Here is a 144,179-nt window from a genome sequence, read left to right as displayed (position 1 = left end):
GCCCCAGAGCCTATTTTACTTCAAATCAGACCCGAGGCACTACACAATTTTTGGGCCCCTAAATATAATTTAATAATAATAATAATAATAATAACTTTGAAGACGACCCTCATGTTCAAAACGACAGATGCCGATATGGATGTCAAGCCCAAGAAACCATCCAACATCTTACAGGGGGCTGCCAGGCATTTGCTGCAACTGAGTACAAAGAACGGCATGACGCAGTGGGAAAAATCCTTCATCAGGAGATAGCTATCAAGCTGGGACTTCTCCAAACCGACCATCTCCCATATTATCAATACGTCCCTGAGAGTATGCTTGAGGATGGCAACTACAAGCTATACTGGGACCGCACTGTGCTCACAGACCAAACAGTGGCGCATAATAGACCAGATCTCGTATTAGTCAATAAATTAACGAGACAAACAACCCTCATTGATGTGGCGATTCCTAACAACAATAATCTACGTACTAAATTTACTGAAAAGATCGCCAAGTACAGAGATCTGGAAATTCAAATACGGAGACAATGGAGAATGCAAAGTACCCAGATGATACCGATTATTATGTCTACTACTGGAGTCATTCCGAAGACCCTCCTCGAAAGCATAAAAAAGCTGGGTCTTAATGAACATCTTTATAAGATCATGCAGAAAGCAGTACTACTCGCAACGGCCAGATGTGTACGAAAATTTCTGGGAGATACACCTGCATACCAAGTCACCTAGGGCTCGAAAACACGGAAAGAGTCCCACCAGAGCTCAATCCTTTTGATACCGTAGGTATCTGGGATGAGTCAATTTTCCCCTTAGAGGGAGTGTGAGCCGTATGGCTAAATCTGGATAACTTTTTATAATAACTTTTTATACTGTATAACCCGGCGTATCTACCAACACTGTGCTCTAAACAATATCATAGAGCCTCAACAGAAAGGATGCGCGAAGGGTTCTATGGGTTGCAAAGAACAACTGATCATCGACTCAGTCATTTATAACCAGGCATTCACCAAAAAAAGGAACCTCTTTACTGCCCTTATTGACTACAAAAAGGCCTTTGATTCAGTGCCGCATGAATGGCTTATAGATATATTGAGAATATACAAAGTCGATGATAACATAGTGACTTTTTTAAGGCATATAATGGCAAGTTGGAAGACTAAAATTCGCCTCCAAATACCTGGTGAAAACAATATCGAAACGGAAAATATCGCAATCAACCGGGGCCTGTTTCAAGGAGACTCGCTGAGTCCATTGTGGTTCTGTTTGGCTATGAACCCTCTATCACAGCTATTAAACACCACTGACTCAGGTTTTAGCATTAAAAACAACAATACTGTAGTAGCGAAGCTTAATCATCTGTTGTATATGGATGATTTGAAATTAATGGCTTCTACTCGAGACAATCTAGAAGAAATGCTAAAAACAGTAGAAACATTCTCTAATGATATTAATATGCAATTTGGACTAGACAAGTGCCGCGTTTTAAATATAGTCAGAGGAAAGATACAGCCCGGTGGATTCGATATGCAAAATGGCCAGAACATCGAGGCCATGGGTGAAAACGATATATACAAATATCTTGGAGTAAAGCAGGCGCGGAAAATTGACCATAAGCTAATGAAAACTGAAATAACTACTGAGTTTATACGAAGGATAAAACAGCTGCTTCGTTCACAGTTTAACAGTAAAAATTTGTTTAAGGCACTAAACACCTACGCTTCTTCCGCGCTTAGCTATTCATTTGGTATTGTTAAGTGGACAAAAACAGATATAGAAAATCTTCAGCGAAAAGTAAGAACGCACCTCACAAAGGCACAAAAACACCATCCAAAACGTGCAGTAGAAAGAACGACATTACTACGGAATTTAGGAGGAAGAGGACTTATGGATATAAGTGAGCAATTAGACAAACAAATTGCTAATTTAAGATCTTATTTTCAGATGCAGGCTGAAACCTCTACTCTACATCGCGCTATCTGCGCAGTAGATGACACAACACCGATAAAACTGAGGGAAGCAGAACTGCGCATAAACCACCTTACTAAGGACGAAAAAGTGCGCGCCTGGATGTGTAAACCTCTGCACGGGCGACATCCCAATGAGGTCAGCCATATTATGTCGACAATATAGCGTCGAACTACTGGTTGACATCAGGAAATATGTTCCCTGAAACGGAGGGTTCATTACTGGCCATTCAGGATCAGGTTATACCAACCAGAAATTACCTGAAATATATCATCAAAGACCCTCATGTTCAAAACGACAGATGCCGATATGGATGTCAAGCCCAAGAAACCATCCAACATCTTACAGGGGGCTGCCAGGCATTTGCTGCAACTGAGTACAAGGAACGGCATGACGCAGTGGGAAAAATCCTTCATCTCCCATATTATCAATATGTCCCTGAGAGTATGCTTGAGGATGGCAACTACAAGCTATACTGGGACCGCACTGTGCTCACAGACCAAACAGTGGCGCATAATAGACCAGATCTCGTATTAGTCAATAAATTAACGAGACAAACAACCCTCATTGATGTGGCGATTCCTAACAACAATAATCTACGTACTAAATTTACTGAAAAGATCGCCAAGTACAGAGATCTGGAAATTCAAATACGGAGACAATGGAGAATGCAAAGTACCCAGATGATACCGATTATTATGTCTACTACTGGAGTCATTCCGAAGACCCTCCTCGAAAGCATAAAAAAGCTGGGTCTTAATGAACATCTTTATAAGACCATGCAGAAAGCAGTACTACTCGCAACGGCCAGATGTGTATACGAAATTTTTTGGGAGATACACCTGCATACCAAGTCACCTAGGGCTCGATAACACGGAAAGAGTCCCACCAGAGCTCAATCCTTTTGATACCGTAGGTATCTGGGACGAGTCAATTTTCCCCTTAGATGGAGTGTGAGCCGTATGGCTAAATCTGGGAATAACTTTTTTAAATGTAGTAATTATTTAATGGAAATACAGTTGCACATTATGTAGTACAGTAGATTATGAATATAACTTTTATTGTTATCATTTATCATTAGCAGAAACCTGAATAGTTTAAAGGAAGAATTTACGAAGTTATGCAAGGAAGCATCCAAAAGGGGTTTAGAAATAAATCAAAACGAAACAAAATACCTAATATGCTCAAGAAAAAATCCAGTTAATGTGACATAAATATTGGTGAATATGAGATTGAAAAGGTAGAACACTTTATATATCTTGGAGTCTCAGTTAATGGAACTAATGATAGAAGCATCGTAATCAGTGAAAGAATCCAGACCACAAACCATACATACTCATAGACGTTTCACGTAAATTGTCAAGGTCAAGACAGCAAATTAGTTATCATTCCAATCCAGAGATGTCGCTGTCAGTCAATTCTCTTGTCATATTTAACAACTGACAGTTGACAATTAAATTAATTTTTGTTATTTACTTTTTATTTTACAGTTTGTTGCTTAATTATTTTATTATAGTGGTGTTACGTTTTTAATTAGATTTAATCACAATTTTAACCAATTGTATTAACCTCCTCTCCGTTTTTATGAGTAGAATTTTTAGTTTACATAGATCATCCCGTGTTGTGTTTCTCCACGTTTAAAAAACAATATAATAGATTCTGAAACAGTTTATTCCAATAGACAAGTGTGTCATCAACATTTCGGGCCTATATATTTTTGGAAGTTTATTAAAGATTATAAGGTAATATTTATCTAAACAATCATCCTACAAGATTCTTTCAAAAATTTTCATTCAACTCAATATGTGCTTTCACGTGACACATGGTAGTAGTGTTTGGCATTTTGAAAACAAATTGGAACATTTGAAGTTTTCAGTAAAATATTGAATAAAACATTGAATTGACTTTCTGTTGTTTTAATTTCCTGCGAAATTTCATCAAAACTCACGCAAAATTTATAATTTGAAATTCCCACGTAACTAAAATTTGTCAATTTAGTTCCCATTCCAATCAAGAGATGGCATTAATTCGATCCGAAAGATTAACATGGTCGTGAAACGTCTATGAGTATGTATGGTTTGTGATCCAGACAGGAAACAGAGTCTACTGGAAATACGATAACTTCCTCAAAGATAAGAATCTTACTCAGAATACTAAACTGAAAATTTACAAAGCAGCAATTAGACGATTGCAGTGATTGCAGTAGACATTAGCAATGAATCAGAACGGAGAAAAGACGTTAGAGATTTGGGAGAGGAAAATCTTGAGAAAAGTTTTTGGTCGTATAAAGGAGGCTAAAGTGGAGTGAAGCAGAAGAACAAACCAGGAACTAGTGTAGATGTATGAGTCCAAAATAACACATAGAATCAAGAATTATGACATGTTTTACGAATGCCGAAAGAAATAAATGTCCTAAATATACTAAGAGTTCTGCAAGCAGAAAACTTCAAACAAAAACCGATATTCTTCGAAAATATTAGATACTCTTGAGAATTCAACACATGCATAACTAAATCCCCAAATTTAACAAAAATACAAATAAACTACGTATACAGAACACGTATTGTAGTTACCTCTACGAACAGTGAATCTCTTTTTGTTCGGCACTGTTTTAAACAAAAGTTTGTAAATAACAAATTCGTGGAGAAATAAATAAACCAACCTTATTTTGCATAATAAGGACTTTTACCAACATGTACCTTGACAAAAAAACGTCAAGATACATTTGCAGAATTTATTAACATCTAATAAGTTTCTGAAACTGTTTTCTTGTGGCATGTTTAAGTTAAATATTGTGTTTTTATGGGATTAGCCACAGTTGATTGTAATGACAATTACGTTTTTACCTAAAAAAATTTTGACTTTTTGATTTCCACTCTGGTTATGACCATATAGTCTAAGAGCTAGTGAACCCTCCGACTAACGGTCGTCCTGTAAGGCTAGAAATTTTTCTAGTGATAATTCATAGCACATCAAGGCTAAAAACCATGACCTGGCAGGCATCAGCGGTGCACGTGTATCTACCAGGTGAATCGAAAAGTGCAAATTTAGGGGGTAAAATAAACTTTTTCCTGTAAGGTTTAAATTTAAGTAGGTGTTTGAGTAAGTCATTTAGAAGAAATATGTACAATGACAGGCGATTCCGAAGAGCATAAGACCTTGCCAGGCGAGCGGAAAGATTAGGGGTTTTTCCTAAAATTATTCTTTTTGTATCGAACAAATTTTTTTTAGGTTTTTTGAATCATTCCAAACAGTAAAGGTCTTTTGTGATTTTTCTCTTAAGTTAATAGTTTTTGTTATATAAGCGATTGAAAATTTTGAAAATTGCGAAATCGGCCATTTTTAACCCTAAATCGGACATTTATCTAAATTTCAAAGTTGCCAAGGTAGGTAGATATTCTTTAAACATTGATTGATGAAATCCTAAAGAGTTTTTTGCAATACAATATCGGAAACGCCTTTGTTTTTTAATTGCTAATCAAGCGGGCGCGACACTGTAGTATAAGTGAGGACGTTTGAGTTGGCATAAATTCATTATCTCGAGAATGAGCAAATTTCAAGAGAAATCCTCAGACAGGTCGATTTTTATTTTTAAATTAGGACTTTTTGGCATAGATACAATACTAGTGACGTCATCCATCTGAGCGTGATGACGTAATCGATGATTTTTTTAAATGAGAATAGGGGTTGTGTGATAGCTCATTTGAAAGGTTATTGAATTCTCTATTCACTAATATAAACATTAACATAATTATTTATACAGGGTGTACAAAAAATTTTTTTTATTAAATTAACTTTGATTAAATTTGACAAATAGAAGAAACATTTTTTTGTACACCCTGTATAAATAATTATGTTAATGTTTATATTACTGAATAGAGAATTAAATAACCTTTCAAATGAGCTATCGGACAACCCCTACTCTTATTTAAAAAAATCATAGATTACGTCATCACGTCCAGATGGGTGACGTCACTAGTATTATATATATGCCAAAAAGTCCTAATTCAAAAATAAAAATCGACCTGTCCGAGGATTTCTCTTGAAATTTGCCCATTCTCTAGATAATGAATTTATGCAAACTCAAACGTCCTCACTTATACTACGGTGTCGCAAACGCTTGATTAGCAATTAAATAAAACAAAGGGGTTTTCGCTATTTTATTGCAAAAAACTCTTCGGGATTTCATCAATCAATATTTAAAGAATATCTATCTACCTTGGCAACATTGAAATTTTTAGTTAAATGTCCAATTTAGGGTTAAAAATGGTCGATTTCGCAATTTTCAAAATTTTCAATCGCTTATATAACAAAAACTATTAAATTAACAGAAAAATCACTAAAAACGTTTTCTGTTTGGAATGATTTAAAAAATCTAAAAAAAAATTGTTCGATGCAAAAAGAATAATTTTAGGAAAACCCCTAATCTTTCCCCTCGCCTGGCAAGGTCTTATGCTCTTCAGAATCGCCTGTCATTGTAAACATTTCTTCTAAATGACTTACTTAAACACATACTTAAATTTAAACCTTACAGGAGAAAGTTTATTTTACCCCCTAAATTTGCTCGATTCACCTGGTAGATACACGTGCACCGCTGAGGCCTGCCAGGTCATGGTTTTTAGCCTTGGTGTGCTAAGAATTATCAGCCTTACAGGACGACCGTTAGTCGGAGGGTTCACTAGCTCTTAGACTAATAATAACCCGGGAGGTAGTGTTAAATTTGATTGGAGCATTTTAGTATGGCTGGTTTCTTTTTATTCAGTTAGGCGTTCCAAAGCTTATTAACAAATGATGTGCCAGCTGGCCCAAAACCGGGGATTTTAGCCAAGAAAAGGTAAAATATGAAACTTGATGGAAAAACGCTACAACTTATATGTCAAATATTTATCTCCGTGACTTACATCTATTAATGGCCTAGAATACATGGCTCCTAGATTCCACTGGAAGAGAGACGAAAGTCCAAAGATCAGGACATGTCATTATACAAAAGAATAGATAAAGAGATCAAAAAAGCAATTAGAATGGCTAAGGATACACGACTAAGAGAACAGTGTGCGGAAATCCAGCAATTGCAACATAAACACGATTCATTCAATATGCACAAAAAAGTTAAAGAAGCTGCAGGCTTATAGAAACCTAGAAGAGTTGGGTGTTTGGCAGATAACCAAGGCAAACTACTGTTAAGTGTGGAAGAAAAACTAGACACGTGGAAGAAATATGTGGAAGTAACTTTTGCAGATAAAAGGCAGAATACCATTGAAGACACTGAATGCCAAACAGGACCCCCGATTACCATTGAAGAAGTCACGTCAGCTATTAAAACAACTAAAGATGGTAAAGCTATAGGGTCTGACCAGTTTTATGTAGAATTCCTAAAACTTATGGATGAACAAGGAATAAAATGGATAGATAACAACTGTATTCAACAAAATATACGTAATTGGAAAAATACCCCAAAGCTGGCTAAAGTCGACCTTCGTAACTTTACCCAAAAAAGTAAATGCCAAAACATGTGAAGACTACAGAACACTTAGCCTAATGAGCCACTTACTCAAAACGTTTCTGAAAGTGATACACGGCAGAATATATAAAAAATGCGAAGAACAGGTATCATGGACGCAGTTTGGATTCCGCGATGCCTTAGGCACCTGAGAGGCTCTATTCGCTGTCCAAGTGCTTATGCAAAGATGCAGGGATGTTGACTGTGACGTGTATATTTGTTTTATCGACTACAAAAAGACGTTTGTTAGAGTAAAACATGATAAACTCATAAACATCTTGAAAGAGGCGGGAGTAGATGATAGAGACTTAAGAATCATATATAATTTGTATTACAACCAAACTGCCAATATTAAAGTGGATGACCAGACCAATTGACAGAGGGAGTCTCCATAGATAGAGGAGTGAGGCAAGGATGCATCCTGTCCCCGGTGCTGTTTCATATATACTCTGAATGTATCTTCGAGCAGGCGCTGGGAGAACTACAGGAAGGCGTATTAGTCAATGGAGTGCGTCTGAACAACATTAGATATGCCGACGACGCTGTAGTTTTTGCAGTCAGTCTAGATGGTTTGCAAAGAATAATGTAGCGCATATCAGATATAAGTAGAGAATACGGACTTGACCTCAATACGAAAAAAACAAAGTACATGGTAGTCAGTAAGCGCGAAATATTCAATACACAGCTTTTGGTTAACCAACAACTAATTGACAGGGTCGACAGCTACACATACCTTGGTACCAACGTAAACAGCCAATGGCACCACTCAAGTGAAATAAAACAACGCATAGGAAAGCGAGATCAGCGTTCATAATGATGAAGTCTCTTTTCAGAAGCCACGATTTTTTACCTCTTGCTACCAAAATCTCTATCATCAGATGCTATGTATTTTCTACGTTATTATACGGAGTAGAGGCCTGGACACTTTCTGAGGCTTCTTTGAGAAAACTCGAGGCATTCGAGATGTGGTGTTACAGGCGCATTTTGAGAATTTCGTGGGTGGATCGTGTGACTAATGTTGAGGTTCTACGTAGAATAGGCAAGGAATGCAAGATTATTAACATAATCAAAGAGCACAAACTAGAATATCTTGGCCATGTTATGAGGAATGAACAGAGATGTGGCTTGTTGCAACTCATTCTTGAAGGCAAGGTATTTGGAAAGAGACGACCAGGGAGAAGAAGAATATCTTGGCTTCAAAACCTGAGAAAAGTAGTTTAATACACATAAAATCCTTTATAAAAGGTATATTTATTAAAATCCCTATACAGGGCTACATCAAAGACAGAACTAGTTTTCAATCGGTTGACCGATCATCATCAGTGCAATCCTAAAATGTGTACAACCAGATAAAATGATGCAAAGTATTTGAAATGTTGACTAAGGTTAATACGTCGACAACCGGACTATTCAGAATAGCAGCAAGCAAAGTTAGGATAGCCATGCTGATCGTCAACATTCGGAACGGATAGGCACCTTAAGAAGAAGAAGAGCTTCCACTCAGGCGATCCGTGTTCAATTCCTGAATTCCTGGGGTTGAAAATTTTCTTTGTTTTTAAAATTGACATTTTATTTTGAAAAATAATTGTTTTTTAATAATACCACGTTTTTATTATTTATACAACACAATATAAAAAGTATGTAGGCATGTCTTTTATAGAATCGTAAACTATGCATTTGATCATAAAATTTATGAAGCCAAGTTGTTGTACATGAACCCCTGAAGCTTCCTGACCTAAGTTACTAACCTGAGTTGGTACGACCAATCTAAGAGACTCCCCACCCCCCTTCCGACATTTTTAAAATTTTTTTTGGACAAACTGTTTTTTCGTGATTTTATATGATGTAGAACCAAAAGATACATACAACACTAATTTTTCACTTTTCTATCACCAACCCCCATTTTTTAATAGCAATCTAAATATTTCCCTGTTCTCTTATAAAAAAATTATGCCACGTACATGATGCAGCTGACGCTTTTTTATTACAATCTAAAATTATTCATAAATTATTGATTTATACTTTTTAATGTTTGCCACATTAGTCCAAGAATATTTTTTTATTACATATTATCTAGCTGACCCGGCAAACTTCGTACCGTCTTGGAACTAAATAATGTTTAAAAGTTAAATACCATAAATTACCAGAAAGCCAAATAATATCCAAAAATATTGCGAATGCTTTTTTCTACCAAATGCATAGTTTACGCTTCTAGCAATTGCTAGAGATCAATAACTCAAAATCAACTGCTCGAAAATGAATTGCTCGATATAAAAATTGATCGAAATAAAAATTGCTCGAATAAAAAAGAAAATTATATGTCCAAATATTTATTCACAATAATGCAAAATTTGTAGGTATATAAGAGAGGTACATTTAATATGACAAATTATTTAATATTCTACGTATATAATCACAGATATTAATTTGTGGTTCATAATATGTAATTGTTTATTAAACGCAATAACCTATCAACACTATCTCTATATCTTCTATGATCATTTTGAGGTTGTTTGCCACTTATGGATACTCGTTCTCAGAGGCATCTTTCAGTGCATCACAGGTTTTCGATTTCTTTCTAACGCATTAAGTTGGAAGTGACAGAAAAAATGGTACGTCCGTGATCACAGTTTGTTATAACATTTATTCTAGTTGTTGATAGATGGCGCTATAATCGAACAAAAAATTATTTAGGAATTATATATACGACTATAATCTGTACAATTTATAAGACTATACAAATCAAAGAAAATAACATTTTATAAATGCAATAAACACAATTGATTTGTTTTTATACCAAATTGCAAATTAAAGGGTTAAACTGCAATACCCTTTTCATATTTGGCTGATTACGATTCTGACAACTGTCACAATTAACTTAAATATCAGATTATAATAAATGTTATAAATGTGTATTACCACGGACTTACCTTTTTTGCGGTTACTTGTGACATACTGAAAAATGCCTCTGAGAAGGACCACACTGTTCAATTTTTAGTTCATTTAAACTTTGTTCTTGTTCTAGAGCGGAAATAAATTTCTGCCGTTATTTTTCTTATATTTCCAAAGCTCAAACATATTTAAGATTTATAATAAAGATGTTTTCAGCATAAATTAATATACGATTATATATGTGGAATATCATATAATTTGTTCTATTATACTATCTTTCTTATGTCTATATTTTGTACTATTGTGAATAAATATTTTAGATATACAATTTTCTTTTTCATTCGAGCAATTAACTTTGAGTAAATGTGACCTTTCGGCAGTTGCTTTTCTCTGTAATAATTGTATAAACTCTAAAAAACGTAGGTGTTCTACAAAATATTTTATAGAAAAATTTTTTGATCAACAATAGAGTTTGATTTTATGCTTCTGTATTTTGGTAAAATTTTAAAAGCATTAAAAATAGTAAACTGAGGACGGACCTATTGAGACAGAGAGCGAAGTGTTCTTGCGCAGGTTTTTTGGGGAAAAATTATTATTGTAGTAGAGATACACGCCTTCGCCAAAATTTTGATTATTATACCAGAGATGCGCCTCTATAAAAGCATCTGCCAAAATTTTGATTATTATACCAGAGACATGGTCCTTCGGCAAAATTTTGAAATATTTTTGGTACATTAAAAATAGTAATCGATAAATTAAAAACTTCATAATTTCACGGATGTTAGTACAATTTTCGCCCGTTCTTCTCGTGTGCTTAATGTCGTCTCTCGTGCTCTCGTGTTGTCCTACGGGCTCGTTTTGTTATCTCGGAAATTAATTGAGCTAGAGAGACGATTTATATACCCTTGGATAGCGAACTCATCAGGGAGTATAACTGCCTAATTTCATAAAAATCGGTCTAGTAGTTTCGGAGGAGTATGGCAACAAATACTAAGAAAGAGAATTTTTTATATATATAGATGTTAAATATTTAAATGGCTATTAAAAAATAACGGTTGAAGATAAAAAAGTGAAAATTTAGGATTGTGTGTATATTTTGGTTCCACATCGTATAAAATTAAGAAAAAAAAATTTGGCCAAAAAAATTTAAAATAATTTTGGGGGGGCAAGCCCCCTTTTCACTTAGGTTCACTTCAGAAACCATCCCGGGTTCATGCACAACAACTTTGGTTAAGGTCATCATACGATCAAATGCATAGTTTGCGAGTCTATACGGAACATACATACATACAAACATTCATTTTTATTTATATAGAAGAGGTAATATTTAGATGGCTATTAAAAATTAACGGTTGGAGGTAAAAAAGTGAAAATTTAGGATTGTATGTATATTTTGGTTCTACTTCTTCTTCTTCTTCAGGTGCCGTCTCCGCTACGGAGGTTGGCAATCATCATAGCTATTTTAATTTTTGAGGCAGTAGCTCTAAATAGTTGTTTCGAGCTGCATCCAAACCACTCTCTCAGGTTCTTCAACCATGAAATTCGTCTTCTTCCGTTTGGTTCTACATCGTTCTAAAATTAAGAAAAAAAATTTGGCCAAAAAAATTTAAAATAATTTTGGGGGGGGGGGGGCAAGCCCCCTTTTCACTTAGGTAGACCGTACCACTTCAGAAACCATCCCGGGTTCATGCACAACAACTTTGGTTAAGGTCATCATACGATCAAATGCATAGTTTGCGAGTCTATACGGAACATACATACATACAAACATTCATTTTTATTTATATAGAAGAGGTAATATTTAGATGGCTATTAAAAATTAACGGTTGGAGGTAAAAAAGTGAAAATTTAGGATTGTATGTATATTTTGGTTCTACATCGTATAAAATTAAGAAAAAAAAAATTGGCCAAAAAAATTTAAAATAATTTTGGGGGGGGGGGGGGGGCAAGCCCCCTTTTCACTTAGGTAGACCGTTCCACTTCAGAAACCATCCCGGGTTCATGCACAACAACTTTGATTAAGGTCATCATACGATCAAATGCATAGTTTGCGAGTCTATACGGAACATACATACATACAAACATTCATTTTTATTTATATAGATAGAGAATCGGGAAATATTTAGATTGCTATTAACAAAGGGGGGTTGGGGATAGAAAAGTGAAAATTTAGGGTTGTATCTTTCGGTTTGTCCAAAAAATTTTCAGTTGAAAATACGTTTATTTTGACGTTTCTATTTTCATTTCGGAGAAAATGTTACGTGATCACCTAGACCTAGAGAATCCAATATATTCAAAAGAAAAACAAAAGCGAGTAAAACCTTTTCTTCGCTTTTCTTAAACAAGATAGGTATACCCGTTTATGAATAAGCAAACAATCAAAAAAACTAACATATTTAATATCTGATCGAATTAGTAATCTATACATTATAAACACATTTCCAAGAAGCAAAATACATTAAGTAGGTACTGCTTACAGAACTTTTTCAAATCTATTATAATCTGCCGACATCCTTATGTAAGTAAGAAAAAAATTACAATGGGTGATTCAGATTTATTAAGCACGAAATAAGTTTTATCCGAGACGAATTGAATTGTCTGAAATGTACAAGGTGAGATAAACCAGCAGGATCTTAACGGTAAGGCTTGAAAACCCAGTCAGTGATCCCAAGCAATGTTAAATAAAAGAAAACAAAAAGGAAAAAACTGGTTCAACGAAGAACCAGTTTTTTGCGAAAGAGCCTCAAAAGAAACAAACTAAAGAATGGATTATTTGTCGAACCCATCAGAAGAAAAACTTATACAATTCAACAAAGAGAGAGCCACATCTAAAACAACACTAAGGCAAAAAAGAGACAATTTCTACAACAAAAAATTGTAAAGATAGAAGCAGAACTTAGATACAATCAAAGCAAAACATTTTACAGAGAAGAATAGAAATACTCCCATCAAGCCTAGAAGAAATTAGAAATGCCATAAAAACACTTAAAAAACGATAAATTCTTTGGTCTGAACAATTTTGATGGAGGTCTGGTAACAAGAAATAATGCCGAAAGAATGGTATTGCAATATTATTGTACCAATACTTAAGAAAGAAGGAATTATGTATTAACTGTAGTGGAATTTCACTAATCAAAACTACGGTGCAAGTACTTGGAGGGGATACGAGAAACGATCGTGCGCGAATAGCGGAGAAATATTGCAACTTTCTTAAAAAAATTCATATTGTCAATTGAAATTGTCATTGAAGAAGAAAAATTATATATTGCTCCATAATATTGATATGATATGCAATTATTATATAAAGGTAAATTTAATTAATTGTATTTTGATTGCAGAACTGCATTTTAATAACCAATTTTATTTATTACATACAAATGTTTTCGTTTTAATAACATAACCTGAATATTATTTTTTCTTCTTATTATATTTTTGGACTATGGCCTTGACAATTATCCAGTAACCAGGACTATTATAATTGACCAATATAATTAAAAGTGCGAAGAAAGTTGCTGAGCGTAGAAACCAGGTGTCGCTTTTCCGAACTTGCACGGTCCCAATTGATTACTACAATGTATAAACGAATGGACACTAAATAGGAAAAGAGAATGGAACAACCACATAACCAGAATGGGGGAGACACGTGTGGTCAAAATAGCAAGAGATAAATCACCAATCGGTAGAAGAAGACAACCTTCCATAGAGGTATCAATCCGCCAATGAACAAGCAGAATTGCTTATAAAGAGGAAGAAGAATACTATAAAATATTGGCTTCGTTATTACTAAAAAATTACTACCATGCGCCGAAGAAACAGTTAGTTGGTGACTACCAGTGTGGTCAGGTCTGTAAGGTCGACTATTGATCAAATATTTACCATTAGACAAATGCTCGAAAAGACAGACATCAGATTCATTCATTCTTCTTTCTTCCGATAGATTTCTCTGCTGCTTAGCGGTAACAGCAGACTTACTTTTTACTTTTTCGTGTCTGGATCCGACTACGGTTTTTCTGCCCAATAACGGGCCACGTCTACACCCTTTGTATTTGCGAGCCATAAATCATCGAGGGTGCACTGTGATGGGCAAAGTCTACATATACTCTGGGCTAATTAGCAAAATTCATGGAAAAGTTATTTACTAGCAATTTTATTGCTGGAATCGAATTATAAGATCCTATATATTAATAATATAGGTATGCAAAGTCCGCAGATAGTGTGCTACTTTTTTTATAAACAAAATGACGCCCGAAAATCGTATTTTTTTCAATTATTGCTCTATAACTCCGAAGATTTTAACTTTACAACCAAAACAGCTTAATAAAAATTCACCGCAATTAAATTCTGCATAGAGATATGTTTTTCACGATTTGCTCCGACGAAAATTTTCCTCGGAAAATTCGGGTTTTCCTAACAAAAACTCTAATTTTCAAATAAAGTTTTAGGTAAGTAATTATTAATCAATAATTAAATAACTTAGTGACATCAAAGCTTTCTTGGTATAGATTGTAATTCCAGAAGCCGGTGAAAGTTAAACGAATATTTTAGCAACAATTCAATTGTTAATTAACAAATTACGATCGCAATAATAAACAAAATAATCATGATACATTGATCAAATTTATAAAGATTATAAAGATGAGATGCTTATTTAATATTTTATCGACAAAATATAAATTTTTCTTTTTTTTGCATAATCTTTAAATTTTGAAAAAAAAATAGTTATAATACGCTGGTCTAATTAGTAAAGTACAAAGAAAGGTTATTTACCAGCAATTTTATTGTTGGAATCGAATTATAAGATCCTATATATTATTAATATAGGTATGCAAAGTCCGCATATAGTGTGCTACTTTTTTTATAAACAAAATGGCGCCGACAAATCTTATTTTTTTCAATTATTGCTCTACAACTTCGAAGATTTTAACTTTACACCAAAAACACTCAAATAAAAATTCACCCCAATTTAATTCTGCATAGAGACATGTTTTTCCCGATTTGCTCCGATGAAAATTTTCCTCGGAAAATGTGGGTTTTCCCAACAAAATCTCGAATTTTCAAATAAATTTTCTGGGCCAGTAATTATTTATCAATAATTATATAGCTTGGTGAAATAAAAGCTTTCTTGTTATAGATTATAAATTCAGAAGCCGGTGAAAATGAAACGAATATTTTAGCAACAATTCAATTGTTAATTAACAATTTACAGTCGCAATAACAACCAAAATAATCATGAGACATTGATCAAACTTAGAAAGATTATAAAGGTGTGATGCCTATTTAATATTTTGTCGACAAAATATAAATTTTTCATTTTTTTGCATAATCTTTAAATGTTTAAAAAAAATTGTTATAAACAAATTAACATTTCTCAGAAATTGTTCATTATATTCTAATTTAAAAAAAATACTTAAAATGTGTATTTCATAGGTCTTGAAAATGAATGTTTTAAAAAAATTTTCCAACCATTTGCAAAAAAGTTATGAAACAGCAAAGTAAATATACGAAATCTCCGTTGTTTATAACTAGTTTTAATTGTTTCAAAGCTTAAAAGTGAGTCTATGGTACAACCTAATTACTCACAAATAATGTCAAAAATTACTGCAACGGCTATATTTTAATCAAAGATTAAAAACACTTTTTTTTGTAATTTTTAGCGCAAACGTAGGCCTGAGACAGAGTCGGAGCTAAAATGTTCACTCGAAGCGACTGACACGCAGCATGCATTATTTATTAAAAGTGTACATCACGCGGCCGGTCGTCGCTCCGAGTGAAAATGTTAGCTACAGTACTGTGTTACTCTACTTGTGTAAATTACTCTACGCGCGTGTAAATTACAAAAAAATATATTTATAATCTTTAATTAAAATATAACTATTAAACTGATAATCGATATTTTTTTGTAAATAATTAGCTTGTACTTTAAACTCACTTCTACGCTTTGAAAGAATTAAAAAAAAGTATAAACACAGTAGTAATCGTATGATTACTTTGCTGTTTCATAACTTTTTTACAAATGGTTGCAAAAAGTTTTAAAGCATTCATTTTCAAGATATTTGAAATGCGCATTTTAGCTATTTTTTAAAATTATAATATAATAAAAACTTTCTGAGAAACGTTAATTTGTTTATAACTATTTTTTTAACATTTAAAGATTATGCAAAAAAATAAAAAATTCATATTTTGTCGACAAAATATTAAATAGGCATCTCATCTTTATAAGATTTCAAAGCTTGATCAGTGTATCATAATTATTTTGGTTATTATTGCGACCGTAAATTATTAATTTACAATTGAATTGCTGCTAAAATATTCGTTTAATTTTCATCAGCTTCTGGAACTATAATCTAAACCAAAAAGGCTTTTAAGTCACCAAATTATTTAATTACTGGTAGATAATTACTTATCTAAAACTTTATTTGAAAATTAAAGATTTTGTTGGGAAAACCCGCATTTTCCGAGGAAAATTTTCGTCGAAGCATATCGGAAAAAACCCGTCTCTATGCAGAATTTAATCACGGTGAATTTTTATTTGGGTGTTTTTGTTGTAAAGTTAAAATCTTCCGAGTTATAGAGCAATAATTGAAAAAACACGATTTTCGTGCGCCATTTTGTTTATAAAAAAAGTAGCACACTATCTGAGGACTTTGCATACCTATATTATTAATATATAGGATCTTATAATTCGATTCCAGCAATAAAATTGCTGGTAAATAACTTTTCCCAAAAATGGCCTATTCTCCGATAATCAGCCCAGACTAATACTCTCAGGTGCTCCACGTTCTGTATTTCCCCACATTCACAAAGTGCGTTGTTATCTGTCTTGATGCCCCATTTAATGAGGTTCTGTTTTACAGGGGCAACACCTGTGCGTATGCGGTTGAGTGCCCGCCAGGTTCTCCAGTCCAGGTTCATTCCATTAGGTCGTTCTGGATGTAGGGGGAACAGTTCGGGTGGTTCGACGCTGACATTTCTCAAACCTTTTCCTTGATTTAAGTCGGCTAGTTCCTGGCGGTTCGTCAAACCCGTATAATTGGTGCCTTTCATCGAAAGTTTGCCTGAACTTCTCCACATATTGTGAGGCGTATCTAAGGTCGTCTGGTGATGCGAATCCAGCTGACCGGTACAGTAGGGGTAGAGGGGTAGGCTTCATGCAACCGGTCATTATTCTACATGTTTCATTTAACGCCGCGGTGACTTGTTGAGCGTGTCTAGATCTACCCCAAACGGGACAAGCATATTCCCCTGTAGAGAAACATAAGGCCTCAGCTGTTGACTTTAAGACCTGAGGGTTTGCACCCCACTTGCTCCCTACAAGTTTCCGGAGAAGGCTGTTTCTCGTAGAGACCTTTTGTCTTGTGCTCCGACAGTGGAATTTATACGTAAGTGACCGGCCTAGTATCACTCCAAGATATTTGGGCCTATCAGTATGTTCCAAGCGTTGTCCCTCCCAAGAAATATTCAGTTTTACATGCGCCAGATGGTTGTTGAGATGGAATGCACATACTTGGGTTTTTGTAGGGTTTGGTTTTAATGAGTTTTGTTTGTAGTAAGTTGACATCATGTTTAAAGCCTCTTCTATTGCCGACTCCACTTGTGTGAGTGTTTTTCCCTTTACGGCGATACCAAGGTCGTCAGCGTAAACAAAACTCTCAGTCTGAGAGTGCATTGGTTGGTCGTTGGTGTAGATGTTAAATAGGGACGGCGCCAGAACGCTTCCTTGAGGTAGGCCATTTTTTTGGGTTCTCCAACTGCTCTTCTTTCCATTTACCACAACGTAGAAGCGTCTATTACACAATAGTGATCTAATGATATTTACCAGATCATAGTCAAGCACAGTGTTATAGATCTTAGTTAGCAAGGTTCTGTGGTTTATAGTATCATAGGCCGCTGTGAGGTCTATCAAGGCTACTCCCACTATCTCTTTCTGTTCAAATCCCTCCTCTATGTACTCTGTTAGGTTCAGCACTTGGCCTGTGCATGATTTACCTGGTCTGAAGCCTGCTTGTTGTGAAATTAATTTTGCATCTAATTTTTCCTGGATGCGGTTCAAAATGAGGCGTTCATACAATTTATACAAATGACATAGCAGAGATATCGGACGGTAGCTACCCGGTAGTTCAGGGTCTTTCCCAGGTTTCAGAAGGGCTACTACTTTTGATTTACACCACAGTTTTGGAATCTGGTAGGTAGAGCGACAGATGTTAAAAATGGTAACAGCAGAGACAGATGATAAATGCCTTCTGAACAATATTAAAAAAAAAATTGATTTTGACGTAGATAACATTTAGACAAGATGTGTGCAGCTATAAAATACCTAAACATTTTTATGAGGTCGTGATTGTCTCATATTTCCTGACAAATTTTCACAATTAAATCGACATTATGCAATTACCCATATTATGTAATATTCCTACACATATCATCAGTTCCAAACGCATTTTTTCTACAATGACCAGGCCAATTTTAAAAACAGTTTTCCTGCGAATGTAATATCCGTTATTATGCAAATATTTGATCCTGATGTTTGCTATCTGTCCTTGAATCTTTTCAAAGTGACAATGCGGATTCAAAAGCAAATCCGTAAAGAGGAAGTATTATAAAAATACCTGCTGTAGGTATTCTGCGTCAATTGTTTTAATAGATAAAATAGAGACAATCTGTGAATGAACTGTTGCTAATTTGTTCTGCAAACGGAAATATGCTCCGAGAATATTGGGTTTTTCTCATGTACAAACTAAATATAGTTTCAAAGATATGAATAACCCAAAATTGGACCGCGTTATGTAATAGCGGATTAAGCGCCAAAATGTAGTTTTGAGATAAATCGGTTTAAAGATTTTAAATTTGTTTTTGGTACTATTTCTAAAATATAGTATTGACGTTTCATATTTAATATATTAATGCAAATGTAAATAGACTTTTACATGTGTTTAAAATTTTTTAAAAATAATTTATATTTTAAAAGTTATTCGATCAAATGTCGCTTAATTCGTTAATGATTTTTTAAGATATGCATGAGTTAAGATTCGAATACCGGATTAAGAGACATATTTGGCGCTTAATCTGATGTTACCTTATAAAGGATGTCTTTTAATTCGATATCTTAAACATTAGTAAATATGTTATGTTTTGTAATAAAGAATTAACCGACTATTCGTGGCGCTTGATTCGTTATTACACTTACAAAGATGCGGATTTTTGTTTATGACAATAATTGATTATGTACCATTATTGGCGTTTAGTTCGTTATTACAAATCCTAGTGTGAGATTTTTTTTAATAAAATAAAAAATGTCGCTTAATACAGGCATTTAAAAACAGCTTTTTTAAATTTTTTTTACAAAAAACATATTTTTATACATAGATTTGCACCCTAGCTGCAAGATGGCACTAATATCTCGATTTTGGACTTTTGGCGGTTAATCCGTTATTACATAACGCGGTCCAATTATGCTCATTTTCATAGTTGATTTTTTCGTGAACAGATTAACGGATTCCGCAAATTTTTTTTATCATTTTAAATTTTTCTTTGGTACAGTGGAACCCCGATAAGTCGGCCCCCGATAACCCGGAAGTCCGGCTAACCCGGACCGATTTTCATCAGATAAACATTTTGATTTTCAATATTTTGTATTTTTCAATTTAATTGTGGCTTATTTCCAATCAAAATAGTTAATTATCAGACAAACCTTTCAACAATAAAAATGTATGTAATATAATATTTGAGAGATAATGTGTACTTATGTGTGTAATTTGAACTATACGATATTAAAAATGACTCATAGCACACAAGCACACGCCGCAGAAACAACAGCCACCTGTCTGTAGCTGTAGTATCGATTCCTTTTTATTTCAAACTGTCAGCATTGTTTAGGAAAGACTATTTAAAAAATTCTTTTATAAACAATGGTCTTTAGTAATTGTGTGTCTTGTATTGTTCGCTTCCATTTGCTTACGTTTGGGTTTGGTGTTTTTTTTAGTAATTTTAATGAGTAGGTAATACTGTGCATATTTATAAATATATTTCATGTTATTTCAATTCTAACGGAGTTTATCTGTAAGTATACCGTATTTTATTAATTTTTACCATATTCTCCGGCTATCTCGGATTTTCGGTAACCCGGATCGGTCGCGGTCCCGATTAATCCGAGTTATCGAGGTTCCACTGTATTTACACAGTTGGGCAAAGGCTTACTCAAACTTCTGTTTTGAACTTATACCGGGTGGAAGAAAAGATACGTTTTTCTGATGTTAAGTTTGAGACATCCTTACGGGTCGACAAGACAAGAATTCTTGTCTTGAAAACAACTTCTTGTCTTGTGTTGAGAAAAAATCAAAAAATTTTAAAAAATCTTGTCTTGGCTTTTCTTGACATTTTATATCTTGTCTTGACTCAAAAAATTTCAAGTTCTTGAAATTTCTTAATTACCCAGTTCGGTGAATCCCCGGCGACCTTTTTTATTGAGTTGCGTGCTAATAAAATAAGCATTTTGTATGTTTCTCACATATTCTAAACTTTTTTGTCCACAATTTCATAAAAGTTGTTGATCCAAATCGAAACAGTAGATATTAGATAAAGAATGCGTTCTGACCAGTAAATTTTGTCAGTGTCTGAGAAGCTTTAAAACACTTTCTTCAATACTCAAAGGGGAAAAATATTGCACACTCCCATCTGTGGTATGTAATTGGAATAAACTTAGATACTTTTAGACAAACTGGAAATATGGGCTCATGAACATGATAGTAAATATAAGAAGAATACGATAATAAATTTGATAGAGACGCTACCGATGAGCAATTAATCTGCTACATTCAAACTGCGAGAGATAAAATACTGAAACACTATAAGAAAATTAATTGGATGTACTGTATAGTTCCTATTTTGGATCCTCGGCATAAAGTAGAGGCATTTTATACTTGCCTATTTAAGAAAACTGATAATGATAACTTACAATCTTGGACGTATGAAATTGAAAAATAGATCTAGGTCAGAAGATTCTGAGAATATACTTGATTGGTGGAAAAGACACGAAAATGTGTACCCGTCATTATCGAAAATAACCAAAGCATAGGCGTAACCAGGATGATCCTAAGGGGGGGGGGTTAAAACTACCTGAAAAGGGGGGGGTTACAACTACTGGAAGTTCTCTGAGGGCTATTTTGTGTTAAGCGTATAGAGCTCAAAGTACATCCCAATGGGGGGGGGGGGTTATAACCCCCAAAACCCCCCCTGGTTACGCCAATGAACCAAAGATTTTCTCGGAACTCCAGCAACATCTGTACCTGCGGAAAGGATATTTTCAAAAGCAGCTCTAACGATAACAAAGTCATGAAATCGGCTATAGTAGACGTTGACTCTATAAGAAGTGTTATCTGCCTTAATTCATGGTTTAACAATATTTCCGATCTAAAAATGTGCTAAATTTGTTATTTAACATAAAATCTTGTTTACAACTTTATATTTAAAAAAATAGGTATAGTCCATTCTTTCACGGTTTTTGCTCTAAATTTTAAAGAACCGCTTGGATTGACATGAAATACATGTCAAAGAAAAAAGTGATATTGTGCCGATGTGTGCTTTTGCCCTGGGGGTGACTTTCACCCCCCCCCCCCTTGGGGGTGAAAAAATATATGTCCAAACTAAGTCCCGAAATGGGTAAACTGACTAATTTTAAGTAACTTTTGTTCTATAGAGCTTTTTATAACCACATTTTTAGACGGTTTTTCGCAAATACCTCAAAAAGTTAAGTATTTTGTCGAAAAAAATGTTCTTAGCAAAAATATAGCCTATAAAAAAGTAAAAAAACTGGTGTACGCGTTAGGTCTCTGGATCTCGTAGAACCAGAGTTATAGCCAATGAAAAATAGATTCATATTCACCAAATTTCAAATAGAATACTTCGACGTGAAATATCCAAAAAATTAAGCACTTTTTGTTTCTAGCATTAAATTTAAGCAAGTTACGCTCAAAATAAAGTTAGTCCCTTTTGTTTTTGCAAAAAAAAAAATCGGGAAGACCCCCCTAATTAGCAACTTAAATTAAATTAATCGTTACCGCTCCACAAATTATTTTACTTATGTTGTGTTTATATGATCTGTAAGTTTCATAGATTCAAAGTGCTTATTTTTGAAAAAATTTGGTTTCAAAGTAAAATTTTTAAAAATTTTGAAAAATATGCTTTTTTTCAAAATAACTTAAAAATTGTTAGAGATACCAAAAATCTCGAAAAACAAAAAAGTAAGATTTGCTTTTCTGAATATCATATATTTTTTTGTTTTTCTGTTAGACAAAAATTGATTAAGATTTGGTGTTTCTAAATTTGCATATATTCGTGATCAGTGACTCGTTCAACCCCTTTTAACTACAGCCCTTTCAATAATAAGGACTTTGAACCGATGAAACTTACAGATCGTATAAACAATATATACACGAGTCAAGAAACTTGTGAAGTCGTAACGATTAAGTTTATTTAAGATACTAATTAGGGGGTGATTTTCTCGATTTTTTTACCAAAACCAAAAGGAACTAACTTTATTTTGAACGTAACTTGTTTAATTTTGATGCTAGAAATTTTTTTTATAAAACAAAAATTAAGCTTTTTTAAACACTTTAAATAAGTTGTAATGAGTTTTCCCCGAAATGTGCTTCATTTTTGGTTATTTCACGTTAAAGTATTCCATTTGGAATTTGACGAATATGAACCTATTTTTTATTAGTTATAACTCTGCTTCTACTAGGTGTAGACACGTGATATATACACCATTTTTTTAAATTTTTTACAGGCTATATTTTTGCTAAGAATATTTTTTCGACAAAATACTTACTATTTGAGTTATTTTCGAGAAACCGTCTAAAAGCGTGGTTATTTTTTTGAAAAAATGAACATATTCACTGCCAAATAACTCAAAAAGTATTGACTTAGTGAAAAAACTGTATAGAACAAAAGTTACTTAAAATTAGTCAGTTTATCCATTTACTGACTTTCTTTGGACGAATATTTTTTCACCCCCAAGAGGGGGTGAAAACCACCCCAAGGGCAAAAGCACATATCGGCACAATATCACTTTTTTCTTTGACTTTTTAGCTATGTGTATGCCAAATTTCATGTCAAACCAAGCGATTCTTTAAAATTTAGAGGTTTTGCAATATTTTACCGTTAAAGAACGGACTAGTAAGTATTTCTGTAAATCGTTTTAGAAAGAAAAGTATTCAATAAATTAAAATATGTTATGTTATGTTAAAATATGTTACCTTTTTCACAAAGAAATACGTTTTCGAGGTTTCTTTATTAGTCAAGATATTTCAAGATTTCTTGTTTTCTTGACAAGAAATCTTGGTATTGACACAGAATTTCTTGATCTTGTCTTGAAATCAAGACAAGATCAACACAAGATCTTGAATTTTTCAAAAACTTGGCGACCCCTAGACATCCTGTAGGGCAGGGGTCACCAATTAGTTTCCATGGGGGTCCGTTTCGAGAACCTATGACACTTCCGGGGTCCGCATTTATGCTGCCTGTGTCTGTCTGTTCTGATTCAGTTTCTTTGCGGATTCTTGTTAAAAAATATCCCCTTTAAACAAATCAGAAGGGTACGTGGCGAAATTTTTGGGCAGAAATTGTTTAACATTGTTTTTAACAAATTCAAAACATCACCTTTCTTGCCGCCGAAAATATGTTTTTAGCATTTTTGGGTCATCATAAACAAAAAATATCTGTCACTTTATTAAAACTTAACAGTTTTCAAGCATCGCAAATGCATATTTTTGCATTTTTCAGATTTTAAATCGCTTATAACTCGAAAACTATCAACTTTTCAAAAACATGACAAAAGACCTTTTTTGTTTACAATTACCCAAGAAACCTAAAAATACATTTTTCGAGGCAAAAAATTAATTTTGAATTTGCTTAAAAAAATGTTTCACCCTTCTACAGTCGGAAAAATGAAAGAATACCCATGGACGAACATATAAAACACGCTGTATTTTCCTGTCACCGTGCCACAAAGAAAATTGTCCAGTGCAAGTACATGTAAAAATAATTATTACATGTACTTGCGCTGGCCAATTTTTTTGTGTGATACGGTGACAGGAAAATACAGCGTGTTTTATATGTTCGTTCATGGGTATTCTTTCATTTTTTCTACTGTAATTATTGTTTAAAGCGGATATTTTTGAACAGGAATCCGCAAAGAAATCGAGTCAGAAACATTTTTCATACGAAAGTGGCCTCACATAATATGGACTAATATGGAAAAGATAACTAATAATATCTGATTGTTTTTTGGTTACTGTAAGTTGGTACTTTCCTGTAAGTTTTCCTGGTACAATAAATAAAATATAAATTCATTGCTTTGATGTTATTATCAGTATATTTTGAAAACAGCAGTATTGTAAATTGTTACTGAGAATATTTTAAAAGTTAGGAATTTATATTTTGAATGCTAGTTTTTAGACATCTTCAATTTTGTTGAAAGGAAACTGAGGAATTTAAAATAAATAATCATAGTACAAAATGCTAATTAACATGTTATCTTTTCTACATTAGTTTCAATGCAAGGTGTTTGTTGCAAACTTATTAAATCTTAAAATTATTTTTAATTAAATGCACATCTGAAAAGTACTCCTACAACATATTATAGTAGAGAGGAAATGAATATAAAAATGCACATGACAATTTTATTTTACAGTTTACTTAATTTCAATATTAATGATTAGTAAGTATAACAATAAGAGAACTCTTTACAAAATTAAATTATCAGAGAGAAAAATGACATTTTTTATGTACAACCTGTCTTTGGAGTGAGTTTAGTGCAACTTGATACAGCGGCTTCGCACACATAAGTTGAGCCAAACATAGTACACAACTTCATGGCCAAACATTTTCAAAATTGCCAAACGCTATATTCTGAATTTAATGACGGTCCGCACAAAACTAGCCCACGGTCCGGATGCGGACCGCGGTCCGCTAATTGGTGACCCCTGCTGTAGGGAAGACAAGGTATAAGTGTGGGTATACATCAAAATCTTATTGTAGTCTTATTTTTTATGAACATTTTGGATTATGAATGTCCTTGATATCTTTAGAAGCAAAGAAAATATACGGGTTTATTTTTTAACATGACGTGTTTTAACTGAAACAAGACTAAATTAACAATAAAAACGCTGGACGGAAGGGTCGCCCGAGAACTTTATCGTACCGATCTATTATCGTTATGGTACTAGATACTGGCATTCTATAAAAATAACAAAGTTACTCGTTATTTTGATATTTTAGAATTTAAAATTAGTTCATTTTTCTGAGAAATTAATAGCTTATATTATTTACATTTCATTCTATTTCGATTATGCCAGTCAAGATATTATCTCCGAATTCTATCCTACTGCATGGATTTTAAGGAAATTTTGGGAGTAGTCCAATCACCTAATTCAAAGTCAATCCTATATACTATGGCGCTTTTATCATGGGGGCGGTTCCCACCAATTCTCAGGGGTGAAATATTTTTATTTTCGAATTACATGTAGAAAAAGGAAGATTTTTAAGAAAATTTAAAAATTCATTCTATAATTTGATCACATTTTCTACAAAAACCATTCATTTTAAACTCGTTCAACTTTTTGAAAGTAGAAGTAACACTATATTAAAAGGTATTGCAAAAGAAAAACAATACATTTAAATTATGTTGGATGGGGAGTTAAATGTATATACTTTTCATTTTTCCTTAAAGTACATTAGTCTTATATTTTTTTACACCATATCTCGCTTAATTTGTATGTAACCGACATTTAACGGTGCTCTTTTTAAAGGCCTTTTCAAACACTACAAAAGGTGTTGGTAGCATTATACACCTAAAACCTACCGTTCCTCTGTTATTTTAAGTTGAATACACCAATTTGAGCATGCACCAAAAAACAAACTATTTTCACCTACCATATCTATTTTTGTATTATAAATACAACATTTACGAATGAACGAATCTCTTTATTATTTATAATCTAAATAATGTTTTATATAGTGTTTTTAGTTCGATGCATAGTTTTTAAGGTATTCACAAAAAATCAGTCCGAAAAGGTGTCATTTTTCAATGAAAATGGCCAATTTTCAACTACGCATAACTCAAAAAGTATTGAGTTCTCAAAAAAAAGTATAGACCAGTTTTTGCTTAGACATAGGTTCTTTAGCCACTTCCGTGCTTATTTTGACCAACAAATTTTCCACCCCCTTGAAGAAGTGGGAACCGCCCCAAGATAAAAGCGCCATAGTATATAGGGTAGATTTTGTTTCTTGAGCTATTCCCTACTTACTGTGAAAATATCAAGTACATCAATGTAGTAGGATAGAATTCGGAGCCAAATACCCTCATTGAGTGCCCTACAATAATGCTCTGATATGATCGCGTGAGAGAGGACACACTTAAGATTATAGCAAAATTTCTATTTACCGTAACTTTTCGAGTTTTTGAGGTACAGCAACGAATTTTATGTCATTGGAAAGGTAATTTTGCATTCTTTCAAAATATGTAAAAATATACAGGGCGCATCTAAAAAGATTAAGATTTTTTATTCATTTCCGGTTCAACCGGAAGCCATATTTTTGGTAAAATTTATTGTGATAATAGATAATAAAGTACCATATATGTCTGCAAAATTTAAAATTTAAGTTTCTATTATGAAGGAAGTTACGGGCACTCAAACATTTTTTTATAAAAAATACATAACTCGCCTCCTATAGGGAGTTAAGAAATCTGACTAATGTCATTCAATTTAGCGATAGGATATCAAAAACATATCAAAAATAAAAAAATTCCTTGGAGCCATTTTTGAGAAAATCTAGTTCAAATTTATGTCAAATTTTGACCCCTTAAATATAGGCAACCCGTAACTTTCTCTGAAAAACGATAACATTCTTCTTATAGCCCCATCTTTAAGCTATATAACGACGTTTTCAAATTAAACTTATCTTAAACAAGTTTTTAGATAGGTAGCGAAATGTGTCGGGTGGGCGGTCGGCCATGTTGGCCGCCATTTTGAATTTGGAAATGTCAAATTCCGTATTTTTATTTACCTACAGATGAGCTTACTTTGAGTTGAATTTCATTCATTTCGGTAAAAATTTGCAAAAATGGGCCCTAAATAACCCCCCTATTTCGGCCCCCCTTTGAGAGGTTTTTTTTAAAAGCTTAGTTTCTCGACAAAATTCTCTTAAACTTACTCATACCGAATTTCATCAAAATCGGTCCGGTAGTTTTTGCTGGGCGGTGGCGACATACGTACGTACGTACATACGTACGTACGTACGTACATACTTCCGACATGTTTTTTTTATTTGCTTTTTAGACTCAGCGGGACTCAAAACGTCGAAAAAAAGTGAAATCTGAAAAAATTTTTTTTGCACGATCCTATAACTTTATCTATTATACTATACTACGTATATAGTACGATAAAGTAAAATTAACAGTTAACAAACCTTTAGAAACACAAAGACACATGTTAACAACTGATCGACACCTTAAGAGTTATTTGTCGACCAAGTGAGCGGTATGCAAAGCGCAACATAAGAGAGACGAGATCGTTTAATGGAGGCTCTGTGATGTTTGGGGGTGGAATTTCCTTGAGGGTAAGTACATATTTGGTGTCTACGTGGAAGATTTTTAAATAGCAAGAGATCCATTCCACAGATTTTTTTGAAGTTATACTTCTTTAGGTGCGATTGAGAGTAAAATTTCATAATTCTGCGCGCATGCGCACACATACAGTATGGCGTTTAGTTGCTAAATCTTTCAAGTTATGTACAGTCCGTCTAATTTACTTACCGTTGCACGTCTTTATCTACGCCAGAGATCTAAGTTGACATAGTTGCCAAAGTATAAAAAAATACTGAATCCATTTTAAATCAAATAAATCACATATAGTCCTGTCGCCAGGGGGGGTACAACGGCCTCCTGTATTCAGATGGACTTATCCAAGTTTTTTTTGTGTATTTTGAACTGTAGAACACGAATTTTTTGGGTAACAGTTGATCCGGATGTCGATAAGATTGTTATAAACCAAGAAGTTGAGGAATCACATAACTGAGGAACTGAGGAATCATATAACATTTTTTTGTATTTTTTGGGACATTCTAACCAAAAAATTTTCCTACAAATGTTTTCGTAGGATGCATAGTTTTCGAGATAAACGCGGTTGAACTTTCAAAAAATCGAAAAATTGCAATTTTTGAACCCGAATAACTTTTGATTAAAAAATAAAATAGCAATTCTGCTTACCGCATTTGAAAGTTCAAGTCAAATTATATCGGTTTTAATTATTTGTATTACTAAAAATTTATTATTTTATTGTTAAAAAAAGCTATAAACACCTAGTGCTTGAGTGATGTTTTTAATGATTTCTCATTTAAAATCGAACGAGTAGGTAGAAGAGGTAAAAGTGCAAGCGAGGCTATTTCTACGTAGCATGCGTTAAAACGCATGTATTAGGCACGGCAAACACTATGTGTTTATAGCTTTTTTTAACAATCAAAAAATAAATTTTTAGCAATGCAAATATTCAAAACAGATATAATTTGACTCAAACTTTTAAAGGCGGTAAGCAGAACTGCTATTTTATTTCTTATTCAAAGGTTATTCGGGTTCAAAAATTGCAATTTTTCGATTTTTTGAAAGTTCAACCGCGTTTATCTCGAAAACTCTGCATCCTACGAAAAAACTTGTAGGAACATTTTTTGGTTAGAATGACCCAAAAAATACAAAAAAATGTTTTGTTTTGCGAGAAATCGCTGTTATGTAATTCCTCAACTTCTTTGTTTATAACAATCTTATCGACAAAATACATAAAAAAAACTTGGGTAAGTCCATCTGAATTAAGAAGGCCGTTGTACCCCCCCTGGCGACAGGACTAATAATTATTGTAAACGTGGATTATACAACAAAACAAATTAATATTCAATGTAAATAAATAAAAACTTAAGAAATAGAGAACAAGAATTAAGTTATAATTATTTAAGATTTGCAGTGCAAGCGTTTTTGCACTGCATTGTTTAATTATTAAAAAACGGCTCTGAACTCTTGGGAGAAGCCGATAGGTTTTTTTGTATATGTCTACAATAACAACTAAAAAAGTTGTCAGATACCTCGATTATTCCAAGTCGTGATAAAAATAGGTGAAATTTATATTTTTATAGTAGAGGATCTTTTTATAGTAAAGTAAATAATAAAAACAGTAAATATAATAGAACAGATACTTATAGTAAAGAATATAAACAAATATGAAGTGTCATCACCGCAACTGTCAAATAAATATTACCCATTTATTCTAAAATGCCACCTTCATTCGATTACAGTTACAGTGTGTTCCGAACAAATGTGCTTCATACAAACGCTTCATTTATACAAATTAAATGAAACATATTATTGTGTATTTCTTTAGGTTAACATTAATAGAAATCTTCAAAGATTATTTCTACGCGTATATAATAAAATATGTCTAGTGGCTATAATTCCAGTGTACTCGACAAAATTATTTTGACAAATGACCGATGACGTGCAACGGTTAGTAAATTAGACGAAGTATATAAATATATCAGTGCAAGGTAAGGCGTGAAAAGAATATATTAGTGTTTTTAGTAAATATATTTATTATAATTTTTGTGTCTTTGGATTTGTCTTCCTCAGAAGTAAGATGAGTATTATTAAAACATTTTATTGTATATTTATTATACTTCACCTTGTCTGTTTGTTACCGTGAATTGTCATTAGGTACGTCCGAACCGATACAGACACAGTCCTCGTAGCTTATTTGGTATAGCATTCGGCCAGAGATCGAGAGGTCTTGAGTTCGAATCCGGAGCAATCCTATACTTTTTTTTTTATTTTTTTGAAAATGGTAAGCACAAAATTTGTTTGGTGTTTAAAAATAAAATTAAAACAAACTGTTTAAAGTATATTTATTTTTAAGAAATCATATAATAGAAGTATAACTTCTTACGTGCGTACAAAGTACACACAAATTCTTTTTTTCTTTGAACACTCTGTTCCCTTCGCACTAGATATAGGAAATAATTTCATCTTAGTCGTATGATAAGACATGACCTCCTCTATCACGTATCGCATGTCGTCAGTTAAAACACATATTAAAGAGTAAAACCATCTAGTTTCTTTGTTATTAAAGATATCAGAGAAACTAAAAAAACAAAATGTTCACAAAATATGAGACTACAACATAATTTCGATATATTGGACCTTTTACTCACTACAGGGTGTCTCAAACTTTTGTTTAAGTTAAAATACATGTTAAAGAATAACAACGTCTATTTTTTTTTGTTTCGAAACATCAGGAACAGTAAAAAAAAAACAAAATGTTCACAAAACATAAGACTACAATACGATGTTGGTGCATACTCACACTTGTACTGTGTTCTCACTACAGGCTTACTACTCACAATAAAATCCTGGTCCGATTCAAATTTACTCTCTTTTAACGTAGATAAAACAGTAGCATTATCCTATAAACTAGCACCCTTACCTCTTCATAACAGCCATATCAGTATAGTTGATTCTGTAAAGTTTCTTGGTATTTTTTTAGATAGCAACCTTAAATGGTCCCTTCATATTGATCTGTTAAGCAAGAAACTATCCTCAGCTTGCTTTGCAATAAGATCTGTTTCGAAGGAAATGAATTTAGCCTCTTCCAAAATAACATATTTTTCTTTGTTCGAGTCCCATCTTCGATATGGTCTCCCTTTTTGGTGTTCTGGTACGGCTGCCCAATGCAATGTTATTTTTAAATTACAAAAAAGAGCAATAAGATATCTGTTTGGCCTCAGAAGAACGACACATTGCAGAAGCTACTTCAAAGATCACAGGATTCTAACACTACCTTCTTTATATATTTTAGAAACTGTTTGCTTAATTCGTAAACATCTACATGTCTTTCCAGCAAGATCTAGACATGACTATTCCACCAGAAATTCTACCTTTGACATCTATTTACCGATCCCGTCCAGTGAGTTAGTAAAGAAATCTATATTATATTCTGCAAAAAAAACTTCACAACCATCTCCATCTACAACTTAAATCTGCAACATTTTTCCCCAAGTTCCGTAAAAAGACTAAAGCCTATTTATCTGAAAGACCATATTATTCAATAGCAGAGTTTCTTAGCCAATAACTAAGAAAGTACAGTATTCTTATAAGTAGAATCTTAATCTCTATTTGAGTGTCATATGCAGCAGCTTAACTTAACTTATTAAATTTCTTAAGGTAGATTATGCAATTTGCAATTTTTTTAAATTTTGCAATATATTGTTACTGTTTTTTGTTTCACTTCATTATATTTTATTTATATTGACGATTTATATAATTTTAGTAAATTGTATTTGTTATTTGTTATTGTTCTTATTTATGATTCTTGTAAGCTTGCCTATAAAATTGTTAAATTTTTCATGACAATAAAGCATATTTCTATTCTATTCTATAGCTAGTGAATAATTACATAAATTGAAAATTTAACAATGACTCACTAAATGTTTTAAATCAATCAATTAACAGACCAGAGATAATGCCTTGTAACGACAATAAACTCAGACTCATTGTATACTTTATAATTTGCGTGGAATTTTTGATAACTTCCAGATTTTTCCGAAGTTCAAGAACACAAGTGTTATCTATTAAATTAATATCATTATGTAATTTTTAAAAAGATGAATGACAAACTTGTGTAATAAGCGATGAGTCATGGAAATATCAGTACAAACAACAAAAAACTTTTAACTCTATGGCTGAAGGAATAGTCACAATATTGATAGATAAATTGCTGTTTCCTCTACTGTTTAACATAATGATGGATGCAATAATGAAACAAGTGAAGAAAAAAAGAGGGTACAAAATGGGCGAGAAAGGGATAAGAATACTCTGTTACGCTGATGACACCGTGTTAGTAGGAGAGTCCGAAGACGACCTACAAAGATTACTGCACGAATTCAACATTAACGCAAAAGAAATGAATATGAAAATATCAGCCCAAAAACTTAGTAATAGCCAAAGAACCAATAAGATGCAAATTGGAGTTCTTCTCTTCTTCAAATGCAAATCCACTAATGGATGTTGGCGATCACATTTTCCATTAACTCTCTGTTTCTTGCAATGTGTATCAGTGATTGTATGTCGGTAATCCCTGTCCATTGCCTTATATGTTTCGGAGCCAGGACATTTTCTTGCGTCCTATTCCTCTCTTGCCTTCAATTTTACCCTGGATTATAAGTTGAAGGAACTAGTATTTTTCGTTTCGCATGGTGTGACCCAAATACGCCGTTTTTCTTTTCTTGATGTTTTCGAAAAGCTGACGTTCTTGGCTGATTCTTTTAAGGACATCCACATTTGTGACTTTCGCCGTCCATAGTATATTTAGGATACGGCGATAAAGCCACATTTCGAAGGCTTCTAATTTATTTATATCCCTCGTTTTGAGTGTCCAACCCTCTATGCCATATAGCAGCACCGACCACACGTAGCATTTAGTAAACCTTAGTCTCAATGTAAGGTCGCTGAGCAGCTCAGTACCTTCCTGAATTTTACGAAAGCTTGTCGAGCTTGCTCAATGCGACATTTTACTTCCCTGTCCGATGCCCAGTCTTCAAAAAGCCACGTTCCTAGGTATTTGAATTTGCTCACTCTCTCAATGGACTTAGTATTCAGTGTTAAAAAAGGAGTTTTCAAATGCATCCAAGTTTCTGGAGATGATCATGAATTTGGTCTTTTTGGTATTTATCTCTAATCCCATTCGCTTACTGTATTCTCCGATTATAGTGACAAGTTGTTGAAGATCAATTGGAGTTAGACAATCAAATTATACAACAAGTAATGACTTTCAAATACCTGGGAATTAATATAAGCCGACAATAATATCGAAGAAGAGGTAAAAGACCAAATAATTAAAGCCAGTAGAATGGCCGGATGCCTAAACGACACAATTTGGAAAAACAAACACCTAAGAGTGGAAACAAAGGTGTTCACTCACAAATTAGTCCATTAGTTTGTAATCTCACATTAATTTAAACTTCCTAAATTTTTATAGTTTCACCGTATATAATTGTGAAATTATTGGAGTCCATTCAACTTCCTGTAAACTAATAAATTGCCAAATAGTGTTATGCGAATTGTACTTCCAAGTGTTGCAATTGCTTCCTCGATTAAATTGATTTGGTATAAGCTTTCAAAGTTCAAACTTTTTGTTGCTATGCAACAGGTAATAAAACTTATTGATGAGTAGTATACTTTTGGTGATATTATAAATTAGCCTTCCGGACTATTTTGAGTTGCAGTCTATTTGGAATAGTTACCTCATTAACAACTCTAGTGCGTAAGTCATTGTTCGAAGTTAAGCCGAGTGTAATTATTATCAGTAGCTGTCAATTAAGGGTAGTCTATTATAAAATTTTACCTAACCAGCAACTGTAGCCTGTAGTGTAATATTTCAGTAACTGTCAATAAAACCATATTTTTTACTTCTTCTTGCAGTATCGTCTCCTATCGGAAGTTGGCTAACATCACAGCAATTTTAACTTTGTTGGCTGCAGCTCTGAACACTTGTATTGCTCTGAACAATTGTATTTTTTACTCAGCGACTTCAAATATTTATATATAATCGTCGATCGAGAAGAAATGGACACAGGGCATTAGAAAACAATTCGAACCTTATATTACATCGAACTGTCCAAAAGGCCCGAATATATAAGTAGTCCAGGGCGCATCTGGTTTGAGATGGACGTTGAGAGGTGACTCATATTTTTTTGCAGAAATTTCTTGGAATTAACTCCTATAATAATAATTGGGTTATCCTTCTACTCAAAAATGTCCGGAACATTGTTTAAATAATCAAAATGTCAAAAAAATGAAGGAGAAAAGTCGTACTAATATAAAAGTTGCATAATTAAATTTCCTATAATATAGGATTGGTTACAAATTTTAAAAATTGTCACCCTTGTTGCAAAATAGCAATGATTGCGAAAAAACCATAAAAAACAAGTATTTGCATTTTACGTTTTTTAACCATTTGTGCTACACTTAGGACCTTTATATTTTACCCAGAAAAACTATATAATATGGTAAAACAATACCGTAAATTTCATTAATATCGGTGCAATAGATTTTGCAAAATAAATTTTGCAATCCAGCTTTCGCAAAAAAGAATTATTTTTTCAAAATGTTGCAGGACTGAAAATAAAGCAGATAGCAAGTTGAAATTTTTTTTACGTATAGAAGAATACCGTACGTTGCATTCGCAATTTTTAAAATTAAAATCCATTAACTACCACGGCGTCAGGAATTTTTTTAAATATACATTAATTTTTGGTGCTACGCGCAGGACAACGGTGTTCGATTCACACAAGTTGATTTCTACCAAAATTTCTGCCAATCTTTATCTAATATATTATTTTCTTACACTATATTTTGCTGTATTTTAATATTTATATTCCACAAAAATCAAACTAATTTGATTATTGTTTGTGAAATATTGTTTAAACAGTTGCATATGTTTAAAAATAATAAACTTTTATTCTCTAACTTAAAATATAATATGAACAAAGAAAGTTTTTGCCAAAAAGTGGTATTTCAAAGGACAGAGCATGTGTTTTTATTTTGCAATAAACAAATTTATTTATTTATATCGAAATGTACTAAAAATTAAAATTTGTCAATCATTATCAAAGGTCATTGGAATGCCCAATCAGAGCAAACTATCCGCTGTCCTGCGCGTAGCACCAAAAAGAATGTGAATTTAAAAAAATTCCTGACGCCGTATTGGTTAACCGATTTTAATTTTGCCAATTGCAAATGAAAGGTACCGTATTGTTCTATATGCAAAAAAAATATACTTGCTGTCTGCTTTATATTCAGTCCTGCAATATTTTCAAAAAAAATAATTATTCTTGCGAAAGCTGGATTGCATAATTTATTTTGCAAAACCTATTTAACCGATTTGAATGAAATTCACAGTATTGTTTTTATGTCATAAAGTTTTTCTAGGTAAAATATGCAGGTCCTAAATGTAGCACAAATGGTTGAAAAACGTAAAATGCGAATACTTGTTTTTTTATGGTTTTTTCGCAATTATTGCTATTTTGCAACAAGGGTGACTATTTTTTAAATTTGTAACCAAGTCTATATTGTAGGAAATTTAATTGTGCAACTTTTAGGTTAATACAACTTTTCTCAGAAATGAATACTTTCCATAGATATATAATACTCTAGATTGCGCCTTACGATCTTAAAATGGGTGACGGTTGCGACAGAGATAAATGAGCCTATTTGGTCGGTAGCCTCTTTCTAATTCAAGGGGAGTATCTTTATTTTATATTCTAAGATTTATTTTATATTCTAAGGGGAGTATCGACGACGTCACTATCCTACTCTGTCATCGAGTATTTTAGATGGTTTGACAGTTCGAGCGGATGGCGACGAGAACTGGTCGTTTGTCTTCGGACGTGGATAGTCCTCGAATCCCATACCAATCGTTACTTTTTTTATTTTTTATTTAATCAATATTGCGTTTATTAGATATTATTACATCTCTAAAGTAAATCTATGCAAAGAAATATATAACAAATAAGAAAAACTGTGTAGGTACCTATAGATTTTTAAAAATATAAAAGCCAATGTTATTTTTTTAATAAGTTAATTGTAGAATAGTATAAAGTAATTGTTAAAAATATTCGTAAAAAATTACCAATAATTAATATCAACATAATGTACCATCGATTTATTAATTGAATCGGTCAATTCAAAAACAACATGAGTCACATATTCCTAATTTTACAGAAGAGCAAAGAAAACTAACTATATAGTCGAAAGATGGATGAAATGGATGACATCAAAATTCAGAGTTATATTGTAGTTTTGTTCCTAATGTTTTTACTGGACTGGTGTCGTTTTTGTACACAACGTTTATCTTAAAGGAGTCTATTCCTCTCAAAAAATTAGTTTCTGAAAATTGTGGACTTTGCTGTTTTTGAAATGAACGATTCAATTATAAGTAATTAGACATTATTTTTATTTATGAAACTATTACAATTTTTTAAAAAAAGTAGAAGCAAAACAAACATTCACATCATTCGAATAAGGACGAATTTATATTAATAACGAATGACTTTTATTTTACTATGCAGTTCACAAATTATGTAAATATTCCAATATTAACTTACTATACATACATTTATTATCTGCTAGATTTACTTAGATCCATTTTTCAGATGTAAAAAGATCTAATAAACGCAATATTGATTAAATAAAAATAAAAAAAGTAAATTGGTATGGGATTCGAACTACGATTATCCACGTCCGAAGACCAAAGACCATTTCCCGTCACCACCCGCTCCAACTGTCAACACATATTACTCGATGAAGTGGGATATTCACGTCGTCGATATTCCCCTTAAATTAAAAAGAGACTACCGACCAAATAGGCTCATTTATCTCTGTCGCAAGTCGCAACCGTCACCCATTTTAAGATCGCAGGGCGCAATCTAGAGTATTATATATCTATGATACTTTCAAAGTTATAATCAAAAAACGAAGAAAAAAATCGAATTTTTCCTTCATTTTTTGACATTTTGATTATTTAAACAATGTTCGTTCCGGACCTTTTTGAGTGGGAGGATAACTCAAATATTATTATATGAGTCATTTTCAAGCAACTTCTGCAAAAAATATGAGTCACCTCTCAACGTCCAAATGTACTAATATTTTTACAGATGCGCCCTGGTCTAAAGTCACTTATTAGGCCAGTTATGACTTACACGGCCGAAACAAGACCAGACACAAGCAAAACACAAAGACATTTGGAGACCAATGAAATGAGGATATTAAGAGGGATTGCTGGAAAAGGACTACAGGAGAGGGTAAGAAGTGAGGAAATCAGACGCATATGTGGGGTAGACAATATAAATACCTGGGTAAAGAACAGAAAAGAAGAGTGGAATCAACACATGAGCAGGATGTCTGAATTAAGGATAGTAAAAATACACAGGGACAAGTCACCGTTAGGCAAAAGAAGTATAGGACGCCCAAAGAAAAGATGAAACGACAATTTAGGGGCAGAATAAAAGCCACCGTTGAAGAAAAATAGGCAGTACAGCCTATATAAAAGAAGAAGAAGAAGAAGAATATTCTTAAACCTGTGTAAAACGGAACCACATATTCCTGAACTAATTATTCTACATGATGAGGATTCTGCGTTACCACAGTTGGTTTTTTTAATTACAATAAGCAGGTTATTACAAAATTGGCATAGTTGTTAGTCAGGTTATATTGAATTCGTGATTTTCTGTTGTCTTTGCAAAGTGAAATGCGTAAATCCCTCCATAAGTATATAATCTAACTATAATAATTATTCCACTTCTGAAGTGTTTTGGTGAAAACTACATCTTCACTATTTATTATCATTCCTTTCGTTAGGCTTTAAATAGATAGCGAATTGAAACGCTGGTGTTAAAAGATGTGATGTAAGTTTCTCAATACCTGGATCTAAATATTTAATAGAATGCCAGAAAGATTTACCTGATCAAACAAACACACAAAGTAACAAATTTCAATCGTTTACAAACCGTTGATAAAACTCCAAAAAATACTAAACGTTTGTCTAAACGTGACGTTCAAGAATGACGTTTTTCTAGACACATAGCATGAGTCACTAAATAAAATATTTTTTTTTTCTCTGATTTTGGCTTTGGTTTAGAACTAGAACCTTTAGCCACGTAATTGTATAACTTATCACTAAGTCAGGGGAGTAATGTGTAGTGTGTGTGTGTGTTGAGTAAGTGTGTTGTTACTTTGCAAAGTCGACGTCATTGTCTTTGCAAAGAGACGCTAATAATTGTTTCCGAACGTCTGCGGTCCCTCCGGTGAGTACCGATCCCACAAGGACAGAAACTATTTTCCATCTATTAAATTATAATAAATGAAAAATTTCTGCCCCGGTAGTATTCAAACTCCAGACCTTTCGTTTCAAAGGTAGGCGCTCTTACCACTGCGCCACAGAGGGGGTTAATAAAATAATTAATATAAATAAAAAACGCAATATTAAGAGGAAACAGTAGCGATCAACAGGTAGCGAAAACGCGTTCCAAGATTGCGGCTGTAATTTTGAATATTTTTTCGAGATATTTGGCACACGTATTCGTAATATAATAAAGAATGGCGGTGCAGAGCCCAATTTGAAAAATATATTAATATGTGAAAATTACTCTGTAATTAAATACAATATTAAAAAAACGAGCCTGTACCGCCATTAAGAAGAACAAAAAATACACTCTCTTCAAATAAACCTTTTTATCCGATGCCTAGATTTTGTGTCATTTTGGAACTACTAATGAAATAAAAATTTTAGTAGTTCCAAAATGACACAAAATCTAGGCACCGGATAAAAAAAGTTTATTTGAAGAAAGTGTATTTTTTTGTTCTTCTTAATGGCGGTACAGGCTCGTTTTTTTAATATTGTATTTAATTACAGAGTAATTTCCACATATTAATATATTTTTCAAATTGGGCTCTGTACCGCCATTCTTTATTATATTACGAATACGTGTGCCAAATATCTCGAAAAAATATTCAAAATTACAGCCACAATCTTGGAACGCGTTTTTGCTACCTGTTGATCGCTACTGTTTCCTCTTAAGTAATCATAATTAAATAAATAAATAAATAAATTAAATAAACAAATTGTACAGGAATAATAAAATTTTCAAGGGAAGAAAATTTATTTTTTCAGGAAGTATTCTTATAGTTAAGTGTAAGTTTTACTTTTAATAAAATTAAAAATAATATCAAAAATAAAACTATTGGGGCCAATCTTCTGGTAACACTTTCGTGGTTTTTAAATTTGCAAACCAACGAATTGCCGGAGCAAAGAAGGCCGAGGCAGATCTTATAGTTGCATCTCACTTCCCGCCTATCCAGCTAGTAAAATTCTAGCGAAGATTAGTCCTCCATACTCAGAATAGGAGTAAAACTAATATAAATAAATAATTATTTCGTCAAAATAACGCGTCTAACCACAAAAGTCCTAACCAACAAAATCAATAAACTAACAATTTTTATCAGATGAACATCAAGGATTCAGATCCGGAAGATCCTGCCTACGTAGACGCCGTATTTGTACTGAGACAAATCACAGAAAAGGCCATTGAGTACAATAAACCAGCATATTTATCTTTCTTTATGTTTATGTTTATGTTTACCAACTTTGTTTTATAGACCTGACAAAGGCTTTTGATCGCATCCAAGCCGAAGACGTCTACATTTACTGTATAGAAGAAACATACCAATCAATATTATACAAACCATTGAAAACATCTACTTTCATAATCGAATACAGGCAAATATAAATGGAAAACTAACGCAGTTTATACCAGTACAAAGCGGAGTTAGACAAGGTGACTCATTAAGCCCACTGCTCTTTAATATAATAATGGACGAAATAATAGAAGCAGTACGTAAAGGTCATGGTTACAGAATGGGAAACAAAGAAATCCAAATATTATGTTAGGCAGACGACGCGACGCCGCATTAATCGCCAAGACGGAAGACGATCTCCAAAGATTAACACACATCTTCAATACAACAGCCAAGAAATACAATATCAGCAGAAAAAACCAAATGTATGACAACATCTAAATACATAAAATAATACAAATCTACATAAAATAATAAAGCAGGAAGCAAGGTTTGGATATCTGGGAATAGATATAACCAGTTACGGAGATGTTGAAGAGGAAGTACGACAACAAAGCTTAAAAGCAAGTAAAGCGACAGGATCTCTTAATGACACAACCTGGAAGAACAAACACCTAAGACAAGACACAAAAGCAAGAATCCATAAAGCAGCAATGAGACCTATATTAACATACACGGCGGAGACAAGACCTGACAAATCTAAAACGAGACGACTACTAGAAACAACAGAGATGAAAATACTCCGACGAATATCAGGGAAAAGTCTGTTGGATAGGGAGAGAAGCAAAAACATAAGAAGATCATGCAATGTAGAAGACATAAATGGATGGGTGACAAAACGGAAACAGGAGTGGAACGAAATAGCACGAGATAGTCACCAAATGGACGAAGAAGTACTAGCAGACCAAGAAAAAGATGGTGCGATAACTTAAACAATTTAGGAGACTAATATTGAAGAAGAAATAGGCTTTAAAGCCTACATACAAGAAAGAAGAAGAAGAATTGTTTCGTTGTAAAGCGAAAACAGTTGTAAAGCGTTGGAAAACGTTGTAAAGGCGTCGTATTTTTGGTTAGTTCAGAGAGCGCCTAAAGCACTCTGATCGGTTTCAATCCTTGTTAGGATTTCCCCAAAGAGCACATATTTGATTCTCTTCTCTCTGTGAGAGAACGCTCAGAACTTTCAGAGAGCACCAAAAGCACTCTTATCGGTTTCAGTCCTTGTTAGGATTTCCTTAAAAAGCACATATTTGATTCTCTTCTCTCTGAATCTCCGAGGAATTAAGAATCAAATATGCGCTCTCTGAGGAAATCCTAACAAGAATTGAAACTGGTCAGAGTGCTTTTGGCGCTCTTTGAACTAACTAAAAATAAGACGGCTCTTCTTTTCGTTTTACACCGAAATAATTATTTATTTATATATTCTAATAGTGCTGTATGAAAGATAGACCTACTGATTTTTTTAAATTGTTAAAAAGTAAGGTCGAAGTCTTTGAAACTAGGGATGGACTCGAGCCGAGCTTTTGAGAAGCTTGAGCTCGGCTCGAAATTTCGAGCCGAGTTCGAGATAGAAGCTCGGCTTGCACTTCGAGCTGCAGGTTGAGCTTGTGGCTCGTGTCGGCTCGGTTGGAATCTATCCCATATTTTACGGACACACTATATTGAAAATACATATTTGTAGTCTGAATTCTCTCTCTCTCTCTCTCTCTTGTCGTTTCCCCATTACTGAGAATCGTGATTTCTTCCAATATTCCTAACAATGTTTCTCCATTGGTCTCTATCTTCAGCTGCTCTAAGAGCTTCGCAGAATGAGTTTCCGGCTGAATTCTTTATTTGGTCGGACCATCTAGTTGGTGATCGTCCTCTTGATCTTCTCCCCGGAACGTTTCCAGAAACAATGAATCTCTCGAAACTGTCGTCACCTCTGCGAACCACGTGACCAAAGAATTGTAGTATTCGTTGCAAACATATTGTGGACAGCCTTTTTTTAATCTTGAGTTGGTTTAGAATGGAAACGTTTGTCCTATGAGCTGTCCAAGGTATGCACAGCATTCTTCTCTAGCACCATATCTCAGAGGTATCAATTTTTTGGCGCTCGCATGCGCGAAGAGTCCAAGTCTCTGCTCCGTATAGAAATATTGAGAATACAAGGGCATTCACTAGTCTCGTCTTAATATTTTGAGAGATATATCGGTCTTTCCAAACTTTAGTTAGGCGACTCATTGCATTTTTTGCCATACCAATACGTCTCGGAAATTCTGCTTCACAGTTACCATCGTTAGTTATACTAGACCCGAGATAGACAAAGGTGTTTACTATCTGGTATTCTTGTAACATGTTAGTCAGTTGAATAGTGTCGAATCTGTCGACCTCCATTATTTTTGTCTTGGCTTTACTGATTTTTAGACCAACTTTATTGCTTTCGTACTCAACTCTTCGCAGGAGATCAAACATTTCTTGCTCATTTGCTGCTATAAGTGTAGTGTCACCAGCAAATGTTAAATTGGAGATTTTCCTACCAGCTACTGTTACTCTACCGGCCCATACTTCTAAAACCATCCTCATGACATGTTCACCATAAGTGTTAAATAAGTCAGATGACAACACGCATCCTTGTCTAACACCTCTCTCGGTCTTGAATTGGTTTGAGAACTTTGATCTAGTCGTACTGTCGCTATATTGGACTGGTACAGATTTTTAATAAGTGTCACCAGGTGCATTGGTGCACCCATTTCTATTAAAATTGACCACAGATTTATCCAGCTTACACAATCAAATGCCTTTTGGTAGTCAGCGAAGCATATAATCATAGGTACTTGAAATTCTCTAGACTTTTCAATGAGATGTCTCAGGTTCAGGATTTGTTCCCTTGTACTTTTACCCTTTACATACCCCGCTTGTTCCTGAGGTATTTGGCAATGTAGATAGGGTTTTAATCTGTTTTTGATGATTTGTAACAAGATTTTACTAGCACGTGTTATTAGTGACAGTGTGCGGTAGTTTTCACATCTTGTAGTAGTTCCTTTTTTGTGTAGCGGGATATAAATTGAGGTACACCAATCAGATGGCCATTTTCCTGAAGTCCAAACAGCGACACAGATAGAATGGATGATATGTAATCCTTTGTCACCTAGTAACTGTAGTATTTCACATGATATTGAATGAATGCCTGAGGATTTATTTCTCTTTAGTGATTTAATTGCATCTTTGACTTCAGCGAGTAAGACAGTAGGTTCTCTAGGGTAGTCAGAGGGCCACTGATTTTCTGCTGATACCTCGTTATTTTTCTATAGCTCGCCACAGTTGTTTCGCCATGTTTTCAATATTTCGTCAGTACCGGTCTTTAGATTACCTTCCTTATCTATTACAGACCACGTTTGAGGTTTAAATTCTCTGGTAAGGAGTTTGATCTTCTGGAATAAATCCCTCTGTCTGAATCCCTAGTCTGAATTACTTATTCTCAAACAAAAGTATCACTATCAGTCGTAGCAGAAATAAATGAATTAGAAAAAGTGTTAGAGTATTAGCGAAAATATTGACAAGCTCGATAAGGAAAGCTCGGCTCGAATATTTAAATAAGAAATTAAATTATAAAGCCAAGTAAGTATTCAAATTGATGCTCATCTTGATCAATGCATTTATTGCAACGTTTCACAACGGAGAGGCAGGTCCGGCGAAGCACGTCAAGCTGACCGCAAAGATTTTCAAATTCTTCTTTAATTGCAGTTCGGTGATAGGGAGGGATGCGCAGTCTTCTTGCAAAAACGCGGTTCTTGAGAAGGTCCCACAGGAAAAAATCACAGACTATCATGTCTCATGACCGTGGGCCGATACCTCGTCTGCCTATCCATTTTCCAAAATGAAAACATGTACTACCGCACGCATCTAAACATTCCGTGCATGTATTTGGCACCTAGGAGTTTTCTATTGGTTCTTTGCAGCACGCTGTCATATTTCAACCAATACGCGGCGAGGTGCCAAACACATATACGGAATGTTATTCGGTGCGAAATTCATATGCGGAATGTTAAATATTCGTAGACGGAAAAAGATAACTTTTTATTAGTCATTTAAAAGGAGATTGATTTTAAAATACTTGTTAATGTATTATTAAAAAAAAAATAAAACAATTTATAGTATTTGGAATGTTATTTGGTGCGAAATTCATATGCGGAATGATAAATATTCGTAGACTAAAAAAGACGACTTTTTATTAAGTTAGTTAAAGAAGACTGATTTTAAAATATTTTGTTAATGTAGGTATTATTAAATAAAAATAAAAAAGTATAGGATATGGAATGTTATTTGGTGCGAAATTCATATACGGAATGTTAAATGTTCGTAGATAATAAAGACGACTATTTTCATCTGGTAGCACACAGCCTTAAACTTCAACAGAAATAACAGAAATGAGTAGCTGAAACATAAATCTAAACATACTATACAACACGTGCAAGTCATTAAAAATTCTGTGAAAGCGAAATGGTCAAATAAAGAAATAACCAAGTCTCTCAAATCTATACCATACCATTCCATTTATAAATTTTGCATCAGGTAATAATTGTTTTATTTTCTTTATTATACATTTATATACAAAATATATATACAAAATATTTTAAAATTAGTTTTCTTTAACTGACTTAATAAAAAGTCGTCTTTTTTAGTCTACGAATCTTTAACATTCCGCATATGAATTTTTAACATTCCGCATATGAATTTCGCACCAAATAACATTCCAAGTACTATAATTGTTTCATTTTTTATTTATTAATGCATTAACAAGTATTTTAAAATCAATTATTTCCTTTTAACTGACTAATAAAAAGTTGTCTTTTTCCGTCTACGAATATTTAACATTCCGTATATGAATTTCGCACCGAATAACATTCCGTATATGCGTTTGGCACCTCACCGCGTATTGGTTGAAATATGACCGCGTGCTGCAAAGAACCAATGGAAAACTCCTAGGTGCCAAATACATATACGGAATGTTTAGATGCCTACCGCACACATGCCACGTAGCTCGACGCCCGTCTGCTATCATGACACCGACACAACTGGCAACTGTCTCAACTGTCTGAGTCTGAAGCACAAGCACAATATGCTTCGCTTTAATCTTTTTCGACAGCTTTGTCAGACTTTTGTATGAGCGTTGCCGGACTTCTTTGTCTGACATATATGCCGACCCCTGTATCTACTACATTTATTATAGACCTCTTTGCTTGTATTTTACTTTTATGGATAATATTAGTTTCTCGAGTAAAAAAGTAACGCTATCAATGGGATTATGTGGCAACTGATTGGCTTAATTCAGTTTTACATCAGGGACGAAGCCTTTAAAAATGGTAAAAATCTTAATACTATTTTTTTGGTTTCAAAAATTATCGGCCTTGACCTGTCTTATAATAGTAAAAATGGTTCTATTAAACAAAACAGTATATTAAGTATGGAGAACGGTAAGGGTTTTATACCGATCGAATACAATTGTTTGGAGGAGGAGCGGGTGAGGACTCCAATTATTGTCTGAGATCGGTTAGCCTTAACGTTCGACATGCTTATAACGTTTTTTGCACGATTGATACCATTATAAATTATAAAATTAAACATTTTCGTCATATTGACTAGTTTCATTTATTTTATCAAAATAGATACTTTGGTTGTTAGGTAGTAACTAGGGTTCATAACAACAATGGAGAATTGAGTTTTTATTTAGTTGTCAATAATTTTAAGTACAATTTTGATTATTATAAATTAAAATATGAGCGAAAGTGAATTTGAAGAAATTGAACGGGCTTGGGAAGAAGGGTGTTCCGCAATTATTCCCGAAAAATCCAAAATCCGTTATCAAAATACCTACCAAAGTTTTAAAAAATGGTGCGAAGGCAAGAATTTAAGAATCGAAGAAAAGACTCTATTGGCATATTTCGTTCAAAGACATATGCAGTTGAAAGCTCCTGGAAGCCTCTGGGCAGAATATTCAATGATTAAATCCACCGTTTTTCTTTATGATGGCATTGATATTTCCAAGTTTTCAACTTTGATCGCGTATTTGAAGAGAAAAAATGTTGGATACTACTAATGTATGCGATTCTGCAGGAGTTTCTGTTAGAAGTGAAACCACAGCCCAAACAAGTGGGATTTCATTAAATAATTTAACAAATTGTACCATGTTTCAATATTAATAAATAATTCGTTAGTTTTCTTTATTCTTTTAAAAAATAAATTAAAATTAAGAGATTTTTTAACTCGACGGTAAGTGAATTACTTACCGTCGAGTTGGAGTACTTACCGTCGAGTTGGATTACTTACCGTCGAGTTGCTAGTAAATGTCACCTACTGACGTAAAATCTGTTACGGTAAACAGTCAAAAATGATCAATCGTGCAAAAAATATATTTTTCCGCAAATCGCCAGGAAATTTTGACATTCCTGTCAAAATTTCTTGAAGAAAAAGTCAGGACTTCCTTACTGTAAGGAAATGATATTTCCGTACAGTTGTTAGTGTTCTACATAAATGATAGAAAACACATTGCTATTAAAACCTTGTAAATTACCTTAATCATTAAATTTTCTTTATCTGGAGCTTCCTGGATAAATTTTTCAATTTCTTCCTTCGTTAAAATCTTAGATTTCTTTGCCCTATAACCTTGAGCTTGCCGTGTCAATAAAGAACGAAGTTTTGAGTATGTAGATATATCTACATTGTGTTTAAGTGCAAGGGTTGACTTCAGCATTGAATAATTGGCCCATAATGTTGAAGATTTCATCTTTAAACAAAGGTCTAGGAAGTATGCCATTACAACATTTTCTGAGAAAGAACTCGTATTTTTACTCATGCGATAATCCATAAAACGTCTGTATGCATTTTCGTACTTTTCTCTTGATTTCTTTGGCAATAATTCTAATGAAGCAGTATTCACTGCCTCAACCAGCTCTGGAGGAGTCCCAGGAATGGAAATTTCATCATCACTTATCATTTTACTTTCGAGAACACCAGCAATTAAATTTATAAGCGTCAAGTTTGACAATTCAACCTCAATACGTTTCCATAGTAACCCAAGTAATTTTATTAGGAATTTCAAAGCACCATTTATTTGGGAATAAAATTATCGCGTTTTTTTTAAATCAATCAATAGCTGTCGAATTTTAAACGATTTGCGGAAAAATAGTATGTTTACCTCGTAGGAAAAGCCACATTCCTGGACTCTGTGTTGCTAAGTCTCGGCTTGCGCCTCGACTTAGCAATCTTCACAGTCGTCCAGGAATGTTAAGCTTTTCCTACCCGGTAAACAATGTACTATTTTCAAAATATGGATCTATACAATATGATCAAAATATAATGATCGACACATTTACAGACTAGGTAATGAAACAAACATCTTTGCGTAATAAAAAATTATGCAAAATTTTAAGATTTCTAAATTAATTTTGCATTTACAATGTCGCTTTATACCATAATAAAACATATAGGTAATATAACATATTTTACATGCTAATACATGAAGAATGTGTAGGTTGATGCTAGATTTTGATGTCAATGACGATTGATACGACGTATTTGCAAAAAGGTTTGTCTTGTCTATACGGGCATAATGACGTCAATAACCAGAGATATTAACATTAATAACAAATTAACACACAGGTATTCATAGTTTATGGTGGTAATTTTTGATAAAAGCTTCGTCTCTCTCTGATAAGTTCATTGAAGATTATGTATATACAGGGTTATTATTATTATTATTTTAGCTAAAAATATTAGTTTTTATATTATAAAATATTGTTAAATAATACGTCTTCTTCTTCTTTTTGTGTAGACATGACTGTCTGTTTTTTAATGTGCCTCCAGTAAGTTGTCATTCCATCGTTTTCGTGGTCTTCCCACTGATGGTCTTCCTATTGGGGAACCATCTCTCACCGTCCTGACTACTCCATTTGTTGTCATTCGACTATGTGTTCATTCCGTTCTATTCTTATGTTTCTTACCCATCTATTAACGTGTTGTTCTCCACGTTGCATCTCCGTCGTATATCTGTACTTCTATAGCTGCTCTGTCCCATAGTGTCTTACCATCGATTTTTCGAAGGGTTTTCATCTTCGTTGTTTGGAGCAATCTTTTTGTCCTCTCTGTAGATAGATAGATAGATAATTTTATTAACCCTTGGTTACATACACGTATGCATAGGGCATGTCAAAAAAATACAATAAACATTACAACACTACAGTTACAAACAAAAATAATATATAGTACAAGACAAATACATAATAAGTCGCCAACAATTATTCTATAAATCAGGGGTCACCCATTAGTGGACCGCGGTCCGCATCCGGACCGTGGGCTAGTTTTGTGCGGACCGTCAATAAATTCAGAATATACATAGTGTTTGGCAATTTTGAAAATGTTTGGCCATGACATTGTGTACTATGTTTGGCTCAACTTATTCGTGCGAAGCCGCTTTATCAAGAATGAACTTAATTAAAAATCAGTAGAGATCTCACTTAACAGATGAATATCTCAACTCCCTAATGAGACTCAGTTGCACTAAACTCACTCCAAAGACAGGTTGTACATAAAAAATGTCATTTTTCTCTCTGATAATTTAATTTTGTAAAGATTTCCCTTATTGTTATACTTATTAATCATTAATTTTGAAATTAAGTAAACTGTAATATAAAATTGTATGTGCATTTTTTATATTCATTTCCTCTCTACTATATATGTTAAGTAGGAGTACTTTTCAGATGTGCATTTAATTAAAATAATTTTCAGATTTAATAAGTTTGCAACAAACACCAAACACCTTGCATTGAAACTAATGTAGAAAAGATAACAACATGTTAATTAGCATTTTGTACTATGATTATTTATTTTAAATTCCTCAATTTCCTTTCTACAAAATTGAAGATGTCTAAAAACTTCAATAGCATTCAAAATATAACTTCCTAATTTTTAAAATATTCTCGTAGTAATTGCACAAGAGCTCTAAAATTATTGAATTTTCCCCAAGTGACAGTTTGACAGTTTAAATTATGTCAAAGTGTCACGAGGGCAAACATTCTATATAAATTTTAGAGATCGAGTGCAATTTGTTGCGATTATTTCATGAATAAAACTGTTCAAAACCAAAATTTTATTGTAATTTATTTATGTAAGTACAAATTAGTACAATTAAACACACAGTCTTTATAAATATTTGACGGTTGAAAGTCATCACTTTTATAATTTTTAAAACATTAATTGTCATTAATGTCACTGAATGTATTTTTTCGTAGTAACGAAGGGCATCTGACGTAATATACTTGACGACGAGAAATTATCAAAAATTATCGGGTACAATATCACAAGAGAGTGAGAGTAGATTGAAAATAATGCGACAGTTTTTCGAAAATTTGTTGTCTGGCAATAAAATGACAGTGGTTATTGCCCAATGACAACAAATTTGAGTAAAAATGAAGCATTATTTTCTTATTTATTCTTACTGTCGTGTGATATTCGTAAGATTATTTTTTAATACGTACATTACGGATATTTTCTTAAATGTGACAGTTGTCAAAACTAGGAAACTGGTTGCCATTAAACAGAAACAATCTACCTAAAAAAATTCTATCGGTAATTTTCTACAGTAGATAATTCTCAGTATAATTTTAATCCGATTGAACCGAATTAAACACGTGATCAAATATCTTACTATACGATTGGAAGTTAAAATCATTAAAAAATAATCAGTTTAATTTAGATTTCTGTAGCTTTCTATTGGTCAGAACTATGAATGAAATAATCAGCAACAATTTACAGTACTGCTGTTTTCAAAATATACTGATAATAACATCAAAACAATGAATTTATATTTTATTTATTGTACCAGGAAAACTTACAGGAAAGTATACAGCAACCAAAAAACAATCAGATATTATTACTTTCCCTTTCCATATTAGTACATGTGTGAGGACACTTTCGTATGAAAAATGTTTCTGACTCGATTTCTTTGCGGACTCCTGTTCAAAAATGTCCCCTTTAAACCAATCAGAAGGGTGAAACATTTTTTAAGCAAATTCAAAATTACTTTTTTGCCTCGAAAAATGTATTTTTAGGTTTCTTGGGTAATTGTAAACAAAAAAGGTTTCTTGTCATATTTCTGAAAAGTTGATAGTTTTCGAATTATAAGCGATTTAAAATCTGAAAAATTTGCGATGCTTGAAAACTTATTAGTTTTAATAAAGTGACAGATATTTTTTGTTTAAGATGATCCAAAAATGCTAAAAACATATTTTAGGGGGCAAGAAAGGTGATGTTTTGAATTTGTTAAAAAAAATTTAAACAATTTCTGCCTAAAAATTTGGCCCGCACCCTTCTGATTTGTTTATAGGGGATATTTTTTAACAAGAATCCGCAAAGAAACCGAATCAGAACAGCCAGACACAGGCAGCATAAATCCGGACCCCGGAAGTGTCGTAGGTTTTCGAAACGGACCCCCATGGAAACTAATTGGTGACCCCTGCTATAAATCATGTCAATACAATTTTAAAATTCGCCCCAGACATTGGACATCTTCTAAATAATTAGAACTAAGCATTCTGTAAATTCACGTACTGAATAAAAGGCATGGCTTATTAAGAATTGCTTTAAGTTTTTTTGGAAAGTTCTTAGTGAAATAAATTTTTTAAAACTAGATGTAGTGTATTAAAAAGTAGGGAGCCTGCATATTCAGGAGATTTTCTAAAATTAGTATGAAGATGACGGGGAAGATATATTATCCCGGCATTTCTTGTGTTATATGCGTGTAAGTCATTTGCTGTTTTAAGATCATTTAACTTAGTGAAAGTGAGTGATAACAACTTATAGATATATTGAAGCAAGCGTAAGAATGTTATTATTTTTTTCTACGACCGTTTAATAACAAGCTCATTATTCGCTATTTTTTCATAGATAATAGCACCTATTACTGTACCCGTGAGTAATAATTCATTACTCACGGGCTGAAGTTACTCACGGGTCATTACTCACGGGCTGAAGTTAGATTCAAGTGGCGCATGCCTCTTTTAATATTAATCGTACATAAACTGCAAATAAAATTACATAAACTTTTTTATTTAATACAATAATTATTTTAATTTATACCAATAAATAACTTCGAAAATTTTTTAAAGGAATTTTAACTGTAACAATGTCAGTATATTTTGTACGTTTATATCTTGTTTACTAAAAATTTTGACGTTTATCATTTAATTTAGTGACAGTGACATTAGCGCATTTTGTTTATGTTAATTGGAATTTATAACTAATATTGTGTTTGTTTTTCAAGTTATATTGTGTTAAATATGTTATAACATATTATGTATAGTTATATATTATTATATTATATATAGTTAAATGTAAATATACATTATAACTATATATTATGAAATACGTCCACCGACAACAGCCATTTCCTATTTATTAGATTCACTGACAGTAAGTACAAATTTAAGCTTACAATTTTTCGGAAACGAATAGAACTTATATTGAATATTTCTAGTTGTATTTTTACAATGAATAGGAATTTAGTAATAGTAGGCAACCAATTATTCAGCCACGTACTAGGGGTAAATAGCATTTAGGTATTTTTGTAAATTATAATAATTTAAATCTCGAGTAGTTGATAATTAAATTTTTTACTAAGTAAAATAAAAAAAGTCGTAGAAAAAGTATAGTATTCTACTCGCATGTAATGGCTATTACTCACTCTGATGAATTACGACACTCGCCTACGGCTCGTGTCGCAAACTTCATCATCGTGAGTAATAGCCATCATTACATGCTCGTTGAATAATATACTATTAAAACACTGTCGACAACTGTCTCTAAAGCGTAAACCAAATATTGTTTGAATTATTCGTTTTTGTAGGACAAATACTCTCAAACTTTCCGATGCCTGTCCCCAAACAATAATGTTTTGCCTGATTATGGAATACACTTGGGAATAGTATAGTGTAACCAACGCATTTACAGTAACTTCGCCCTTTAACGACAATATCGCGAAATATGCTCGATTCAATTTTAAACAGGTATTGTTTACGTTTTCACGAAAATTTAAAGTATTGTCCACAATCGTGCCAAGAAAATTAGTACTATCAACTGATTTAATAATCACGTTGTCTGTAATTTCGAACGCAGAAGTACATAAGAATTTAATACATTTCTTTCACCATAAGAAAACTGAATACATACTGTCTTATTTATATTTATTACCAAATTATTTCGGTAGCACCAGTTTTTAAATGACAAGATTACATTCTTGATCTTAGAATGTGCTAACTCGAAGGATTCCGCTGAGACAAGTACGGTGGTATCATCTGCATACATGAATATGTGTTTTTCTGAGATATATTCAGGCATATCATTTACATAAAGTAAAAAGAGTAGTGGACCTAATATTCCACCCTGGGGTATTCCTAAATTACTATAGTAGATTTCCGATGAAATATTATTAATAGACACAAAAAGAGGTATATTCGTTGTATACGACGAATATATCCATGAGTTGACCGGTTCGCGAATGCCTATGGCTATAAGTTTTTCTTTTAGACATACTGGATCAAGACAGTCGAAGGCCCTCGATAGATCAAAGAATATTCCAAAAATGTACAAATTTTGATCGATTTTTTCATGAATAACTTGAATTAAATCTACTGTAGCTGTTTCACATGATCGTCTTTGTCGAAGTCGAAATCCGTGTTGTTTACTACTAAGGATTTTTGTTTTACATAGAAATGACGTATAATTATATTTATACACTACTTTTTCATAAGTTTTTGCGATATCGCTTAAAATAGATATGCCTCTGTGATTTGATAATACGTTTCTTGAACCTTTCTTATAAACCGGAACTACTTTAGACGTTTTTAAAATATCGGGGAATTTTCCGGTACTCACTGAATAATTAATTAATTCGGTTATAAAAGGAGTTAATTGTGATGAACATTCCTTTAGGAGTGAAACTGGCATGTCATCAAATCCTGTGGACTTTTTGTTGTTAAAAGAATTGATTACCTCCAAACCTGTATCAGTTCGTGTTTCTGCCGCGTACGTCATTATTGGTCTGATGACTGCTTTGTAAATTCTACCTTTCATTACTTCTCCGATATTTCTATTTCTCCATAATGTGTCATTCAGACAACCTGCGGCTCTGTTTGCTCTAATCACTTGATCTTCCACTTCTGTTTCGAGCTTGCGTAGCTAGATAGTGTGATGCCTAGATATTTAAACTCCATCACTTATTCTATTATCTGGCCCTCCAGCTCCAATTTACATCTTATTTAATTTGCTGTTATAACCATGCATTTGGTCTTTTTTGGTGAATTTAACATGCTAAATTTTCTGTCGGTTATGTTAAATTGGTGCAGCATACGTTGTAAATCATCTTCACTTTGAGAGATTAGTATTGCATCGTCTGCATAGCAGACAATTTTAAGTTGTTTTTCTACCATTTGGTATCCTTTTTTGTTCTTAATTTTTTTGTTATGCTAAGGCAGTAAGGCAATTTTGATTAAAAATCGTCAATTTTGAGTAGTATTTCTTTACAATTTTACTAGGTATATTTTATCTTCCCCTGGTATTATCCGCTGACTGATAAATCTCAATGAGTGTAAACCATCTAAAATTCATATATTCTAATTTTTTTTCTTGTGCGTCTATTTCAGTCCATAAACATTATTTACTATATAAATATTCATTGTTATCTGTATTATTTATTATTATTATGATATTTTGCATTTATTTTTTATTTTTCGGGCTTTATAATTCGTTTTTTCCGCTATGTGAATACCCAACTACATACTTCTTGATTAATAAAAAACAGTGACTTATGTCATATTATGTCAATATTTCTTTTTCGTATGTACCTACCTATTTTCCTTAACACATTTGGATATCAACATCTGGTCATATTTATAAAAAACAACATGACAAGTCAATCTTAAAATTTGTAGTTACATTTTATGTAATTTGCTGTCTTTAATGGGAATTAAACATAATTTTAGTTGAAAATATGTTTATTTTGAGAAAATTTCAAAATTTAAATCATTAAATTCTCTGCGCAAAAAATAGAAGGGAACTATTAAACTTAGTTTTTTGTGCTCTTTTCAAATGTGCATACCGATTTTGAAAATTTCAATATACAAGGCGTTGTTTCAAAGTTACAGTTACTTTATATTTTTTTGTTAATACAAAGCTGGATTTTTGTTGTGATTATATGTGGGTCGTTCCAATGTAGTAAATAAGTATTGATTATTTTTAAAATGAGTATTTACCCATTAACTTTAATAATTTATTATTAAAAGTTATTGCTACCTTCTTTTTAATTTCAAAGTTCTTAAAAATTTTAATATACTTAATTTCAAAATTAAAATTAAAGTCATTAAATTTTTTGCGCAAAAAATTAAGGCGAACCTATAAACTCAGTTTTTGGTCTCTTTTCAAATGTGCAAACGGATTTTAAAAATTTCAATATACATATTGTTGTTTCAAGGTCACAATTACTTTATGTTTTTTATTAATCCGGACCTGGATTTTTCTTGTGATTAGTAAATTGGTTGTTCTTATGTAGTAAATAAGTATTGATTATTTTTAAAATGAGTATTGGTTCATTAACGTTAGTAATTTATTTTTAAAAGTTAATACATGCTTTTTAATCTCACTTCTTAAAAATTTCGACATAATGTCAAAATTAGCGTAATTAAATTGTCTGGCCAAAAAATTGAAGCAAACCATTAAACTTAGTTTTTTGTGCTCTTCTCAAATATGCAAACGGATTTTGAAAAATTCGATATACAGGGTGTTGTTTCAATCAAAGTCACAATGAATTTATAATTTTTTTAGTCCGGACCTGGATTTTTCTTGTAATTAGTAGTTAGGTGGTTTGTGTTCTAAATCAGACATATGTGTACCAAATATCAAAAGAATATACATACAGTGTGGTTCTAGAGTTATGGGTCCAGAAAGAAATGGGCAAAATCGATAAAACACCCTGTAACTGTGAGGAAATAAATGTAGTATATCTAGAACCGCTTTATGCCTCGTTGCACTAGCAGATCTTAAGCTTAAGATGTTCTTTATGTTCAGTTTATAAAATATACGAGTTGCACCGTTGAGTATTAGATTAATTTTCAGCTTGAACCGATGTTAATCTTAATCACCGTTATTCTCAGCTTAAGTTGCTGTCTGAGTTTAACATAGTTCTAGACAGTCATAATCTATAAGTTGTGCTGGGCTAAACTGGAGCTTAAGATCTGTTGGTACAAACAGACATTAGTTACCTCTATTCACAATTGAAGTATTTCCGTTTACCAATGAAATACCCTGTATATTTCCGCCTACATTTGAATGCAGGTTCTTACTCACATCAACCCACCACACAAGTACAAAAATCGTTTCCTTACTACTCAACTTGTGAATTGAAAAAATCTTAAATCTTAAAAAGTGTTTCATGCGTTTGATCTGTCTATCGTCCCACGTGAACCATTTTCGTCACTATGCATATATGTACATACGGTCACATAGGAAGTGATTCCAGGATAGTAGGCTTGGTGAATGAAGAAAAATTAAACGTGTAGTTAAAATGACAAAATAGTATAAAAGAAGACAGGTACCTACTAAGGCGTGAAATATGTGAAGATGTCTTCCTACGCATTGGAAATAAAGAAAGCGATATTACCGGCAACAAAATTAGCGAACATATTATTTAGTAGTGTCAGTTTAAGATTAGAACAGCTCTTTTTAAGGAGAAATTAAAAATAAACTAATGATAAAATAAGTGTTTAAGTACATAAATTTATTTGATTTTTAACGCAAATGGTCTGTTTATCTTATATATATAAATCTATTCAAATTAGATCACTGCAATATTATCTCCTACTTATGTATACATATATACTACCTCCTACGTTCTGTACGCTTTTGAAATATTGTACCGATTGTACCAAAAGGATTCCCTTTTTCTCTCTAGGATTGTACTAAAATTTATAACACTGATTCTATATTTCTTCCTGAAATATCACAAAAAAATTCAGCACAGTACAATACCTTTGATTTCAATATTCAATATTTTTGTGCAGGTCAGGCTATTTTTACAATACCTAACAGCCGGCGCACTAGTACGATCTTAATGTTTAAAAAGGGTGATAAAACGGTATTAGAAAACTACAGAGAAATAAACCTGCTTAGTACCGCTTTGAAATTGACCACAAAAGTCATAACCACCAAAATCACCAACGAAATAGATCTAGCACAACGTTTCCCAACCGGTGGGTCGCGACCCACTAGTGGGTCGTGGGCAGATTTCTGGTGGGTCGCGGTGTGGCTCTTACAGTAGCTGAGTGACGTACAGAGTACAGAATTGCGTATCATCATGGGTGAGGAATGGGTCCATGGGTCGCGAATATGAAAAAACATCAGAAGGTGGGTCGCCAGACATAAAAGGTTGGGATCCACTGAATCTAGCAGATGAACAACAATGCTTTAGATCCGGACGATCCTGTAACGATGCAGTTTTTGTCATCAGGCAAGTCGTGGAAAAATCACTAAAACACAACGTTCCGGTTTACTGTTGATTCATAGATCTACAAAAGGCATTCGACCGTGTAGATCTGAATGACATCATTCACTTGTTATATGTATAAACGAAACATACCATCAGATATTATCAAGACTATCGAAAACATATATAGCAGAAATAACATACAGGTCAGAATTAATATCAACCTAACACAGCCGATACCATTGAAAAGAGGCATACGTCAAGGAGACTCATTGAGCCCGCTGCTGTTTAACCTCATCATGGATGAAATTATTCATAAAGTCAAAAACCTGAGTATAGGGTACAAAATGGGCGAAGAAAAAATTATCTCTATAGTAAGCATATGCAGATGATGCCATACTTAGAGATGCATCAAGTCAAACTAGTTTGATTTTATTCAGCAAACTTGACTTGACTTGAAAACCAAACTTTTTTTGTAAAAAAGTTTGACTTGACTTGATTTCGATATCTTTAGGTTTGACTTGAAATCAAACTTCTTCAAACAGTTTGAAGTTTGAATATCATATTGGGCAACGTGTTTATTTCCAATTCTCTATACTACTCCGCCAATGGCGGATCTAGAAATTTGCCTTTGGGAAGGGGGGGGGGGGTAAAAATAAGCCATTGATGGTCGAACCGTTTTCTTCTTCTTCTTTCTTTTTCTCAAACCATCAAAATGACCAAAGGACCAAAAAATGGTCTTACAAGTTTTTTCGTAGGATGCATAGTTTTCGAGAGAAACGCGGTTGAACTTTCAAAAAATCTAAAAATCTAAAAAATAACTTTTGATTTAAAAATAAAATGAAAATTTTATTTGAAAATTCAAGTTAAATTCTATCGGTTTTAATTATTTGCATTGCAAAAAATTAAGTTTTTATTTGTTAAACAAAGACAGAAACACATAGTGTTTCTACGTAGAAATTGCCTGTATGCGCGCCTACTCGTTCGATTTCAAATGAGAAATGCATGGAAAACATCATTCAATCACTATGTGTTTATAGCTTTGTTTAACAATAACAAAATTAATTTTTAGCAATGAAAGTAATCAAAACCGATAGAATTTGACTTGAACTTTCAAATGCGGTAAGCAGAATTGCTATTTTATTTTTCAATCAAAAGTTATTCGGGTTCAAAAATTGCAATTTTTCGATTTTTTGAAAGTTCAACTGCGTTTATGTCGAAAACTATGCATCCTACGATAAAACTTGTAAAAATATTTTTTGCTTAGAGTGACCAAAAAAATACAAAAAAAAATGTTTTGTTTTGCGAAAACTTACTGTTATGTGATTCCTCAAGTTCTTTGTTTATAACAATCTTATCGACATCCGGATCGACTGTTGCCCAAAAAATTCGTGTTCTACGGGTCAAAATACATAAAAAACTTGGGTAGGTCCATCTGAATTAAGGAGGCCGTTGTACCCCCACTGGTGACAGGACTATTAAGTAATCTGTAATATAAAATTGTCATGTGCGTTTTTTTATATTCATTTCCTCTCTACTATATTTGAAGTGGGAGTACTTTTCACGTGTGCATGGAATTAATAGCTATTTGTATAACAAGGGAGGAAAGTGCTACTTTTCCTCCCGAGAATGAAGTTTACTGCCCGACGCGTAGCGGAGGGCAGTAATCATTCAAGGGAGGAAAAGACACTTTACTCCCATGTTATACATATGGTTTTTCCACCTTCCTCAAATTAATAACAAGTCATCTTTCATTTTTTCTTAATTTATTTATGTAAATAACCAACAAAATTTATTAAAACTAAAACTAACAAGTAGGTACAATATAACTGTCAACTGTCAAATATAAGTCAAATTATTAATGTAAACATTGTTAAATCAAAATAACAATTTACTGTTTTTTACCATTCTGCAAAATACAGGGTGTTTTATAAATAAACGTTAAAATGTATAGATACTTACGTAATAGAAAATAGATATTGTACAGGGCGTCAATAAGTTATATTTCATGAATGAAATACCATGACGTCACTTTTACTTTCCTCCCTAGGGAGGAAAAGTACAACTTTGCTCCCTACAATCAGGTCCGGAAAAGTATACTTTTGGTGGAAGTAGGTGGAAAAATAGTTTTCAGATTTAATAAATTTTCAACAAACAGCTTGCATTGAAACTAACGTAGAAAAGATAAGAAATTATTTACCATTTCGTACTAATATGATTATTTATTTTAAATTGCTGTTTTAATAACTGGATTTCAAGAAAGTTAATAACTATGTACAAAACTGAAGATGTCTAAAAACTTGAGAAAGACGTTATTAACATCCAAACTATAAATCCCTAAATTTTAAAATATTCTCAATAACAATTTACAATACTTCTGTGTTACTGATAATAACATCAAAACAATACACAATGAATTTATATTTTATTTATTGTACCATCAAAGTATTCTCTACAGTGGCCAAAAAACAATCGGATATTTTTAGGTTTCCATTCCATATTACTCCATGTTGTGAGGCCGCTTCCGAATGACAAATTTTCTGATTCGGTTTTTTTTTGTGGATTCCTGTTAAAAAATGTCCTCTTAAACAAATCAGAAGGGGCCGGGGATGCCGGGCAAAACAATATTTTTATACAAATTCAAAATTACCTTTTAGCCCCAAAAATTGTATTAAAAAAAAATCCACAAGGAAAAAAGTTTTCCTGTAGTTGGCTGTATACCATGTGATACAAAAACAATAAATGCTGTATAAAAGGTATATTTAAAAAACCCTCAAAAGGGCCACATCAATTCACATAACTAGTTTTCGACTGGTTTACCAGTCATCATCAGTGCTTACGTGCAATGTACATGTTAGCCACCAAAATGCTATTTTACAAAAATATGTGGGTCAAAGCCCATTTCAAGTAGTCCGTTAAGGAAACATAAGTATAAAAAGCTACCTTAAGCCTTGATGTTTAAAATATAATTTAATTTGCCCCAGGTAACATCTGAAATTTGGGTGTGACTTGTTCACATGTTGGAAGTTTGACGGCAAGTGACTTGCTAGTCAAAGTTTTAGTAAAATATAGTACAATATATAGTAAAAATATATATATGATTAAAATAAAACAGTGATTACAATAAAATAAATAAGAAATAAAAGTTACAAATAAAAATTTAGAACTGTTGTTGCAAAAATGTTAAAAAAAATCCATCTATACTATAGAAATGTGTTGTCCATTAAAAATGAATGCCCAGTTTGGCGAAAACCTTTATGTGAAGAATTACTGAGATTTAATAAGTATATTGACTATTTTATTGTAACATTTTATTCCAATATATTCAGGTGCATGTTGGGATACACATAATCTAGAGAAAGGTTGTCGAAAATTTGATTTACCCCTAGTATCATGTGAGTAAATGTCCTCATTTCTGTCAAACTTAAGCCTGTTTTCCTCAATGTGTAATATTAATTGGAAAATTAAAAGGCTAGATAGTGTTAAAATATTAGACTTCTTAAATAGTAGAACAGCAAAGGCTGCAGACTAGGTTTGGCGCTATCTCGCCCAACAACATCATGCAGATTGCAATGACCAGCAAAGAGAATTTCGAGTGTATAATCGACCAGATAACAAGCATCATGAAAAGAAAGTCTATAATGGAACGAGTAGAACAAGCTGGGTGAGGGAGTCTACCTCCTTCATAGCGGTCAACTGTAAAAAAAAAAAAATAAAAAAATAAAAAAAAATCTTTATTTCTTCTTTATTGTATAAAAATGTATCGAGTTACCTTCTCTTTTTTTCTCAATGTTTCCAAGTTCCTCCGCTTGGGAACTAGATCTTTTCCCTACACGCTCACCGCTATTCGGTAAGTGATGTAGATATAATAAATAGCACTAAGGGCACCTTTAATCCGGTCTGCGCAGGGTATCCCCATGTTTCGTTCGCTAATGAACTCGTCCAGGGATACCTCGGGTCGAAGTGACTTGCCGTCAAACTTCCAACATGTGAACAAGTCACACCCAAATTTCAGATGTTACCTGGGGCAAATTAAATTATATTTTAAACATCAAGGCTTAAGGTAGCTTTTTATACTTATGTTTCCTTAACGGACTACTTGAAATGGGCTTTGACCCACATATTTTTGTAAAATAGCATTTTGGTGGCTAACATGTACATTGCACGTAAGCACTGATGATGACTGGTAAACCAGTCGAAAACTAGTTATGTGAATTGATGTGGCCCTTTTGAGGGTTTTTTAAATATACCTTTTATACAGCATTTATTGTTTTTTTTTATTAAAAAAAAGGTCTCTTGTCATTTTTTCAAAAGTTGATAGTTTTCGAGTTACAAGCGATTTAAAATCTGAAAAATGTGAAAATACCTACGCATTTTCTAGGTTTGAAAACTCATATGTAAATTATTAGTTTTCAGGTTCCCAAGTGCCTAAATTGAAGTTTATAAATTCAATTTCAAGATTCTAACGAGTAATTACTCTCAAGTTTTGAGAAAAATGGCAGAAAATCTTTTTTGTTTAAGATGGCCCAAAAATGCTAGAAACATATTTTCGGGAACAAAAAAGGTGATGTTTTGGATTTATTAAAAAACTGTTAAAAACAATTTCTGCCTAAAAATTTCGAACAGCACCCTTCCGTTTGTTTACCGAATTGGAACAACCAGACAGGTAGTGTTAACTCCGGACCCCGGAAGTGTCATAGGTTTTCGAAACGGACCCTCAGGAAATATAATTGGTGACCCCTGACCTAGGGCATGTTATGCCTATTGAGAGATACAACATACTTCAATTAATTATACCAAAGGAAAAATCCAGGGCAAGAGAAGTGTAGGAAGAAGAAGAATCTCATGGTTGCGTAACTTGAGGGAATGGTACGGATGCACATCAACCCAACTATTCAGAGCAGCAGCATCTAAGATCAGAATAGCCATGATGATTGCCAACCTCCGTCGCGGAGATGACACGTAAAGAAGAAGAATGGGGAAGACACGTGTGGCCTGTTTCTAATATTTATTATCGTGTCTAAAACGATTGAATTTGCAAAATCAATTGTCGATGTCGTATCGAAATATTTAGGTACACATCTTATTCCATGTGTAAAGTAATTAAAACAATTATCACCGGTTTAATTGATTAATTTGATTACTACATCCCCTCCAACTGTTATTAAATCTTCATAATATATAAGTTAGAGTTGGACGAAAAAAATTACAGTACAATCTAACCTGGTCTTTACCTCCCGGTCCTGAATTCCTGCCGCAAACTTACTCCACATACAAGTTCCAATTCCTTCACTTCAAAATGAACTTAGAAGAATTCAGAACTCACGGAAAGTATATGATAGACTACATTTGCGATTACACTGAATATGTGGGACACTATAGAGTCGTTCCAAGTCCAGAAGTAAATCCAGGATTCCTTAGACCGTTACTGCCCACTGAGGCCCCGAAGGAACCCGAAAGTTTTGTTAAAATTTTGAAGGATTTCAACGAGAAAGTTTTTCCCGGTGTTGTCCATTGGACCCATCCCAGATTCCATGCTTATTTTCCCGCTGGAGGTGCATATGCGTCGATTTTGGGTGACATGCTGTCCAGTACTATAAACTGCATTGGATTTTCTTGGGTAAGTACTGAGGTTTCTTCAATTGATAATGTTATAGTTATATATACACACACACACACACACACACACACACACACACACACACACACACCCAAACTTATATGGAATCATCTGATATTTCTTATTATTTCGTACGAATTTAAAAAAACGAACACATGAAGTCGAACAATATTTATTTTAAAGCAATTTAATAACAAATACATATAGTGTAGGAAACAAAGGTTGAACCTTCCAAAATGGACACAAGTCCGGTTTTATTTTTTTCTGGTATATCAAGGGGTGCTTATTATAAGAGTAACTTTTTCTGAAAAAATTTCGCCCCGGAACCTCCCTTTTCACCCCTTTAAAGGGGGTAATTTGTGGTTTTTGCGGAACGTAGCCCTTCCTGTAACTTTTACAAAAAATTTCTTTTATAGAAATATGAAGAGGACTATATTTTCTACGATTTATTTCCAACACCATCTCTCTATCATCCACCGTTTAGCGGGGGTGGCGCCCTAAAATTGACAAGTTTTTAAAAAAGATGTTTTAAAAAAATATATATTTTTCCCTACCTGTAACGGAAATTAAGAAGAAATCCTGCGGCAATTATTCACAAATAATTGACTGATTTTTTGGTATAGGTTTTACTTAAAGGTAATTGCCCTTTTTTTAATTACAGGGTGTTACATTTTAAAGAACCTCTTTTTATACCATCTGAACCGTTTATGCTAGAGTAAAAAGACTTTCAACGATTACCCATGTACTGGTGCTATTTACAAATTTGTATAATGCACTCCCATTTTTTCCCCGGAACCACCCCAAAAAAAGAAGAATTAATAAATAAACTGATTTTCTTGGAATCCTTCACACACAATGCCCTTTATTAATATGCTTCATACATCATTTTGTGGACGTTATTATTACCCATGCATGGACACCAAAAGCAATTTCCTAGTGCAACCCCTGAAGCAAAAAAAAAATAAATAAAATGGGGGATTGAAAATTTTTTTCGTTTTTTGCTTTTTGATCCATATGGGCAGATGCTTCATCAATAGTGCTTTTCAAAAATATATATGGTTATTGCAACATCTCTGCTAAAACCACCCCTATCCTTGAAAATATACTGCAGAAACTACCCCTATCCCTTGGGAGCATGTTTTTACGATTTTCTCATTACCTATGTATTCTTTTTAAACAAAACTTATACAAGATTAAAGACCACTATTTACTCTAAAAATTATGTCCTATTCATTTTTTCGTATAAGCAACCGTTACGGCACAGTGGCGCCGTAAACCTCATATATGCTTTGGCGGGCTCCAGGTTTTGTTTTTTTTTCGTCATCTGTTCGTTTTATTGATAAAGTACTTATGCAAAATAAAACAACACAGTGTAACCTACAAATTATGACTTTTGCACATTTTACATTCTTTGCTCCCCAAAGCCACAGTGGTGGCCCAAAATAAATTTTTGCATATTTTCGCCACCTACATGCATTTTATTGCATTAATGCTACCTTAACAGCACAATATTTACCCTTAGGTGGTCGCTACGCAGTGGCGGATCCAGGGAGGGGTGATGGGGTGATCACCTCCCCCCCTCTCAAACCAAGTGATATTATATTCAAAGATTATAAAAATATTCATTTATTTTTATAGAAATTTAACCAATTGGCACCCCCCTCTTAACGATGCTGGATCCGCCACTGTCGCTAAAGCATAAAAAGTCATTCTTATAAAAATAATATTAATATAAGTATTTCTATAAAAATAAATGGATATTTTTATAATCTTCAAATATAATATCACTTGGTTTGAGAGGGGTGGGGGTGATCGCCCCCATCACCCCTCCCTGGATCCGCCACTGCTTAGCGACCATTTAGGGGTGAATATTGTGCTATTAAGGTAGAATTAACGCAATAAAATGCGTGTAGGTGGCGAAAATATGAAAAAAATTATTTTGGGCCACCACTGTAGCTTTGGGGAGCAAAGAATGTAAAATGTGCATAGGTCATGATTTGTAGGTTACACTGTGTTCTTTTATTTTACATAAGTACTTTATCAATAAAACAAACAGATGACGAAAAAATAAACAAAAACTGGAGCCCGTCAAAGCATATACGAGGTTTACGGCGCCACTGTGCCGTAACGGTTGCTTAAACGAAAAAAATGAATAGGACCTAATTTTTAGAGTAAATAGTGGTCTTTAACATTGTATAAGTTTTGTTTAAAAAAAATGAATAGGTAATGAGAAAATCGTAAAAACATGCTGGATAAGGTATAGGGGTAGTTTCTGCAGTATATTTTCAAGGATAGGGGTGGTTTGCGCAAGGATGTTGCAATAACCATATATATTTTTGAAAAGCACTATTGATGAAGCGTATGACCATATGGATCAAAAAGCAAAAAAACAAAAAAGAATTTTCAATCCCCCATTTTATTTATTGTTTTTGGCTACAGGGGTTGCACTAGGAAATCGATTTTAGTGTCCATGCATGGGTAATAATAACTTGCACAAAATGATATATGAAGCATATTAATGAAGGGCATTGTGTGTGAAGGATTCCAGGAAAATCACTTTATTTATTAATTCTTCTTTTTTTTGGGTGGTTCCGGGGAAAAAATGGGGGTGCATTATACAAATTTGTAAATAACACCAATACATGGGTAATCGCTGAAAGTCATTTTACTCTAGCATAAATGGTTCAGATGGTATAAAAAGGGGTTTTTTAAAATGTAACACCCTGTAATTAAAAAAAGGGCAATTACCCTTAAGTGAAACCTATACCAAAAAATCAATCATCTATTTGTGAATAATCTCCGCAGCATTTCTTTTTAATTTACGTTACAGTTAGGGAAAAATATATATTTTTTAAAAACATCTTTTTTAAAAACTTGTCAACTTTGGGGCGCCACCCTTGCTAAACGGTGGATGATAGAGAGATTCTGTTGGAAATAGATCGTAGAAAATATAGTCCTCTTCATATTTCTATAAAAGAAATTTTTTGTAAAAGGTACAGGAAGGGCTACGTTCTGCAAAAACCATAAATTACCCCCTTTAAAGGGATGAAAAGGGGGGTTCCGGGGCGAAATTTTTTCAGAAAAAGTTAGTCTTATAATAAGCACCCCTTGATATGCCAGAAAAAAAAATAAAACCGGACTTGTGTCCATTTTGCAAGGTTCAACCTCTGTTTCCTACACTAATAACAATTAAATAAAACAATAAAGTTTTTAAAAAACAAATTGAAACTAGTTGTTTTAAAGTCAATAGCATACAAAAGTTCAATGTTAAACGAATCATGTTTAATGTTTAAATTGTTTTTTCTACAACCGTGTTAAAGATGCAATTTTTAGCACTCCATAGGAGCGTTAAAAATGCTACTTTAAAGCACTCTATGGTTTGTTTTTTAACGAAGAGGAGTGATACAAATTTACCGCGCTGTATTGCTTATTTGTAATTGGTCCAACCGCAGGCAAGTTTATCCGTGGACTAGATCAACCAAAAAAGAAGATGTATTTGGTTATTATTCTAGTGACTTTCTTGGGTGTGAATCTGTCTTTTTAGTTTACTCCTCCTGGTTAAAAAATAAACTATAGTGCTTTAAATTTTTTAAGGCACTGCAGTTAAAAGTGAATTGTCAAATTTTGAAACGTCAAAATATTTATACTTCATTTACTAACATTAATATTAATAGTACAACTTGCGCAATTGGGAAAAGGTGGTTTAAAATGTTTTTTAAAATTTAATTTAAACTGTATTAAAGTGTATTATAGCATTTTTAACACATTTGTAGAAAAAAAACTAGGTATTAAAATTTATTAGAATATACAACAATAAAAGTAGATTCGCGGTGTGCAAGTACTTGGAAGGGAATTGAGAAACGATCGTGCGCGAATAGCGGAGAAATATTGCAACTTTCTTAAATAATTCATATTGTCAATTGAAATTGTCAAATTGACATACAAAAATTATACGTTGCTCCACAATATTGATATGATGTGCAATTATTATACAGGGTGTCCCGAAAAGATTGGTCATAAATTATACCACACATTATGGAGTCAAAAATAGTTCGATTGAACCTAACTTACCTTAGTACAAATGTGCTCATAAAAAAAGTTACAGCCCTTTGAAGTTACAAAATGGAAATCGATTTTTTTCAATATATCGAAAACTATTAGAGATTTTTTATTGAAAATGGACATGTATTATTATTATGGCAGGAAAATCTTAAAACAAAATTATAATGAGATATGTTCACCCCATAAAAATTTTATGGGGGTTTTGTTCCCTTAAATCCCCCCAAACTTTTGTGTACGTTTCAATTAACTCATTATTGTGGTACCATTAGTTAAACACAACGTTTTTGAAACTTTTTTGCCTCTTAGTATTTTTTCGATAAGCGAGTTTTTATCGAGATGCAGCTTCTTTTTAAATATATTTACATAAAAAATTTATGGGGGTTTTGTTCCTTTAAACCCCCCAAATGTATGTGTACGTTCCAATTAAACTATTATTGTGGTACCATTAGTTAAACACAGTGTTTTTAAAACTTTTTTGCCTCTTATTCTTTTTTTGATAAGTCACCTTTTATCGAGATGTGGCTACTTTTTCAAAATATGCCTAAAAATGTAAATTATAAATAAATTTTCAGATTATCAACAGGTCTCTATAATCGTACTTACCATATACAAATATGTGGTGGATTCGACAAATATTCAAAATATGTCGATAACCACTGACTTATCAAAGAAGTACTAAGAGGCAAAAAAGTTTTAAAAACATTGTGTTTAACTATTGGTGCCACCATAATAATTTAATTGGAACGTACACAAAAGTTTGGGGGGTTTAAGGGAACAAAACCCTCATAAAATTTTTATGGGATGCACAAATTTCACATTAATTTTTTTATAAGATGTTGCTACCATAAGAATGCCACCTGTCCATTTTCAATAAAAAATCTCAAGAGTTTTCGATATATGAAAAAAAATCGATTTTTATTTTGTAACTTCAAAGGGCTGTAACTTTTTTGTGTGCACTATTGTATATAGGTAAGTGAGGTTCAATCAACCTATTTTTGACCCCAGAATCTGTGGTATAATTTATGACCAATCTTTTCGGGACACCCACAATTGTTTATGTTTTAATAACATAACCTGAATCTTATTTTTTTTTTATTATTTTTTTGGACTATGGCCTTGACAATTATCCAGTAACCAGGGCCCGGATTACGTACACTCGATACGCATCGTATCCGCCATATTTTACTGTAGCGCCTTATGGGAAAACATGGCGGATACGATGCGTATCGAGTGTACGTAATCCGGGCCCAGGACTTATATAATTGGCCAATATAATTAAAAGTGCGAATAAAGTTGCAGAGCGTAGAAATAGGTGTCGCTTTGCCGAACTTGCACGGTCCCAATAGTTGTTATGATTTACGTATTGACAGTATAGGCAGTTTTGATGTAATGTCAAGAAAAATATAAAAATGGAATGTCAGTCAAGTTTAAGTAAAAGTTTTTGTAGGTAATGTCCTGTAATTGAGAATGAATAAATTATAATTTTTGATATATAAGACCTTTTCCTGGATTTTGTTATCTAATTTTAGTACTGAGTCTTCGATATTAATTTTTTCGACCACTTGAAATATTTCTATTTCTTTGCGATGATTGTTAAGCCATTTGCAATACATTTGTTGTTTACAGCGTTCAACAGGGTTTGAAGGTCTTCCAGAGTCTTTGCCATTATGGCGGTGTCATGTGCGTATCTGATGTTATTAATGATTTCACCACCGTTTTTAACACCTTCGCGATGATTATTTAACGCTTTCTTAAAAATTGGTTCGGTGAAGGGTGAAGGCATTGTTCAATGTCGGTGACATAACACATCCCTGTCTGGCACCCTATATACCCAGTGGCGTGCTGGCCATATAAATGAATCGGTGCAATCACCGAGAGGCCGCGGCCTATTGAGGCCGGTCAAATAAGTTTTTTTCACAAAAAATTTTGGATGTAACAAATTTTTTTTTAATTTCTAATCGAATGATATTAACAAAACATTTCAAAAATATTTTATTTCCATACATAGTGTTCGAGCCAGTTGTCTGTTTTATACACACCCTGTATTTCAAAACGGTTAAAATTAAGACGTTCAATTGAGCCATGAATAGGTATTATTCGGCTCATAATATAAACACAGACTTTTACACAAAATACAACTCGGCAATTGTATATATTTCTTTAGATAGGTATGTGTTTCTGGGAAAAGTTCGTTAAGTATTTTTGGATGTTTTCGGTTTTGCTGAGTGGACAGAATCAGCCGATGTATTGCGGTTATCTTGAAATTAGAGAGGATAGATCCATTAGAAATATATGTTTAATATAGATTTTATAATATTTTCTATAAATGGAAAAACAACTTAAAACAATCTGCTATGCAGGCGATGCAATACTAATGTCTCAAAGTGAAGATGATTTACAACGTATCTCCCTCTTGTAGTTTCCCCATTACTGAGGATCGTGATTTCTTCCAATATTCCTAACAATTTTATTCCATTGGTCTCTATCTTCAGCTTCTCTAGCTGAATTCTTAATTTGGTCGGACCATATAGTTGGTGATCGTCCTCTTGATCTTCTGCCCGGAACGTTTCCAGAAACAATTAATATCTCTAAACTATCGTCACCTCTGTGAACAATGTGACCGAAGAATAATTGCAGAATTCGTTACAGACATATTGTGGACATACTTTTTTTTTTTAAATTTCGAGTTGGTTTAGAATGGAAACGTTTATCCTATGAGCTGTCTAAATTGTGCGCAGCATTCTTCTCCAGCACCACATCTCAAAGGCATCCGCTCTCAAAAGCACCACACTTGGACTCAAAGAGACCAAGTCTCTGCCCCGTATAGAAATATTGAGAATACAAGGGCATTCACCAGTCTCATCTTGATATTTTGAGAGATAGATCTGTCTTTACAAACTTTAGTTAGGCGACGCATCGCATTTTTTGCCATACCAATACGTCTCCTAACTTTTGCTTCACAGTTACCATCGTTAGTTGTACTAGACCCGAGAGAGAAAAAGGTGTTCACTATTTGGTATTCCTGTAACATGTTAGTCAGTTGAATAGTGTCGAATCTGTCGACCACCACTATTTTTGTCTTGCTTTATTGATTTTCAGACCAACTTTACTGCTTTCGTACTCAACTCTTCGCAGGAGATCAAACATTTCTTACAACGTATGCTGCACCAATTTAACATAACCGCCAGAAAATTTAACATGTTAATTTTCCCAAAAAAGACAAAATGCATGGTTATAACAGCAAATTCAATAATATGTAAATTGGAGCTGGAGGGCTAATAGAACAAGTGATGGAGTTTTAATAACTAGATATCACAGTATCTAGCTACGAAAGGGTCTAAACAGAAGTGAATAGAACAAACAGCAGCAGGTTGTCTGAATGACACAATATGGAGAAATAAAAATATCGGAAAAGAAATGAAAGGCAGAATTTACAAAACAGTCATAAGTCATAAGACCAATAATGACATACGCGGCAGAAACACGACCCGACACAGAGAGGACAAAAAATAGTTCGAAAAATCGATGGCAAGACTCTATGAGACACAGAGCTAGAAGTACAAATATACAGCGGAAATTCAAGGTGGGCAATATTAGTAACTGGATAAGAAACAGAAGAATAGAATGGAATGACCACATACGCCAAATGACAGCAAATAGAGTAGTAAGGACAGCGAGAGACGGTTCCCCAATAGGAAGACGATCAGTGGGAGGACCACGAAAACGATGGAACGACAACTTACTAGAGGCACATTGAAAAAACAGACAGAGTCATGTTTATACAAATAGAAGAAGAATAAGTATTTTTGTCTTATAAATAAGAAATAAAAATTCTGATAATAGAAGATAAAATAAGGATTGGAGGCCGCTTTTCTATAAAATCACCGGGCCGCTTGAAAAGTTCCAGCACGCCACTGTATATACCTGTACTATATTGTTATTATTCATAGATATATCCTCAGCTATATCTAGATATTCGATTTATTTTTAATCCTATTTCTTTTGATTTGATATTTAACTTTAATAGCATTTCCTACAGCTCTTCACTGTCTTTTGCTAATAACGCAAAATTCTCAGATGGTTCATGTTTTTGTCGTCTATCGTCACTTCTTTATTTGCCCATTCTAGAGCACACAACGTATCTTCTAGAGCTAAAATAAATAGCTTGGATGAGATAGAATATCCTTTCCTAACCCCTCTCTGTATTTTTATCGTTTCTGTTTTTGATTCTGTTTTTACTTGCGATGCTGCACTGTCACTAAGGTAATTGGCACTGTATGGTTGATTTTGCGATCAGATTATAGTGTAATGTGTAGTGTGTGTTGAGTAAATGTCTTGTTACTTAGTAAAGTTGACTGCATTGTCTTTACAAAGAGACGCTAATTGTATCCGAAATAAAACACGTTGAAATCCTTTAAAATAACGATATATAATTATTTATTTACTAATTTATCGCATATAAAACTGTAAAAACCAAATAGTTATTCATTTTCAATAAATGTTAATAACTGTTGTAAAAATGAAACTACATATAACCTTGATATTTCATGGAAAGTTGAGTCTTGTAGTGTTAAAAATATCCTCAAAATTTCATAGTGATTCATCGATTAGATTAAAAGATAATTAAATTGTGTATCCCAAACAACTATTTTTGTTATTATTATATAAGTCGGAAAAAAATGAACTTGCAGTGATTCTACGGGTACCATAAGGAAGACATTTAGTTATTATATCAAAAGTATTTAAAAAAGTGTCGGTCAGACGGCTCAGTGGGCAGTCCGGCAGTCCGGCAGCCCGGTCATTTGAAAAATAAAAAGGCCAACGTCTTAGTATAAAATTCTATATAAAATCTACGACTTGTTCTGGAATAAACTGGTGTCTGATCGGCCTATGGAGGTACGGCAAGGGATAAGGGCTTGCGGCTTGGTGATACTCCTCCATAGATCCCTACCAATTCATTAGGTAGCAGCAGAGTCCATTAAAGTAGGTAAATCCCATGGACCAGATTGTGTGCCACCAGAGGCGATAGAACTAATAGTTAAAGCACAATCAGACGCTATCAGAGCCATATTGAACCAGCTGCTGACAAAACAAGAGTTTCCTAACCAGCTCAAGCTCGCGAGACTAACTCTAATACTCAAACTCGGTAAAGACCCGGAAGAAGCCACCGCCTATAGACCGATATGCCTACTCGACTGCCTAGGAAAGTTGTATGAGAATATTGTTAAAAACCGTCTTGAAAGAGAGCTGAGAGAATAAGACATCATCTCAACCAGACAGTACGGTTTCAGGAAAGGAAAATCTGCTATAGATGTGGTCAAGCATATTACAGACACTGTGAAGAACACCAGAAAAAGATGGGCCGTTTTAGTAATATTTGACGTAAAGAACGCCTTTAACTCGGCCAACTGGGCCCATATTATTACTAAATTAGAAACCGCTAAAGTTTCGGGATATCCGATCAATATTATAAAAAGATATTTAAGCGAGAGACATGTTTCAGTGGCCAGAAATGTTGAGATGAAACTAACAGCCGGCGTACCGCAAGGCTCTGTACTAGGTCCAACGTTGTGGAATGTCTTGTACAATGGGGTTTTAAATATCGATTACGGTAGAAACAACATGGCAGTAGCTTATGCAGGCGATCTTGCTATATTGGCCACCAACGACATGTACTGGGACCTTGTGGAAATCGTAAACGAATGCTGCGAGAAAGTGAACAGGTGGATGGAAAATAATGATCTTGAACTTGCAGGTCACAAGACAGAAATGGTCATCCTTAAAGCTCCAAGAAATGTGCCGGACTTGACCTTCCAAATATAGTAGCCAACTAGAGCCGACGAACTGTGCGAAGTATATGGGTATTGACCTGGACAGAGGCCTAAGATACACGAAACACTTATTAAGAGTGGTTAAGAAGGCAGACGAACGGACGGCAGCTATCCAGAGAATAATACCTAACATTGTAGGGCCCAGCAGCAACAAGAGAAGTTTGTACCTCCAAGTGGTGCAGTCGACCCTTCTATATGGAACCCCCGTCTGGATCAGTGTACTAAAATACCAGAAGTACAAAGATATCATAACAAGAGCCCAAAGGAAGCCTCTTTTAAAAGTGGTGAGCGCGTACCGAACCACTTCTACGTTGGCCTTACAGGTGATAGCGGGCACTCTTCCTATTCACCTGTTAGCCAAAGAGAGACAAATGCTGTATGAAGCACACGATGGCCACTTACAACAGGTGAGAAAGACCATACGAGTAAACGTGCTAATGGAATGACAAAGAGAATGGGAGGTACAGACCACGAAGGCTCTCTGGACCAAAACACTGATCCCCGATGTTGTAGCTTGGTACAACTGTAAATGTAAATGGGTAAATTACTACTTTACTCAGTTCCTGACGGGTCATGGATCTTTTAGATCTTTTAGATCTAGGGACACATATGGCATCAAAAAAACCAACGATGATATATGCACCACGTGTCACGGGAGGGACGATGTGGAACATTGCATTTTCCGGTGTCATGTTTTTTTTTCATTTATTCATCCACAAAGTTTACACAATTCTTACAAAAAAAATGTATAAATCTTATCGGACTAGTCAAAGTTTTAGTACAATACAGTACAATATATAGTAAAAATATATATATGATTAAAATAAAACAGTGATTACAATAAAATAAATAAGAAATAAAAGTTACAAATAAAAATTTAGAACTGTTGTTGCAAAAATGTTAAAAAAAATCCATCTATACTATAGAAATGTGTTGTCCATTAAAAATGAATGCACAGTTTGGCGAAAACCTTTATGTGAAGAATTACTGAGATTTAATAAGTATATTGACTATTTTATTGTAACATTTTATTCCAATATATTCAGGTGCATATTGGGATACACATAATCTAGAGAAAGGTTGTCGAAAATTTGATTTACCTCTAGTATCATGTGAGTGAATGTCCTCATTTCTGTCAAGCTTAAGCCGGTTTTCCTCAATGTGTAATATTAATTGGAAAATTAAAAGGCTAGATAGTGTTAAAATATTAGACTTCTTAAATAGTAGAACAGCAAAGGCTGCAGAATAGGTTTGGCGCTATCTCGCCCAACAACATCATGCAGATTGCAATGACCAGCAAAGAGAATTTCGAGTGTATAATCGACCATATAACAAGCATCATGAAAAGAAAGTCTATAATGGAAAGAGTAGAACAAGCTGGGTGGGGGAGTCTACCTCCTTCATAGCGGTCAACTGTAAAAAAAAATAAAAAAATAAAAAAAAATCTTTATTTCTTCTTTATTGTATAAAAATGTATCGAGTTACCTTCTCTTTTTTTCTCAATGTTTCCAAGTTCCTCCGCTTGGGAACTAGATCTTTTCCCTACACGCTCACCGCTATTCGGTAAGTGATGTAGATATAATAAATAGCTCTAAGGGCACCTTTAATCCGGTCTGCGCAGGGTATCCCCATGTTTCGTTCGCTAATGAACTCGTCCAGGGATACCTCGGGTCGAAGTGAGGGTGGTTTTAGTTGGTAGGTGACCTGGCAGGGATGTCCGAAGGGGGCCCTCTGTTACTTAGCTTTGACAACGTGCCGTCGGCGTATGTCTCTGGTTTGGTTGAATCCAACAGTACTAGATGATATGATAGATGACTAGTACCTTCCCTAGTCGATATACGAATCTTTCCACCTCATTCCAAAAAAAAAGATCTCTACCGAAGGGCGTTGAAGCCTAAAAAAAAGTGTATATATATATTTAAAAAGTAAAAAAAAAAACTATTTTTCTACGGCCGCGCCTAAACAGCAACTTTCCTGCACGCATTTTGATTCCGAAAGTTGTTCTTTCCCGCACTAGTGCGTGAAAGTAAATTTTCCCGCACTAGTGCGGGAAAGTAGAATACCTTGTAATATGGCATTATAATATATTTTAATATATGCAATAAACTAATATTTAGATATTATTTACTAATTTATTTCAAATTTATCTTATTGTGTTCATGTTTTAATGAAATTAACGCGAAAATTCTTTGAAATAGAATTACTTTGACATAATATTCATAAGTCAAATCAGTGGACAATCACAATGGTTTTGAATATCGTCGTCATTGAAACCATTATCGTCGTCATAGTAACCAATTTTATTGAAAGTTTGATTTTGACAACCTTGTCAAACAACGTATGCATTTGTGTGTTTTCGCTGCAATTTTTAAAAAATTACATGTATTCATCGGACGAAGAGATCCCGGAAGCTGTCTTGATAGCCGCCGCAGAAGCAAATTTAAATTTGTTGCCTGCCAAATCCAAAGAGAGGTATCAAAAACAATTTGTTCATTTTGTGAACTGGTGCGAATCTATGAAAGTAAGGAGCTATAAAGAGGAAGTATTTTTGGCATACTTTTTAGAATTGAGCAAAGTGCTTAAATCAAACACACTTTGGTCACGCTATTCCATGATTAAAAGTTTAATGAAATAAAGCACAATATTGATATAAGTAAGTTTTATAAACTAACAACTTTTTTGAAAAAACAAAATATTAGTTTTCGAACACAAAAAGCAAAAATTTTTAGTAAAGAAGATATAGCCAAATTTATGTTAGACGCACCAAACGAGATTATATCTTATGATAAAAGTAGTTACCATTTTTGGTTTATCTGGGGCTTGTCGTAGAGCCGAACTTGCGAAAATCACTCTCAACGATATTGAAGAACAACTAGAACAACTCTGCGAGATCATTTTTTGTCTCAGAAGAAATAAACAATGGAATATTTTTGAAGCTATACAGAGAATACGTCAGTTTACGACCTTCAACCACAACTGATCGGCGTTTGTTTATAAAATACCAGAAAGGAAAATGTACAGTGCAATGTGTAGGAATTAATACATTTGGAAAAATCCCCTCCAAAATTGCAGCCTTTTGCATCTACCCAATCCTGAACGTTACACAGGACACAGCTACAGACGCTCATCAGCAACCTTCCTAGCCGATTCTGGACAAACGATTACAAATATAAAACGTCTAGGAGGTTGGAAAACAACTTCTGTAGCCGAAGGTTACCTAGAAGACTCTGAAAAGCAAAAAAGAGATGTGTGTAACAAAATTTTAAGTATCGATTCTCTAGAACCATCTACATCTAAGTCGAGTGATCACAGCGAGCACAGGTTGAGGGAGAATACACAGTGCCAATTCAAGGATCAGCTTGCATCCGTTATAAATTAGCAGAATGCTGCGAATTGCTCAATTATCTTTAATATTACGAAGCAATAAATAGACGTTCTTCTTTTTCCACTAAATATTTTGTTATATTTACTAGTAAATAAAAATTGATACAACTCTATTTGTTGTGACTTTTTTCCAAACATACGGCCGCAGAAAAAATATTGTTCCTAACTCATGCGGAAAGTGTCTTTCCCGCACTCGACTGCTTGCCCGAACTCCGCTATCGCGTCGTTGGGGTCAACGGCAGTCGCGTGCGGGAAAGTATCACTTTCCGCACTAGTTAGGAATAGTATATTGTGCAACAAGTGCAGAAAGATACTAATTTCTCACGAGTTTGAAAAGTTGCGGTACGAGCGCAAGCGAGTGCCGCAATTCAAACGAGTGAGAAATTATCTTTCTGCACGTGTTTCACACTATACTTTTTCTACAAGCACAGTTTTTCCTAAAAATAAAAATCACAATTTCCAAACGACGATTAATTATAATAGGTACCTATGTGATAAATTTTAAACTGTATTTAATTAATACCTACTAATCAATTTAAATTCCTTATACCTAAATAAATTGCACAGAAATCAGTTAAAAAATTAATGCACTGCCTTAATTTATTTAAATTTAAACAATTATTACACATTATTGACATTATATTTATGCAGTCACGGATTTACACAAAACCTACTTCATTCGACGTCTCTTGCACAGGTTGCTAAATCCTTATTGGTTATTTGATAATTATAAAATGTTTAATAAGAATAAAATTGTAAAATAAAACAGTTGTAACATCCATAATTTAGTTTCTATGCTATAGTTAAATATAATAATTGTCTTATAGGTTATATATTTGTCTAAAGTTTAACCACGGATGTAAACAGAATATAACGTTACTCAGAATGCGGTAGTCCACGGATGTAAACAGAATATAACGTTACTCAGAATGAGGTAGTCAACTGTGCAGAAAAGAACTTTGCGGCACAGAAACGTCACTTTGCGGCACAGAAACGTCACTTTTCTGCACACTAATGTCAAATATCTTATACTGTGAGAAAATATCAAGTTTGCTAACATAAAACCGTGCAGAAAGGTGCACTTTGAATAGTGGTTGTAGAAAAAATAACTATTTCAACATTGCAAAACTTTGAACAAAATTGTTTTGTTAAAATAAAATCAATGGGAAAATCCCAGTTGAAAATAGTTTTTTTTACTTTTTTAAAAATATATATAGACCGTTTTTTAGGCTTTAACGCCCTTCGGTAGGGATCTATGGACGAGTATCACCAAGCAGCAAGCCCTTATCCCTTGCCGCACCGCTCTTCCATAGGCTGCTCAGACACCAGTTTATTCCAGAACAAGTCGTAGATTTTATATAGAATTTTATACTAAGACGTTGGCCTTTTTATTTTTCAAATGACCGGGCTGGGGCTCGAACCTCGATCGTAAATCCGCTAGATTTGTCGATCGACTGCGCCTCATCCAACTGAGCTGTCTGACCGACACTTTTTTTAAATACTTTTGATATAATAACTAAATGTCTTCCTTATGGTACCCGTAGAATCACTGCAAGTTAATTTTTTTTTCAACTTATATAATAATTACAAAAATAGTTGTTTGGGATAAACAATTTAATTATCTTTTAATCTAATCGATAAATCACTATGAAATTTTTTTTAACAATACAATACTCAACTTTCCATGCAATATCAAGGTTATATGAAGTACATAAATCCGTCATTCATAAATACTATTAGTCTAGTGGCTGTTGAAAAGAGTTTACTCAGCGTGAACTAAGATTATTAACTTATTATTTATAAGGAAAGAGTAAGACTTTCCCTTAATATTAATCCCTCAAAAATATTTATGGAGTACCGAATTACAAAATCTTTGACACATGTATATTCCCATTTGATTTTAGATTTATCAATTTACGCCGTTATTATTCAAAATTCAGAGTTGGCACACTGATATGAAATTATCGTATTTTTGAGACCAATCTATTCATGTAAATTTTATTTCATTTGAGTGACAGTATATTTTCCATAAGATGTGTGTAGTTTTTGAAAAAAAATTTGAGAATTAAAGAGTACAATTATTATTGTGATATTTGGTTTTACCTATTTAATATAATAAACATACTATAATAAAAAAAATACAAGATCCTTTGTAAAAGGTATATTTAAAATACCCCAATAAGGGTTACATCACAAAACAAAACGTTTTCGGATTAATAGATAATCCATCTTCAGTGTTAAGCCAATAGCATGCATGCGTGAGCCACCAAAAAATTATGGGTGAAAACCCTTTAAAAGTTTCAAGATCTTAAATGATACTACATATCGCTCACTGAGTTCTATAGTGGCATATTTTCAGAAAATGGTGTTTTGTAATAACCACTACTTAAAAATCACCAAATGTCACTTTATAATTGAACGAAACCATCATAATGGTAGTTTGCATAGAATCCCCTAGATAGCGTTGTGCCACGTGCATATTTTCTTCCATTTCTCTCGAGCGGCAGCACTATACCGGCACATATTTAGTATGCCATTGACTTTCGGTGTGTTTGTGTTGCTCGTACGTGGAATACCGGCACATTTTAATAAAACTAAAGTTATGCCACTTTAGAATTTTTATAACCTTTAATAAAAATATCTTATTTTTAGTCTATACCGGCACATTAAAAGTTGTGCCAGTATGAAATGAATTTTTTGGTAAAAACATATTATTTTTGTCACCAAAATATAAGGTTGTGTCGGTATAGAATTTACTTTATTTCAAATACTTCACTTTATGCCATGAAAGAACAAAGTTGTGTCATTATAGGTTTCAGTGGCGTACTGGCCATATAAATGAGTCGGTGCAATCACCGAGAGGCCGCGGCCTCTTGAGGCCGGTCAGATAAGTTTTTTTCACAAAAAATTTAGATGTAACAAAATTTTTTTAATTTATAATCAAATGATACTTACAAAACAATTCAAAAATATTTAATTTTTTTTTAATCGTAAAAACAGTTTAAGTAAATGAATAAAACTTGATGATTGTTACAGATAATACTTATTTTCATACATAGACCACTAACCAAATATGAGGTGCAACAAGAAATTCAATATTGAAACATTAGACAAGCTCCTGGGCTGGATAAAATAACACCCAAGATGATAAAGGAACTACCAGATAAAGCAATTACACTGATAACTCTCATCTTCAATGCCATTCTACGCTCAAACTACTGGCCAAATCTCTTTAAAACCGCTGAAATAATATTAATCCCAAAAACAGGAAAAAATCTAAACGAGGTTACATCATATAAGCCAGTAAGCCTACTACCAATCGTATCCAAAATACTTGAAAGACTACCGTTACAAAAAATGAACTCAGACCCCAACACGGAGGAATAGATACCCAACCACCAATTTGGCTTTCGAAAAAAACATTCAACGATACAGCAGGTTCATAGAATAGTACACACGATAAATTCTGCAATGGAAAGCAAACAATACTGTACGTGCACAGCTGCCTTTCTAGATGTTAGTCAAGCCTTTAACAAGGTTTGGTACACAGGCACAGGCCTGATTTTCAGAATCAAGAAATATCTTCCCATCACCTACCTGAAACTGTTAAGATCCTATCTAAATGGGAGAGAATTTCGAACAAGAGTGAATGAAAGTTACTCCAATAATTTTCCTATAAAATCTGGTCTCCCACAATGCAGTGTTCTTGGGCCAAATTTAAACCTGCTATACATAGAAGATCTACCCTACAATAACGGAACCATCACTGGTACGTTTGCAGATGATACTGTCATCCTTGCGACCAACGAAAATACAATTAGAGCATCTAACATTCAACAGGTATAACTGAATGAAATCGAGACATGGTCAAACAAGTGGAAAATTAAAGTTAATGAAACAAAATCAGTCCAATTGACTTTTACTTTGAGAAGAGACCAGTGTCCCCCAGTTTCACTTAATAATATCCAACTTCTTTAATCCTCCGCACCGAATACCTAGGAGTACATCTTGAGTCAAAACTCAATTGGAAATTTGGAAAGAACATATTTTTAAGGACCGAAAACAAATTGACCTAAGAATGAAATATCTAAACTGGCTAATAGGTAGGAAATCGAAAATGACCCTAGAAAATAAAGTCTTTGTCTACAAAGCTGTCATAAAACCCATCTGGACGTAGAGAATCTAACTCTGGGGATGTGTACGAGCAAGTCAAATACAGCCATAATTAAAAGAAGAATCGAAAATACTGCGGACGATAACTGATGCAGCTTCATGAAGACCTGACTCCCGTTCATACAGGACGTGATCACTAAATATAACACTAAGCACCATGAAGGACCGGAATCACACAGTAACCCCCTACTTCAACCTCTATTAGAACATCATGCCAATAGGGACTCAAAATAATCTGGCCAGCTGACCAAAAAACGGTTAAAGTGGTCTTGTCACTTGAGAAGACCTCACCAAGCCAATAGGAGCCCTTTGCTCCGCAGGCAGCAAATCAGCTTATAGAACCTTATTTGTGATTTGATTGCTAAAGAGTATGAAAAAAATTTTTTTCACACATAGGTACAAGTATATTTTTATGGTTTTCCAATTTCCTTCAAATCAAACATATACTCGTACCTAGTATGTACTCTGCGGAATATAAAAGCGCGTGGGACTTACACGGTCTGCGGGCCATCTAGTACTCAAAGTTTGTCATTAAATATAATCATATATATTATGGTAATACAACAAAAATCAGTCTAAATTATTGTGACCTTGTGACGCATCATGTCAATATTTGCATGAAGCACAGAGAACAGGTTGGACATAACATTAAATCAATAAATTATAAATTAGTATAGAATATTAAAAATCAATTCAAATTCAGGAAGCTGTTTCAATACGATTAAGTTACAAAAAAAATGATAAAAAATTCTGATAGTAAAAGGTAAAATAAGAATGGGAGGCCGCTTTCCTATAAAATCACCGGGCCGCTTAAAAAGTTCCAGCACGCCACTGATAGGTTTACGTTTTCTTATAATTATTTCAATTAGAATGTAAGAAGAAGAAAAATATAAGAACAAAACGAGAAAAAATAAAGCCCAACCCTCTCATTGGATACAAAACCGAATTAAACGCCTCCGAAACTCTGGACAATCTTATAAAATGTACAACAGGAAGATAGACGTTTCATCCAGATCAATTAAAGAGCCGTGTGACATCACAAAATGCAGGCAAACATGTACCGGAAATTCACAGAAGAAGAGAGACTAGCGTTTGTGATTTATACTGGGACTTGGGAGACATTTCCAAGCAGCTAAACTACATAATGGCATAAATGGAACAGGTTAATGTAGCAAAGAGCGGTGGAAGAACCAATTAACAATGCTTTTTATTTTGTTATCCAAGGTACAAAAGTAAGAGTGTGCAAAGTTTTTTTCACTTCAACTTTAGGTATCACTTTAGGTCTTTAGGTAGAAGTCTTTAAGTTAAGTGATGTTTCAATACTGAAAGTCGAAAAGGATAATACATTTTCATGTATAAAACTTCATATAAAACTTGAATTCAATACTGGCATATTTATATCAAAGTTCTTGATATTCATACAATTGAAAAAAATGTAATATCTAACCCTTCATTCTCAAGTATTTGGTTTCATCTGTCGACCTCTTATCCATAAATTGTAATTTTGAATGGTATTTCATGATGTCATGAAACTTCATGGTCATTATTTCATAAGTTTATTTTTGCGGTTGTGCCACTATAGAACTCAGTGAGCGATATTATTAATACAGATGGATGTTGCAAATATTCCTGGATATAACCCAGGGCAACACAGGACTCTAACCCACGTGGATGTGATATGCAAGGAATGAACCTTACATATTGAAAATTGAGTGTCAACTTAAAGGGTTTTCACCCATAACTTTTTGGTGGCTCACGCATGCATTCTATTGGCGTAACACTGATGATGGATTACCTATTAATCCGAAAACGTTTTGTTTTATGATGTAACACTTATTGGGGTCTTTTAAATATACCTTTTACAAAGGATCTTGTATTTTTTGTGATTTATGGTATACAGCCTAAGTTTGAGACACCCTGTAAGGAGAACGAGGTACAAATGTGAGTATACATTAGAATAATATTGTAGTCTTATGTTTTGTGAACATGCTTTTGTTTGAATGTCCCTGATATCTTTAGAAACAAAAAAAATAGACGGTTTTGTAATTTAACATGTGTTTTAACCGAAACAAAAGTTTGAGACACCTTGTAGGGAGAAAAAGGCACAAAGGTGAGTATACCCCGATATTATGTTGTAGTCTCATATTTTTTGAATATTTTATTTTTTTAATTTCTCTGATATCTTTAATAACAAAGAAACTAGACGGTATTACTCTTTAATATGTTTTTCTATGTTTCACATGTGTGATGTGACGCATGTCGTCAGTTAAAACACATATTAAAGAGTAATATCGTCTAGTTTGTTTGTTATTAAAGATATCAGAGAAATTAAAAAAATAAAATATTCACAAAATGTGAAACTACAACAAAATATCGAGGTATACTCACATTTATTGTGCCTTTTTCTCCCTACAAGGTGTCTCAAACTTTTGTTTCGGTTAAAATACATGTTAAAGAATAAAACCACCTACTTGATTTGATTCTAAAGATATCAGGGAGATTCAAAAAACAAAATGTTCACAAAACATAAGACTACAATACGATTTCGATATATACTCCCATTTGTACCTCGTCCTCCCTACAGGGCGTCTCAAACTTAACATAAGAAAAACATTTCTTTTCTTCCAACCGGTATAAGTACAAAAAAAAAAATTTGAGTAAACCTTTGCGTAACTGTGTAAATACTAAAGAAAAGTCTAAAATAATAACAAAAATTAGCGGAATCCGTTAATCTGTTCACGAAAAAATCTACTATAAAAATTCAGCAGAGTTTTCTATATCCCTAACTTCTGTCCTTGTGGGATCGGTACTCACCGGAGGGACCACAGACGTTCGGATACAATTAGCGTCTCTTTGCAAAGACAATGACGTCGACTTTGCAAAGTAACAAGACACTTACTTAACATACACACTACAAATGGCACTAATACTCATGTTGTGACTGGCTGAATGATATAAAGTCCATGCCATTAAAAAAAACTTTTGACGAGCAATTTATTCATATGAATGTTATCTTGCAATGTTTCTGTATATTATTGATAAAAATAATTTTTTTTACATTTCATTGTCTGCTAATAATTACCTAGTAAGTAGTAAGTAAGTAAGTAAGGTATGCTTTATTGTCAAAAATTTTTACCAATTTGTGGACAAAGCTTATACAAAATAAAAAAATACAATAAAAAACAAAAATAATAAAAAACTACAAACAAAACAAAAACAGAAACAGACACCAAGTAAATGGCGTGAGTTATACTACTTAATATAATTTTATAGTTATTGAGTACACATTAAAAAATTAAAAATTTTGCAAACAATATGTATACAACGTCAGAGCAAAAAGAAGGCGAACGAGGAAAAGGGAAAGGGAAAGTAAATCAATTCTATGCCGCTGCAAATATGTATAAAAGTACTCGAAAGTAATAATCCTGCAAGTCAATTTGCTGAATTCAAGTCGTTTATAAGAAAGTCATTCACTGTATAAAAAGCTCTCTCCAGCAAATAAGCTTTCAAGGCCTTGCGAAAAGCGGGAAATGCTGCAATAGATTTGATGTTAGATGGCAGGTGATTGTACATTTTTCTCGAATTGTATAGTATAGAGCACTTAACCAGCTCAGACCGTGGGGTTGGCAGATAAAGGTTATGCTCCACGTTTCTAAGGGAATAGTTGTGAGTGGGTCTCTCTGGACCTTCTGATGCATGTTTGCGGATTAAACAAACGGATTCAAAAACAAACAAAGAAGAAAGAGTTAATATTTTAAATTTTTTAAAGAATTCTTGGCAATGAACTCTGCTATTGAGTCTCAGGAAGTAACGAAGAGCTCTCTTTTGTAGTTTAAAAACACGCTCAAATTGAGTCGCACAACACGTACCCCAGAATGGAAGGGCGTACCGAAGATGAGACTCAAAAAGGGCATAATAAACGGTCCTAGATGTTGACAAATTCATTTCCGTAGCAACTGAACTTGGCACAAAACAAGCAGAACTTAATTTTTTGTGTAAGGCATCAATGTGCAAGTTCCATTTTAGAGACTTATCCACAATAAGCCCTAAGAACTTCACCGATTCAACTACCTCTAGACTGTTGTTATTAAGTACTAAAGGTTGCATCATACTGTTGTAAGGTAGGACCTAAGTATATTAAGCACATAAATATAATATTTTATGTTCCCCTCGTATTTTTCAATGGTTGAATAAATTAATGGTCGTGGACCACGTAAAATTTATAAATTTTTAATTTGTTATTTTGTTCTTGTGCGTCTATTTTAGTACATAAATAATATTCATAAACATTTTTTCATAAAAAAATCCACTGTCGTCTATTTTTATATTATTATTTATTATTATTACAGTAGGTAATTTGCATTTTTGATTTTTGGAGCTTAATATTTCCGATTTTTCTGTCATGTAAATACCCTGCTACTTATTGATTCAAAAGTCAATAACTTATGGCTTTAGTATGTCAACAAATCGTTTTCTTTTGTGTTTCCCTATAACGTGTTAATGTCAATATTTGCGCACCTTTTTAAATGGCACAAGTATCATACAAAACATGACAAGTTAATTTTCAAATTTGAAGTTAGATTTTCTTCTCTCAATTACCAATTAAAAAATACCATCTCGTTATGGGCCTTCTTTTGTTTCTTCTTCCTTCTTTTGTTTCTTTAGGTATATACAATGGTACACGTAATAGGAATAGAAATCAATTACCTTTAAAATGGTCTACTGTATCTTAGTAACCTTATGTTGATTGATGTTGTTTCGCGGGGTAGTCCTTTAGGACACCCTTCTCGCAGGACGGCTCACTAGCATAGTAACGATCTGAATAATGACAATACTATAATAATCATAATCTTATCAATCCCTCTCTGGGCTATTTATATCTCCTTATAATTTGGACTTTGAAAAGTAAAATTATACGTGAGTCTCTACGAGGTTACACAAACAAAACTGCATTAATCAACCTTCGTTTTGTTTGCATATTTAGAAACAATATCTTTTGTAACAACTGAAATTATTTAAAATTAAATACATCTTTTGATACATATTATATTATACAGTATGGAGTTTTTTCCCTTACTGTACAGTACTCTATTCAAGCCTTTTGATAATATAAAGCACACATCGACATAGAAATTCTGGTTCATATCTAGTTGTCTTTGTGCGAGAACGTTCAAAGCGAACAGAGCATCTCTCGTTCCTAGTCCTCCTCTGAAACCAAACTGGGTGTCATCTATATCTTCTATTTCTTTGTGTAGTCTTCCATTTATTATTTTGAGGAATATCTTAGAAACATTAACATCTTACTAATACATTAAGATCTACTTTATCTTGAATCAAACCTAACAATGAACCATAAATAACAAAAAAATCTTCTTAATTTTTAACTTAAAAAATTGCATTTGGATAAAGTGTACAGTAAGAAAAAACTCCTTACTGTATAATATAATATGTATCAAAAGATGCATATAATTTTAAATAATTTCAGTTGTTACAAAAGATATTGTTTCTAAATATGCAAACAAAACGAAGGCTGATTAAGACAGTTTTGTTTGTGTAACCTCGTAGACGATCACGTATAGTTTTACTTTTCAAAGTTCAAATTATAAGGAGATAAAAATAGCCCACAGAGGGATTAAGATAGGATCATTGTAGTATTGTTATTATTCAGATCGTTACTATGCTAGTAAGCCGTCCTGCGAGAAGGGTGTCCTAAAGGACTACCCCGCGAAACAACATCTTAGTAACCTTATGTTGATTGATGTTGTAAATCGTAAATAAAGTTATAAAGTTAGAGTCAGTGTTTCAACTCGACTTTCAACCACTGCAAGATTATCATGGCAATCTAACAACGTAACAATACCAACATAACAAAAGACTTCGGATACATAACAAATTAGAGTCGCAAAAATATTATTTTTATTATCAAAACAAGTTGACATTTAAATATTGCATAATCCAAGAAAATGTCATAACACAATATGGTATCACATTGTATATACCAAATTTCTCTCGTAAAACAAATTGCGGTGTATTACACCATTGAACCCAAGACATCTTCTGGGGCTCGTCTGAATATTTTAATGTTAACCATGTCTAAAAATAGCTGCGCGTTTTCAAAAATAAGATGCCGCCTAAAGAAGTACACATTCTTCTTCTTACGTACAACAAAAAATCCAAACAACAATCACCGGTTCAGTCGAATAATTTGCCGAATAATTATTATTAATAAAGAATAAGAATAATAAAAGTACGGAAGAAAGCAATATACTGCAGCAAAAGATAAAAAAAATATGGGAAAATTAAAAAATGCAAGAGCAATGGAACAAAGCACTCATCGGCCCAATTCACAAGAAAGACGATAAAACTGTCTGAGAATTACAGAGGAATCGCCATATTAGAAGTGGTATATAAGATCTTGGCAAAAATTATAAGAACTAGGATAAAAACCTACAAAACAGAGATAATAGGAGAATACTAAGCTGGTTCTAGACAGGAAACAACAATAACCGACCTTTCTATACTAAAATTATTACAAAACAATTAGAACAGGGCGCATCTGTAAAAATATTAGTACATTTGGACGTTGAGAGGTGACTCATATTTTTTGCAGAAATTGCTTGAAAATAACTCATAATAATATTTTACTTATCCTCCCACTTAAAAACGTCCGGAACATTGTTTAAATAATCAAAATGTCAAAAAATAAAGGAAAAATTCGATTTTTTCTTGGTTTTTTGATTATAACTTTGAAAGTATTCATTTCTGAGAAAAGTTGTACTAACATAAAAGTTGCGCAATTAAATTTCCTACAATATAGAATTCGTTAAAAATTTTAAAAATTGTCACCCTTGTTGCAAAATAGCAATAATTGCGAAAAAACGATAAAAAAAAACAAGTATTCGCATTTTACGTTTTTCAACCATTTATGCTACACTTAGGACCTTCATATTTTACCAAAAAAAACTTTGTGATATAGGAAAACAATACTGTGAATTTCATTAAGATCGATTGAATAGATTTTGCAAAATAAATTTTGTAATCCGGCTTTCGCAAAAAAAATTAATTTTTTCAAAATCTTGCAGGACTGAATATAAAGCAGACAGCAAGTTTAATTTTTTTACATATAAAAGGATACCCTACGCCCTACACCGTATATTTCATTTGCAATTTGCAAAATTAAAATCGGTTAACCACTACGGAGTCAGGAATTTTTTTAAAAACACATTTTTTTTGGTGCTACGCGCAGCACAGCGGGTAGTTTGCTCTGATTGGGCATTTCAATGACCTTTGATAATGATTGACAAATTTTAATTTTTAGTTCATTTTGATATAAATAAATAAATTTGTTTATTGCAAAATAAAAACACATGCTCTGTACTTTGAAATAACACTTTTTTTGGCAAAAACTTTCTTTGTTCATATATTTTAACTTAGAGAATAAAAGTTTATTATTTTTAAACATATGCAACTGTTTAAACAATATTTCATAAACAATAATCAAATTAGTTTGATTTTTGTGGAATTAAAATATTAAAATACAACAAAATATAGTGTAAGAAAATAATATATTAGATAAAGATTCGAAGAAATTTTGGTGGAAATCAACTTGTGTGAATCGAACACAGCTGTCCTGCGCGTAGCACCAAAAATTAATGTTTATTTAAAAAAATTCCTAACGCCGTGGTAGTTAATGGATTTTAATTTTAAAAATTGCAAATGAAAGGTACGGTGTTCTTATACATATACGTAAAAAAGAATTTCAACTTGCCATCTGCTTTATTTTCAGTCCTGCAACCTTTTGAAAAAATAATTTTTTTTTGCGAAAGCTGGATTGCAAAATTTATTTTGCAAAATCTATTGCACTGATATTAACGAAATTTACAGTGTTCTTTTACTATATTATATAGTTTTTCTGGGTAAAATATGAAGGTCCTAAGTATAGCATAAATGGTTGAAAAACGTAAAATGCAAATACTTGTTTTTTATAGTTTTTTAGCAATTATTGCTATTTTGCAACAAGGGTGAGAATTTTTAAAATTTTTAACCAATCCTATATTGTAGGAAATTTAATTACGCAACTTTTATATTAGTCCAACTTTTCTCGAAAGTAAATACTTTGAAAGTTATAATCAAAAAACGAAGAAAATAATCGAATTTTTCCTTCATTTTTTGACATTTTCATTATTTAAACAATGTTCCGGACATTTTTGAGTGGGAGGACAACTCAATTATTATTATAGGAGTTAATTCCAATAAATTTCTGCAAAAAATATGAATCACCTCTCAACGTCCATCTCAAAACAGATGCGCCCTAGACTAAATAGTTTTGAACAAAATTTAACTAGGCTTGCTTTATTGGTTTTAAAGACGCCTACAACTCCATCTCACGAAACTGACTATTCGAAGCAATGAGAACACTAGGAATATCAGAGAAATTGATACGATTAGTTAAAATGACGCTAACTAATACAATCAATAAAATCATGATAGAAGGAAGTTTTTCAAATGAATTCAACGTCAATACATAATTAAAACAGGGAGGAGACGACCCCCTGTCGACAGGCTTATTTAACCAAGTACTAGAGAAGATAATTAGATCAGCCAACATCTAGAAAACCTGCACGATTCTGAACAAAACACAATAGTGCATAGGTTTTACAGATGACTTGGTGTTTCCGACAAGTTCAAGAATAAACTGTCTATAAATTAAAAAAAATGAGAGAGGGAAAATGCCGAAAAAAATATATAGATCACTCTAAAGACGAATGACAGAGAGTATAAAGAGAAGGTAACAGAATTTGAATACCTTGAAGTCTTCTTCTTGATGTGCCTATCGGCGACGAATGTTGGCGATCATTATGGCAATCTTTATCTTATCTGCAGCGACGGGAAAAACTGCACAGATGTTGTAATGAACCAGGTTCTGAGGTTCTTTCACCAAGATGTTCTTATTCTTTCTGGACCTTGCTTTCCAAATATTTTTCCTTGCAGAGGATGGCTTGTAGGAGGGCATATCTGGATTCATTTCGCATACTGTCTCCAAAGTATTCTAACTTTAGAGATTTAACGGTGGTCAGTACCTTTCGGTTCTTCTTCATTATTCTGAGGACTTCCTCATTAGTGACCCGGTCCTTCCAATTTTCTGCACATATCTTCGTTCAAGGTCCACGATTCAACACCATAAAAAAGGAGAGAAGATGTGGCACCGCAGCATTCTTAATTTTATACCAAGAGAGAGGTTGTGGCTCTTGAAGACGGCCACCATACTATTGAAGGTCTTCTTCTTCGTGCGACTAGGATTACTCCTGTTTGTCTGCCTTTTATTCTGTTTCAGTTGTTGTTGACTGTACATTGTCTTTCCTTTCCACCTTTTCGGCGGCCTTCCAACGGGTCTTCTGCTATACGGCTTGTTATTTTTACAGATGTTCGCTAATCTATCTGGTTCCATTCGGTTTACATGCTCATTCCACTTTTTCTTTTTTTTTATCCACCTGTTAATATTTTGTTATTGCTCTTAATACTTTCATTTCGATATTGTTGATTTGTTGTTTAGTCTTTCTTGTATCGGTTCTTGTCTCCGCTGCATATGTTAGGATAGGTCTTACTGTTGTCTTGTATACTTTTATTTTGCTTTCCGTGGTCAGATATTTGTTTCTCCATATGGTTTCTCGGAGGCAACCACTTACTCTTGCTGCTTTCGTTGCTTGTGTTGTGGCCTCTGTTCTTCCTGTCACTAGTGATCTCTTCTCCTAGGTAATTGAATTTCATTACTTGTTCTACAATTTTGCCGTCTATTTCTAACTTGCATCTACGCGGCTCTTTACTTATCACTATACATTTAGTTTTTTCTACTGATATTCTTATATTAATTTTATTTGCTGTGATATTGAAAGTATGGAGCTGCCTTTGTAGGTCATCCTCGTTATCAGCAATTAGTACTGCATCATCGGCATAGCATAGTATCGTGATTTTATGCGCTCCCATGTGGTATCCATGTCGTTTTCTTACTTCGTGAATTATTTGATTTATCACCATTTTGAATAACAATGGGCTGAACGAGTCTCCTTGGCGGATTCCTCCTTTTAGTTCTATGCGTTCTGTTTCTCATGTTGACATTATAACTCTGGTCTTGTTGTTCTTGTTAATTTCATTAATTAGCCTTATTATCTGGTGGTCTATTTGTTCAGCTTGTAATAAATTTAAAATATCATTTCGTCTCACCCTGTCAAAAGAACTTTTTAAATCTACAAAGCACATGTATGCTGGTTTTCCATATTCAATAGACTGTTCTACTATTTGTCTGATAATAAAAATTGCATCTATTGTGCTGCGGTTCTTCCGAAAGCTTGTTCATCTGCCATGTTGGCTTTTTTCCTCGATTTTATCTTTTATGACTGCCGTCTACAATTTTAATGTGCTGTTCATCATACTAATGCCTCTATAATTTTCAGGATTTTCCGAGTCTGCCTTTTTGAGTATCGGTAGCAGGAGACTTTCCTTCCATTCCGCTGGTACTACTCCGATATTTATTATATCGAACAATAATTTTCGGAGCCATTTGAGTAGTGTTCCTCCTCCATATTTTAGCAGGTCATTATTTATATTAGCCAGACCAGGTGCTTTTCTATTTTTTAATGTTTTTATTCGTTCTTGTAGCTCTTCTTCTGATATTAGTACTCTATCGTGGGTTTCGTTAATGTTTCTTTCTCTGTTCTCTTTTCTCCTTCTCCATATAATTTCGTAAAATTTTCAGTCCATTGTTTCTCCGTAATGTTACCTATCCGTACATTTTTATTTATTTAGCGTATGGATTAAGTACGTCACAGAATATATTTAGATTTATGCATTATACAATGCATCACAAACAGATGTCCAGTTTTTTTATATATTCGATTGACCCTTCGGTTGCCATTACAAAGTCTATAGGGTCGCCTGTGTATGCTCTGCTTGAGCAGTCCTGAACAATGTGACTGATCGTCTGGCTTGCAGCGCCGCAGTCACAAGAAGTGACGGTATACGGTATGGTATACAACTATGGGGTATGGCCGCAAGCTCAAACATAGAGATATTGGAAAGCTTTCAGTCGAAGGTACTACGGATCGTATCTAAACATTCCGTATATGTATTTGGAACCTAGGAGTTTTCTATTGGTTCGTTGCAGCACGAGGTCATATTTTAACCAATAGGCGGCGAGGTACCAAACGCATATACGGAATGTTATTCGGTTCCAAATTCATATACGGAATGTTAAATATTCGTACACCGAAAAAGATACCTAAGTTTTTATTAGAGTCTGTTAAAAGGAGATTAATTTTAAAATACTTTTTCGTTTCCCTTATACTCGCTTCATAATGACCATCATTAAATGCTCGTTGCATAATATACTATTAAAAACCAGTCTCATTTTAATTGGCTTTAATAAAAATCGTCTTTTTGTATTACGAATATTTAACATACCACATACCGTATATGAATTTCGCACCAAATAACATTCCAAATACTATAATTGTTATATTTTTATTTAATAATACAGTAACAAGTATTTTAAAATTAATCTCCTTTTAACAGACCCTAATAAAAACTTATCTTTTTCGGTGTAAGAATATTTAACATTCCGTATATGAATTTGGAACCGAATAACATTCCGTATATGCGTTTGGGACCTCGCCGCCTATTGGTTAAAATATGACCGCGTGCTGCAACGAACCAATAGAAAACTCCTAGGTTCCAAATACATATACGGAATGTTTAGATGCCTACGGATCATAACAAATGCACCTTGATTTATACCAAACAGGAAAATCCGAGAGTAAGTGAATACAGCAGCGACTATATGGTAAAATTGGAAAACCACCCAAACAATTTTGCATTAAACCTGCTAGATAATAGTGAGCAGATTCGAAGAGTGAAGAGGCACAAACCAATGGAGCTACCATATAGGTTCTAAGCAGCAGTGAAATGAAGTGAAGCGCAGTGAATTACTTAGCGTTAAAGGCATATTTCAATAATCAAAGAGACTAGTGAAGTTTTTGTTATCACTGGATAAAAAATCCAAATTTATACATACACCCTTTTATACAAACAAAAGACATGCTTATAATTTTTATCTATTGATTGTATATAGTAAATCATCATCATCAATGGTGCTACAGCGCTATGAAAGAGCCTCGACCTTCCCAAGTCTATTACGCAAGTCAGTCCTATCCATTGCCAACCGTTGCCAGTTTGCTGCGCCGATTTTTCTCCCATCCTCATCTACAACATCCTTCCATCTAAGTTTTAGCCTACCCCTATTTCTACTTCCCACAGGTTGTGACATAAAGATTCTTCTAAGAGGGTTGTTATGCTGTGATCTTGCTAGATGTCCTGCCTATCTTAGTCTTTCTATTCTTATAAGAGATACTACGTCTTTACCACCAAATATATGTTTATATCTGTGGTATACCTCGTAGTTGTACCTCCTCCCCCCAAATACCATTTTCACAGATGCCACCGAATATTCCTCTCAGGATCCTTCGTTCAAATATAAGCAGAAGGAAGCTTCTGCCTTGGAGATGGTCCTTGTCTCCGATCCATATGTCAACACTGGTTGTATAAGGGTTTTGTATATGGTTATTTTTCTTTTTTGGCTTATATTTCTGCTTCTCATAATATGTCTACTCAGTCCAAAATAGCATTTGTTCGCTAGGATTACCCTTCGCTTGATTTCTTCCGTCATGCCGATCTACTTGGTGATCAGGGAGCCTAAGTATGTGAATTTGTCCATCACTTCAAAGGTAAAGTTATCAATAGTGAATTGGTGACCGATGTTTCTGGCTCTATTGTTGGGTGTTGATGCCATCATCTTAGTTTTCTCCTCGTTTACTTTCAGGTCCATATTTTTTTAGGAATTTGAGAAGGGGGTATACATTTCTTCTAGTTTACGTGTTGTGCGGGCAACTAGGTCCACGTCATCTGCATATGCCAAAATTTGGGATGATTTATTAAAAATATTTCCTCTGTTGTCTATTCGGGCATCTCTGACCGCCTTTTCCAGAGCTATGTTGAAGAGGAGACACGCCAGCGCATCTCTCTGTCGCAGCCCAACATTCGTTTCAAACGCCTGTGATTGTTCACCCTGTATTTCGACTTTGCAAACGACTTTACGCATTGTAGCCTTAACCAATCTTATCAGTTTATCAGTGATGTGGAATTCATCCATGGCTTCATACAATTTATTTCTTAGGACGCTATCATAGGCCGATTTAAAATCTACGAAAAGATGGTATGTGTCGATAGTGCATATAGTAAATAAAGTTTAATAAAAAAAATTGCATAATTCAAGATAACGTCACGATGTATGGTATCACATTGGATATACCAAATTTCTCTCGTAAAACAACATTACACCATTGAACCCAAGACATCTTGTGGGGCTCGTCTGAATATTTCCATGTCCAAAAATAGCTCCGCGTTTTCAAAATCAAGATCCCGCCTAAAGACGTACACATTCTTCTTCCTGCGTACAACAAAAAATCCAAACAGTAATCACCGGTTGAGACGAATCATTAGCCGACAATCTCCCCACCTGCTGGCAACTTTAAGTCCTCATAATATAAAAGTTCGCGGGAGATGAAAACATAACAGTTTTAGTTTAGCAGTACGATCAAACCGCGAGTTCGTTAAATATTGTCTTACCCTACCGGTCGTGTAGTTCTCACGTATTTTACGCAAAAGTTATATTTCCTTCATCACAATGAACACAGAAGAATTCAAAGTTCGCGGCAAAGAAATGGTCGACTACATTTGTCAATACACTTCAAATCTGGATAAAAACAAGGCCACTCCAGATGTAGAACCGGGATATTTGAGAAAGTTGCTGCCCAGTGAAGCTCCTCAGGAGCCTGAAAACTGGGATAGTATCATGAGGGATGTGGTCTCCAAGATCATGCCGGGTGTTACTCATTGGCAGCATCCTAGGTTCCATGCCTATTTTCCCAGTGGGAATTCGTATCCTTCGATGTTGGGTGAAATGTTGTCGAATGCCATATCGTGCATCGGATTTTCATGGGTATGTACGCAATTTTCTTGGATTTATTGTGCGACAATTTTTAAACAAATTATAAAAAATTGCTTTAACTTTTTTTAATAACTTGAATCATTTTAAAACGAACTTTATTCTTTTGTTTTTTTTTTTCGTAAAATGCGTTAATATGGTGTAGGGCGACAATACACTATAAAACAAAAATACAACTCAATATTAATATCAAACTTAATCTTATTTGTAAACTTAACTAATAATCTACCATAATTATTTACATTATGTACAAATATCTATTTCTCCTTATTTCTGGCCAGCGTCATTGCTTCTGTCCATGTTGTTAGGTTTTCTAGGGTTCTATTCCATGTTTGTCGTGATCTACTTTTCTTCTTTGTGTTTTTGCCTACCAAATTTCTTTAGCTGGTTTTGTATTCTCCATTCTCTGGAGATGATCCCACCAAGTGAGTGGCCTTATTTCTATATATTCCAATGTTGACTCATTATTTCCAAATCTTGTCTTATTTGAGTGTTCCATAGTTTATCTCTTTTGCTAACTCCTTGAATTCGTCTCAGATATTTAATTTCTATTGCATGCATTTTACTCTTCTGTAGTTCTGTTAGAACCCACGACCCTCGACCAAAGGTTAATATATTTTTCACGACTTCAACACATTCATTTTTAATTTTTTTTGTCATTTCAATTTTATTTATGAATTTATTGTTCATTGCATACTATATGTTTATCATTTTTTGAGTTCTATTACCTATTAATTTCTGTTTCCTGTCTTCCGTTGTCTTTTCATTCTACTCCTTAGTATTGGAAGGTTTGTGCTTCTTTTTTATGTTTATCTTTTATTCTTCTTCACTTTCTCCTATCACCGTAACTTTTGTTTTATTTTGTTACTACTCATTCCATATTTTTTTTTGTACTTCATTCGATATTTCTATATTACTTTGTAGTTGTTTCTCATTGTCTGCCAATATAACGACGTCCGTCGTCGGCGAATGCTCCTTCTGAAATGTCTACTCTTCTTTAATTTGATAAATGAAGATCTTCCATTTTACGATACTCTATTTAAAAATTACTGTCAAAATAATATTTAAAGCATATTATTTTTATAAATTCTTCTACAAAGTGAGACAAAAAAAAATTGTTTTTTTCCATTGTCCTATCATTAGTTTCTTCTTTCAGTACGTTTTCTATTTCGTTTATACATATTTCATATTTATTCACTTCTTTTTGTATTTCGTTTTTAGTTTTGTTATTTTGATTAAATAGATACTATGTGATTTACTTTACAATTATTGTAGGCTATTGATTATGTATTTTAGAAAGGAACTACAGCGTTAACGGGGTTTTATTGTTTTTCATATTGCACCAGTGCTACCATTTAAAGGGGTGCGTTTTTGGGAAAGGGGCGAATTAGTCCCTAGGCATAGGGCGAATTAGGGTGAGTTCTATGCACTTTTGGTACAAACACGTCTACAGTAAAATTGTTCCAGATTAAATTTACTATCCAAACATCACATTTTAAAGTCAAAAATATATTTTTTTACAAAAATATATTCAAAAGAAAAGCAAGAAAAAAACACGAAAGATAGCAATTTTGTTTTTTCCCCATAACTTTTTTCCACAGGAATATAGATATTGTTTCACATAAAAAAACTTGCATCTTTCCTCTTTAAAATGACGTTTGGGAGAAGTCTCTATGATTTATAGTTTCCAAAATATGATTTTTCAAAGTTCTCCACTCACAGCGATTTTGGTCCATTTTCCTTGTTAATTGCTACGTAGGTTTAGGTATATGCAATGTTACATTTAATAGGGATAAAAATCAATTACCTTTAAAATGGTCTGTTGTAGAAGGCAGTATAACTATTTTTGAGCAAGATATGGAAGTTCGAAGCTTTATACTTTTAATGATTTTGATATATTTTACGATTATTTTTAAATTTCTCATTATAACTTTTTATTGTATATTTACGTACTATATACATTGTACAATAAAAAAAGAAAGCTTACTTTCTGTATTTTAAAATGGAGTAATGTAAAAAAACTCAAGGACTATTTTTAAACAAAATATGCTTTTTCAAAATGTGACATATACACATGCTGTGTATGGTCCCACTAAGTAGGAACCATAAAGTAAACTTTTTTATTATTAACTTTATGAAAATTATTCTTCATAAAATGCTCTGCATAGTCTAAAACCTAAGATCCAGTGACATCAGATATAAAATTTTATCAATAGTGTACAATGTATGTTAAAAAATATGAATTTCGCTCAAGAGTATAAAGTATCTTTATAATTCACAATATCGAAAAGTGTTATTAAGAAAAGTTATTTGGAATCAAAAATTATGTTACAGTGTGCAATTTTATTCTTCTAATTGAAAAAAATATAAACAATTTTAATTTTTTCTCAAATTACGGATACCTTTGGATATCCAACGGATATCTTATTTAAAAATAGCTCTAGAAGTTTTTGCTATACACCACTTTAAAGTAAAGAAAATAAGCTTTTTTTATTCCACAATGTGTATACTTAAATGTTCAAGAAAAAAAGTCATAATGAGAAAAAAAATAATCATTAAAAATATCAAAAATCATTAAAAGTATAAAACCTCGAAAAAGCATAATTTGCTTAAAAAGAATCGTACAACCTTATACAATAGAATAGATATTTTAAAGGTAATTGCCATCTATTTCTACTAAATGTACCATTGCATATATCTAGAAATGCGTAGAAAAAAGTTACAGAACAATGTTTGCGAAATAATGGGGAAAATGGCTCAAAAATGCTGTGAGCAGCGAACTTTGAAACATTAATTTAGTGCGCACCATTTCCCAATATGTGCGCATGATTACCCTCATGGGTGGCTAATCGTGCGCAAAGGCACTTCTTTTCTTTTTTTTTATATAATGCTTTTGCACTTTGTATTTCTCTAAAACTTATTTTACATATGCAAAGTAGAATAGTTAGGGCTTACTCTAACGTACTGGATGTTATGATAGATTGAAAGAATTTACAACAGAATCGATTTCTGCTTAGTGCGCACCATTCCCCCACTTTCCCTTATATCAGACATAATAATTGATAAATATATATTATTATACTACAGTTGATTTACTTCTTCTTCTTATGTGGTCATTCCATTAAATTAAATTCTTCTGTTTCTTACCCAGTTATTAATGTTGTCCACCTTGCATCTCCGTCGTATACTTCTAGCTCTGTCCCATAGAGTGTTACCTTCGATTTTTCGGAGGTTTTTCATATCCGCTGTTTCGAGCAATCTTTTTGTCCAGTTGATATGCCTATTATCTAATTATGTAAATATTTTAATAGATACTGTCTCTGTTTTTATCACAAACAGGTAGTCATTAGTAGGTAGGCTAATTATTTTTAATGTAATTTTAATATTGGACAAAACAGTATGCAATCTTGGGTTAGTAGATATTTCTAATTGAGTGATTGATTTTGGATCTGTTTCTAATTGGTTATATTGACGTCAATTAGGCAATAGAAAGTACATTATAAGATAATAGACAAAAATATTTTATATATTTTACCCAAAATATTGCTTTTTCTGTCGTTATATAAATCATGTAAAGATCATTTACTAAAATGCTTCAAAAAAATCATATCACATTCCTAAGCGTAATTTTAAAATAAACCCTTGTCTTGAAATTGATCTTTTCACAATGTTTTGCACTCTCTTCTTATTGGACAATAACATAAAGATATTGGTATATCAAAAAATTTAATTTTCTATATTCCTCCCTTTTTCTTGGTTTCCGTTTATTCCTGTTCATCTGAAATATAGTTCCACACATCTAAAACGAGACGACTACTAGAAATAACAGAGATGAAAATACTTCGACGAATATCAGGGAAAAGTCTGTTGGATAGGGAGAGAAGCGAAAACATAAGAAGATCATGCAATGTAGAAGACATAAATGGATGGGTGACAAAACGGAAACAGGAGTGGAACGAACACATTAGTAGAATGGCAGAGGATAGGATAGTACGAATAGCACGAGATAAGTCACCAAATGGACGAAGAAGTATTGGCAGACCAAGAAAAAGATGGTGCGATAATTTAAACAATTTAGGAGGCTAATATTGAAGAAGAAACAGGCTTTAAAGCTTACATACAAGATGGAAGAAGAAGACGAAAAAGAGATCAATCAAAAATTTATAATTAGTTAATTGAGCGGAAAAATTTTGCCCTGGAATTTTCTCAAAAAGGTTGGGTTCTCTAATATACACAAACGATACGTCTCTAGTCACATTTTGCATCACCGTAAAAATAACTTTCAATTCATGACTAACTGTCTAGCAAAATAAAAACACAGAATTCTTTTAAGTAAATGCTCAAATCGCATTTAAACGTGCCAAACACCGAAAACGTTAATCGAAAATATTATAAATTATGCAAGGATGTTGACCTGTACCATTTGCTGTTCTAATTTACATAAATATGTGATTAGGTGGGAGCATCTCGTCCTGATGTCCTTGTTTTTGGAGTATTTTTAGTAAAAAATTTGTTCTTAGTAAGCCAAATATCCATTTAGAAATGTAGAATGAGTACAAACTAAAAAATGTGCCCAAAAATAAATACCAGAAGTTATAAAAGATACGTCAAAATGGTATCACTCCATATAAAAAGTATTTTCAAGATTTAGATAATGACTGCCCCTGAATCTGGAGTTCTTTCTTCCTGATGTTTAAGGCCATCGGTACATAATTCGCAAATATTTTACGGCTATCCCTACTTTCTCTGTCTTCACACGGCAAATTACGTGTAGTAAAATTCACACTGGTATGGATATGTAAACATTACTAGAATGTCATTCTACTTGAAAATGTCATCATTAACTTAAAGAGATGGCTTTTGAATGCTCTTGGATAACTGTTATTTATATAATTGCAAATTATTAATTCAGTTAATAAATGTGATAATTGTTTCACTAACTATGTATTCAGTGATTGTAATAATTTATATGTACAACAAAAACTAATACTCAATCGAGAAAAGAGGAAAAGTGATTTTTTAATAATATATTGTTACTATGGAACGCTTACAATTTTGAACATCTTTAACAACAAAATACTTGGATCACAGAATATATTATCCTGATGTATTATCTGCTTGAATTTTCCACAAATAATACACAATAAATAACTTTTTTCACGTCTTAAATCAATTATTTATCAAATACGCTATCAATATTATTTAATCAACAACTCAAAATATTCCCGATGCCATGTCAAATATTTAAAATTGTCACTGATTGTCACTGTCTGACTGACAATATGCTGACAATATTCTATTCGACTGAGTGCGTTGTAAGACAAAGATATATTTGGAAAATATTACCACGGACATTGTGTTCATTTTTTTCGAATCCTGAAAAAACCAATAAATATTTTTGAAAAATGTAAACGCAGAATGAAAGACTAAATTATTACCGAGGGCCAAAAGTCCCTTAGAATAAATAAAACGTTTATTTTGAATGAGATATTTGAAATTAAAAATCACACTAAATTTTCTCTTAGTTTTTCACCCTTGTAACTTATTAAAATAAACATTATAGAAGTTCTCAGGGATTTTTGGCCTTCGCTAATAACGTAATCTTTCATACTGCATTTAAATTTTTCAAAAATATTTATTAATTTTCTCAGGATTCGAAAAAAATGAATCCCCATTTGAATAGCATTGCAGCCGAAAATACGTACCCATCCCCTTAACGTTTGATAATCTCTGTCGCAGTATCCGATGAAACTTAGAAAGAAATAATTGCAAACAAATGTTAATAAAGTTGGAAACCAATGCATCTTCTCTTCTTTCTTTAGTAGCCCCTTCCGGTCTAGTTCTGGACGTAGGCCTCCCCTTGTGTTTTCCGTATTTGCATACCTCAAGCAATCTGGTGCCAGTTTCTTACTGCCTTTTCGTTAGTGTCGTCAATCCATCGTTTTTGCGGTCTTGCTGTGCCTGATTTATGTGTTCTTGGTCGCCATTGTACTATTCTCTTTACCCACTTGTCTTCGCTTTCTCTTGCCACATGTCCTGCTCATCTCCAGTTAGATTATGCGATAGCTTCGATAACATCTTTTACTTTGGTTCTTCTTTGGTTCTTCTTCTTCTTAGATGTTCGTTTCTCATATTATGATCTCGTAAGCTTATATTATTTGGGTATCATAACTCTCTCAATAGCTCTTTGAGTTGTTCTAAGTCTATTGAGTGATTGGTTAGTAAGTGTCATGGTCTCCATTTCATAAGTCATGACAGGAAGAATACATGTGTCAAAAACATTTCATTTTAAATTAATTGGGATTTTTGGATCTTTTACAATAAAGCTTAGTTTACCTACTGCTATACAAGTCATTCTTAATCTTTTGGTCATATCTGCAGTTTGATTTTCTTTGCCTTGTTTTTGTTTATGTCCCACATACACATATTCTTCTACATTTTAGGATAACTTTTCTCAAATGGGCGAGTCAAAAAGTTTCACAAAAAAGCAAATATATCACGAAATAAACGTCAGATCGAAAACCTAAAAACTACGTGTTCAATATTTTTCCAAAATCTATCGAAAGATACCAAACATGACCCCCACGGAGGGGGATGGGGGCTAAATTTAAAATTTAAATACAAATCCGGGGATATTTCGCAAAATAAACAGATCGAAAAACTGCAAAATACACTTATTCAATATTTTTGAAAAATTTTTGAGTGGTACCAAACACGACCCTTCACGGAGGTGGGGTGGGGGGTTACTTTAAAATATTAAATAAGCGCCCCCATTTTTTATTGCAGATTTGGATTCTTTGCGTAAAAATAAGCAACTTTTATTCGAAACATTTTTTCGAATAATACATAGATGGCGCTATAATCAGAAAAACTGATTGTTGGAAATGGAAAATTAAATTAAAAAATGGAAAGGCCCCACTAAAAAGGAAAATTTTACTTATCTCTTTTTGGTTTTAGGACCTAATAATCACAACCCAATAGGTCCCCAAAGCGCTCAAGTGACTGCACATTTAGCTTAGCATAGCATACTTTGCTCCCCTACCATTACATTTAAAAAATACTTGATAATACATACGTCAACCCGCATAAAACGACCAAAACTATGTCAACGTTATGACAAGAAACTTATCAAGGTAACTGACAAGATAATTGGCTTCAGGTTATAAATAACTAAAGAACTAGTTATCATCTTGATTGCGTATTGTAGACGATATTATTAATTAAGAAAAATTAAACAAAATACGTTGTTTGTCTCATTACCTACGAGGATACTGGAACTTTACTCTTAAAATATTAATGAACAAGCACACTCAATTTTTTTACAGCGTAGACAATATAATAACTATCACCATCATCAATGGCGTTACAACTATTCGTGAGTCTTATTTATGCCGCGTTTATTATTGCCTTCCATGTTTGTCGGTCCTGTGCCACTAATTCATTGTCTCACTCCCATTTTCTCCAGATCTTCTCTGACTGCATCTTTCCAACTTTTTCTAGGACGTCCTACACACCTTCATCCATCTGGCCTTTCCCAAAATACATTGTTTATAAGGCCACTATCGTTACTGTTTATCACATGTCCTGCCCATTGGCCAATTGGCCTTTATATATCTGATTAGATTTTCCTTTCCAAATAAAGACTCTAAATCATTATTGTACATACATAATCTTTATTTCTTTTACCAGTCTGACGCCAGGGTCCAAATAAAAATTACATATAACTTTTAATTTTCACCCTTCTGTCAACAACCCCCATTTTTTAATAGCCATATATATATTTACATCTATAAAATTCTCATGTCACAGTGTTAGTTACCATACTCCTCTGAGACGGCGTGACCAATTTTTATCAAATTATATGAAGAGTACCGGGGAAAAACAAGGAACGTCACATTTTATACATATTGAGATAAACACCAATAAAGGTTTAATTCTTATGATATCTAAAAACTACTTAGGAGATTCTTAGCAGAATTCTAGCAATTCTTGGTCTATAATCTTAATATAATATTAATCTATAATAACTTAGTAATTTAATAATGCACCAAAAAACTGCTCAGATTGCTTATTTTTGTTCAGTGGCGTGCGAACAATCCTGGTTCTTCGCCTGGATACAAATTATTAGAAAATTTTTATAGACTGATCTTTCTGGTTATTGTAGTCTGGTTATCGATAGTACTCAGTTTTTGCTACCACATGACGAGAAAAGCCAAAATTCTTGTAAAAGTGACATTCCTTGTTTTTCCCCTGTACTCTTCATATATGTATGTTCGATAGGTCTGAGAGTCGGTCGTAATCTATTTTTCATATTCCTGATTGACACGCCCCCTAACATTTTGTAATGTTGGGTGGGGATATCTGTATAACGTACTCTGCAATACTACGAGTACATACAAATTAAAAAAATAATGATCAAAATCCATCAACAAGCTCCGCAGATATTAATCGCAGCATATGTTTGAAGAAACACTTTCATTTTTTGAGTGCACGGATTTTAATAATTCCCCTTCACCGATCACGAGTCGATTTCGTTAGGACGTCATTTTTAAAGATTTATTAACCGCTCTGTTGAAGTTCAAAGTTTACTCAAACTTTTACGCATAAACTATTTACCTTGAACTTCAAAATGGCGCTAGTTAGGTTATTTAATTGTTGTAAACAAAGTAGCTGTGAATTAAATTAAAAAAAGTGGCTAACTTTGACTTTAATTGATCTAGGCGAACTTTTTTTGTAATAATTTGTGTAAAAATATCAGCTTTACAAACGATGAAGTGGATTTAGTCTACACTTAATATTACCAAAGTTATTCAAGTTATTTATAAGCCTAAGATGACTTTACTTTAGTAGAATGTTTTTGCAATGGCAAAAATGACTTGTTAATTTTTTTATTAAAAATAATGAAAATATAGCCATTTTTCTTTCATGTCGTACCCGCAAAGTCGCTGTATCATTATCATTTTCTGAGCAATACATTGCAAAAAAAGCTCTGTGGGATAAACAAATTGCATAAAATTTTAACTAATTGACGAATCGTCTTGAAATTTTTTGTGTATTATATACACTGTTCGACTCTGTCATGTGACTGGTCGACTCTACTTTTCATGCAATTTCAAAGTCTGAAGTTCATTTTCGCAAAATTTATAGCAAATTTTTGATTTTCGAAATTTTAGTCTTATTTTGCAATTTCCGAAGCAACAAATGATCGTATCAAAATTCAAAAACTGCCATTTTACACCTTTGTTTATCTACTCTAAATAAGATATTTAATTACTCTATTTTTACCTGTAGCGATTTAAACGAAAAAACTGCCATTTTTGACCCTTATTTGTTAATAACTAAAATTCTCGTCCGAACTGTGACGGGCATTTTTGTATTTATAATGTACTAGGTATATATTACCCAAAAAACCCATTTGCAACCTGGATGGTCAGGTGTCCCGAACATGGTATATTTTTGGCTTATTTCCCTGGAGTAATTCTAAACGTATCAGTACAGATTATTTTTAACAAACTTAAACAAATGTAAATCCTCATGTTGACACTATTTTACGCCAATCACTTTTACAATACACTCTCACGAAAATGATATCAATTATATAAGTCGTTTATGGAACATTTGTTTTTATTTATCTAAGTTTAAGCTATTTTATAAATGTTTGTTTGAAATAATATGATATCAGGTTGTAAAACTGCATAGTAAACTGAAGGTTTTGTTTTATGCTACAATGATAAGTGACATTTTTACTATATAAACGTTATAGGTCTGGATCCCGCGTATGAAAAAAAAGTTGATTAATAGCAAGCTGAAAATTTGTTAATAGCTTAAGGGTGTCTAGTCGGATAAACTTTGATATGGGAACACTGGAACAGGGGCAGTTTTAATTGTAAAACAGGTTAAAAATTTGGAACGGTCAGACCACGAAAATGGCACATTTATTTTGTCCGACAGAACAGACTAAGGGCCGATATTTCAATAGCTACTTAAGCTTTTGCTTAGCTAAGCCTGTGTCAACAGTTAAGGAGAAGCTTAAACCGGGTGTCGTATTTCCATCATTTCCTTAACTAAACTGATGCTCAACTGTAAAGTTAATTGGTTTGGTACCTCTGAATACGTCAAAAGGCCAGAACTAACTGTTCTGAGGTAAAAACCACTACTGTTGACGTTTAATTTTATATTGTCATCTGTATTAATGTCAGTTACTTAATTTTGTGTACATGGTACATGTGTTGTTAGTTTATTGTCTATATTTTCTGTGGTTATATTTTTATTGTTATTTTGCATAAGCAATAGATACGTCTTTGTAATTTTGTTTATTGGATATATTCCTTAAAATGTCAAATTCGAATGTAAGTTTATTTTTGTAAAATAAATCTACCTACCAAGCATTGTATAAATAAATAATTTCCATGTGCCTACACCTTCCAAAAGTAGTACGAATTTTAATGATCGTTATTACGATTAATAAATTAATAGATTTATAGATTATTATTTAACAATCTAATAATAACGTTATTACTCAAAAGTTGGCTTTCAAAATAACTCTCTAATTAAAAATTTATAGAAATTTCCTCAAAAAACAGAAAACAAATTTTAAGCAAAGGCTTAAACCAACTCCCGCGCGAGCTTAAAATTATTTGGGCTTAAGCCTCAAATTGAAGTGGAAATACAGGCATCTAAGCTTAAGCAAAGGCTTAACGTAAGCTTTGGCTTAAGTGAGGTTAGAAATACCGGCCCTTTAACTCTCCGAACAGAGATTAAACTCTCATGCAAAAATCAGACTGCTATTTATCACCTGTCATAATTTCTGTCATTTGACATATTCTACATGTTCCACTCGTTAAAACGACCATTTGGTGATAAATAGAAGTCTGATTTTTGCATGAGAGTTTAAGTTCTGTTCGGAGAGTTTAAATCTGTTCTGTCGGACAAAATAAATGTGCCGTTTTCGTAGTCTGACCGTTCCAAATTTTTAACCTGTTCCACAATTAAAACTGCCCCTGTTACAGTGTTCCCATATGTCAAAGTTTGTCCGACGAGACACCCTTAAGCTATTAACAAATTTCCAGCTTGCTATTAATCAACTTTTTTTTCATACGCGGGATCCAAACCTATTCAAATAACTACAAAAATAAAACTGATACTGCTCTTCATTACATAACACAGGTAAATAACTTATATCGTAGGCTGTTCCAATAAGTTTTGCGGTTCAATAAGAACAACACAATTTTATTGTTTAAAATACACTTTATTATTCAGTATAGTCTCCCTGGACATCAATACACTTGTTCTAATGAGATTCGAATTTATGAATTCCACCCCTGAAGTAAGAATCTGGGTGGACTGTAAAATACGCTTCCACAGTTGTTATGACCTCATCATTTGATGAAAAGCGCATGAATTTATTCCAGCGCTTTCCACGCATGAATTTTTTAGGTATTTAAACAGATGGATGTCGCTAGAAGCCAAATCTGGAGAATACGGTGGATGTTCCAACAATTCGAACTTTAATTTATTTACAGTACTGCCTGTTTTTCTTCAACGGTGCCTTTCATTCTGCCCCTAAGTTGTCATTTCATCTTTTTGTTGGGTGTCCTATACTTCTCCTGCCTAACGGTGACTTGTTCCTGGCTATTATTACTATCCTTGATTCAGACATCCTGCTTATATGTTCATTCCACTCTTGTTTTCTGTTCTTTACCCAGGTATTTATATTGTCTACCCCATATATGCGTCTGATTTCCTCACTTCTTACCCTATCCTGTAGTCCTTTTCCAGCAATCCTTCTTAAGATCATCATTTCGTTGGTTTCCATATGTCTTCGTGTTTTGCTTGTATCTGGTCTTGTTTCGGCCGTGTAAGTCATAACTGGCCTAATAACTGACTTATATATTCGGGCCTTTGTTTCCAATCTTAGGTGATTGTTTTTCCAAATTGTGTCGTTTAGGCATCCGGCCGTTCTACTAGCTTTAATTATTTGGTCTTTTACCTCTTCTTCGATATTGTTGTCGGCTGATAGATTAATTCCCAGATATTTTACTGCCCTTTATTTTTTTTTAAATACAAGGTGAAATGGCCCCGGTTACATGGTTCTCGCAGTAAAATTTAGGTTTTAAATGTTTCTATCTCGGTTATTTTTTGTCGTAAAAAATATTAAAAAAAGAAAAAGCTTAAATAAAGTTAAAACTAAAATTTTGTTCTCTACCATTTTTAAAGTATATCGAGTATTTATGTAGTTATCAAAAGAAAATGAAATTCACGAAAATTTGAAAAATTCTAATTTTTTTTAATCGTATTTTCTTTCAAAAATATGCATTCTAAACCGGTCAAAATTGTTGAAGTTATTACTCATTTTAAAATAAATAAAGTTTTAAATGGGTTACTATAAATTTTAATTTTTGTGGAAATGACGTATGTTTCATTTTTCATTCTTCCCTAAAAAATCTGAAACGGTCCTCTTATTTCCATCATAACTTGCTTAATTTTGATGCTATCGACTTCTTATATAGCTTTTTGATAGTTACCTTTAAGTACTTTATTAAAATGTTTAATATCTATATTTAACAAAGTGAATCGTTTTCCTGTTATTTAAGCTTGAATACTAAGATTTGAGTACTCGCGGAAAAAAAATATACATTCAATTGCATATAACTCACTTTGTATATGTAATAAATAGGGGAGTGCAATTAGAACGAAAAGATAGTGTTTCGGAAAAAATCAAACAAGGTTATATTTTTCTAAAACTTTTTTTGTTAGTTTATAAATATGTTAAAGTAAAAAGTTATACTCACAAATTTCGCCGCTAATTGTTTATTAATTGTTTAAACAATAACAATTGTTTTGTATAAATATAATGTTAAGAATATGGGTGAATTCAACATTTTATTTTGATAAAAATGTTTTTATTTCAGTTTTGATTATGCTGAACCCGAATCTGACATTACAATTTGCAAATTCAAAATGGCGGATTCAAAATGGCGGATTTTTTCTAAAAATCCTTAAAAAGTAGTTGTAAAATCCGAATTTTTTTTATAAAACGTGTTTGTTTACATATATGTGGATATTTTTGAGAGGTTGCTGAACCTGAATCAAATTTTGATAATTTAAATTATATAACGGCAGATCCAAAATGGCGGATAACTTAAAAAATAGTTGTAAAATCATAATTTCTTTACAAAGCGTATTTATTTCTACATATATTTATTTTTGAGAGCTTTGATAAACCTAACTTAAATGTTAACATTATAAACTATAAAATGGCGGATCCAAAATGCGGATTTTCTAAAAAGAACATAAAAAAGAACATTTTTCTATAACATTTACTGTCTTTATTTTTAACAGGTTGTTGAATTTGAATTAAAGATTAAAAATTTAAATTTCAAAATTGCGGATCCAAAATGGCGGATATTTAAATGAAAAACAAGTAGAATCCAATCAAACAAATATGGAATTTCATTCTTAAAAAAAAAGATAAACAAATAATTTTCACAACAATATTAAAAATTAAAATGTATTAGAAAGAATATTTAAAGAAAAAACAAATTTTCGATTAGAAGGATATAATTACATATTGGAACATAGTTTTTAATTCCAAACAATTTTTCTTTATAAAAATTTTCGATATTGTGAAATATAAAGGTACTTTACTCTTGAGTGAAATTCATATTTTTTGACATACCTCGTACAAAATTAACAAAATTTTATATTTGATAATTGTATCTTATGTTATATACGATGCAGAGTATTTTATAAAGAACAACTTTTTTTCGTAAAACTGATATTAAAGAAGTTATCAATAGGTTCCAAGTTACGCAGTCATACTGTATAAGAGCTAAAAAAAATTTTTTTTGTTGAACATTTATTATTGTTAAAGCTTATTATTAAATGTATTTTAGGTAAGTTTTACAGAAAAAAGTTTTGATCACTCTGTATATACATTTTTTCGGCTGGTAATTTTCGGTTTTTGTATTACATTTTTGTTATATTTCTTAGTTTTCTCAAAAATAAATTGTTTATTTCATTTTTAAACTAAAATAATTCAATGTTTTGTAAAGATTACATCCCAATCTCTAAAAAAAATAGCAAAAAATTGTATTAGATTTATTCAAACTTGAGTAATACCGTCTTAAATTGGTGGGAATTCTGTAAAATTACGAAGTTTTCAAAAATTACATTTTTTGAGACATCGTATTATTTAAATTAAATTTTTGAGATTTTTTTTGAATGAAAAATCGTTTAGTAAGATGATTGAGAGGTAAGTTGTGCAAATTTGAGAGTTTTATAAGTAAAATTGTATTAGTTACACATTTTTAAATCATTTTTAAACAAAATTCATGTAAGGCTCACTTTCCGTCCACACCGTACTTATGTCCATACATTTTATTTCTTTTTATTACAACCATAAGATAGCTTATTTCATCTTCTTTCATGTCCAATTTGTAAAATTTATTTTGATCCATTAGTTAAAGAATTACATTAAAAAAACTCAACCGTGCACTTCTTCCAACGCTAGTATACAGTGCGCCAATGCGTGTGAGAAGGGTGACTTTAGCGTTATAAATAAAAAATTACAGAAGCTAGAGATTTAATTTTAGAAAAATCTTTATATAAGGTTTTTTTTGTAAAATTTTCTGAATTTTTCAATGGTCAAGTCAGTTTTTTTCTAAAAATTATATTTTTGGAGTTATTTAAAAAAACATCTAACTTCGCTGTTCATTTGTTTAATAAAAAATGAAGCACCCACTTCTCGAGTAGAACTTTTTGATATGTTGTTTATTAAACATTTCTTAATGAAATTACAAAAAGTTTTTTCTTGTTTAATTTTTTCCGAAGTGAAAATCTAAATGCACTCCCCTAAAAGGATTTTTCGAATAAGGAGCTTATTTATTTTTATATTATCTTCGATTTTGGTAATAACAACTTTTTTGAAGAAACTTATGGTTTTTGAGTTATTTATGAAAAACTGCTTTAAAACATGGATTTTTTTCAGGAAAAATCAAAACTTTTGATCTTTAATAACTCAAAAACTATTGATTTATTGAAATAACTTTATATAACAAATTTTACTTATAATTTGTCCCTCTATCGATCAGTGGTATTATTTTTAATAAAATAATTTCCACCCCCGAGAAGGGGTGGCATCCCCCCCCCCCAGGGTAAAAGCGCAAGTTACCAAACCTAAAGCACCATGTCACCTTTGTTTCTTGAGGTATCCTCTACATACTTACCAATTTTCATGAAAATCGATGGAGGTTCAACGAAATCGGAGGTGAAAACCTTCATTGACTCCACTACTATACAAAATACCTACCGACTGAGAAATACGATTCTCGATATGATTACCGGTATTCAAATACAAAAGTAACAAAAGTAATCATAGTAATCAAAGTATCGAATACTGTAAATGATTACTTTATACAAAATACCTACCTACTGAGAAATACGATTCTCGATATGGTTACCGGTACTCAAATACAAAAGTAACAAAAGTATTCATAGTAATCAAAGTAATGAATACTGTAAATGATTACTTTATACAAAAGTAACGATTTGTAACGAATACTTAAACGTAACTATAATCAACATCACTACTGCCCAATAAGATGCGTAGGGCTTCTGTTAAATATTTTTAAGTAACTCGACGATTTTCCTTCTGTATTTTTTCTACGATTTCTGGGGTTGTGGCTGTTTTTCGACGTCATCGAAGTGAATCGTCTTCAAGGCTTGTACATCATCATCATCATCATTCAACCCGGATCTATGCACTGCTGGATGTAGGTCTCCCTCAGTATTTTCCATGCATTTCTGTTTTGTGCTGATGGCCCGAGTGCCCGGGACCTAATCATGTGATATTTAAAACATCCATATAAATTATAATAATACTAGTCAATGTATCCATGCCTGTTTAGTTTTAAAGGGTTTTTACCCAAATATTTTCAATTTCGGTGGCTTAGCATGTCAGCATCCTGTTCAGCACTGATGATGATCTGTAATCAGATCGAAAACTAGTTCTGCTTTTGTGATGTAGCCCTCTTTAGGAAATTTTAATAAATATACCTTTTATAAATGATTTTACTTAAAATTTTTATACATATGTATATTATTAAAATAGTTATCCACTGTTTAACTGACCTTCTTTTATTTGTTACAGGCTTCCAGTCCCGCCTGCACAGAATTGGAAATCATCGTCTTGGATTGGTTTGGCAAAGCTATTGGTCTTCCAGACGATTTTATTACTTCAGCTAAAAACAGTAAAGGTGGAGGAGCTTTCGAAACCAGTGCTAGTGAGTGTGTCCTAGTGTGCATGCTGGCAGCAAGAAACCAAGCCATCCAGTATCTCAAAAGAGACAGTCCAAACAGCATTCACGATAGCGAGTTTTTGCCAAAGTTGATCTGTTATGCTTCAAAAGATGCTCATTCTTGCGTCGAAAAAGCTGCGAAGATACTGCTGGTAAAGATTAGAACACTGGACCCTGACGAAAATGGTAGTTTGAGAGGCGAGACCGTCCGTGCAGCCATGGAAGAAGATATAGCTAAAGGTCTTTTTCCTTTCCTCGTTACTGCTACCCTTGGTACTACAGGGAGCGCTTCTTTTGATAATTTAGAAGAGATTGGCCCGGTTTGTAAATTACAGCCATGTACATGGCTTCATGTTGATGCTGCTTATGCTGGTAGCGGTTTTATTTTACCAGAACTGAAATATCTGCTAAAGGGGGTCGAATATATAGACTCTTTTAATACTAACCCAAACAAATGGTTATTAACCAACTTTGACTGTTCGTGTTTATGGGTTAGATGTAAGCACAAACTCACTAGTGCTTTCGTAATAGATCCTGTATATCTGCAACACGCCAATTCAGACGAAGCCATTGATTATAGACACTGGGGTATTCCACTTAGTAGAAGATTCCGATCTTTAAAGTTGTGGTTCGTTCTAAGAAACTACGGACTTTCTGGTCTTCAGAATTACATGAGGAACCACATCAAACTGGCAAAATATTTCGAATCTTTAGTTAGAAACAACTCACGGTTCGAGGTAGTCAACGATGTTCGCCTAGGTCTAGTTTGCTTCAGACTAAGAGGCCCAGACAGCGAAAACGTGAAACTACTAACAAACATAAACGCTTCTGGAGAACTCTTCATGGTTCCTAGTATTATCAAAGGCAAATACAGCATTCGATTTTGTGTAGTAGCTGAACATGCTACACAAGATGACATGGACACTGCCTGGAAAATCATTCAAAAATACAGTCAACAAGTATCCCCCAGACCACGCCTTACAAGGCAAAAGTCCAGCAGACTTTCCTTTACAAGGAGTGTATCCAAAGAGATGTACCAAAGGTCCAAAAGCAAGTCCAACTTGCTGGACGGTGCTACTCCTATCTTGGTTGTTGATTCTGATGAAGATGAGGAAGGTAATAATAACACAGATGATATTCTCGATGCCTTGACGAGTGTGAGTGTTTATGACGACGATGTTTTCACTAAAGAGAACGAAGAGGAAAAGAGAATGCCACCTCAGAGTCCACCAAACTATTTGTAACCGAATATAATAATTATTGATGCATTGGTCCTTTTTGATGATGATTTATCAGAAATAAATGCCAGAGTTGTTATTGATACTAGTGAGCTGGAGTCTTACAGTATCAAAATTTTATATTTATTTGTATATTTTTTAAATACTATAAAGAACAGTATTATTACGAATTAAGTTATTTTAAATTAATTTTTAGTATTTAATTTAATTGTTACAATAAATTATTTCTTGCATGTATTAGTTTGTGTTTTAATTAAAACTAAACCTAGTCAGAGAATAGCATGGAATAGTGCTGACCAAGGACAAAAACAGATGTATGAAGACATGGTAGACACGCAGTTAAAGTCTAAGACATTAGCTCCCACTAAGGAGAAGACAATAAAAAAAAAATTTAAGGACATGTGGAGAAACATTAAAAATACGTATTGTCCTGGACGCAGCAAATCAAAATGTACAGAAAGAAAACCGTAAACAAAGAAAACCATGGATGACAGACGAAATATTACAAATTATGTAGAGGAGATGTATGGTAAAAAACAAAAACCTAACAAGATACAAAGAACTCAACAAGGAAGTTGAGTGAAAGATAAATGCAACTAAGGAAGAGTGGATTAAAGAAAAGTAAAGAGGTAGAAGACTTGCAAAGGAAGCTTGAAGGTAGAGAACTACACAAAAAGGTTAAAGAAGTCGCAGGAATATGGAAACCCAAACATTTATCTATTGTAACAAACAAGAAAAACCAAATGAAATTAGACCCTGAAAAACAGAAAGAAATATGGGAACAATATCTTCAAGAGTTGTTTGATGATCAGAAAACAGAAGAGTATCCACAAATAGATACAAATGGAAAACTAAATATTCTAACCGAAAAAGTTATGCAGGCAATGAAAGAAGTAAAGAACAACAAGGCACCCGGCGAAGATCTAATAACCTCACTAGTGTTTTAGTAGTACATCCTCTGTATCTGCAACACGACAAAGACCATGGAACTGAAGCTATTGAGTACAGATGCTGGGGAATTCCACTTGGTAGAAGCCATAAGAGAAAGAAATACGGTAGGTAAATCCATGACAATGTTAGCAGTATTTTAGGGAACTAATCCATCAATAAAGAAAATAAAAAGAGGAAAGGTGAAAAGTATCCCTCACAGGTGTGATGTATGGCCACTGAAAGAAAGATCACTGGCAATGTTAAGACTAACGAAAATTGATTTTTGGAGAAGAGCGGCAGGAAGGTCAAGCAGAGAAATGATTACCAACGAACACATTAGAGATATAATGTGTATTAAACGAACAAGCATACATCAGTTACTAGTTCGGACATATACAAAGAATGGATAAAGAACTGATACCAAATGCAAGTATATATGTAGCTGGAGAAGAAATCGATCAAGTCAGGCAAATTTAAATATTTAGGTTTCAAAAATATTTACTTTTAACCTGAGATAAAAGATGCAGAAGTGATCAATGCGTCCTCCTAGTGTTGACATACGGAGCAGAAACACTTACCTTACCAACCAGCCTCGACTACCAAAGTAAGAGTAGTCCGGGCTGATTATCGGGGAATAGGCCATTTTTGGGAAAAGTGATTTACCAGCAATTGTATTGCTGGAATCGAATCTTATGATTGTATATATTAATAATATAGGTATGCAAAGTCCGCAGATACAGTTGAGTCCGCGGGTCTTTACCCGTGCGTCATTATTTAAAGCATACGAAATAAGTCAATGATAAGTCGGAAATTGAAATTTACTAAACGCAACTGTAAGTCACTTACTGTCACTTGCTGTTGCGTTTAGTAAATTTCAATTTCCGACTTATCATCAACTTATTTCGTATGCTTTAAATGATAACGCACGGGTAAAGATTCAGGGAGTCAACTGTAGTGTGCTATTTTTTTTATAAACAAAATGGCGCCCGAAAATGGTGTTTTTTCAATTTGCTCTATAGATTTTAACTTTACACCAAAAACACTCAAATAAAAATTCACCGTAATAGTATGATATAGTTAGACCCAAACCCAGACATCCAAAGTGAAAGTTATCCTCCAACACCAAATTGTTCTATATGGTCCACATAATGTTCAGAAAAAAGTCACACCATTTTGAGCGTCGGGTTTGGGGGATAGAGGGGGGAGAAATCTGCAAATTCGTAGTTTTTTACGTTTTTCGTCAATATTTCTAAAACTAAGCGGTTTAGCATAAACAATCATCTACACAAAATTGTTCTACATTAAATTTGAAATAAAAAAGGCCCTATGCATAACCCTTCTAAAATGAACGGTTCCAAAGTTACGGAGGTAGTATAGTATAATTGGTCCAAAAAAAGGCCTAACCCAGACATCCAAAGTAAAAGTTTTCCTTCAACACCAAATTGTTCTATATGGTCCACATATTGTTCAGTAAAAAGTTACACCATTTTGAGCGTCCGGTTTGGGGGGTAGATGGGGGAGAAGTCGATAAATTATTAGTTTTTTTACGTTTTTCGTCAATATTTCTAAAACTATGCTTTAGTGTAAGGAATGTTCTATAGAAAAATGTTCTACATAAAATTTAAAACAAAAAAGGTTCTATACATAATTGTTATAAAATCAGCGGATCCAAAGTTACGGAGGGTGAAAAGTGGAGATTTTCGATACTTTTTATATTTACCGATTTCTCCCCCCAAACCCGACACTCAAAATGGTGTGACTTTTGTTGAACATTATGTGGACCATATAGAACAATTTGGTGTTGGAGGATAACTTTCACTTTGGATGTCTGGGTTTTTGGTATAATTATATCATAAATATTGCCCAAAAAATATAAAAAGTATCGAAAAACTCGACATTTCACCCTCCGTAACTCTGGAACCGTTGATTTTATAACAATTATGTATAGAACATTTTTTGTTTTAAATTTCTTGTAAAACATTTTTGTTTATAACATTGTTTACGCTAAAGCATAGTTTTAGAAATATTGACGAAAAATGTAAAAAAAACTACGAATTTACCGATTTCTCCCCCCTCTTCCCCCCAAACCCGAAGATCAAAATTTTGTGACTTTTTTCTGGACATTGTGTGAACCATACAGAACAATTTGGTGTTGAAGGATAACTTTCACTTTGGATGTCTGGGTTATGCCATCTTTTGGATCAACTATACTATACTATAAGTAATTAAATTCTGCATAGAGAGGTATTTTCCCGATTTACTTAGACGAAAATTTTTCCCGGCAAACGCGGGTTTTTCCAACAAAATCTTTAATTTTCAACTAAAATTTTAGATAAGTAATTGTTTATCAATAATTAAATAACTTGGTAATATAAAGCTCTTTTCGTATAAATTATAATTGCAGATGGAAATTGAATGAACAGTTTAGCAACAATTGAATTGTTAATTAAAAATTTACGGTCGCTATATAACAACAATAATTATCATACATAAGAAGAACTATGATTTCTGTATAAACAGACACTGTACCTATCTAATGTACTTTACAGAATTGAAATTGGACTATTTAAGAGGCCTCAGGAATATTTTAAAGTTATAAACAATTTTTTGGCTTAGGAACAAATAGAATATCTCGGGAAATATTAAATTAAATTAAATCATGAAAACGGTATTGGAAAAAAGCGGCAGGACGCTTCTTTTAAAAGAAAAAACGTTTAATTGTGATGAGTGGTTCCTGAGATACAACCGGTCAAAGTTGACCGACATTTACGGCAAAGACGTAAAAAATAGGATTATAATTTTCGAACGTTCACCTTTTTATTTCAGTCCTCTTTCTCCACACCAATTTTCATATCTTTAAAATACTCATAACATATATTATTATAATAAAAACTACCGATATTACGAGTGAAAATTGCCAAAAATTGCAAAATTCCAATCAAAAATTAGGTTGGAGAAAATGTAATCTCAAAGTTCAAAATCTGTATACGTTAAAAAAATGCATTTTCTCGGCTTCCCATGGAGCAATTTTCTTCATTCTTTTTTTTGTTCCCAAGTAACTCGAGTAGAGCCATATAACTAATGCATTATTAAATGTCAAAGCTGCTTTTGTTTTGTTATAATAAATTAATTTATTTATTATAACAATTTTTTTAAATTTGTTTAAATAAAAATTGTTTAAATAATTATACAGCTTTCAAATGAAAACATTTGTGTTTTTAACGTTAAAAGGTACACTTATAACTTGTTGTTTATCTAAAAGAAGTCTAAAACTGGAAAAAATATGTATTCTTTTCTTATAAATAAATTAACCTATTACCTATAACAGAACAAAAGCAAGTTTGACATTTAATAATGCGTTAGTTACATGGCTCTACTCGAGTTACTTGGGATCAAAAAAAATGAAGGAAATTGCTCCATGGGAAGCCGAGAAAATGCATTTTTTTAACGTTCACCGTATTTTGAATTTTGAATTTTGCATACCGATTTTGAACTTTGAGATTACATTTTCTCCAACCTAATTTTTGATTGTGTGTGTGTGGTTGGGATATTGACTGCGAAACCTAAGGCTTCATTCGCCTAATCATATTTACCTTTGATTCTTGTAACAAAAAATAAAATTTATTAACATTTTATATCAATAATATTAATGTTTTTAAACAATATCAGTATGGTAAAAAATTCTACATTCTACAATTGGCAAACTTGCAAATCACATAATATTAATGTTCGTACACAGTTTTCTAATACTATCCAGTTCCATATCTAGTTCCGAATCCAGTGGTTATATTTCTCCCGTATTGTCCAGTGTCGCTCCCAGTGATTGATTTTTTTTTTTTTTTTTTTTGGTTTGGTTTTTTTTTTTTGAAATATTTTTTTATTATTTTATTATTATATTTTTTTTATTGTGCTCATAATTCTTTTTTTTTGTTTATTGATTTTTTGGTCTTTTTTTTTGTCTTATTTTTTTTATTTTTTTTTTTTATCTTTTTTAACCAATATTTTTTTTGTATTAAAATGATTTTTTCTTTTATTTTTTGTTTACTTTTTTTTTTCTATCTTTTCCAATTATGTACAATTTTGGTATACATTTTATTTATAAACTAATACTTCAAATTCTTATATTTAAACTGCTTATGTGTTGATATAACAACTTATAAACTTCTAAATTGTTAGACACTATTAATTCATAAAGATTGATTGGTTTTACTAAAAATTTCATTTTCATAATTAATTCCATAAACATATTGATCTTCGTTCTATTTTTATTACAATTTAATATCATATGTTCTAGTGTGCTATATTCTCCACATTCGCAGTTTGGGGAATTTACCATTTTTAATTTAAATAAGTGTGAAGGTGCTAGTGAATGATTAAATCTGATTCTACAAATAATTCTAATTACATCTTTTTTGACAATGCCATTAGAGAACCATGGTTTAATAGGAATTTTCGGCTGAATACTTTTATAAAAAAGTCCTTTGGTGGAATGACTATATATATCCATCCATTCCTGCCTAATTATATTTTTGGAAATAGTATATAGGTCTTCTGGAATGAACGAATATTTCACAAAATTATCAGAATCTAATGCTTCCTTGGCGAGCATGTCTACTTTTTCATTATGGATAATCCCACAGTGAGCTTTAACCCAAACAAACTTAACTATTTTTCCTTCTTCGTGCAAGTTTTTAAAATTAACTAAAATATTTAGTAAGAGATAATTAATATTACAATTAGTTGATATGTTTTTAAGTTTATCTAAAATACTTTTACAATCTGATATTATTAAAAAATTTTGCTTACTAAATAAGCTATTTTTTATATATTTTAAGGCTTCTAATATACCGATTTGCTCAGCTGAATAACTTGAAAATTCACTCGGAAGTTTTTTTGCCTCGAAATAGTTTTCTATAGGGTCCCAAAATGCACAAGACGTTTTATCGTCTTTTTTAGATGCGTCTGTAAATACGATATGATGATTTTTAAAATAATTTTCTATGTCTGAGTTAAACATCATATTTCTCAACGAATTCGGATACATGGAATAATCTCTTAGAAATCGTATTTCTAACTCAGGCACATCAGTTAAGTTTGTTTGGTATATTGGTAACATTTCGTTTCTATACATTGTGTCTTTATATTCTAAACAGTCTTTATATGATTCACATAAAATAAGTGATTCCTTTTTCTTCCAGTACTTATTAGTCAAATCCATTATAAATAGGTTGTGAAGTTTACTAACTAGACTACTATTTTTAGATAAAATTTTCCACAAAAATTTATTACAGAGATATTTTCTTCTTAACTGTAAAGGCATTTCGCAGCATTCCACGTAAAGATTTGAAACTGGTGTACTTTTAAAGGCTCCAATGGACAATCTTAGGCATTTATTTACTAAATTATCTATCTTTTTTAAGTTACTGGAGGCTGCTTGGGAGTATAGAAAGCTTCCGTAATCAAGAATTGATCTAATAAATGATCTATATAATAACAGGGACATTTCTGGATCGGCTCCCCAGCTGTAAGAACTTACAGCCCTTAATATATTTAGTCCTTTTTCGGCTTTTTTTAATATTCTTTCTATGTGTTCTTTCCAGAGTAATTTTCTATCAATAGTTACTCCTAGGTATGTTACGTGAGAAGTAACGGGAAAGCTATGCTCTTGTAGTACAATCTGGTTGGGAACTGCGCGTTTTCGTGTGAATATACATGATTTTGATTTTTTTAGTGAAATATTTAAGCCTTTCTCATGACACCATTCGTTAAATTGAAGAAAAAATTGGTTTAAAGAACTGTAACCAGATTCAAGATCACAATTATCAATGTAAATGCATATATCGTCCGCATACTCCAGTATCTTAATGTCCCTAAATTCGTCTGACAGCCTTTCTAGGTCAAAAGTGTAGATTGTGTATAAGAGAGGACTTAAAACGCTGCCCTGAGGTAATCCCAGACTTGTTGTTCTTGTATCTAAAATTTCCTCGTTTACTTTAAAGTTAATTATTCGATTCCGGTATAATTTTATTATTTTTGTAGAGAATTCATAACTAAATCCAATTCGTGTCATTTGTCGATGTAGAATTTCAAGATTTACTTTATTGTAGGCTGCCTCTATATCCATAAATAACGCTATAGTGGAACGATTTAAAGAGAACGAAATATTAATGTCAGCTACTAAATGAGTAATATTTTCTATTGTGGAATGAGCTTTTCTAAACCCAAACTGATATTTTGGTAGCTTGAGGTTGGATTCTAGCCAATATTCCATTCTTGTTTTGATCATTCGCTCGAATGTTTTTAGAACACAGGAAGCCAGTGATATACCTCTGTAGGATTCTGCTAAATTTGGATCTTTTTGTGGTTTCAACATTGGGATCATAATGTACTTCTTCCAATCTTCTGGATACTGCGTAGTTTCCCATATATTATTTATTATTTCCAACAAAGTAATTTTGCAGGACAATGGAAGGTTGTATAACATTACATAATGAATGTTGTCCATACCAGGAGCTGTATTTTTGTGTTTTTTAATACTGTTCTGCAACTCTTTTAGACTAAATTTCTTTAGCAGACTGCCCATTTCAATTGTATTGATGTTTTCTACTTGACGAGGATAAGCTTCTTCTTCTTCTGCAACCCATGGCGGCGTGACTTGGTTTATAAAAATTGTTGACCACTCCCCTGCTACTACTTTACTGACTGGTTCTTTATAAATATTTTTTAACTTTCTAACCTCTGTCCATATTTGTGTTATTGGAGTATTTTTATTTATAGAAGTACAAAAATTCTTCCAAGATTCTTTTTTGCGCTTTTTTATTAGTCTTTTACATAGAGCCATTGCTCTTTGTAGGCAAATATAATTTACTGCATTTGAATTTTGTTTAAATCGCAAAAGAGCATCTTTTTGATTTTTCATTAATATGTCACATTCTTCATTCCACCAATGTTTATTAAATTTCGAATTGATCACTTTTTTCTTTTTGGGTATTGAATTGCCTGCAGCTTTGTTTACTTCTGCTATAAACTTGTCATATCCTTTTATATTATTTTGATTAATACCTTGTTCAATACTTTCAGAAAAAAGCGACCAATTTGCCTTGTTTAAATTCCATCTGTTTTTATTTGTGTTTATAATATCATTATCACTTTTAATTTCTATTAATATGGGAAAATGATTAGATCCTAAACTAGTTATTTTTGTTTGCCAATTGCACAATGAAGCCAAATCAGGGGATACAATAGAAATATCTATTGCCGATTTATTCTTTTGATTTAATGTAGGAATGAGAGTTTCTGCACCGTTATTAAGAAAAACTAAGTTGCAATTTTCAATTGCTGAAAGTAAATTAATTCCTGCTCTATCAGTAATATCACAACCCCACACTTGATGGTGACAATTAAAGTCTCCCGCCAAAATAAAAGGTTTTTCCAAGCTTTCAAAAAACAATGTCCAATTTCTTTCAGATATATTTAATTTCGGTTTAGCATATATCGAATAAACATTTAGCGTAAATGAGTTACTTACTTTAACACTTAGAGAAACAGTCATTAAATTTTCAATACTCTTAAAAATCTTTGTATTATTAAAAGCAATATTTTTCTTTAGAAGAATACCAACGCCACCGAAACCGTCCTGGCGATCAGAACGAAACAAATGATACCCATTGAAGTTTGGTCTCAAATGTTTCTTCAACCAAGTTTCACTTAAAATACTCAAATGTATATTATTATCAAACAAAAATTTTTCTAGTAACCCTTTATTGTGTATTAATGACCTTATATTATACTGAAGGATATTGAATTTACCTATTTATTGTTTTGTTTAACTCTTTTATTAATGTATCTACTAACATTGAATCCTCTGCGGATTGTAAATTCTTATTTGTTAAAAGTTCTTTAAATGAGGTTAAGATAATAGAGCACAACTCTTCTATTTTTGACTTTTGTTGGTGTATATTATTTTGAAATTGTGTAAAATTTTGTTCACTATATTGTGGAATATTCGGATATTTTTCATATACAGGGTGAGATGTTATTTTAGGAGTTTCCAAAATTGATTTGTGTTGCTGGGAATATCCCGACGATTCTGCATTAGATGTGATATTTTTATATCTATATTGCGATTTGTAGGAAGTAAATCGATGTCCTACGTTTGAAGTTCGGTCTAATACTACATTAGCATAACTTTTTTCAACTTTCTCTTTTGCTTCATTATATGGTATGGTTTCCGTTACCATAATCTTTTTTATTTTTTTTTGGGTATCGAATTCTGGGCAATTTTTACGATCTGTTGCTGAATGATCGCCTCCGCATAAAATACAAATTGGTTCACTTGTTTTTTCACATACATCCGTTTCATGATTTTCTCCACAGTGTCTGCAACGCAGAGTTCCTCTACAGTTGTCCATTACGTGTCCGTATCTCATACATTTGATGCATTGAATGACTCTTGGAACATATAGTTCAACGTTGTAAATCAATTTTTCTATTATTACCTGATTTGGAACGATTTGACCTCTGAATGTCACAATTATAGTAGAAGTTGGGACCAATTCGTTATCTTTCTTTCGTACCATTCTTTTTACATTTAGAATTTCTAAATTATTTCCATATCGAGATTCAATAATTTTTGCTAGTTCTTTTTCAGATAGCTCAAGGTCAACCTCCTTAATAACACCTTTACGTTGGGTTAAAAAAGTTGGTATGTAAGCCTCGTATCTTTTTTCTTTCAAAATTTGTGAATTGACTAAAATGTTTGCGCTTTTAGAAGAGTTTAACTCTACCTTAACCCTATTTTTTCCTACGACTGTCATATTAATAATGTTATTTTTAATTTCTGGAGCTGAATTAATAATCAAACGAGCAGTCCCTACCTTGTGCAGCCTCCCGATGTTCCCCTCCAGGTTTTGTATAAATACAAAATAAGGTCCTTGGTCTGTCTCAGCATATTTATTTTTTTCTTCATTTTTTTCAATACTTACCGATGCCTCATTATTTGGATTTTCTATTAGTTTTCTTCTTTTTAGTCTCTCGTTTTCCTCTTCGGTTTCCTTATTTCTTTTTCCATTGATCTCCGTCTCCATAATTTCCTCATCCTGTTCACTCCTTTTTGATTTACCCCGATCTGGCGGGATACTTTCTTTTTCCATTGTCACTTACTTCACAAAAATGCACATAAACCAAACCACTGTTATTATTTTTTCAAACTATACACTAAAACTATTATTAAAAATATAACTTATACACTAAAATTTACTTATTTTAAAGGTACGTATTTGTTTTTGTAATCCTCAAACTACGGCGACCGTAAAAACTTGAAACACTATAGTCGTTAGCAATTTTTACCGTACATCCGAATCGATTGGGTTCCAACACATTACTGCTAATTTTTTTTTTTTTTTTTTTTTTGATTGGAATGATGCTATTTTTGGCAATTTTCACTCGTAATATCGATAGTTTTTATTATATAGTTCATTTCACGAATATACGACTGTTTTGGATTATCGCGACAACGAATATTTTAGTGTACAACATAAGAAGTACGAAAGTAAATGGCTCTAATAATTATTCCAAGAAACAAAAATGTAATTTGCAATTTACTTTCTTTCTTCATATTTTGCACAATAAAATATTCGTTGTCGAGGTAATCCAACACAGTCGTATGTTCGTGGAATAGGGTATAATATTAATATATGGTATGAGTATTTTAAAAAATGAAAATTGGTGTGGCTAAAGAGGACAAAAATGAAAAGGTGATGGGTCGAAAATTATGATCCTATTGTTTATATCTTTGCCGTAAATGCCGGTTAACTTTGACCGGTTTTATCTCAAAAACCATTTATCACAATTAAACGTTTTTTCTTTTAAAAGAAGCGTCCTGCCAATTTTCTTGCAATGCCCTTTTCATTACTTAATTTAATTTAATATTTCTCGAGATATTCTATTTGTTTATAAGCCAAAAAATTGTTTATAATTTTAAAATTTTCCTGAGGCGGCTTAAATAGCCCAATTTCAATTCTGTAAAGTACATTAGATAGATACAGTGTCTTTTTATATAAAAATAATAGTTATTCTTATGTATCATAATTATTGTGGTTATTATAGCGACCGTAAATTTTTAATTAACAATTTAATTGTTGCTAAACTGTTTATTTAATTTTCATCGGCTTCTGAAATTATAATCTATATAAAAAGAGCTTTAATATCACCAAGTTATTTAATTATTGATAAACAATTACTTATCTAAAATTTTAGTTGAACATTAAAGATTTTGTTGAAAAAACCCGCATTTTCTGGGGAAAATTTTCGTCGAAGTAAATCGGGAAAAACACGTCTCTATGCAGAATTTAATTACGGTGAATTTTTATTTGAGTGTTTTTGGTATAAAGTTAAAATCTTTGGAGTTATGGAGCAAAAATTGAAAAAAACACGATTTTCGGGCGCCATTCTGTTTATTAAAAAAGTAGCACACCATCTGCGGACTTTGCATACCTATATTATTACTATATAGTCATAAGATTCGATTCCAGCAATAAAATTGCTGGTAAATAACTTTTCCTTGTATTTTGCTAATTAGCCCAGATAGACAGACGAAGCAACGAAGCACTAAAAAGTCCAAAACCTAGGAATTTTGTGCAGTAAGATGAATCGTCATGGAACTTTTTGCATTCGATTAGAGAGAGTGTCAGGAAACTTTGTGAAATAAATTCATCTAGGGCAAAAATTTTTGTGCATATGAAAATGCATTTTAAAAGTGCATCTCGAAGAGGTGAAAATGAAAAATTTAGAACTTGGGAAATATTGACGGAAATGAGTTGAATTTTTATACTTGGCGGTTTTGGGGATCGCTGAGGACGAATTTCATATCGGCGATGGTCTCCAAGGTACCTGGTGCCCACGGTGGAACTCGTCGCCTGGAGTTTTATGTTATAATAATTAAAAATCAGTCAATATCCATTACACGGCGGTTTTTGGGGTCGCTGACCACAAATTTAATGTCGGCGATGGTCTCCAAGATACCTGGTGCCTAAAGTGGAACTCGTCGCCAGGAGTTTATAGTTATAATTATTCAAAATTAGTCAAAAACTATTACCCTGGTGGTTTTGAGGGTCCCTGAGTACGAATTTCATGTCTACGATAGTAACCAAGGTACCTGGTGCCAAGGGTTGGAACTCGTTGCCTAGCGTTTTATGTTAACCATTCAAAATCAGTCAATAACCATTACTCGGGGGGTTTTTGGGGTCGCTAAACACAATTTAATGTTGGCGGTGGTCTCCAAGGTACCTGGTTCCCAGGGTGCAACTCGTCGCCTGGAGTTTTATGTCATAATTATTCAAAATCAGTGAAAAAACTTTAATCTGGGGGTTTTGGGGGTCGCTTAGTACGAATTTCATGTCGGCGATGGTCTCTAAGTTACCTGGTGCCCAGGGTGAAACTCGTCGCCTGGAGTTTTATGTTGCAACCATTCAAAACCAGTCAATAACCATTACTCGGGAGGTTTTTGGGGTCTCTGAGTACGAATTTCATGTCGGCGATGGTCTCGAAAGTACCTGGGCCTCGATTTTTCACCCTTCGCTTCGTTATCGAACGTATTCGCTTCGTATCTGTTTAGTATACGTAGCGCATACGTTCGATAACGAAGCGAAGGGTCAAAAATCGAGGCCCTGGTGCCTAGGGTGGAACTCGTCGCCTGCAGTTTTATGTTATATTCATTCAAAATCAGTCAATATCCATTACTTCGGTGTTTTGGGGGTCGCTAAATATATTTTTCATTAATAATTTTTCTTAAAACACTTTAATATTATATCCTAAAAATTACCTATTTAAAAATTATTTTAAAATTTTGTCGCTTTTAAAGCAGTTGTTGTTAAATTTTGACACTAATGACATTTATGAAATTTTGACATAATTGGCATTTCAAGAGTAATTAAGTTATATCAGCGATTTTTTGTGTTTTCTGCGGTATTATTTTAATTTTTAGATTTCTAGTCTGCTTTTATATAAAAAAACAGTGGTTTTAGAACTCTTTAGCGACGTATTAGTATAATATAATGTTGATGGATTACCGTCGAAGGTCGATATGATCAACCAAAAAAGAAGATGTATATGGTGATTTTTCTATTGACTTTCTTGTGTGTGAATCTGTCTTTTTATTTTACTGCTCCTGGTTTAAAAACAAAGCATAGTATATATGTGAATACCTCCAAGCTTCACTTTTATGTAGTTCTGTTCTTTTAAAAAATTTTAATTAATTATAAAAAAACATCTAAAAAGTGATACCGTATTTAAGCAATGTATGTTTTTAATGTTGGTGTTTTGAAAAAGTCATATATTTTATACTTATTAGTTTTGTTAATTACAGAATAAATAATAATATTAAAATATCAAGCCGTTTAAGATTGGTATTAAAGGAATTTTCATTATCTACAGTCTATAGCTGCGCTGTTTTATAATTTTGGTTTTCGAAATTGCGGAAGGGAGAAATTTGTGTAACTTCAAGTAAGTAAATATATTTTTTTATTTTATTTTACTTTTTTATTGATTTTTTCATTACATTATACAAATAAATTGATTATGAATACGTGCACTAGCATTTAATTTAACACGTATTTTTTAGATTATTGTATACCTACCTTGAAGACCATCACCAACATGAAATTGGTGCCCAGCGACCCCTAAAATCTTCATAGTAATGGTTATTGACTGATTTTGTATGATTATACCATAAAACTCCAGGCGACGAGTTCCACCCTGGACACCAGGTACCTTGGAGACCATCACCGTCATGAAATTCATGTTCAGCGACCCCCAAAACTCCCCGAGTAATGGTTTTAAATGATTTGTAATAATTATAACATAAAACTCCAGACGACGAGTTCCACTTTGGGCACAAGTACCTTGGAGACCATCGAACACATGAAATTATTGTTCAGCGACCCCCAAAATCCGCAGAGTAATGGTTATTGACTGGTTTTGAATGATTCTACCATAAAACTCCAGGCGACGAGTTCCACCCTGGGCACCAGGTACACAGGAGACCATCGCTGTCATGAAATTCGTGCTCAGCGACCCCCAAAACCCCTAGCGTAATGGTTTTAAATTATTTGGAATAATTATAACATAATACTCCAGACGACGAGCTCCACCCTAGGCACCAGGTATCTTGTATCTCTATCAAAAAGCCCCCGAGTAATGGATATTGACTGATTTTTAATGATTATAACGTAAAACTCTAGGCGACGAGTTCCACCGTAAGCACCAGGTACCTTGGAGACCATCGTCGATATGAAATTCGTGCTCAGCGATCCCCAAAACCCCCAATTATAAAAATTCAACTCATGTCCATCAATATTGCCCGAGTTCTAAATTTTTCATTTTGACCTCTTCGAGATGCACTTTTAAAATGCATTTTCTTATGCACAAAAATTTTTGCCCTAGATGAATTTAGTTCACAAAGTTGCCTGACACTCTCTCTAATCGAATGCAAAAAGTTGCATGACGATTTATCTTACTGCACAAAATTCCTAGGTTTAATGCTTCGTTGCTTCGTCTAAGAGTAGAGTCACACAGAGAAGAATGGAAATATTTATTTTAGGAATAACTCTGCGAGATAAAATAAAAATCGAAGAGGTTAGGAGAAGAACAAAGGTGACTGACGTCATCGAAAGGATAGCCAGACTAAAATGAAGATGGGCAGCTAGCTAGAATGCAGTGGCGGATTAACCATTAGGCGGACTAGGCGGCCGCCTAGGGCCCGGGCACTTGATGGGGCCCGTATCCCAGACAAATGCATTAATTAATATTTAATTATTTAAGCAGTTATTTAAAAAAAAATTTAAATGTTAAAAAAATCAAATAGGGCTAACTGAGACAAAAAAAAAACAAAGAAAATGGTTAATTTATGATTTCCAATCAAACTCAGTTTTTTGCCTTGTCTTTTGTCAAATATCAGAAAAATACAACCGACTTCAAGACAAATTAAGCAGTTATCTTCAAAGGCATTTTTATATTCGATGTTCTAATCATTCCCTCAATTTGGAAATTAATTTTGCAAGCAAATTTTGATAAAAGCTGTAATTATTTTGGAATGGTACGTTTTTTTTTCAATTTCTACCCACCGATGGGCCTTATAGTTCATTCACTCACGGTAAAATATTGCAAAACCTCCGGATTTTAAAGAACCTTTGGATTTGAAACAAGAGCTTGGATTGACATGAAATTTGGTATAAGCATAGCTAACATGTCAAATAAAAAAGTGATATTGTGCCAATGTGTGTTTTTGCTCTACGGTTAAGTCCACCCCTTCTCGGGGGTGAAAAAATATACCGTCAAAATACGTCCGGAAGTGGATAAACTGACTAATTCTAAGCAACTTTTGTTCAATAGAGTTTTTTCATCAAATCAATACATTTCGAGTTATTTTCAAGTGAATATCTTCATTTTTCAACAAAAAAATATCACGTTTTTAGACGGTTTTTCGCAAATACCTCAAAAAGTAAGTATTTTATCGAAAAAATATTCTTAGCAAAAATATAGCTTTTAAAAAATTGAAAAAAATGGTGTATGTGTGCAGTCTGTAGACCCAGTAGAAGCAGAGTTATAGCTAATGAAAAGTAGGTTCTTATTCGTCAAATTCCAAATCGAATAGTTCAACGTGAAATAATCAAAAAATGAAGCACTTTTCATGAAAAACTCATCAAAACTTGTTTAAATGTTTTAAAAAAGCATTATTCTTGTTTTTTAAAAAAAAAATTATCATAAAAAGTAAGCAAGATACGCTCAGAATAAAGTTGATCCCATTTTTTAGGTATAAAAAACTGGTGAAAATAACCCCCTAATTAGCATCCCAAATGAAATTAATCCTTACCGCTTCACAAGCTACTTTACTTATGTATTGTTTATATGCTCTGTAAGTTTTATCGGTATAAAGTGCTTATTTATAAAAGGGCTCTAGTAGAAATTCAGGGCTTGAACAAGTCACTAATCACTCGACAACTAATGGCCATTGGCATGGTACAGTGGATTTTTCCAATCAGGTACCTAGTGTAGTGGGTAGTGTGTGTTGATTAAATGTCTTGTTACTTAGCAGTCGTCATTGTTTTGCAAAGAGATGCTAATTGTATCCGAACGTTTGCGGTCCCTCCGGTGAGTACCGATCCCACAAGGATAGAAACTATTTTCATTTATTAATTTTTAATAAACGAAAAATTTTCTACCCAGGGTATGCAAATTTTGAACAGTCATATCTTAACCAATTTTTATCTTTTAAAAAAGCAAAAATCTGAAATATTCAGAAAATCAAAACCTATATTTTTTACTCTTTAAGATTTTTGGTACCACTAATAATTTTTAAGTTATTTTGAAAAGAAAAGATTTTTTTTTTCAAAATTTCAAAAAATTTGTTTTACTTTAAATCCCAATATTTTGAAATATAAGCACTGTGAACCGGTGAAACTAACAGATCATATAAATAATATACTTATAAGTTTTTTCAAGATTTTCCTAAATTTCTAAGATTTTTGTGCCAAAAAAGGAATCAACATTATTTTAAGCTTTACTTGCTTAATTTTGATACTTAAAATTTGTTAAAAAAACAAAAATAAAACTTTTTTAACACTTTAAAAAAGTTGTAATGATTTTTCACTGAAAAGTGCTTCATTTTTTGGTAATTTACGTTGAAATATTTGATTTGGAATTTGTCTGGGAATTTGTCAGTTCTGCTTTTACTTGGTTTACATACTTCATACATACACCATTTTTTTTTAAATTTTGTATACGCTATATTTTTTCTAAGAATATCTTTTCGATAAAATACTTAATTTTGGAGTTATTTACGAAAAACCGTCTAAAAATGTGTTTTTTTTTTGTTGAAAAATTAACATCACTCGCAAATAACTCAAAAAGTATTAATTTAGTGAAAAAACTCGATAAAACAAAAGTTACTAAGGCAGAGGCCGCACATCAAAGAAACATGAAACGTAAATGACGTTTCATGGAAATAAAACACTGCTAAACAAATAGACATCCGGCCATTTATGAAACTTTCCGAAAATAAAAATGTGTTATGAGCATGAATCACACTCGTTTCATTGGTAGGCGGACTTGAAGATATGTTTAGCCGTGTTTAATTTTCATGAAACGTGTTTTACGTTTCATGTTTTTCGTTTCATGTTTCATGTTTTTCGTTTCATGTTTCGTTGGTGTGCGGCTTGCCTTAGAATTAATCAGTTATCCATTATTTTGAATGTATGTTTTTTCACCCCCGAAGGGGTGGCACTCATGCCCAGGGCAAAATCATATATCGACATAATATCTCTTTTTTTCTTTGGCATATTAGTATGGAATATTAATGAGAAGTTGTTGCGAAATATAAAAAAAAAGAAAAATGATATTTTTTACATTGTAGTAATTTATTTTTGAAGTAAGTACTTCCCAAAATAACATAAATATCTGTAAATTTGTTTAAGTAAATGGTCGATATAAAAGGCAAAGGGGCCTACTTCTTATGGCCGCCTAGGGCCCCATGATGCCTTAAACCGTCACTGCTAGAATGACAGATGGGCGATGGACAAAATTAGTTAGGAAGAGCGAAGGTTACTGGAATGGAGACAAAGGAAAGACAAGAGAAGCGACTGACGATTTCAGAAAGCTAAGTAAAAACTAGATAAGAGCGGCGCAAGATAAACGGGATTAAAAACACGTGGGAGAGGCCTATGTTCAGCAGTGGACTTTTGAGACTGGATGATATATTCATTTTATCATCTCTACAGATAGAAAATTCGTAAATTTTTATAAGAAAACTACGAAAAGCCCCAGATACAAAATTTACTATAATTAAATAATTAAAAATAATAATTTATAAATAATATTTTAAATTTAAGACTTTTCGTTAAAAGAAACTGCTTTCTGGCAGCATCCTAAATTTCTGGCTTTTACAATTGAAGATTTAAGTGGAAGAAGGGGGTATGTCACATTTTCTAAAATTTTGAGTTTCCTAGTGAATGAAGATGGTATGTAACTTCACTATCATATGACACTTATACTGTACCTGTAAAAAGCATAATAAGAGATATTCTAATAATGGATGAAGGAGGTATGTAACATGTAAACTATGATTCTTGAATGGAAGAAGGAGGTATGAAACATTTTTCGTCGTTTTCAGGTTTAAATTGTTTATTTTATAACTCGAAAACTATTAACTTTAGAGAAAAACTACAAAAGTCCTTTTTTGTTTTCAATGATCAAAAGAACCTAAAATAATGTCTACCCGGGTCAAAAAATTGATTTTTATAATTTGTTTAAATTTTTTTTTAATAAATGTAGCAATAACCTCGAAATTATGGCATTTATCGTGTCTTGGTTTGTTTATTTCTACTGCATATTTATTGTAAATTTAGTAGGTATAGGGTATAGGTAAAGGAAATATAACACGAAAAATAATCATCATTTCTTAAGGTCTTCAAAACACAAAAAATATACAGGGTGTTCTATTTGAAATAAGAAAGTTCATTATATTTCCAGAAAACCGGAAGATTTGACAACAATGTAATTACCACTATAATATCACCCGCATTAGAAAACCCTTACTCACCAAAATCCATAAAAATCGTGCAAGCCGTTTCCGAAATAATTGAGGCTTTCCATACATAAAACTCACTCTATATAATATATTCCATTTAATAATACAAGGCAAGGTAGACAGAAGAAGAAGGGCCAGGTCGAAGAAGACCGTCATGGCTTGGAAACCTGTGAGAATGGTTTAACAGATACTCTGCATCTCTTTTTCGAACTGTCATCAACAAAATTACTATAAAATTACATAAAATTATATAAAATTACTATAGCCAATTTGATAGCCAACGCTCAATAATCGAGCACGGCCAGTGGCGGATCCAGCGAGGGGCGATGGTGGCGATTGTTACCCCCCCTCTCAAACCAAGTGCTTTAATTTTTTTGAAGTGAAAACTTCTTTAGGGACGTTGTGCACTTTTTGGATGGGGACAAATACTAAATTAGCGACCTTCATCGCTTCGACGAAATAAATTTTTGAAGTAAAAACTTCTTTAGGGACGTTGTGCACTTCTTGGATGGGGAAAAAGTATTGAATAAGGGATGGTCATCGCGACCGTCACCGCTTCGACGAAATAAATTTTTGAAGTGAAAACTTCTTTAGGGACGTTGTGCACTTCTTGGATGGGGAAAAAGTATTGAAGTTGCGACCGTCATCACTTCGCTGAAATAAATTTTATACGTATATAAATTATGTGTATGTATACATAAATAGCATAGGGAATACACATCGCGTATATGATATAGGTATAGCACTTCTTTTTGGATGTGGAACAAGCATTGAGCTCGTAATTTATATACTATAAGAAGTTTTCACTTCTGTCGGCACTCCCACAAGTGCCTTCAATTTTTTTAAATTGTTTATAAAGATTATAAGAATATTCATTTATTTTTCATAGAAATTTAGCCAATCGGTCCTTCCTCTTAACGAAGCTGGATCCGCCACTGAGCCCGGCACATGAAGAAGAAGATTATTTTGTGTTAAATTACATAAATTTCTGTAAAACTGATTATAGAGTATTATTTCATGCAACACACTCCCTTCATCCATTCAGATAAAGGGTAGCTATACAAACTAAAATTAATGGAAGAAGGCGGTATGTACAGTTTTTATTTATTTTTAGAAAAAATACTAAAAATAAAAGCAAATTATCAGTAGTAATTGCACAAGAGCTCTAAAATTATTGAATTTTTCCCGAGTGACACTTTGACAGTTTTAATTTCACGAGCCTAAGGCGAGTGAAATTATGTCAAAGTGTCACGAGGGCAAAAATTATATATTAATTTTAGAGATCGAGTGCAATTTGTTGCGATTATTTCATGAATAAAACTATTCAACACCAAAATTTTATTGTAATTTATTTATGTAAGTACAAATTAGTACAATTAAACAAACAGTTGTTATAAATATTAATTTGACGGTTGAAAGTCATCACTTTTATAATTTTTAAAACATTAATTGTCATTAATGTCGCTGAATGTATTTTTTCGTAGCAACGAAGGGCATCTGACGTAATATACTTGACGACGGGAAATTATCAAAAATTATCGGGTATAATATCACAAGAGAGTGAGAATAAATTGAAAATAATGCAACAGTTTTTCGAAAATTTGTTGTCTGGCAATAGACACGAGAGCCCGCAGGGCTCGAGTGGCTATTGCCCAATGACAACAAATTTGAGTAAAAATGAAGCATTATTTTCTTATTTATTCTTACTGTCGTGTGATATTCGTAAGATTATTTTTAATACGTATATTATGGATATTTTCTTAAATGTGACAGTTGTCAAAACTAGGAAACTGGTTGCCATTAAACAGAAACAATCTACTTAAAAAAATTCTATCGGTAATTTTCTACAGTAGATAATTCTCAGTATAATTTTAATCTGATTGGACAGAATTAAACACGTGATCAAATATCTTACTATACGATTGGAAGTTACAATCATCAAAAAATAATCGGGTATAATATCACAAGAGAGTGAGAATAAATTGAAAATAATGCGACAGTTTTTCGAAAATTTGTTTTCTGGCAATAGACTATTGCCCATTGACAACAAATTTGAGTAAAAATGAAGCATTATTTTCTTATTTATTCTTACTGTCGTGTGATATTCGTAAGATTATTTTTTAATACGTATATTGTGGATATTTTCTTAAATATGACAGTTGTCAAAACTAGGAAACTGAGTGCCATTAAACAGAAACAATCTACTTAAAAAAATTCTATCGGTAATTTTCTACAGTAGATAATTCTCAGTATAATTTTAATCTGATTGGACAGAATTAAACATGTGATCAAATATCTTACTACACGATTTTGTTCCATCAAATCATCTCTCTTGGGTTTTTGGGAATAAGATTACCGTTCTCCCTCCGGGAGTTTCAACAACCCTCAAATCGCCGGCGATAGAACAACGAGGACATGGCATCCATACTGCAACCACAAAAACTAGACTGCAACGACCAACATATATAGGCCTGGTGGAGTACAGCCTTTAGAACCCCAGAGCCCGTTGCAGAACCAGCAGCAGTACCATACGACATCAAGAAATTACCATCAGCTACCAAAAGCCACAAGTATAATCCAGAATTGTTAGTTTTTGGCAAGAATTTGAATATATTTGTTAATGCAATTTACTAAGTCACATTTTTATTATATCTTTATGAACAATAAACAATATGATTAGTTAAAAATATTGTTTTGTTTGCTTCCATTCTAAATTTTCAGAGTTCATATCTAAGGTTAGGACAAGACGAACACACACCTGAGTGACTGAGCTAAGCTAAGGGTGTGGCAATGGCTATCTTAGATGATTGAGGTAATATTTTCGAATATTATTTCAATTAGCTGGGGTAGTCCATCGTTTTTTCGTTTCACTGGCAAGTATGAATATATAGGGCTTTTCATTCACAGGCATTTGTTTCGAGCTTCTGTCATGTGTTACGTAATATTAATATATCTACGTCATACGTTATTGGTATCTACCAATGATACAAACCAAAGACGTATGACGTAGCTATATTCATATTATGTGACACATCGACACATGACAGAAGCTCGAAACAAATGACAATCGATGAAAAGCCCTATAGATGTAACTTGAATGGCTAAGTTAAAATCATTAAAAAATAATCGATTTAATTTAGATTTATGTAGCTTTCTATTGGTCAGAATCTCCTATGAATGAAATAAGCAACATTAGGTATATGTAAAGGAGCAATATAAGTAAAGTCAAATAACACAAACAATATTTTCATGATAAAAGTAGAGGAATAAAAACTGTAACTGCCCATATCTCAAAAGGTATGCTTTGTAACATACCTCCTTCTTCCACTTCAATTGTGCATAGCGACATATAAGCTTCAATGCAATAAGCATAGCGACGACGTATATTGAAGAAAGCGGAAAGGACACGGTCACGTATCCACTTTCTTTTCGGGGGAAAGATAGTTTTTGTTTTTAATTGGCAGTTTTTGTTTTTATTTAAGTTTTAGATTTAAAATATTGTTTATTATTTTTAATTATTTAATTATAGTAAACTTTGTATCTGGGGCTTTTCGTATTTTTCTATAGGAGAGATGTCGCTGATTTGCGTCCTAAAAGTGGAATTATTACGTTCGTGGTAATTTCGGTTAAATAAGATAGATCGTTAGTGTTTGGTTCAGAGTTGTGACTACATAGCTCTATTGATAAAGCCTGAGGAGGCAGAAGCAGTTGTCTGGAGATGGTGGTCCAACTCTGAATCAAATAAAAACAAAAACTGTCTTTTTCCCTCGCAAATTTTTCTTTTTGCATAATGTCAAATCTACACAATAAAGAGTTCATTCGCAATCAAACGTATCATTTATTATTTGTTTATATTTTGTCACTAACCAAATGACTCTGATAAAAATGTAAAACTACATATTTTAGATAACAATTAAATGTGTTACATCAGATCCTTTAAGCTGACTTAATTTTGTGTAACGAACCGTTTAACAAACTTGACATTGGACCACGGCCAAATATCCAAATTGTATCTGGGTGAATGAAACCGAAGGTTAGATACCTCGTGTTCTAGTGAGTCACTTATTAGGTATCTGCTAATTGTATGCGATCACTGTAGATGGACCAAAACTGACCGGATCTAACAGGAAGAAACAAGTGATTTAGGAATGATACATTTTTTTTATTTTTGTGAATCATGGTGATGAGACTGAAACTGTTTCGTCATATTAGACAAGGCGGAAACGGCGGGTTCGTTGGGAAAAATATTCCCATGAGATATTTTTGCATAATCACATTCGTGAGACATCTCAGAATAAGGTTCAAGAAGTCGCCCACGAAAAAAGTGGGCCAATTTTTTTTTAACAATTTATTTTTAATCAAATTGCAAAAATCAATATTTTGGCCCGGACTAATTTTTCTTTTAGGTTTTTTGGACCATTCTGGACAAAAAAGTTCTCTTATAATTTTTCTCTAAAGTTGATCTTTTTCGAGTTATAAGCAAGTTAAAATTTGAAAAACGCGAAAACGACCATTTTTAAGGCTTAATAACTCGGTCAAAAATTATTATTTTGAAAGTCAGAAAGTGACTAAATCAAAGTTTAAAGTTGCGTTACATGATCCTGAAGAAATCTGTGTCATTAATTTACTACTAAGCTGTTATTTTTAATTAATAACAATGAGTGGTTGTATCGTATTGACGCTGCTGTAAATGTGAGTGCGAGTAAGATGCACAATTGGACTGCTGGAATAGCTTCTCTCTCGCACTCAGCATTTACAGCCCCGCACACGTGCATGGCGCTTATTATTATTACTTAAAAATAACAGCTTAGTAATAAAATAATGACAAAAATTTCTTCAGGATCTTGTAGGGGGGGCTTCAAACTTTGATTTAGTCATATATTGACTTTCATAATAATAACTTTTAACCGAGTTATTAAGCCTTGAAAATCGCCATTTTTCGTTTTTTTCAATTTTAAATTATAAGTCGAAAACGATCAACTTTAGAGCCAAACCACACGGACCACGCTGCAGCGCTACTCTGTGGATCCACAGAGTGGCTGAAACAGGCGATTTTTTAGCGCCGGCGACTACGCTGCGAAGTGAATCCTTTGGAAGGGTGCGGCGGGTAATGTAATGGGTGAGAAAAAAAAGTTTGTTCAAATGATTAAAAACTTGCCGGCTAATATATTTTTTTAAAAAGTGTGTTCGTCAAAATCAGTGTTTGTAATGTCGATAGTTTTAAACATTTTATAAAATTTCTTACTTAAATAACTTTAAGGCCCACCACATACGGTGAAACGCAAATGTAACGAAACTGAAACTGTCGGTTACTTTTGAATTTCATTTGAGTTTATGCAGTAGACGCCTATGAGAGACCACACATGATGAAACCATATGGACCATTTCAGACCGGCCGTTTGAAACGCATATATTTCAGTTTCATTGAACCCGGTGTGCAGGAAACAGGTGTTTTTATCGGGTTTCGTGTTTTTGTGTCGTTGTGGGTACTTTAAAAAAACGGCCAAACCCGATTTCGGCCAAACTAGTTTGTCCTAACCGCCTTAGGATAAACTAGTATGGCCTAGGTCAAACTAGTTTATCCTATCGCGCGTAGGCCAAACTAATTTATCCTGATATAAATAAACACACTTCAGGCCAAACTAGTTTATCCTGATATAATAAAGATTCACACTTCAGGATAAACTAGTACGGCCTTCTTCTTCTTCTTCTTCTTGTAGTGCCTATCCGTTTCGGACGTTGGCGACCATCATGGCAATCTCCACTTTTCACACCGCTGCTCTGAAAAGAGCCTTTTTTAGATGCGTCTGTAGATACGATATGATGATTTTTAAAATAATTTTCTGTCTGAATTAAACATAATATTTCTCGCGCGCAAAACTAGCGTATAAATCGCGCAAACCGCGCAAAACGCGCGCATAAAGAGCGCAGAACGCGCATAAAGTGCGCAAAACTCGCGCGTAATGTGCTCAAAAGGCGCGCATAAAGTTCGCAAAACGCAGGTAAGGCGCGCATAAAGTGCGCATAACGCGCGCATGATGTGCGCATAACGCGCGCATAAAGTGCGCAAAAGGCGCGCGTAAGGCGCGCATAAAGTGCGCATAAGGCGGGCGTAAATTTCGCAAAACGCACGTAAGGCGCGCATAAAGTGCGCATAACGCGCGCGTAAATTTCGCAATCCGTGAACGTAAAGCGCGCATATTGTGCGCAAAACGCGCGTAGAGTGCGCAAAACGCGCATAAAGTGCGCAAAACTCGCGCGTAATGTGCGCAAAACGCGCGCATAAAGTTCGCAAAACCCAGGTAAGGCGCGCATAAAGTGGGCATAACGCGCGCATGATGTGCGCATAACGCGCGCATAAAGTGCGCAAAAGGCGCGCGTAAGGCGCGCATAAAGTGCGCATAAGGCGCGCCTAAATTTCGCAAAACGCACGTAAGGCGCGCATAAAGTGCGCATAACGCGCGCATTATGTGCGCATAACGCGCGCGTAAATATCGCAATCCGTGAACGTAAAGCGCGCATAATGTGCGCAAAACGCGCGTATAGTGCGCAAAACGCACGCGTAAAGTGCGCAAAACGCGCGCATAAAGTTCGCAAAACGCGCACGTAAGGCGCGCATAACGCGCACGTAAGGCGCTCAAAACGCGCGCATAAGGCGTGCAAAACTCGCGCATAAATCGCGCATAAGGCGCGCCTGACGCGCGCGTTGTTGGTGCATTATGCGCGTGTTTCGCGCGCGAGAAATATGATGTGTAATTCGGACATAGAAAATTATTTTAAAAATCATCATATCGTATTTACAGACGCATCTAAAAAATATCTAGAAAAATCTACGTACGTGGTTCAACACAACCACTACAAGTCTTTTCAGAGCAGCAGTGTGAAAAGTAGATATTGCCATGATGGTCGCCAACATCCGAAACGGATAGGCACTACAAGAAGAAGAAGAAGGCCGTACTAGTTTATCCTGAAGTGTGAATCTTTATTATATCAGGATAAACTAGTTTGGCCTACGCGCGATAGGATAAACTAGTTTGGCCTAGGCCATACTAGTTTATCCTAAGGCGGTTAGGCCAAACCAGTTTGTCCTGAAATTGGGTTTGGCCGGTAACAGATACATCCCTACATAGTACATTGAGAAGAATATCAATTATATGTCTGTGGCTGCCAATCAATGAAACTAATCTGTATGCGTTTCACATCGTCGGTTTGAAACGGTCAAAATGGTTTCATCATATGTGGTTTCTCATAGACGTCTATGGCATAAACTCAAAAGTAACTGAGGGTTGCAGTTTCGTTACGTTTGCGTTTCACCGTATGTGCTGGCCCTTATTTGTTTTCTTCAGTTCAAATGCATCCAATGTATAATAAAATGTAGGTAAATATAAATATGTAATAGAGAAAACATTGCTTATGGGATTTATTCTTTTCGATAGGACCTTCTTTAAAATCAGAAACAAATAATTCAAAGATGACGTCCCACGGTTTTCCTTTTAATGACCTATAAATATGCCCTCGGGTTCTTGTATCACATATTATATCCTGTTTTGCACTTCAATCAAAAACCGTTCTGAATCGAGATTCATTTTAGGTGCTCACCCTATAACCTCTCGTAAACATCTGTGGCGGCTACAAAAGTGGTCCGTCTGAATTGGGTTTGCCACTAGTGGACGCCACTAGCGTCTGTGGCCGGCGACTGTGGCCGGCTACACTCGCTCGTGTGGGGTACGCCGGCCACTCTACATAAGAACCCACGGTAAATCTTCGTCAGCCACTCTGTGGATCCACAGAGTTGCGCTGCAGCGTGGTCCGTGTGGTTTGGCTCTTAGAGAAAAATTATAAGAGACCTTTTTTGCCCAGAATGGTCCAAAAAATTAAAGAAAAAATTATTCGGGCCAAAAATATTGATTCTTGCAATTTGATTAAAAAAAATTGTTAAAAAAAAAATTGGCCCACTTTTCACTTGGGCGACTTCTTGAACCTTATTCTGAGATGTCTCACGAATGTGATTATGCAAAAAAATCTCATGGGAATATTTTTCCCTTCGAACCCGCCGTTTTCGCCTTGTCTATATACAAATAATAATTAATGATATATTTATGAGATAATGGATGAACTACACTATTATAGTATGAGCAATATTCTTACTTTTCGACCAGATTTATAGGGAGAGGTCCGCAGATTTTTACCAACTTTTAGTATATTATTGTACCTTTAAAAAGTAGACCATAGCTATTTTTTAGCCCTCTAGGTGACAAAGGGTATGAGATATGACCTTCGAAAGGATCAATAATAGCCCTTTTTACCCTATGTATATATGAAGAGTTATATCTCTGAGCCCATTTTTCTTGCTACAATGTCAACTTTTTGATGAAATAATTTGCAAAATCGCAATTGACACGTTGTATTTTATAGGTTAAGAAAAACGAAAAAAAAATCTTACAAAATTCTATGATTTTCAATTAATTGTCAAAATTAAACTAAACGAGGAAAAAATGCAAAAGTCAGAAAATGAAAGGGTTTTTAAAAATCTGTCAAACGAGAATTTGTAAATTACAATCTTTTTAATATATTCGAAGATACAACTGTTTAAAAATAGCCAGTTTTAATCTTGGGTGGCTCAACATGTTAAGCTTGTAACACTGATGATGCTCTTTTTAGAGAGCGAAAACGTTTTGTTGTGCTATTTGTGGCCCTTTTCAGGGTTTTTAAATAAATATACCTTTATAATTACGTATTTTTTATGGGAAATAAGCCACAATTTTACTAAAAAATGAATTTATTAACGTTTCGAAGCTAATATATTTATGGAGGATTTCGAAACTAATATCATTTCTAAACAAAATTTAAAACCCACAGTATGGTGGAGATATGTAGATGATGTGTTTTCAATATGGCCTCATAGATCAGAATTGTTGGATACATTCCTGAATATTATAAACGATCAAGAAGAGACAATAAAATTTACAATGGAAAAGGAATACAATAACACTTTGCCTTTCCTCGATGTTTTAGTCTCAAAGAAGGATACTGGATATGAGACTCAAGTGTATAGAAAACCAACACACACCAACAGATATCTCAATTACAAATCAAATCACAACATCAACGTTAAAAAGGGAATAATTAAATCCTTATATGATAGAGCCAAAATTACTTGTTTTAACGAAAATTCATTTTTAGAAGAAAAACAATTGTTAACATCTGTTTTATTAAAAAATGATTATCCTTTATCGTTTATAAATAAGGAATTGACAAGATTGGATCGAATGGAACAGAACAACTTAGAACGGGATCCTACACCATTCACAAGAAATAATACGAGGAAAATAACAATACCATATATAAAAGGATTATCCGAGAAACTTAAAAGGGTGAAGTCGAGTTCGCTCCGCTTCGTTCAGGTATATTTTAGAAGGGTACGAATTGGCTCCCGCATGAATGCGGGTAGGCTCTCATATAATCGCGGAAACATTAGACATTGTTGCCAAATCGTGTAATATTTATACTGCTTAGGAAATTTACATAGTGATATAGACTTTTTATAGGAAAATTATACTTTTAGACAAATACTTTTAGAGTTTGTTTTAGTTCAACATTGGCATATGTGGCAATTTTAACACAAATTATCGGTGTCGGCCGGTATGCGCTCGACCGTTTTGCGCTCTTACCTGAAATCGGCCGGTTTGCGCTCTACACTCTAATACCCGAAAGTTAAGTTAGGGCCGAAGGGTTAGGTCTTCCTCCTTTCCCATAAATATTTCTAGGAAGGTACCTGTTTCTAACAAATAGAGAAAATTTGAAAGAACTGACAACGCTGGGTGATATTTTCGACATGTTTAGGTAAAATAAATTTTGTCTATGGGAGCCAATTCAGACTCTACCTTTTTTAGTTCAGGTAAAATTCTTACCATTGGGAGCGAACTCGACCCCGTCCACTTAAAACGATAGGAAATAAATTTAACATTTCAACAACATTCAAAATAACAAACACATTGAGATCTATTATATCTAAAACTAAACCTAACAATGAACAAGAAAGAACAAAGAATTGCATTTATAGAATACCTTGTGAATGCGAAAAATTTTATTTAGGTGTAACATCAAGACCATTAAACGTTAAGATAAGTGAACATCAGTCTTATATTAAAAATAGAGAATTTGATAGATCTCAAATATGTCAACACGCATGGGATAATGAACATAGAGTTCAGTGGAGAGATTCAAGTATAGTCCTGAAAGAATCAGATAGTAAAAAGAGAAAAATCAAAGAAGCGACTCTAATTATGCTAAATGAAACCAATTGTGTCGCAAATTCCTCGGTAGAATGCAGTAGGATGTGGTTACCCATACTGAAAGAGGAAGTCAATAGAAAGAAAATACCACGATTAGTAAGTCAATAACATATCGAGTTAGTACAAATTTTATATTTTAGTATTACTTATTGTATATCTATGTAATATTAATATTATTTATAATTTAAACATATTAAAGTCAGAATTTGGTATTAGTTTTTTGAAGGTAGATTAAATGTAAGACCAAATACTTACGATGTCGGGATAATATCACGAAGTTTTTTCCTGGTTTTCCCTCGTGATTTACTATGGAATCTCTAACGCGAGAATTTTACTGTCATCGTTGCATTTGGTTGTCTTTCTAAAGACAGATCACATGCTATGATTTTTTTGCGACGGATATTCTTGAGTTGGGATTGATTTCATGTAATCGAATGAACTATCTTTTAGTAAAGTCGTCCCAGGAACGCAACTCATAAATATTGGCGATATCATTTTAAAGTCTTCTACTTTAAAATGTATAATATATGTCTGAATTGCCAATATAAATGAGTCAGATTAAATAAATTATTAGAAGAATTTTTTTAGTTAGTAAAAACATGTTTGTTTATTTTAATAGTATTTTGTATTTTGACAACGAAACCCGATTTGGGCTTCGAAACGTTAATAAATTCATTTTTTAGTAAAATTGTGGCTTATTTCCCATAAAAAATATGTAATTATAAAAATGTCACAAGGAAATATCTTCAGAACAAAATATACCTTTTACCAAGTAAAAAATTTTCATTGAATTTACTTGTAATTAATGGTATACAACCAGCTACAGAAAATTCTTCCTTGTGGATGATTATATATAAATGTTATAGTCAAAGCCCGAATTTCAGGCACTCCTAGGTTTGACTAGGCAATCCTCAGGTGTGACTGACGGTCTTAGTCAAAGCCCGAAATAAATTACAGTTTCGGCCTTTGACTAGTCAAACCTAGGAGAGACTAAGTTGGTCAGGCAAAGGTCGAAATTTAATTTTATGAAATCGGGGTTTGACTAGTCAAACCCCGATCAGCTATTAAAATGTCGAAATTTGTTATATTAGGTTTAATAAAACGTGAATCTTTAATTTTAATGTTTATTATTTTTATATTGTTGTACTTAAAATAAAAAAGTGTGTTTATAAAATAAAAATAGTGTTTATTCTCACATGTTGAGGCATTATGGCATTTAGATTTGCATAATACGTTAGATTTTTTACACTTATATAATTTTGAAGAGAATTTCTTATCGCAGTAGCATTTTATAAAGCTTTGTCCTCCAAATTTAGAATCTTTTGTACGAGTGTCTCTTAGAGACAGCTTAACGTCTGGAACATCTTCGAAATTAAGTAAATTCTCTTATTTGATTTCTTGGAAAAAGTGTGTTTATTTTTACTTATTTCGTACCAACTCTATACAAACCATCAATTGTTTTATGGTCAACTGTGAAGGAAGATATTGCAATCGGAGAAAAAACCAAGGATCACCATAATACTAACGAAGCCTCTGGATCGTCGTCACTAGGAGAGGAAGAAAATTGTCACACAATTCAGATTATTTCTTCAGATGTGGTTTGTTGTATTTGCCAAAAAGAGAGCTCTGACGCACATACGTGCATATTTGAGGTTGGTGCATACTATGAAGGTTTTGAAAGAAAACTTACATAGATGCGTTGTGCACACACAGAAAAGATTAAAATAAATAAAGGAAATGCGACTGAAGGTCTTTATGCCCAGGCTAATGCTATGGAACAATTAAGTGAAAAACAAATTCCTCCAATTTCGATCGGAAAAACTGTAACAATATCGTTCCCTAGCATTGATACAGCTAAAGGAGATATTCGAAATATTTTGGGTATCATACAAGATAAAACAATTGACGGTTCATATAGAGTTGGTACGAAATACGGAACACACTTTTTTTAAGAAATCAAATAAGAGAATGTAAAGGGAATTTTCTTAACTTCGAAGATGTTTCAGACGTTAAGCAGTCTCTAAGAGAAATTAGTACAAAAGATTCTAAATTTGATAACAGTGTTTTATAAAATGCTACTGCAATAAGAAATGCTCTTCAAAATTATGCAAGTGTAAAGATTTAACGTATTGTGCAACTCTAAATGCCATAATGTCTCAACATGTGAAAATAAACACTAATTTTTTTATTTTAATTACGACAATATAAAAATAATAAGCATTAAGATTTAAAAAATGACGTTTTATTAAACCTAATCTAATAGATTACGACATTTTAAGTTAGATCGGGGTTTGACTAGTCAAAGCCCGATGTCATAAAATTAAATTTCGACCTTTGCCTGACCAACTTAGTCTCTCCTAGGTTAAACTAGTCAAAGGCCAAAATTCTAATTTATTTCGGGCTTTGACTAAGACCGTCAGTCAGACCTGAGGATTGCCTAGTCAAACCTAGGAGTGCCTGAAATTCGGGCTTTGACTATAACATTTATACATATATCATACCTACTAGTAAAACTGTTTCATAATTATTATCAACGCAAAAATCAACTCTTCATTAAAGTATGCATTGAGACAATGAAAACTTTTCTAATTATGGCTTACAAAAGATCATTCTGCCTGGCATTTTTAAACTTGAATACTGTTTAATGTTTCTGAAGTTTTCATCAGCGGGGAAAAGATTAGCTCTGTGTCTAGATTGAGAAAAAAATTTCAGTATTCGTATTTTTCTATTACCTGTTTCAAAAGAATTATTCAACTCTTTTGTACTCTGGTTTAGCAATTAAAAATTAATGATTAGATAGATGGAGGTTGTTTGTAGAAGTTTTTAATGCAACAAGTTTTAATATTTGATATACAGTACAGTGATGCGCGCTAATAACCGGCAAAATAACGCAAAAGATGGAAAACACAATAAATTGTGAATTAAAAAAGATGAAACTAGTAGAGGTGAAAATTATCGATATAAACGTATAAATTAACATTACATTACATAGTTTCTCATCTTTAGATATCTGTGACAGTTGTCATACTCCTACGATACGTCTAAAGGTGGGAAACTATGTAATGTAATGTTACATGTAATGTAAATCAATATATCAATTATATCAATAATTTCCACCTCTACTAGTTTCATCTCTTTTTACTTCACAATGTATCTTGTTTTCTATTATTTCCGTCATTTTGCCGGTTATTAGCGCGCTCATCACTGTATAAACGCTATGGCTTAGTGCAGTCTTCGGGAAAGTGCGGCTCCGGAGCCGCATGTGGCTCTTTGGCTCCTTAAGTGCGGCTCTGGTACAGATATCCACGGAAAGCACAATAATATTTTTATCGCCAATCGTCACTAAAGTTAGTCATTATTGTACTCATTTGCCCTCATTTGCCACAGTAAAGTATCACTTTATTGTACTGAAAGAAGAATTTTACTTTACCTGCCGCGATTAATCAAGATTGAATGTAAGTGGTCCTTGGCAGTAATCGATTATTTATTTGAGTTAACTTACAATTTATTTACTTTAATTATTAAAAATATTGTTCAAAATTTACGATATTGTTAATTAAGTTTATGTCAAAAAGTGAAATTCTCTAATATTTTGTAATTATATTCATATAAAATAAATCAAAACTTTACCGATTTAGTAATTATTCAATATTGATAACTATCAATTAAAAATCGAAAGCGGCCATCATGCAAAAGTCATCACTGTCATGAAATTTGTATTACGTCTAAAATTTAAAAAATTCTTAAATAGTAAATCGTAAATTGTAAGTAAGTGTTAAAACCAATATCAAATTGTTGGCGATAAAATTTTGTAGGCACCACGTCAGTAAAGACTCCTTATCGAACTCGTCTGTTATTCGCCTCGCTCGCTACGCTCGCTCTGCTCAGACTCGTTCGATAAAGAGTAACTTTACTGACTTGGTACATAAATATCTATTATTAACAAAAAACTTGGTAGGAAGACATTACATCTTATTTTGACAAATTAGCATCTGCTATCTACCATTTGTAAAAAAGAATGTGTGTGTACCTTGTACGCACGTAAGAAGTTATACTTCTATTATAATATAATTTCAACGAAATAAATATACCTACTTAACAGTTACAATACAAAAAATTAACAATAATTACCAAAAATTAACCAAAACTTAACAATGCCAAATATTAAAAAAAGAATGCGTGTGTACTTTGTACGCACAAAAGAAGATATTCTTCTATTATAGGTAATTTAAACGAAGTAAATATACTTAAAAGGTTATTTGTACTTATGTTATTTAAAAATCAAACTAACTTTCTTATCTACCACTTTCAAAAAAGAAGAATATCTTCAAAAATTATATAATAATATACTTACAATCATAAAATCTATAAAAAAAAATAAAAAAATAATAACTTGCTTGGGGCTCGAACTCACTTCACGTCTACTGCGCTGTACGAAAGCTGACGGCATTTCAAACTAGACCACATCCGCGTGTACGTCATGTGTGAATATACACAAACTAAACGTTTACACCATAAATTTATATGAATTTAATAAAATTATTAGTTTGATTTTTGTCGAAATAAAATACAACAAAATATAGTGTAAGAAAACAATACAGTAGGAAAAATTAAAGAATACCCATGA

At 33.1% G+C, this 144,179-nt stretch overlaps 1 protein-coding gene across 2 annotated transcripts; it reads left to right on the top strand.

The window, feature by feature from the left end:
• The first annotated feature begins 61,269 nt into the window (after positions 1-61,269).
• LOC126884142 (tyrosine decarboxylase-like) lies at positions 61,270-110,983 on the top strand. Of its 2 annotated transcripts, none has more exons than XM_050650003.1 (2): positions 61,270-61,704; positions 109,361-110,983. In XM_050650003.1, exons 1-2 carry the CDS (start codon positions 61,384-61,386, stop codon positions 110,750-110,752), a joined length of 1,713 nt encoding a protein of 570 aa, XP_050505960.1. In that variant the 5' UTR covers positions 61,270-61,383; the 3' UTR covers positions 110,753-110,983. The 2 variants fall into 2 exon arrangements, with proteins under 2 accessions (XP_050505960.1, XP_050505961.1); XM_050650004.1 differs by lacking the exon at positions 61,270-61,704 and adding an exon at positions 92,758-93,204.
• The last annotated feature ends 33,196 nt before the right edge of the window (positions 110,984-144,179 follow it).

This window comes from Diabrotica virgifera, chromosome 4, assembly GCF_917563875.1.
Source record: "Diabrotica virgifera virgifera chromosome 4, PGI_DIABVI_V3a".
In the NCBI taxonomy this organism is placed as follows: domain Eukaryota; kingdom Metazoa; phylum Arthropoda; class Insecta; order Coleoptera; family Chrysomelidae; genus Diabrotica; species Diabrotica virgifera.
The sequence above is the reverse complement of the archived record's forward strand: the minus strand, read 5'-3'. Positions and strand labels throughout refer to the sequence as shown.

Coding starts and splice junctions, on each gene's coding strand:
- LOC126884142 (XM_050650003.1), top strand. CDS start 61,384: ATGAACTTAGAAGAATTCAGAACTCACGGAAAGTATATGATAGACTAC. Junction 61,705..109,360: donor ACTGCATTGGATTTTCTTGG/GTAAGTACTGAG, acceptor TATTTGTTACAG/GCTTCCAGTCCCGCCTGCAC.